The sequence below is a fragment of the Bos taurus genome, chromosome 5 (assembly GCF_002263795.3).
Source record: "Bos taurus isolate L1 Dominette 01449 registration number 42190680 breed Hereford chromosome 5, ARS-UCD2.0, whole genome shotgun sequence".
Classification (NCBI taxonomy): Eukaryota; Metazoa; Chordata; class Mammalia; order Artiodactyla; family Bovidae; genus Bos; species Bos taurus.
Window position 1 is genome coordinate 44,496,949 of NC_037332.1, and position 144,179 is coordinate 44,641,127.

A 144,179-nucleotide genomic window follows, 5' to 3' on the forward strand; every position below is an offset into this window, starting at 1 on the left:
AGTGGGTTGCCATTTCCTTCTCCAATGCATGAAAGTAAAAAGTCAAAGTGAGGTCGCTCAGTCGTGTCCGACTCTTAGCAACCCCATGGACTGAGCCTACCAGGCTCCTCCGTCCATGGGATTTTCCAGGCAAGAGTCAACTTAGGTCTCCAGAATAATTAGAAATAAGGCCATATGTTTGAGACAAAAGATTACTTATGCCAATATACTCAAGCCAATTTAGAAGGTACGATTCAACACTAACGTTAGTGAAAGAAAACAATTGTCAAGAAATTATGGATGAAGAAAAAGAGATCAAAACACAAACACAGGAGTAGACACAGAACCAAAAGGGAGAACCACCAAAACCCGAACCCACAGAATCCTAAAACACTTACACTGTGTTATTTACAAGATCAGAACGTGAAGACAAGTGGGAGAAGAAAACGAATGCTGCTGATGAGACCAAGCTTTCAGAACTTTGGAAATGAAGAACAGACACATGAACTACTCTCATTTCTAGAGAACCCCTGACAGTTACAGACAGATAACACTTCCTCTTTTCAAGACCACCCTGCTATTTTTCCTTAGTATCATATAATGTTTCTGATTCAACGTCCTCAATTCTTAGCAGGAACTGGAGTTGGCAATACCTACTTCTGCTTCTCAAACTGGAGTATCATTCTCTATGTATGTTATATGTGTGTTTTAGGGCTTCTTGGGTGGCGCTAGTGGTAAAGAACCTGCCTGCCAATGCAGGAGATGTGAGAGACAAGGGTTTGATTCCTGGATTGAGAAGATCCCCTGGAGGAGGGCATGGCAACCCACTCCAGTATTCTTGCCTGGAGAATCCCATGGACACAGGAGCCTGACGTTGTAACTGTATACAGTCCATGGGGTCACAAAGAGTCAGACACGACTGAAGTGACTTAGCATGCATGTAAGTTTTAAATAATCCTGACTCAATGTCTATTGTATATATATATTTCTTAATGTTTAAAGAAATGTACAGCATAATGCATTCCTTTTGTATCACACATATTCAATGGGGCATGCAGCCACAGTGAAGTCTCCAGAAGACTTCCATCTCAGTTACAGCCTTTGAAAACAGAGATTCCTGGAAATAACATTACTGATCATAAGCTAAATTTCTTTTGAAATTTACTAAAGATTAGGTCTGTGCTTGGTATCACTCCAAAATTGGTCGCTTTCCTATTATGTACCATATGCTAAAAATAAAAAGCATTTGGGGGGGGGGGGGATATACAGAATGTTCCAATGTTCATGGGAAATTTTTCTTTCTAGCCCCTAGTGGAGGTTGGAAGGAAGGTTTTTTCAGTAGCAGTAACCTCTCTTGTACTTCTGCTTTATTGACTACACCAAAGCCTTTGACTGTGTGGATCACAACAAACTGGAAAATTCTTTAAGAGATGGGAATATCAGACCGCCTTGCCTGCCTCCTAAGAAATCTGCATTCGGGTCAAGAAGCAACTGTTAGAAATGGACATGGAACAACAGAATGGTTCCAAAATGGGAAAGAAGTACGTCAAGGCTGTACATTGTCACCCTGCTTATTTAACTTATATGCAGAGTACATCATGCGAAATGCTGGGTTGGATGAAGCACAAGCTGGAATCAAGATTGCCAGGAGAAATATCAATAATCTCAGATATATAGATGACACCACCTTTATGGCAGAAAGTGAAGAAGAACTAAAGAGCCTCTTGATGAAAGTGAAAAAGGAGAGTGAAACTCAACATTCAAAAAGCTAAGATCATGGCATCCGGTCCCATTACTTCATGGAAAATAGATGGGGAAACAATGGAAACAGTGACAGACTTTATTTTGGGGGGCTCCAAAATCACTGCAGATGGTGACTGCAGTCACAAAATTAAAAGCGCTTGCTCTTTGGAAAAAAACTATGACCAACCTAGACAGCATATTAAAAAGCAGAGACATCACTTTACCAACAAAGGTCCATCTAGTAAAAGGTTATTGGTCTAGTAAATGGTTATTCCAGTACTCATGTATGGATGTGAGAGTTGGACTATAAAGAAAGCTGAAGGCTGAAGAATTGATGCTGTTGAGTTGTGGTGTTGGAGAAGACTCTTGAGAGTCCCTTGGACTGCAAGGATATCCAACCAGTCCATGCTAAAGGAAATCAGTCCTGAATATTCATTGCAAGGACTCATACTGAAGCTGAAACTCCAATACTTTGGCCACCTGATGCAAAGAATGGACTCATTTAAAAAGACCCTGTTGCTGGGAAAGACTGAAGGCAGGAGAAGGGGACAACAGAGGCTGAGACAGTTGGATGACATCACTGACTCGATGGACATGAGTTTGAGCAAGTTCTGGGAGTTGGTGATGGACAGGGAAGCCTGGTGTGCTGCAGTCCATGGGGTCACAAGAGTCGGACTTGATTGAGCGACTGAACTGAGCCTCTCTTGTTGCAGAGCATGGGCTCTAGGGCACGTGGGTTTCAGTAGTGGCAGTGCTCATACTCGATTAGTTTTTTATGTGAATTTCTCCTTCGTTCATTTTTAAGAAAACTAACAAACAACAACAAAAGAACTTCTCTTGTTGTCCAGTGGTTAAGAATCCACCTTGCCAAAAAAGAAGCAGACTCACAGAGAACAAATTAGTGGTTACCACTTGCCTGGAGAATCCCAGGGACGGGGGAGCCTGGTGGGCTGCCATCTATGGGGTCACACAGGGTCGGACACAACTGAAGCGACTTAGCAGCAGCAGCAGCAGCAGTGGAGATAGGGAATGGGGAAGGGCAACATTGGAGTAGGGAATTTTAAAAACGTTATTATGGGATTATATGAAATGTGTGTGAAACTTCTGAAAATTGTAAAGCACTGTAGAATTTTTTTAATAAAATAAAATACAAATTTTAATTTAAAAAAACAGAATCCACCTTGCAATGTGGGGGATGCAGGTTCGATCTCTGGTCAGGGAACTAAGATCCCACCTGCTGCAGATCAATGAAGCTTGCATGCCACAGCTAGGACCAAATGCAGCCAATTAAATAAGCAAACAAAATAAAAAACCCAAGACTTTTCTTGTGGTTCAATGGATAAGAATCTGCCTGCCAATGCAGGGGACATGGGTTCGATTCCTGGTGCGGGAAGATTTCAAATACTGCTGGGCAACTAAGCCTGGGGAAACAGTGGAAACAGTGTCAGACTTTATTTTTCTGGGCTCCAAAATCACTGCAGATGGTGACTGCAGCCATGAAAGTAAAAGACGCTTACTCCTTGGAAGGAAATTTATGACCAACCTAGATAGCATATTCAAAAGCAGAGACATTACTTTGCCAACAAACCATAGTCAAGGCTATGGTTTTTCCAGTAGTCATGTATGGATGTGAGAGTTGGACTGTGAAGAAAGCTGAGTGCTGAAGAATTGATGCTTTTGAACTGTGGTGTTGGAGAAGACTCTTGGGAGTCCCTTGGACTACAAGGAGATCCAATCAGTCCATTCTAAAGGAGATCAATCCTGGGTGTTCATTGGAAGGAATGATGCTAAAGCTGAAACTCCAGTACTTTGGCCACCTCATGCAAAGAGTTAACTCATTGGAAAAGACTCTGATGCTGGGAGGGATTGGGGGCAGGAGGAGAAGAGGACGACAGAGGATGAAATGGCTGGATGGGTTCACCGACTCGATGGACGTGAGTCTGAGCGAACTCTGGGAGTTGGTGATGGAGAGGAAGGCCTGGCGTGCTGCAATTCATGGGGTCGCAAAGAGTCAGACATGACTGAGCGACTGAACTGAACTGAACTGAAGCCCAAGTACCACAACTACCGAGCCTACATGCCTTGGAGACCAAGCGCCCTTACAGCCCACGTGCCATAGAGCCCTTGCTCCACAAGAGAAGTGACTTCAGTGAGAAGCCTGAGCACTGCAACTCCAGAGTAACCCCCAGCTTGCTGCAACTATTGAAAGCCCAAGTATAGCAACTAGGATCAAGCACAGCCAAAAGTAAAAAATAATTAAAAAAAAAATGTTTTAACAGTTTTATTGAGGTGTAAATAGCATACAATAAACCATATTTTTTAAAGCATACAATTTGATACATTTTTATGTATTCATACACTCATGAGGCCATCACCACAATCAAAAGAATGAACATATTCTTCACTTCCAAAAGATTCCTCTTGTTCCTTCACCAAGCTGTGCTTTGAAATACGTATAATATCATATATGAAACAAGTCGCCAGTCCAGGTTCGATGCACGATACTGGATGCTTGGGGCTGGTGCACTGGGACGACCCAGAGGGATGGTATGGGGAGGGAGGAGGGAGGAGGGTTCAGGATGGGGAACACAGGTACACCTGTGGCGGATTCATTTCGATATTTGGCAAAACCAATACAATATTGTAAAGTTTTAAAATAAAATAAAATTTTAAAAAAAAGAAGCCACTTAATAAATGTTCATTAATTGATCACTAAAAAAAAAAAAAGAAAAGATTTTCTCCCAATCTTTTCATTATTTAGCAGTGTTTTTTTTAAAGCATAAGTTTTATAAATTATGTTAAATTTCAAGTTATTTATTTGTTGTTCTTCTGATTGTGCTTTTGCTTTTGTATCTAAGAAATCTTTGCCTAACAGGTCACAAGATTTTCTCTTATTTTTCTTCTTGAAGTTCTATAGTTTTAGGTTTTGCGTTTAGATCTAAAATCTGTCTTGAGTTGTTTTCTGTATGTAGTGTGCAGTATTGATTCAAGTTCATTTTTTTTGCACACAGATGTCTAATTGTTCCAGCACCACTTGTTAAAAGGCTATCCTTTCTCCACTACCTTTAAATTGCCTTTGTGCCTTTAAAACATTTTTCTGTATTTACAGAAAAGTTGCAAAAATAGTTCAAACAGTTAAATCACTAAGTTTCCCCAGTGTCAATTTCTTAGTTTTGATAAATAGAGTTACATAAGATGTAGACATTAGTAGATTACTACTAACTAAATTCTAGGCTTTATTTAGATCCCATTTGTTCTCCCACTAATGTTCTTTTTCTGTTCCAGGATCCAATAGGGGCTATTACATTATATTCATTTTCTTGTCTTCTTATGTTTTCTTGGTTTACACATAAATCAAATAAAAACGCCCTTAGACCAAAGTCTTATTAAACACAGATTAAAAAAAGAACATTAAATATTATTCTAAAGTGCTAGTAGTTGTGGCTATTAAACTTTTAAAGCAAAAAGCACTTTCTTGGCAGTCCAGTGATTAAGACTCCATGTTCCCAATGCAGGGGGCCCGAGTTTGATCCCTTGTCAAGGAACAAGCCTGCATGCCACAACCGAAGATACTGCATGAAGAAACAGACTCATTGCAGCCAAATAAACTAAAAAAAAAAAAAAAGGGGGAGGCCAATTGTATTTTAAAAAAAGATTTTAAAGCAAAACTATTTTCTTTTAGAGTTCACAATGAACAGTGGCATTCTTAAATAACAAATATTTCATAGGAATTATCAAAATAGCTGCTGCTTTCAATCCAGGAGCATTTGAGAAAATACTAAAATGACAAAAGCTAATTTAACATTTATCCAAATCATGTTAATAAAAATTAATTTTAGAATCAGAAAACATGTATAAAATTAGGTGGTAAATAAGAGAAATCAGACAGCAAGTAAAAGTCCATTACTGGAGATTTTATTTAAGATGTGACAGCCCTGATCAATTGTTGATTGTTGTGTAATATGGTTAATATAGAAAACCTTATGAGTGATTTTTAACTTTATCAACTGAAAACTAGCTATGGCTTTATTTAACAGAGTGAAGCAAGTTCTGGGTGATTTGAACCTGTTGTTGAATGACATTTGTGGTCAGTTTTATGATAAGAAAGCTATAATAAAAGATGTGAAAAAAGTATTCTTTTAAAACATGAATAAGTACACAACATGTGCTCTGTCTAGTTTCTTTAAATTCATTGAAGAAAATTTTACTTCTTCACTACTGGGATTTGTTGAGTTGGATTCAACATTTTGCAACTATTATTTGTGTTCTTTTCAGGTCCATCTGGCAGATGAAGTATTTTAAACATGCATGCCAACTTAGATGATCTACCCATGATAAAACTGTTCAAACATTGCAACAGGAGTTCAAAAACATACTAAGGTCTCTGAACTATATTTTCAAAGACTTGAAGAGAAAACTGACAATAAAGAAAGTACATGTTTTTTTCTAAAAGGTGATAAAGCTCAAATAAATGATTACAATTCTTAGACAAGCATAAATTTATAGGAAAGTTTAAAGAGAATGTGATAAAGAACATGATTTTCCCTGAATCATGTCAGAATGAATTGCTGAACTAATGCCCATTATATTCAGCTCAGTTCAGTTCAGTCGCTCAGTCGACTGGTTTCTGTACTGATGTTGATTCTGATGCTTTATCTGGAGAGTCTTTCACGCCGTCTCCCATCTTCTGTAAGTAATCACCACTAAGTCCCCCTGTCACATGCTCTAGATTGGCTCTTCTGATCCTAAGTGCATTACTGCTTTGCTACTGAGTCTTCCTAAATTTCTTTCCTCACCTGTAAAATGAGGAACTCCAATGGAATTGATATGATGCTTACATTAAAAATACCACATGGGAAAGTGGCCTGTATGTACTAGTCCCTTCAACTGTTTTCTTCCAAGACAACATATGGTCTTCTTTCTTTGTGTGCTCATGGAATTTTGCACATTGTAGTCATTTTGAGTATTCGCTGGGTATGAATTATCTTATTTTCTGACTCTCAAAGGGCAGAAAGAATTTTCCTTGGCTTATATCCCCTTTCTGAATGCAATGTATAGTATTCCATGCTATACGTGGCATTCAGAAAGGGGCATTTTGTTTTCTACCCAAGGTTAAAAACAAAACTGATATCACATAGCTAAGTAAAATTAAGCCTACAATCTTACACCTACCCTGAGAAGTCTATTCATAATGATATTATAATACTATACTCTTCAAAGAGATGTTAAATATATTCCCTAATTGATCTATATATAAATAGAAAATATGTTGCTACAAAATTCCTTCCCTTCTGTTTTTATGTCCACTGAGCAAATTTAGAAAGATTTTCAGCATAAAGATAGAAAGGTTTTATTAACAGCTTTCATCAAAATAATCAGAGTATTATTCTCATCATCATCTGATCTTTTGGTTTGACTATACTGCTGTGACTTAACAGGGACAATGGAAAAGAAAAGAATCTTTCAGATCTTGGATGAGAGCCTGGCTTGGATTTGTCAGCTCTTGAGTTTGCCCTTAATTGGTTATATTACTTGGGGTTTGAATGCATACACTTAATTGTTTCCTCAATTACAAGATGAAATTACTAAATTATGACTTACTCTTTTATTTCTTACATAAAGTTGTCACTAGATGACAGCACGCTAATATTTAAAATTTTTTTAAATACAATATTTTAAAATGTTTGAGTTTAAAGCTAAGCTAACATTAAAAAAATCACAAAATATTTTAAAAGATACCAATTTTCATCACTAAAAATCAATATATTTTAAAGCACCTATTACTGACAAAGATGTGAAAAAATATGCATTTTCACATACAGCTGTGGTGAAGGTTAGAGAGTAACTTCATGTGTCAAAAATTCAATTGGTCAGATAAACAAACAAAAAAACTCCACAAAAAATAAAATTAAGAAAAAAAGAAAAAACAAACAAACAAAAATTCAATTGCTCATGCTTATTAAATCAAGCACCACAAGAAACTACTTTTCGGAAAATGCATTTAGATTTACTTATAAAGAGATTCATTATAGTATCCTTTATACAAATCAAAAATCTAGTGAAATAACCTGAATATCCAATGATAAGAACTGATTAAAATACCCTCCACATAACCTGCCATTCATGGGAGTTGCAAAGAGTCAGACACAACTGAGCCACTGAACAACAGCAATAACACATAACCTAGCTATACAGTTTGTCTATAAAACTGACTTATTCACACATTTATGTCCAGGAACTTCTATGACTAATTACTTTCCATGAGACTCAGTGCATGTGTTCCTAAACTGTATCAATAGTACTTTTTCCTGTGATTTCATAGCTTAATATTATGTAAACCAACAAAACATGAGTGCAAATGCAATTGGTTCAAAGAAAATTTTGTTAAATGTTTTAGAAAGACTGGCTAAAGATGAGTTGCTTTAAAAATCACAGCTGGAGCTTGCTTTGGCAGCAAATATACAAAAGTTGGAATGATACAGATAAGATGAGCATGGTCCCTGCACAAGGATGACACACAAATTCGTGAAGCATTCCATATTTTTAGACATGAAAGTCCATTTTATGACATAAAAAAAACCACAGTTGATAAAGAAGTACATTCATTACATAATGAGAAAGGGGTTAATTCTCCAAGAAGACATAACAATTCTTAATGCGTATGTGCCTAACAACAGTGTCAAACTACAAGAGGCAAAAACAGATAGAACTCAAGGAAAAAATAAATCAATAAAATCATAGTTCACAATGTCATACTATAAACCCAACAAGATGTTATTATAAGAAAAAGATAAAATAACAAGTTTAATCAAAATGTCTAGAAATTTTTATGCATGGCTCATGGAAATATAAAATGGTACAGCTGTTGTGGGCTTCCTTTATAGCCCCGTCAGTAAGGAATCTGCCTGCAGTGCAGAAGACCCGGGTTCGATTCCTGGGTTGGGAGGATCCCCTGGAGAAGGAAATGGCTACCTACTCCAGTATACTTGCCTGGAGAATCTCACAGATAGAGGAGCCTGGCAGGCTACAGTCCATGGGGTCGCAAGAGTCGGACACGATTCAACAACTAAACCACCACCACCACCACACAGCTGTTGTGGAGAAGCTTCCGGGTTCTTGAGCCACCAGGAAGATAGTTGCGGTAGTGAAGTGAAGTCGCTCAGTCGTGTTCGACTCTTTGTGACCCCATGGACTGTAGCCTACCAGGCTCCTCAGTCCACGGAATTTTCCAGGCAAGAGTACTGGAGTGGGTTGTCATTTCCTTCAGGGGATCTGCCCAACCAAGGGATCGAACCCTGGTCTCCTGCATTACCAGCAGACGCTTTACCGTCTGAGCCACCAGGGAAGCCCCAGTTGCGGTAAAAGGGAGTCTAAAATGATGTTGTACCTGGAGGGTTATTTGCAAGATGAAAGGTTACCAGGGCAGTTCGTACAGTAAAGGGGATGATCCAACAAAGAGGGAGAAACTCAGGATCAGGAAACCCTCAGCCTAAACTGGAGTAGTGAGAGGGCTGTGAAGACTGCATGTGGAGACACTGCCATTGGCGGGAGCAAGGCCCTTCATCGCAGTGATAAAGGGGAAGGAAGGGAGGGTGGGCCCACGGAAAGACCTGAGCTCTGTTATGGTGGCCAGGAGGGGAGGGTTTTATATGAGTTGCCTCTGTTCTGTCAGTGTAAGGTGAGGCTGAGTCGTCTACCACGAGCAGAGTGTGGAAGGCCAGTGGTTGGCATGTGTGCCAGGACTTTGAAATGAGAGAAGTAAACAGTGACAGTCATTTTGAGTAATTGGGACACCAACACAGGATTTCAGAGAAGTGACTAAGATGACCAGGCTGATTAGAGGGCCCATGTGAGATTTGTGTTTATGAATTTAGTGTGAGGGAAATTCCCTGGAGGTCCGGTGGTTAGGACTCCAAGCTTTTGCTGTGGAGGATGCAGGTTCAATCCCTGGTCAGGGCACTAAGATCCCACAAACCTAGTAGCACAGCTAAAAAAATTAAAAAATAGAGATCTGTCAGCATGCTTATGTATTTTTCTTCAGCAATATCTAGCTATTTTTGGTTTTTGTAAGAGCTTTCTTTTTAAGATGATATATACCCTATCTCTTTATGATTAAATCCATTGAGGAAAAAATGAGTTATTTAATGTGAATGTGAATTCTATGATTAAAGAGAATATACACACAGAAAAAAAATCTAGCTGTTTTGGTACAGATGAGGATGTAGGAAATACTAAGTGTCAGATAATCTTTTTCTCAAATATATATGTACGTATTTTTTCGGAGACACCAAATGACTTAACAAAGAAAGACAAAGTATAAATTGCAAAGCTTTTACTGAAAATGTACTTTTTATAGCATTCATGATTTCACACCTGTGATTAACTAGCAATGATTTCAATACCTACAAACTCTTCTGCCTCTGAATTTGTCATAATGCATGAAACTAAGCTTATAACAGTAAGAAAAAACAACAGCTCATCTAATCCATCTTTATATCCTTCATGACAGCAAGATGCACAATTGAGTTCTTTAAAAGGGCTAAAAGTGATTGACATGTAAATTCTGAGCTTATTTTTAAAGCTGCATAAATCCAACATTTTTAAGACAACATTTAAAACAAAGGTCACACTTTATGAAAACAAAATTCTTAAATCAGGCTTTCTTCATTTTTAGTCTTTTGGTATTATGCTCCATTTAACATTTTATATTGCCCAACAAAGAGTAGTTATATTTTACTGTTTTTGGAGATGACTGAACAGATGATGATGTTACATGCCTACTACACAGGTGGGATTTTGCCTAAGATCAATTTGTTTAAAGATATTATTTTGCTATATTTTTGTTGAATATTAGGGAGTACTTGTATGATTCAAGATCGCTGCTACTGCTGCTAAGTCACTTCAGTCGTGTCCGACTCTGTGCGACCCCATAGACGGCAGCCCACCAGGCTCCCCCATCCCTGGGGTTCTCCAGGCAAGAACACTGGAGTGGGTTGCCATTTCCTTCTCCAATGCAGGAAAGTGAAAAGTGAAAGTGAAGTCGCTCAGTCGTGTCCGACTCTTCAGGACCCCATGGATTGCAGCCCACCAGGCTCCTCCATCCATGGGATTTTCCAGGCAAGAGTACTGGAGTGGGGGTGATTCAAGATTAAGTGTGTGCTATTTCTTTAAGAACTGAATGTTCTGGATATATATTTGATAATTAAGATTTTAGACAAATATTCACCAGCATTAGGTCTGTTAAACTGAAATACACTGTGGGCCTAATATCAAATAATAAATACATGAAGTAAACATTAAGTATCTTAAAGACCACATGCTCCTGCTTCTGTAAAAAAAAAAAATAACATTATTTGTTTGAAAGTATGACCTTTCCCTCAACTATTACTTCCTTAATATGAAAAAGAGACAAAATGGGTTGAAGTAAAAACTCCAACATTACACTCCACAACCCTGAATGTAACTCGTGAGATCTTGGTTTTGACAATGACTTCTCCATGCCACCCTGTAGAGAAAGATGAAACAAATGGTAATAAGGTTGAAACAAAGCTTCATTATATTACATATACTTCAAATCCTTTGGGAAAACAACATAGTTTATCATTACATGAAATAAAAGCTACAGACAGATCCAAGTATTGCTATTTATTGCTATTTATTTTGGAGATACTATACCAAGGACTTCACATCTCCCCCAAAGCTTCACTAGGGCACAGAACATCTGAGTGCAAGTGTTGAGTCCTATGTAGTTCACAGCAAAAATGCAAAGCGCGTTCCATATTTACTTAATTCCAAAAATAATGTCAAGATATGACAAGGAATTGGTATAAGGTGGAGAATCTTAAAACCTCTAGAAATTCCCCAAAATAAATTGAGGAGTAAAAGAATAAGATTTTGAATCAGTTAAAGTAGATTGTTTCTATGCTATACACCGTTTAGTATGAATCTAAAGCTGCAATTTTCAGTTCTCAGTACCATACTTTGATCTTTGGAAATATTCTCTCACTTCTTTCATAACAATAGGATAAAACAGCTCTCTCCTTTAATACTTAACACATACCATGCTCTGTAATGGGAACTAACATAGTGTTGTACATACATTATATTTCAAACACAAACAAACAAAGCAAGAAAGTCATAGAGAAAGAGGTCAAATTTGTGGTTACCTCTTGAGGTAACCACAAGAGAATTTGGGTAGAATGAGGGAAGGGGAATTGGATGAAGGCAGTCAAAGGTACTACAAACTTCCAGTTATAAGATAAATAAATACTAGGGATATCATGTACAGCATGGGGCTTCCCTGGTGGCTCAGCAGTAAAGAATTTGCCTGCAGTGCAGGAGATACAAATTCAGTCCCTGGGTTAGGAGGATCTCCTGGAGGAGGGAAGGGCAACCTGCCTTGGTATTCTTGCCTGGAATAATCCCATGGACAGAGGAACCTGGCAGGCTACAGTTTATTGATCACAAAAGTCAGACGTGACTTAGTGACTAAAGAGCAAAAACAAATATATAGCCTGATAAATATAATTAACACTGCTATATTTTATATATGAAAATTGTTAAAAAGAGAGTAAATCCTAAGAATTTTCATCACACACAAAAAATTTTTTCTTCTATTTCTTTAATTTTGTATCCATGTGAGATAATGGATGTTCACTAAATTTATTGTGATACTGTTTCCTGATGTAATTCAAATCATTATGCTGTAAACCTTGAACTTATATAGTGCTTTATGTCAATTACATCTCAATAAAACTGAAAGGAAAAAAAAAACACACACACACATACCATGCTCTAATGCCTTGTGGATCACTGACAACCCTCTTTGCACATGCTACAGCTTGAGTGATGTCATCTTGCAGCAAAGCTGAAAAAGAGGTGGTGAGAAGTGAAAATAACATTCATAGAAATGTTAAGTTTAGCTCAGTCAGCTTTATTCTCTTAGGCTGAGGAAAGAACAACTAAAATAATTTTTAAGGGTCTGTTTATCTGTTGATGTTGGGGGGAACTCTTCATTCCATCCCATTTGGCATCTGTTTCTCATTTACCAAAGTCATTGGAAGCTCTGGAATTATTAATTAGCATGATAGAAGGTTTTCTTTTTACTAGGAAATATTAAAAAAAAAAAGACAAACAGAAACTGGTCTAGCAGGTTTTTGCTCAGCAATTTGACACTGGAAATTGATCCTAAAGAAATAATAAGAGATGTACTGAAAGATATGTATACAAAGTGTTTCATAGCAATTAATAAAGGGCATAAGTGGAACTAGCCTAAATGTTTAACAGTAAGAGTTAGGTTGATACATTATGGAGTACTTATATTGTGAAAGTCTATTCATCTTTAAAAAACAACAAGGATTGGTATTTGTTGACAAAAATAATTTTGTGTAATAAAGACAAAATTGTAAAGCAGTAAATATAGTACAATTTCACTGTTGTTATGTGGGTACAAATATGTATAATATAGCTTTACATTCATGTCCGGGATTGTTGTGTATTCCAAAAGAACATGTGGATACCAAAATTTCCCAATGGTCATACATGTCTGGGTAGTAAGAATTTTTATTCAATGACAACAGGTTATTCTATAATACAAAATTTTTTAAATAAATTAACTGGATACAAAAGTATATTCTTAGACTCATCTTCACTATTAGGATTTTTAATATTTAAAAATTTAGCAGTATCAATTCTGCTATATTTCTCCAATATTTCAGGCACTAAAGATTCTACACGCTTTGGGAGGTTCAAAAAAAGGTAGGGGATATATGTGTACCTATGGCTGATTCACACTGAGGTTTGACAGAAAAGAACAAAATTCTGTAAAGCAATTATCCTTCAATAAAAAAATAAATACAATTTAAAAAAATTTTTTTAAAGATTCCACATGCTTTCTCTATTTTAAAAGGAAGTCAATAGAATATCCGCAAATCAATCAATGTAATACACCACATTAACAAATTGAAAAATAAAAACCATATGATTATCTCAATAGATGCAGAGAAAGCCTTTGACAAAATTCAACATCCATTTATGATAAAAACTCTCCAGAAAGCAGGAATAGAAGGAACATACCTCAACATAATAAAAGCTATATATGACAAACCCACTGCAAACATTATCCTCAATGGTGAAAAATTGAAAGCATTTCCTCTAAAGTCAGGAACAAGACAAGGGTGCCCACTTTCACCATTACTATTCAACATAGTTTTGGAAGTTTTGGCCACAGCAATCAGAGCAGAAAAAGAAATAAAAGGAATCCAAATTGGAAAAGAAGAAGTAAAACTCTCACTATTTGCAGATGACATGATCCTCTACATAGAAAACCCTAAAGACTCCACCAGAAAATTACTAGAAATAATCAATGACTACAGTAAAGTTGCAGGATATAAAATCAACACACAGAAATCCCTTGCATTCCTATACACTAATAATGAGAAAACAGAAAGAGAAATTAAGGAAACAATTCCATTCACCATTGCAACAGAAAGAATAAAATACTTAGGAATATATCTACCTAAAGAAACTAAAGACCTATATATAGAAAACTATAAAACACTGGTGAAAGAAATCAAAGAGGACACTAATAGATGGAGAAATATACCATGTTCATGGATTGGAAGAATCAATATAGTGAAAATGAGTATACTACCCAAAGCAATTTATAGATTCAACGCAATCCCTATCAAGCTACCAACAGTATTCTTCACAGAGCTAGAACAAATAATTTCACAATTTGTATGGAAATACAAAAAACCTTGAATAGCCAAAGCGATCTTGAGAAAGAAGAATGGAACTGGAGGAATCAACCTACCTGACTTCAGGCTCTACTACAAAGCCACAGTTATCAAGACAGTATGGTACTGGCACAAAGACAGAAATATTGATCAATGGAATAAAATAGAAATCCCAGAGATAAATCCACGCACATATGGACACCTTATCTTCGACAAAGGAGGCAAAAATATACAATGGATTAAAGACAATCTCTTTAACAAGTGGTGCTGGGAAATCTGGTCAACCACTTGTAAAAGAATGAAACTGGACCACTTTCTAACACCATACACAAAAATAAACTCAAAATGGATTAAAGATCTAAACGTAAGACCAGAAACTATAAAACTCCTAGAGGAGAACATAGGCAAAACACTCTCCGACATACATCACAGCAGGATCCTCTATGACCCACCTCCCAGAATATTGGAAATAAAAGCAAAAATAAACAAATGGGACCTAATTAACCTTAAAAGCTTCTGCACATCAAAGGAAAGTATTAGCAAGGTGAAAAGACAGCCTTCAGAATGGGAGAAAATAATAGCAAATGAAGCAACCGACAAACAACTAATCTCAAAAATATACAAGCAACTCCTACAGCTCAACTCCAGAAAAATAAACGACCCAATCAAAAAATGGGCCAAAGAACTAAATAGACATTTCTCCAAAAAAGACATACAGATGGCTAACAAACACATGAAAAGATGCTCAACATCACTCATTATCAGAGAAATGCAAATCAAAACCACTATGAGGTACCATTTCACACCAGTCAGAATGGCTGCGATCCAAAAGTCTACAAATAATAAATGCTGGAGAGGGTGTGGAGAAAAGGGAACCCTCTTACACTGTTGGTGGGAATGCAAACTAGTACAGCCACTATGGAGAACAGTGTGGAGATTCCTTAAAAAACTGGAAATAGAACTGCCTTATGATCCAGCAACCCCACTGCTGGGCATACACACTGAGGAAACCAGAAGGGAAAGAGACACGTGTACCCCAATGTTCATCGCAGCACTGTTTATAATAGCCAAGACATGGAAGCAACCTAGATGCCCATCAGCAGATGAATGGATAAGAAAGCTGTGGTACATATACACAATGGAGTATTACTCAGCCATTAAAAAGAATACATTTGAATCAGTTCTAATGAGGTGGATGAAACTGGAGCCTATTATACAGAGTGAAGTAAGCCAGAAGGAAAAACATAAATACAGTATTCTAACGCATATATATGGAATTTAGAAAGATGGTAACAATAACCCTGTGTACGAGACAGCAAAAGAGACACTGATGTATAGAACAGTCTTATGGACTCTGTGGGAGAGGGAGAGGGTGGGAAGATTTGGGAGAATGACATTGTAACATGTAAAATATCATGTAAGAAACGAGTTGCCAGTCCAGGTTCGATGCACGATACTGGATGCTTGGGGCTAGTGCACTGGGACGACCCAGAGGGATGGTATGGGGAGGGAGGAGGGAGGAGGTTTCAGGATGGGGAACACATGTATACCTGTGGTGGATTCATTTTGATGTTTGGCAAAACTAATACAATTATGTAAAGTTTAAAAATAAAATAAAATTAAAAAAAAAAAACATAAATAAAAAAAATAAAAAAACAAAAACAAAAACAAAAAAAAAGAATACTTGTTTCACCTCAATTAAACAAATCTATAAATTAATTTGTTAGAATGACAGTTTTTATATAGGAGCTGTGTTTTTGGAGATTCATTCTAAAGAATTTATAAATGAAATGTCATAATGTTTCTAATTCACCTTAAAATCACTCAGCAAAAAGAAGTTTATATACATATATATATATATATAAAGAAGTAAATGTGCTAAAATGTTAACAACTGTTAAAGTAAGTGATGAGCATATTGATGCTTATTATAGTAATGTTTCTAATTGTCCATATATTTAAAATATTTTATAGTAAAAAGTAAAAACAATTTTTTAAAAACACCACGCATATTCCTCCACTTTGATTAACTAGTAATTCTTTTGTTTTCCAATAAAGGAGGGTAGATTTAAAAAAAAAAGACCACCCAACAAAATTATTGCTAATCCTCCCCAAACAAGGAATAGCACTGTTCTTCACAAAGCATCAATATGTCCAGTTATGATAAAGTGATAGGTCATTCCAGAAACTTCTTTATGTTAGCAAACAGCAAACTTTAATGATACCAGCTCTTTAATTTCTTACTTAAGAAATTAGGAGGAGGATAATAGAGTTCTAGATGTTAAAATGGAGTTTTTATAGGTCCCTGATGAACCCTTCAAGATTTTTTTATTTCTATTGACTCTTGACCTAAAGGATCATTCCAGTTTTCCCATAAGATGTTTACAGAAAAACCTGAATGAACTTTTTGGATAACCCAACAGGTATAACCAGGTGAGTCCTGTGCTGTCACTCCACATTATCTTGTCTTACCACCGCAGGGTAAATGACAGGCGTTAACTGCTCCTGGGGTTTTGCCATCATTGCACCACCAGTGGCTATTGATTTGAAATATCCCATAATCAGTGCTTTGGTCTCCAGCATTGTAGTTTGTAGCTTGTGTGTTGTAATTGCTTTCCCATCTGGCCAAACACATCCCTGAAAAAAACATATTTTAAGTAATAAAGAGCAAATCATATGACTTACAGTTCATAGCATAATCAGTTCTACTTAACTAGTTCTATTTTACTAATGACTTACTTTATAAGTATAAAGATGTATTTTACTTGTAAAGTGTTTTAACACTTTGGTGTTAAAGGTCCCTTCAGAGAATTCTTTTATTAGCAAATGATTTGGTAATACAAATGAAAAAGATGACATATTTTTAAAAATATCTTCCATTGCTATTACACTTTCCTTATTACTAACACCCAGGTAGGATTGAGCCTAGAACAGAAAAATCAACAGAGTTGTTGAGTGGATTTGGTCATTAGCAGCAGATGCATATGCTAATGGAAAAATGCTTTTTAGTAGAAAAAATAAGGATTTTCTGGGAGAAAGAAAATTTATGATACCGAAGATGAATTTGGGTATCATATTATAATGCAGCCAAGAATCATAGAATAGGAAAGGCTGGGTCATCCATCCATCCATCTAGCCATTGGCTAACTCATTCAAAAATAGTTATGGAGGAGAAACGCCTGAATTTAATATAAAAACCACAGTGATGACATTGACAAATACGGACTAAAATACAAAGGAAATTTTCCTTAGGGCACATCTTAAACTCTGTGGAAGAAAATGAAAAATAATTAATGAACTAGAGTCAGAATAATCAAATGTCATTTCATGCTGCATTTCAGGGATCCTTATATAGATATTGACTGAGGGGAAATAGTTCTACTGTCCCTGTTTTAAGAGTTCAATGTAATTTTTAAAAAACCTTGCTGTTAAAAGTGCAACAGCATGTTAGGGGGTTTAAAAATGAAAAAAATACTACCATATTCAGAACCCAAGATCCAAATTAGAAATGGCTAGAATCAAACAACAAGGGCTTAACAGACATGTCCCAGGTGCTAAAATGTATCTTATAGTCAGTCTACATGTGCCAGCTGTCAGATTTAGTAGCGCTAGAGGAGTACATGGGGACCTGGCATGCTTAGAATGATATAGAATTTGACCCACCATGACTCAATCCTTCACCTGGTACATCTGATTCTAAAAGAACAAGTTGATGTTTTTAACCATTGTAAGTGTACAAGCTTTTGAACTGTGGTGTTGCAGAAGACTCTTGAGAGTCCCTTGGACTGCAAGGAGATCCAACCAGTCCATTCTAAAGAAGATCAGTCCTGGGTGTTCTTTGGAAGGACTGATATTGAAGCTGAAACTCAGATGAGCTGACTCATTTGAAAAGACCCTGATGCTGGGAAAGATTGAGGGCAGGAGGAGAAGGGGACAACAGAGGATGAGATAGTTGTATGGCATCACCGACTCAATGGACATGGGTTTGGGTGGACTCCAAGAGTTGGTGATGGACAGGGAGGCCTGGTGTGCTGCAGTTCATGGGGTCACAAAGAGTCGGACACGACTGAGCGACTGAACTGAACTGAACTGAACTGAAGTGTATAAACCCTCCAAGAAAGAAAAAAACATTCACTCAAAGACCCTTTCTTTTTGTTCATCCTCTATTAGTATCTGTTCCACACCTGGCTAACTATTTGAAAGGATGAAAAAGAGTTAACTTACAGTTTGCCAGGCTGATTCCCCTAAAGTTATCCATTCCAAATCTTTTCAGACTTCTGGCAAGCTCACATCTCTCAAAGACCTTGCCTTGGACAGCGACCGAAAAGAGGAGAAGCCCCAGAATGAGGAGAGCCTTCATGTTGACTGAGAAGCCAGACCTCCAGGCTGACCCAGGGGAGCTGGCCCTGCTTTTAACATCTTTTCACTTCCTTCTTATGTGACTGGTTTGGGAGCTCCACCCTCTGAGACATGTGGAAAATAGGAAATGTTTATTGATTCACTAACTTCAAAATTTTCTTTCTTATGTTTGAAGAAGGACATTCTGATGTCCTAAGAATTAATCCGCAACAAAATAGTGAAATGACATTGCTTAAAGACATTGCTCAGGACTAATTGGGATTAGCACTATTGATAAAAGAGGAACTTTTTCCTATTTTGAATAGGAATTCCTATTCCTATTATGAATTTGAGCAAGTATGAATAAAAAAATCTGAATGAACATTTGACTCAACTAAAAATGAGTTTTAATCTTTCATTAAATGTTTTTCATTAAGTTGCTTTATGTGCCTTCTGTATGTTGCCTTATCTTTTTCCCTTAAGATTATTTTATATACACTTTCCACAAAAGAACACTGCCTGTTGTTCTGATAGGTATATAATACAACACTACTGTGTTCAGCCAGATTCCATTACTAACTTTTTGGTTATTATTGTAAATTCTTAATTTATAAATCAATGTTTCGCTATTAGAAGTAAGCCTCATGCAAATAACATTCCTAACTCCTTTCTGACAAAGCCTTACTTCATGTTTTCATGTTAGAACATAAAGAGTCATTGTAAAGCAAGGGAATTTTATAGCAAAATCTTCAGAGGAATAACAGAATATGCCACCCCAAGAATCTTCCCCTTTGACACAAGAATAATGTTGAGCTGAAGGCAATGGAGAAGAAGAAGATTCAAAAAAAAGCTCTCTTTTCTCCCCCTATTTTCCTGAAAGCAGAACATAAATTTGTGCAGAAATTAATCATCAACATCCCTAGACACATATTAGACCCAAGTAAGGACCAGAGAACTCTGGAAAACAACCTATACTGACTAGCTAGTATTTTCCATTAGTTTCTGATGTATTTATTGTACCACTATTTGCTGCCCTTGGAAGCCCAGTACTCTTTTCCTTTGTCTTGTAGTTCCCCTAAAAATATATTGTTCTTTGTTGAAGATGATCTGTAAGTCCAAGTTCTAGACACCTCTTTGAGTTACTCATCACTTTCATTTCTCATAAGTATATATGAGATGTACATGTTAATATATTCATTTCCTTTTCTCTTGTTAAGCTGCCTTTTTATTACAGAGTCCCAGCCAAAAACCTAAAACAGTAGAAGGAAACAAATATTTCCCCCTGTACAGTTTCTGGTGAGGCAGATGGGACAGGGAAAGGCTAGAACACGCCATTCTCCCTGGAGACTGCAGTTGAAATATGCGGTAACAGACAGCAGACCAGCAGAAGGTACGGATTCTTACCATGTCAGTCTCCCAGCGCTTTCTCTGTAGTGCACAGACAAGAGAGGGGGATGAAACTTTCTCGTTTTCCCTTCCTTTCCAAATTCACAGAGGCAGAAGAAAAACATTTGTGAAAATAGATCTTGAATTGTGATTCTTGTGAATTTGTTTTTGCTAATCAGCACCTATGGTTACTGATTCTTAGCCTCCCAGAAAGAGGTATGTTTTCCTTTGTCATCTGTCATAAGGATGAAAAACCATAAGATGAGAATCTCCATTTGTTTTGTTTCCTATCCTGAGAACTTGGCTTTGTCACCAGTGAGAATACTCCCTTTGGTGGGGTGGGGGCAGGGGATGCAGGTTGTCTGTCAGGCTTGCATCAGCAATTAGAAAGCCAGCCAGCTAGGAGCCTAAGACATGAAGTGACAGGCAATATTCTCTTTGCCCAACCATGCTGGCTGTCAGGGAAGTTCGTCTTAATGAAGTGTCTCAGGTCATAAAAGGCCCTTACGGCCTCTACCTTTGCTGCCTGGTTTGTGAAGAAAAAATTCTCCTCTCAGTATCACCTTTCTGGTAACATAGGTTAGGAGGTCAGTATTTAAGGTGTCTCATTTTATGGGAGATAGAGCTTTTTTTGTCACCTGAGACAAGGAAGGTCTTTGTTTTCTTAGGCTTTCTCTGGAGTGGCTCTGCATCTTGAGAGGCCTACATTTCTTAAGGGAAAGCTCTTGCGTCCTAACAGTATAAGCTCTAATATTGGTTTTAAGCTCTTGTAAGCCCTAATATTGGTTTTAAGCCATGAAAAAAGACTCACTTGCTCAGACTCACAATTGGAATAGATATATTGAAGACTTGAACTTTTACACCTAAAAGGATTTTTAAGACAGCTCTCATCTTAAACAAGTGTCCTATAGGTACCAATGGGAGATCAAATTGAGAAAAAAAAAAGAAAGAAAGAGGGAAAAGATAGAAATAGATACAGAAGGCACACGGTTTTCCTGGTGGCTCAGTGGTAAAAAATCTGCCTACCAATGAGGTGGACCCTGGGTCAGGAAGGTCCCCTAGAGAAGGAAATGGCTACTCACTCCAGTATTTATGCCTGGAAAATCCATGGACACCTCGTGGGTTACAGTCCACAGGATTGCAAAGAATCAGACACGACTGAGCGACTGTGTAAAAGAAAAACAAAACACTTACTTAACTTTCTCAACAAGGTAAGGAGGGGAAGATCAGAGAACTATCAAGAGCTACAGTTGGCACTCAAGCAGGTATAAAACTTACAGAAATATTGCTAGCCAGGAAATAGCTTTGACAAAGGTCCAAAGGCACACGAAGGTTTGGTTTACTGTCCTTTACTTTGTAAAGCCAACCCCACCAGGTCCAGACATCCCATATACCAAATATACCCTTGAGTTCCGTTTCATATAAAACCTACAGTCCTTTCTCTGACCCTTGGAAATATTGATCTTACTGTATCTTTGAAATGTAAGCATCCAAAGAGATCATTGTTGGCTAAAGCAATTCAGTTCAGTTCAGTTCAGTCGCTCAGTTGTGTCCAACTCTTTGCAACCCCATGAACCACAGCACGCCAGGCCTCCCTGTCCATCACCAGCTCCCGAAGTCCACCCAAGCCCATGTCCATTGAGTTGGTGATGCCATCCAGCCATCTCAGCCTCTGTCGTCCCCTTCTCCTCCTGCCCTCAATCTTTCTCAGCATCAGGTCTTTTCCAATGAGTCAGCTCTTCGCATGAGGTGGCCAAAGTATTGGAGTTTTAGCCTCAACATCAGTCCTTCCAATGAACACCCAGGACTGATCTCCTTTAGGATGGACTGGTCGGATCTCCTTGCAGTCCAAGGGACTCTCAAGAGCCTTCTACAACACCACAGTTCAAAAGCACCAATTCTTCACTGTTCAGCTTTTTTTATAGTCCAACTCTCACATCCATACATGATCACTGGAAAAACCATAGCCTTGACTAGATGGACCTTTGTTGGCAAAGTAATGCCTCTGCTTTTGAATATGCTGTCTAGGTTGGTCATAACTTTCCTTCCAAGGAGTAAGCATCTTTTAATTTCATTGCTGCAATCACCATCTGCAGTGATTTTGGAGCCCAGAAAAATAAAGTCTGACACTGTTTCCACTGTTTCCCCATCTATCTGCCATGAAGTGATGGGACCAGATACCATGATCTTTGTTTTCTGAATGTTGAGCTTTAAGCCAACTTTTTCATGCTCCTCTTTCACTTTCATCAGGAGGCTCTTTAGTTCTTCACTTTCTGCCATAAAGGTGGTGTCATCTGCATATCTGAGGTTATTGATATTTCTCCCGGCAGTCTTGATTCCAGCTTGTGCTTCTTCCAGCTCAGGGTTTCTCATGATGTACTCTGCATATAAGTTAAATAAGCAGGGTGACAATATACAGCCTTGACATACTCCTTTTTGTATTTGAAACCAGTCTTTTGTTCCATGTCTAGTTCTAACTGTTGCTTCTTGACCTGCACACAGGTTCCTCAAGAGGCAGGTCATGTGGTCTGGTATTCCCATCTCTTTCAGAATTTTCCATAGTTTACTGTGATCCACACAGTCAAAGGGCTTTGGCATAGTCAATAAAGCAGAAATAGATGTTTTTCTGGAACTCTTTTGCTTTTTTGATGATCCATCGGATGTAGGTAATTTGATCTCTGGTTCCTCTGCCTTTTCCAAAACCAGCTTGAACATCTGGAAGGTTCACGTATTGCTGAAGCAATTACAGGACCAGAAAAAAAAAAAATGAGAGACAGTTTTTTTAAAAAAAAACAAACCATTTGATATTTTCATAAGCTCCCTTGCCCCAATTTCTGTCCATAGCTTCCACAAGATTATTCATTAAAGACAAGTAAAATTCTTAGTAGTCTTTTCCACAAATACTGGCAAAAGGCTTTAGCCACCTGGGTGGGTAAATTTAGCTTGTTCTATCTGCCAGAAATGCCATTTAGGTCTTCTATAAGCTAGAAAGTTTTGTACTACTGTACTGGATATGTGGCTAAAAGTTTTAAATGAAAGCTATGAGATCACTGTTTGCATCTGTCTCTATCTATATATCCATGTATATCTATGTATGTATGTTATATATGTGTGATATTTTTATTCCTCTGGATAGTATTTGTAAAAACTTTTGAAAGACCTCTATTTAACTGGCTTAAAGACAATACAAGCACTTATGTAAACTGCTACTGCTGCTGCTGCTAAGTCGCTTCAGTCGTGTCTGACTCTGTGCAACCCCATAGATGGCAGCCCACCAGGCTCCCTCATCCCTGGGAGTCTCCAGGCAAGAACACTGGAGTGGGTTGACATTGCCTTCTCCAATACATGAAAGTGAAAAGTGAAAGTGAAGTCGCTCAGTCGTGTCTGACCCTCAGCGACCCCATGGACTGCAGCCTTCCAGGCTCCTCCGTCCATGGGATTTTCCAGGCAAGAGTACTGGAGTGGGGTGCCATTGCCTTCTCCATATGTAAACTAAGACTAGTCAAATAAGTTTATGTTGTCTGTACTTTATGCTTGAAATTATAAAATTATAAATTCAACCTAAGAACTGAATTTACAGTAGAAATTATTTCCTTAATGTATGTCACTATGGTAGACAAAAAAAGTCATCTTTAAATTATTAGGTTCTTTACTTCTGTGATTTTTGCTACTTGCCTAGTTTGTCAACAAGAAAAATAAAATGATGGTTAATTTTTAATATCATTAAATTTTCATGGCAACTCAAGCATAATTGTTAAGAATACATGAATTAAATAGATTTAAGTGGTATAAGTAGAAATGTTTATAAATGAATTATGCAGGTATCACTAATAAAATGTGTCTGGTTAAAAATAGTTTCCAAAATCTTTTTGTAACATCAACTTCAAATGATATTCTTTGATATCTAGTTCATTTCCAAATAAAATAGTGAAATATTAATTGCCAAACACATGTTTAAGTTTATCGGATTTTCATCTCTTATTACAGAGAAACTAAAGGTATTTGGGTCTGTTAATAACATGTTGTTTTTACCACTTTAAAAAAAATTGTACTATAAAAAGGCATATGTCTTTAAAAATCACAAAGTGATATATTCCTGGGAATTCCCTGGTGGTCCTGTGGATAGGACTTGGCGCTTTCACTGTTGTGGTCTGGATTCAATTCCTGGTTGGGGAACTAAGATCCTGTGGTGTCCACACAGCACAGCCAATAAATAAAGATATAAAAAGAGCAAATAAGATAAAAGATAAGGGTTCTAGTAAATAGGATTTTAATACAGGAAAAGGGAGAAGGGAAATTATTGAGATGAAGGGAACAGTGTCCCTAAGGACTCCCTGGGGGAAAGCCAAGTTAAAGAAGTCCTGGAAGATTTCCCTAGTGGTGCAGGGGATAACAATCCTCCTGCCAGCAGAAGGCGTGCAGGTTCGATTTCCAACTGGAAAGATTCCACATGCCGGAGCAACTGGAGCAACTCAGCCCAGGCGCCACAACTACTGAGCCTGCCAGCGGCAACTACCAAAGCCCAGGTACCTAGAGCCTGTGCTCTGCAACAAGAGAATCCAACACAGTGAGAAGCCCAGGCACCACAATAAAGAGTAGCTCCCCACTTACTGCAACTAGAGAAAGTCCACGTGCAGCAACAAAGACCCAGCACACCAAAAAATAAAAATTAGTTAATTATGAATCAGAGAGGAAAAAAGAAAAATGAATTAAAAGAAATGAGGACAATCTCAGAGACCTCCAGGACAATATTAAACGCTACAACATTCGAAGCATAGGAGTCCCAGAAGAAGAAGACAAAAAGAAAGACCATGAGAAAATACTTGAGGAGATAATAGTTGAAAACTTCCCTAAAATGGGGAAGGAAATAATCACCCAAGTCCAAGAAACCCAGAGAGTCCCAAACAGGATAAACCCAAGGCGAAACACCACAAGACACATATTAATCAAATTAACAAAGATCAAACACAAAGAACAAATATTAAAAGCAGCAAGGGAAAAACAACAAATAACACACAAGGGGATTCCCATAAGGATAACAGCTGATCTTTCAATAGAAACTCTTCAGGCCAGGAGGGAATGGCAAGACATACTTAAAGTGATGAAGAAAATAACCTACAGCCCAGATGACTGTACCCAGCAAGGATCTCATTCAAATATGAAGGAGAAATCAAAAGCTTTACAGACAAACAAAAGCTGAGAGAATTCAGCACCACCAAACCAGTTCTCCAACAAATGCTAAAGGATATTCTCTAGACAGTAGACACAAAAACAGTGTACAAACTCAAACCCAAAACAATAAAGTAAGTGGCAACGGGATCATACTTATCAATAATTACCTTAAATGCAAATGGGTTGAATGCCCCAACCAAAAGACAAAGACTGGCTGAATGGATAAAAAAACAAGACCCCTATATATGTTGTCTACAAGAGACCCACCTCAAAACAGGGGACACATACAGACTGAAAGTGAAGGGCTGGAAAAAGATATTCCATACAAATAGAGACCAAAAGAAAGCAGGAGTAGCAATACTCATATCAGATAAAATAGACTTTAAAACAAAGGCTGTAAAAAGAGACAAAGAAGGACACTACATAATGATCAAAGGATCAATCCAAGAAGAAGATATAACAATTATAAATATATATGCACCCAACATAGGAGCACTGCAATATGTAAGACAAATGCTAACAAGTACAAAAGGGGAAATACTATAACACAATAATAGTGGGAGACTTTAATACCCCCACTCACACCTATGGATAGATCAACTAAACAGAAAATTAACAAGGAAACACAAACTTTAAACGATACAATAGACCAGTTAGACCTAATTGATATCTATAGGACATTTCACCCTAAAACAATGAATTTCACCTTTTTCTCAAGCGCACATGGAACCTTCTCCAGGATAGAACACATCCTGGGCCATAAATCTAGCCTTGGTAAATTCAAGAAAATTGAAATCATTCCAAGCATCTTTTCTGACCACAATGCAGTAAGATTAGATCTCAATTACAGGAGAAAAAATTTTTTAAATTCCAACATATGGAGGCTGAACAACACGCTGCTGAATAACCAACAAATCACAGAGGAAATCAAAAAGAAATCAAAATATGCATAGAAATGAATGAAAATGAAAACACAAAAACCCAAAACTTATGGGACACTGTAAAAGCAGTCCTAAGGGGAAAGTTCATAGCAATACAGGCATACCTCAAGAAACAAGAAAAAAGTCAAATAAATAACCTAACTCTACACTTAAAGCAACTAGAAAAGGAAGAAATGGAGAACCCTAGGGTTAGTAGAAGAAAAGAAATCTTAAAAATTAGGGCAGAAATAAATGCAAAAGAAACAAAGGAGACCATAGCAAAAATCAACAAAGCCAAAAGCTGGTTCTTTGAAAGGATAAATAAAATTGACAAACCATTAGCCAGACTCATGAAGAAACTAAGGGAGAAAAATCAAATCAATAAAATTAGAAATGAAAATGGAGAGATCACAACAGACAACACAGAAATACAAAGGATCATAAGAGACTATCAGCAATTATATGCCAATAAAATGGACAACATGGAAGAAATGGACAAATTCTTAGAAAAGTACAACTTTCCAAAACTCGACCAGGAAGAAATAGAAAATCTTAACAGACCCATCACAAGCATGGAAATTGAAACTGTAATCAGAAATCTTCCAGCAAACAAAAGCCCAGGTCCAGACGGCTTCACAGCTGAATTCTACCAAAAATTTAGAGAAGAGCTAACACCTATCCTACTCAAACTCTTCCAGAAAATTGCAGAGGAAGGTAAACTTTCAAACTCATTCTATGAGGCCACAATCACCCTAATACCAAAACCTGACGAAGATCCCACAAAAAAAAGAAAACTACAGGCCAATATCACTGATGAACATAGATGCAAAAATCCTTAACAAAATTCTAGCAATCAGAATCCAACAACACATTAAAAAGATCATACACCATGACTAAGTGGGCTTTATCCCAGGGATGCAAGGATTCTTCAATATCCACAAATCAATCAATGTAATACACCACATTAACAAATTGAAAAATAAAAGCCATATGATTATCTCAATAGATGCAGAGAAAGCTTTTGACAAAATTCAACATCCATTTATAAAAAACTCTCCAGAAAGCAGGAATAGAAGGAACATACCTCAACATAATAAAAGCTATATATGACAAACTCACAGCAAACATTATCCTCAATGGTGAAAAACTGAAAGCATTTCCCCTAAAGTCAGGAACAAGACAAGGGTGCCCACTCTCACCACTACCATTCAACATAGTTTTGGAAGTTTTGGCCACAGCAATCAGAGCAGGAAAAGAAATAAAAGGAATCCAAATTGGAAAAGAAGAAGTAAAACTCTCACTGCTTGCAGATGACATGATCCTCTACATAGAAAACCCTAAAGACTCCACCAGAAAATTACAAGAGCTAATCAATGAATATAGTAAAGTTGCAGGATATAAAATCAACACACAGAAATCCCTTGCATTTTTATACACTAATAATGATAAAATAGAAATAGAAATTAAGGAAACAATTCCATTCACCATGGCAACGAAAAGAATAAAATACTTAGGAATATATCTACCTAAAGAAACTAAAGACCTATATATAAAAAACTATAAAATACTGATGAAAGAAATCAAAGAGGACACTAATAGATGGAGAAATATACCATGTTCATAGATTGGAAGAATCAATATAATGAAAATGAGTATACTACCCAAAGCAATCTATAGATTCAATGCAATCCCTGTCAAGCTACCAATGGTATTTTTCACAGAGCTAGAACAAATAATTTCACAATTTGTATGGAAATACAAAAAAACCTCAAATAGCCAAAGCAATCCTGAGAAAGAAGAATGGAACTGGAGGAATCAACCTGCCTGACTTCAGGCTCTACTACAAAGCCACAGTCATCAAGACAGTATGGTACTGGCACAAAGACAGAAATATAGATCAATGGAACAAAATAGAAAGCCCAGAGATAAACCTATGCACCTATGGACACCTTATCTTTGACAAAGGAGGCAAGAATATACAATGGAGAAAAGACAATCTCTTTAACAAGTGGTGCTGGGAAATCTGGTCAACCACTTGTAAAAGAATGAAACTAGAACACTTTCTAACACCATACACAAAAATAAACTCAAAATGGATTAAAGATCTAAACATAAGACCAGAAACTATAAAACTCTTAGAGGAGAATATAGGCAAAACACTCTCCGACATACATCACAGCAGGATCCTCTATGACCCACCTCCCAGAATATTGGAAATAAAAGCAAAAATAAACAAATGGGATCTAATTAAAATTAAAAGCTTCTGCACAACAAAGGAAACTATAAGCAAGGTGAAAAGACAGCCTTCAGAATGGGAGAAAATAATAGCAAATGAAGCAACTGAAAAACAACTAATCTCAAAAATATACAAGCAACTCCTGCAGCTCAACTCCAGAAAAATAAACGACCCAATCAAAAAATGGGCCAAAGAACTAAATAGACATTTCTCCAAAGAAGACATACAGATGGCTAACAAACACATGAAAAGATGCTCAACATCACTCATTATCAGAGAAATGCAAATCAAAACCACAATGAGGTACCATTTCACGCCATTCAGAATGGCTGCGATCCAAAAGTCTACAAGCAATACATGCTGGAGAGGATGTGGAGAAAAGGGAACCCTCTTACACTGTTGGTGGGAATGCAAACTAGTACAGCCACTACGGAGAACAGTGTGGAGATTCCTTAAAAAACTGGAAATAGAACTGCCATACGACCCAGCAATCCCACTGCTGGGCATACACACCAAGGAGACCAGAATTGAAAGAGATACGTGTACCCCAATGTTCATTGCAGCACTGTTTATAATAGCCAGGACATGGAAGCAACCTAGATGTCCATCAGCAGATGAATGGATAAGAAAGCTGTGGTACGTATACACAATGGAGTATTACTCAGTCATTAGAAAGAATACATTTGAATCAGTTCTAATGAGGTGGATGAAACTGGAGCCATTATACAGAGTGAAGTAAGCCAGAAAGAAAAATGCCAATACAGTATACTAACGCATGTATATGGAATTTAGAAAGATGGTAACAACAACCCTGTATGCGAGACAGCAAAAGAGACACAGATGTATAGAACAGTCTTTTGGACTCTGTGGGACAGGGTGGGGGGGATGATTTTGGAGAATGGCATTAAAACATGTATAATATCATATAAGAAATGAATCGCCAGTCCAGGTTTGATGCAGGATACAGGAAGCTTGGGGCTGGTGCATGAGGATGACCCAGAGGGATGGTATGGGGAGCTAAGAGGGAGGGGGGGGTTCAGGATGGGGAACACATGTACACCTGTGGTGGATGCATGTTGATGTATGGCAAAACCAATACAATATTGTAAAGTAAAAAATAATAATAATACATAATAAAAAATAAAATAAAAATCCTACTACAAATGTGTGTTATAGGCAAGCTTAAAAAAAAAAAAAAGTCCTGGAATGTTTGAAACTATTGAAAGGAGTTTGACAACTCTGAGATCTGAGGTGATGAACTAATACACAAATAAGTAAATGGAAAACTATGCAAACAAAAAGTAAGACAATTGTCAATTCCAAGAAAACTAAAACACAAGAAAAGAAGAAATATAACCAAATTATATGATCATATTGTACTCATCTGTGAGAGTTTGTACATGCTTGTAAAGGGGAACAAGACATGGGGAGTCCAGAGAGCTAAATCTTCATCTTCCTTGGTGGAAATAAATAGAAAATATCCATGACTGAAAATAAAAAATGAATAGAATAATCATACTCTTGACATATATGGCCATAATACTAAAATAGAACTAAAGAAGCTAAAAATAGCTAAGAAGTTGAAAGAGATTGCTTCTAGTGTTGGGAATTGGATAAGAAAATTTAGGGCTATCTTTCACCATTTAATTTATAACACCTCATTTGACTTTAAAAAATGTGCATATGTATTTTATGATTTAAAAAAAATTTTAAATGTCTTATGTAAGAAAAAGAACTAAAAGATACACACCAAAATGTTTACACTGACACTCTTCAGAATTTTATTCAATTTGCATATTTTGGCATTTTCCAAGTTTTCTTCTTTCAGCATATATTACTTTTATAATTAGCAAAATAATAAATAATTACACATACAGAGAGGAGTGTGCAGAATCACTAAAAAAAAAATGAATTTTTTTTTTGAAGTCCTCAACATTCCTCTGTGTATATGAACTCAGCCATATTGGTAGAAATATTCTGCCAATTAACTTTAAATTTATCCTTCTTTCATGCAGCTCATCTGTACCCAGATCAGTGGTCTCTTAAGCTTCAATGGAAAGGAGTTAAATATTAATTTTCAATGAACTTCATGAGATGCATTAAAATGGCATATAAGCTATAGAAAAAGAAACATGAGAGAATATGTCAGAACAATGCTGTTTTATTTAGGATCATTGTTATTGTTTCATTAACTTTCTTAAAAGACTGAAAAATACTCTTACAAGAATAGAATTTATATTTCTTGGAATAAAAGATAAGTTGCCAAGCTCCTGGAACACTGTCCCATTCAGGCCTTCATTTGGGAGATTATATTATTGAAGGAGGATAAAGCAGAAAGAAACATTTCCTGAGGCCTGAGGTACTTGAGGAGGCAAATTTGGCCACATCTGAGATGATAGTGGTGACAGGCTTGAGAAGTGGCAGGGCCCTGCATCCCACTCCATGGGGATCCCAGAGCAGTGGCAAGAGGTCTCTTGGATGGCATGCAGCTGGTGGGAAAGTGAACATGAATTGCCCTCCCTTGGGAATCAATAAAGCTTTTTTAAAAATATTTATTTATTTGGTTGTGCTGGGTTTTAGTTGTAGCAATGTGAACTCTTAGTTGTGGCACGTAGGATCTAGTTCACTGACCAGGGATTGAACCCAGGCCCCCTGCATTGGGAGCACAGAGTCTTAGCCACTGGACTACCAGACAAGCCCCTCAATGAAGCTTTGAGAAGGAGCTTCTGCCTTCGAGTGAACCATGTCAGCCTGGGTCATAACCAGCATATGAACATCTCAGTGATGGACTGAAACTCTAAGGTCTTCCTCAAGTTTTCTGGACTTTGTCCTTTCTTGAGATGCTTTCAAGCTCCTGGGCAGGGGATAAGCTAAAGAAGTTTTACAACACCACCACTGACTCACCTTTTGGGGAAATGGGGCTTAGAGACAAATTTTGTTAGATTTAGAAAAATAAAGCAAAGTGATGGTTCTTACACCCATTTATAGTATAGCAAATTTAGACCCTCTGCACTATTTGACCTAGACTTACCTTCTCTGAATGTGACTGGAGAGTGGGAAGTGAGGTGGTTCTTGAGAGCCCTAGAGATGAAACTACTTTCCTGAAAATGGCTCTTCGATTTAATGATTTCCGTCACCACTGACTCTGGAGGTAAGCCAAGGTGATTCAGTTTTCAGTGACTCAGATCTCTCTGTCTTGATAATCTTGTTTCACTATAATCTATCCCATCACTTTTTTGCTGTTGTTGTTCCTGCAATCTGGCTTTTCTCTATTTTGTTGTCATTCAGTCACTCAGTTTTGTCTGACTCTTTGCAACCCCATGGACTGACTGCAGCATGCCAGGCTTTCCTGTCCTTCATTATCTCCTGGAGCTTGCTCAAACTCATGTCCATTGAGTTCATGATGCCATTCAACCATCTCATCCTCTGTCGGCCACTTCTCCTCCTACCCTCAATCTTTCCCAGCATCAGGGTCTTTTTCAATGAATCGGCTCTTCACATCAGGTGGCCAAAGTATTGGAGCTTCAGCTTCAGCATCAGTCCTTCCAATGAATATTCAGCACTGATTTCCTTTAGGACTGACTGGTTTGATCTCCTTGCAGTCCAAGGGATTCTCAAGAGTCTTCTTCAATACCACTTGATGTTCGAAAGCATCAATTCTTAGGCACTGAGCCTTCTTTATGGTCCAGCTCTCACATCCATACATAACTACTGGAAAAACCACGGCTTTGACTACACAAAACTTTGTTGGCAAAATTATGTCTCTGCTTTTTCTAAATTAAAATCTATTGGTGTCAATATATGAAGGACATGAAAAACTATATGAAAATAGCATAACCTCAGAAAGTATTAATAACTGACACTGGTAAAAAAAAAAAAAAAAGACTGTATTAATGAAAAGAAGCATTGGAATGAGTTTTATCAAAGACCGTAAATAGTCACTTGCTATGAAGCAGTGCCATTCCATGGTCAGGGCAGCTGCACTGCTCTGATTACCCAGATGATAATGTCCTTGTGTAGTTTGGCTCAGGGGTGCAGAGGACCTAGTCTCATCTCTGCTGTGGCAGCATGGCTGCTAGGAGAATTTGGAAGGGTTGGTGAGTTGGGAGGGCTAGGAGTGAGGTGGACACAGCTGGGCTTTCCCGGGGAGCCCAGATGCTGAAAGCTTAAGATGGAATAATTTCTTTTTCAACTAATGGAGATATGTAACAGCCCTGTGAAACAGGATCAGCATCCAGCTGCACCCAGCAAGTCCAGCATCCTAGACACAGGTCAGAGTGGCTCTCTGTGGGGACATTCCCTGACTCAGAGCAGTGCTTCATCCCAATCCAAAGCTGGCATTTTGTTTGCTAGGTTCTTGGGTCATTGAAAAATGGTAAATGATTTGGGTTTGCCTAATCCAGACCAGTGTATCTTTTTCGAGGATTAGTGATCACTTTCTGTTATTTTAGCTCTCAATATCTCTGTAATTTAAGTTCCCACTCTTTGCAAAATAGATCAAACAAGCAAGATGCTTCTGCATCTCATGACACCACCCAAACTCCAGAAATCATCTAACTTTTGTACTTAATTTACTATGTAGTCTTGGTGTTTTTGTGTTTTGAGTCAGATACTCAGTTCATGGGCTTTCCAGGTGGCTCAGTAATAAAGAAGCTGCCTGCCAAGCAGGAGACGTGGGTTTGATCCCTGGGTCAGGAAGATCTCCTGGAGAAGGAAATGGCAACCTACTCCAGTATTCTGGCTTGGGAAATCCCATGGACAGAGAAGCCTGGCAGGCTACAGTCCTTAGGGTCGCAATGGAGTCGGACACAACATAGCAACTAAAAAACAATCTGTTCATACTGAGAAAAAATACTACTACTTAATATACACAAGAGAAATTATTTCTACTGTGGTGTCAATGCTAATGCTAAGTCACTTCAGTCAATACTGTGCTATAAAAGTTATTGTGGTCTAGCACAGAGCCACAACTTACTGACCCATGAATTGATCTTTAAGCCTAAAACAGTACCAGCCTAGTAAATCTGCCAGGTACTTTACTGCTAATCACAAAGGAGATTTTACCATTCCTCACCCTTGCCATGCATTCAGTGTCTTCTGTCTTTGTTCCTGCTGTATCCGCAATGTGCTATGCAGACAATGGAAGAAATAATAGGTTGTCTGGTATCAAAGAGAACGCTAGAGGGTGAGCAGAACTAGACCTACAAGCTTAATCCCCGAAACAGTAAAGTTCAGCAATTAATCTCAAAGACAATGGAAACTATTCATGAGTATTAAACTGGAGAGTAACTGGATCAAAATCTTAAAAGCAAATTAACACTCTCAATTGCATTCAGGGACTGCTGCTAGAAAACTATATGAGTAATTCAGATGGCAGATGAAGTGGGGAATGGATAATAGAACTGGAAAAATTCAAGAGATATTTAGAAGGTTTGAATAACCAAGATTGGAGACTATTTTGAGACACAGGGATAAAAGGAAAGGTATATAATACTAGTTTTTTTTTTTTGCTTTTTTTTTTTTTTAATCAAATGCTTGCAATGTGTTAGCCTCTTAATAAACATTATTTATAATTCTTTCAGGGGTCTTAAAGATAGTTATTATGTCCATTTTACAAATGAAAAACTATGTCTCCCAGAGAAGAAAAGTCCTGCCCGGAGACATATATATAGTGAGTGGGGGAGCTGGGAGTTAGATTCAGGTCAGTTCCATGGTCTTTTCAGTTTACCTCATTACCTTGAAGTTCAAGTGAAAGGGAAGAAATTCTCTCACAACACAATGCTCACCCCTTAATACACTATAACTTCTTTGTTTACCTCTTGCTGATTTTAGTTCCCAGTATAATTGTACAAACCCATTTTATGTGTTTTAAGTGTGATTTTCATCTAAGAGGTTAATCTAACTCTAGGCAATGCCATTAAACAATCGGAGACTATTTAAAAACCAGTATTCTTTTTTTGTTAATCAGAGATCTTACTTATTTATTTTTGGCTGCGTGGGTCTTAATTGCCACAGGTGGGCTTTCTCTAGTTGCAAAGAGTGGGGGCTACTCTTCAGTTGCAGTGCTTGGGCCTCTCATTCCTGTGGCTTCTCTTGTTGCACAGCACTGCTCTAGGCACTCTGGCTTCAACAGCTGCAGCTCCCAGGCTCTAGAACACGATCTCAGTAGTGTGGCACCAGGGTTATTTGTTTGGTGGCACATGGGATCTTCCTGGACCAGGGATCAAACCCATGTCCCCTGCATTGGCAGGTAGATTTTTAACCACCACCAGAGAAGCCCCTAAAAATCAATTTTCTTAATGTGAGTACAACTGATAATTGTGGAAAGTTTTTTATTTCTTTGTGCATACTTTCTTTGTACTATTATTTCTGTTACATTTAAACTTTCAGATTCGATGAAATTATAACTTTGGAGTTCAATTCCCTTTTTAACATTATGAACAAATATTTCCCTTCCCACATTGGTCAGGTTACAAAATCCTTTCTCAATTTACACAAAAGTTGGGCATTCATCATTGAGAAATTGTAATTAAATAAGTAACTGATTTTTCAAACATGTGGTAAAACATAATCTTGTTGACAAAGAGATGGGAATGTTCCTATTTTAGTTTCCTCTTTCTAGAAGAGTATTCTGCTTTCATTTCTCTATTAAGTATGACTTAGGAGTTTAAGGTTTGGTTTGATCTTTTTATTTGTGCCAAATCAGCTGCATATCATTAAAGTTCTTTCACTGAACTAGAAAACAGTAATTTCAGTCTGTAAATTAGCTCTGGTAACATCACGAAATGCTGAGGAGAAGAAATAGTTGGAAATATGGGAATAAGGTAATGTACTTGGATTGTATTTTTTTTTCCCTTTCTTGACAAACAAATATTTTATTGCTCCTCTTAAGAAGCAAATAATATGCTCAACAATTTATCTGTAAACACTGAATTGAAGATGATTCTGTTCTCTCTTTGGCATTACTCTAAATTAAGACGCAGCCACAAATTCTTTCGCGCCAACACCTCACCTCAAGTCAATATCATACCTCTGTAAGGTGGCTGGCTGCTGGCATGTGAGTGGTCTATTTCCAAATCTGTTAAATAGGAAGTGAACTCACAAACAAAGCATCATTTTCCACACGGTCTCACATGAGCTGAACCAGAGATTATGAGGGCTAGTATCAGTACTTTACACATTTATTTTGGAAAATAATTTCCTTGACTGCTGATTCAAAAGGATTTTCAATTAAAGAGTAACTTATTAATATTAAATTAGAAATACTGTAAGAATATGGAATGATAAACTCTGCATACAGAAACTATATGTTATCATAGTAATTTTTATGCAAATCTCAAACTATTCTAAAATTAAAAGTTTCAGTTCAGTTCAGTTGCTCAGTTGTGTCCTACTCTTTGCAACCCCATGAATTGCAGCACGCCAGGCCTCCCTGTCCATCACCAACTCCCGGAGATCACTCAAACTCACATCCATCGAGTCGGTGATGCCATCCAGCCATCTCATCCTCTGTCATCCCCTTCTCCTCCTGCCCCCAATACCTCCCAGCATCAGAGTCTTTTCCAATGAATCAACTCTTCACATGAGGTAGCTAAAGTACTGGAGTTTCAGCTTCAGCATCATTCCTTCCAAAGAACACCCAGGACTGATCTCCTTTAGAATGGACTGGTTGGATCTCCTTGCAGTCCAAGGGACTCTCAAGAGTCTTCTCAAACACCACAGTTCAAAGGCATCAATTCTTCGGCGCTCAGCTTTCTTCAGAGTCCAACTCTCACATCCATACATGACTACTGGAAAAACCAGAGATTTTTTTTTTTTTAAAGTATAAGAGAGAACATAGTATGTCCTGGAAATTCCCTTTGAAGTGGGGAGTGGAAGTGAAGAATTTGGCTGAGTAGGCAAAAGACCTTTTATGCTATTCAAAGGAGATTCAATACGTAAATTGTATAGGCTGGATGAAGATTCCCAGAAGATCTGTGGATGGGCTTCAGGGGTGTTGCAAAACCTCCTGAGTTGTATAAGATTATATTATCTGTATGTGTATATGTATGTTTTTCTCTGAAGAAAGTTAAAAACTTTAATTATTATTCAATTATTCTTAAAGGGAAAAGCACCTAAAATGTGTTAATAATCACTGCTGAAGGTAATGTTGAAACTGAAATATTCCAAGCAAGAGATATGAAACAGTTCTATTTTTGTGTGCAAAAAAGATCCCTTCTTGGTAGTCCAGACTACAGTGATAATGTGTATGTGTTTGGAGAAGGAAGGCAGGAGTTAAAGCCAAGATGGTAATAAAGACCATGATCTTCAGACTCTTGTGAATTGTGGTCTACTTTGCAGGGGGAAGAAATGACCCCATTAGATACCCTACCCTACTGTTGCCACTTTCCTGAGAAAAAAATTACTGAGTCTTTGGGATGAAATGTCATTTTGTAAACCAAAGTTTGATGGGATTATATATACATCTACTTTATTGTTGTAGATAAATGTACTGTACAAAAAAGGTCTCAATGACCCATATAACCACAATGGTGTGATCACTCACCCAGAGCCAGACATGCTGGAGTGTGAAGTCAAGTGGGTCTTAGGAAGCATTACTACAAATAAAGCTAGTGGCGGTGATGGAATTCCATCTGAGCTATCTAAAAATCCTAAAAGATGATGCTTTAAAGTTCTGCACTCAATATGGCAGCAGATTTGGAAAACACAGCAGTGGCCACAGGACTGGAAAAGGTCAATTTTCATCCCAATTTCAAAGAAGGGCAGTGCCAAAGAATGTTCAAACTACAGTACAATTGTACTCATTTCACATGCTAGCAAGGTAATGCTCAAAATCATTTAAGCTAGGCTTCAACAAGATGTGAGTTGAGCAATTTCAGATGTACAAACTAGATTTAGAAAAAGCAGAGGAACCAGAGATCAAATTACTAACATCCGTACGATCATAGAAAAAGCAAGGAAATTCCAGAACATCTACTTCTGTTTCATTGAGAACGCTAAAGCCTTTGACTGTGTGGATCACAACAAACTGTGGAAAATTCTTAAAGAGATGGGTATACTAGACCACCTTACCTATCTCCTGAGAAACCTGTATACAGGTCAAGAAGCAACAGTTAGAACTGGACATGGAACAATGGACTGGTTCAAAATTGGGAAAGGACTATGTTAAGGCTGTATATTGTCATCCTGCTTATTTAACTTATATGCGGAATACATCATGTGAAATGCTGGGCTGGATGAAGCTCAAGGTGGAATCAAGATCGCCAGAAGAAATATCAATAACCTCAGATATGCAGATGACACCACCCTAATGGCAGAAAGCGAAGAGGAACTAAAGAGCCTCTTGATGAAGTTGAAAAAGGAGAGTGAAAAAGTTGCTTAAAAGTCAACATTTAAAAAACTAAGATCATGGCATCCAGTCCCATCATTTTATGGCAAATAGATGGGGGAGAAATGGAAACACTGACAGATTTTATTTTCTTGGGCTCCAAAATCACTGCAGATGGTGACTGCAGCCATGAAATTAAAAGATGCTTGTTCCTTGGAAGAAAAGTTATGGCAAACCTAGACAGTGTTTTAAAAAGCAGAGACATTACTTTGCCAACAAAGTCTGTCTAATCAAAGCTAAGGTTTTTCCAGTAGTCATGTATGGATGTGAGAGTTGGACCATAAAGAATGTTGAGCAATGAAGAATAGATTCATTTGAAGTGTTATGCTGGAGAAGACTCTTGAGAGTCTTTTGGTCTGCAAGGAGATGAAACCAGTCCATCCTAAAGGAAATCAGCCTGAATATTCACTGGAAGGACTAATGCTGAAGCTGATGCTCCAATATTTTGGCCATGTGATGCAATGAGCTGACTTATTGAAAAAGACCCTGATGTTGGGAAACACTGAGGGCAGGCGGAGAGGGGATGACAGAGGATGAGATGGTTGGATGACATGAGTTTGAGCAAACTCCGGGAGATAGTGAAGGACAGAGAAGTCTGGCATGCTGTAGTCCAGGGGATCACAAAGGGTCAGACATGACTGAGAGACTGAACAACAACATGGGTCACTGTGCACCAGCATCCTGGCAACAGAGAAGAAAAACTCTTCCCCCCGAACAGGGATTCCCACATGCTGTAGCAGCAACTGTCTCCAGGCTGGTGAAAGGTACAGCCCACTGACCTCTTCTGGAGAAGGACTGAGGCTTAGCAATAGTGACAGCAGCTGCGATAAACAGGTCATTTTCTTGAGCTGTCTGCGATGTCCAGTTTCAGGATGAAGTTAGAGTAACTAGAGATACTGTGGACTGAGTAAGTATCCTTGGATTCTTTGAACTTCAAAGGAAGAATTGTTTAATAAAGAACATAAAACACAATTTCCTGTTAATGTGGCCACATTGGATCTTAATTAGGAAAACATCTCTGAATGGTGAAGCCCAACACTAAGGCAGGCCACCTTTCAGGATATAGAAGTAGCTATAATTCCATTGAGTTATGTATCTGTAACTCAGGTACTGGATAAATATCCTTTCTTTTCAACCTCATCTTACCATGAAGAGGTTATCTATGGCTGAATTAGTACCATCAGAGCCCACATTTCCTATAAGTGATATAAACTTGGCTCCAGGTGCTTTATACATATTTGCCTAAGCAACCTATCTGGAAAAAAAAAAAAAGAAGGAAAGATTACAAAGCTGCACTAATCTCTATGATCCTGGCCAAGATCATTCTCATGAAGTTATACTTTATAAAGTATGTGCTCATGCTCATAATTTATACTCTATGAAGCTCAATCTTTTCCTCTATAAAATGAGAGTATTAAGGTTCATCCTGTAGCTTTTTTGAAATCACACCATGAAGATTACAGCAAAATTTAAACAACCAAGAAATGACAGCTCCTTTTCTACCCTCTTAGTTCTTTCTCCTCTCTAAACAAGAAAAACAAATTATTATTTTAATACATCACATGCCATAGCATTTACATAGAACACTCTTGACGGTCTCAACAAACCACAAACCCAGAGATAAGAACAAGATGAGAAGATTTTATCATAGTTGATGAATCTTATACTACAATAAGAGTGAGAGAAAACTAAGAAAATTTGTTACCTTCATGGCATCTATTTATTAGTTGATTTTAGAAATGTTTGAGGAAAAATAAACAATAAGAAGTACCACCTGGAAAGACCGCTATTAAAAGCTTAGCACAGTAATCAAGATAGCATAATATTGAAGGAAAAAATAAGACACATAGGTCAATGGAACAGAATAGAAAACCCAGAAACAGACTCATGCAACTATGCCCAGTTAATTTTTGACAAAAGAGCAAAAGCGACTAAATGGAGGATGGACAGCCTTTTCAATAAATGGAGCTGGAGAAATTGAAATTCATCAGCAAAAAAAAAAAAAAAAAAGAACCTTGACCCAAAAAATATTACACTTTATGCAAAATTGTACTGAAAACAAATCTTTAAACTATAAAACTTATAGAAAATAACAGGAGAAAATCTTTCAGACCTAGAATTAGGTAAAGAATTCTTAGGCTTGACACCAAAAGCATAATTCACAAGAGGAAAAAACAGACAAATTGGCCTTCATCAAAATAAACTTTTGCTCTGCAAAAAGACCCTATTCAAAGGATAAAAAGACAAATTAGAGACCAGGGGAAGATTTTGCAAATCACTTATTAAAATTCTTTTGTCTAGAACACATAAAGATGCTTCAAATCTCAACATTTAAAAAACAATAATTAATTAGAAAACTGGGCCTGGACACAGAAAAGACATTCACAGACGTTCCTCCAAAAAGGATAGGCACACAGGTGGCAAATAAACAACTGAAAAGCCTTCTAACATTATTATCCATTGCTACTGCTGCTGCTGCTAAGCCGTTTCAGTCGTGTCCGACTCTGTGCGACCCCATAGACGGCAGCCCACCAGGCTCCCCCGTCCCTGGGATTCTCCAGGCAAGAACACTGGAGTGGGTTGCCATTTCCTTCTCCAATGCATGAAAGTGAAAAGTGGAAGTGAAGTCGCTCAGTCATGTCCGACTCTTAGCGACCTCATGGACTGCAGCCTACCAGGCTCCTCTGTCCATAGGATTTTCCAGGCAAGAGTACTGGAGTGGGGTGCCATTGCCTTTTCTGTATTATCCATTTGATGGATGCTAATTAAAGCTACAGTATCCTGTCAAAATTAACAATGGACTTATTATACAACCTAGCAATCCACTTTTGGATATTTATACTAGAGAAATGTCTTCTTTCCACATAAGAACTTGTATATGAATATTCATAGCAACTTTATTCTTAAATAGCCAATAACTGTAAACTATCCAAATTTCCTTGAGGTTTCTTAAGATGTTGTATGTATCAATAGTTTGCATCTTTTTTAAAATCGCTGAGTAGTATTCCATGGTGTGGACACACCAGTTTGTTTAACCATTCACCCACTCAACGAAATCTTACTAGTTTATGGTTTTTGGCTATTAGGAATAAAGTTGCTATGAATATTCATATACTTCTAAATATTACTTGGGTCAAAGAAGAAATCTCAAGAGAAATGAAAGAATTGTTTAAACTAAATTAAAATAAAAATACAGCATATGAAAATGTATGGGATACACTGAAAATAGTGCTTACAGAGAAATTTATAGCATTAAATACATATATTAGTAGAGAAGAAGACGTAAAATTAAAAAAAAAAACACACACACACGAAAAAAAATACCCTAATATTCTACCTTAGGAAACTAGAAAAAGAACAATTCAAGCCAAATGCACAAGAAAAGAAATAATACAAATTAGAGCAGAAATCAATGAAATTGAAAATAAGAAAACAATAGAGAAAATCAATAAAACCAAAATCTGGCTCTTTGAAAAGATCAATAAAATTGATAAACTTCTACTAGACTAAGAGTACAAGAGAAGACACAAATTACTAAATTCTGATACATGTGCTGATCAGTCCAAGATGAACTTTGAAAAATTATGTTAAGTGAAAGAAGCCAGTCACCAAGGACCACCTATAATATGATTCCACCCATATAAAATGCCCAGCCCGGGGGAGTACATAGAGACAGAAAGTAGATCAGTGATTGCCAAGTGCTGGGGTTAGGGGTCAGTAGGTGAAAGCTGAAGGATACATTTCTTTTTGAGGTGATAAAAATGTTCTGAAATCAACTTTGGTGACAGGTATATGTATCTGTGAATATACTAAAAACCCAAGTGTACACTTTAAATGAGTGAGGTGATGGTATGTGAATCATATCTCAATAAAAGCACCTAAGAGAAACAACAGAGTGCAAAAAATATCAGATCAAATCAGATCAGTCGCTCAGTCATGTCCGACTCTTTGCGACCCATGAATTGCAGCACGTCAGGCCTCCCTGTCCATCACCAACACCCGGAGTTCACTCAGACTCACGTCCATCGAGTCAGTGATGCCATCCAGCCATCTCATCCTCTGTCATCCCCTTCTCCTCCTGCCCCCAATCCCTCCCAGCATCAGAGTCTTTTCCAGTGAGTCAACAGGCTAAATTTTGTAAGAAAAGAATGGAGGGGGTGACAAAATGTTTCAGAACAAAAAAGCTTATCTATGCATAATATTTCAGGGAGGGCCCAGGAAACAGAATATATTTATTGCCTCCAAGGAAGAGAACTGGTGACTGAAGGACGTGTTTGGAGGAAACTTTACATTGCATTATCTTTTTACATTTTCATGTGCCATATTATTAGGCAGACTTACCATGAAACTACTGAAGCTTAAACTCTGGGCCCCTCACTTGCACAGGCTCTTCATAAGGCCCCAAGAGGGCCCTAAAACATACTTACCTGTTTGTAAAATTTATGTTCCTGTTTGTAAAATTTCCAAAAATGAAATGTGTTAACTTCCAACAACTCACCTTGCTATTTCTTTCCACTCCAAATTCCCCTTCTTTTATTTCTCCTTTTGTGATGTGTGAGGAAAGAAGAAAGAATCTGGCTGCAAACATTTTTGGGAGCCCATGCTCTGCAACAAGAGAAGCCACCTCAGTGAGAAGCCCAAGCACTGCAACTGGAGAGTAGCCCATGCTCGCTACAACCAGAGAAAGCCCAAGTGTAGCAAGACCCGGTTGAGCCAATAAACAAATAAATGAAATTTTTAAAAAAAGAAATGTTTTACCAGTTTTATTGAGGTATAAATAACATACAAAAACTGCATTTTAAAGTATACAATTTGATATGTTTTTATATATGCATACACCCATGAGGCCATCACCACAGTCAAAAAAAATGATCATATTCTTCACCCTCAAAAGATTCCTCTTATTCCTTCATCAAATATGTGCTTTGCAAAGATTTTATTCCAGTATTTTCATTATCTTAGCAGCATCTTTTTAAAAGCAAAACTTTCATAAATTACATTGACGTTCAATTTATTTATTTGTCCTTTTCTTGATTGTGCTTTTGCTGTTGTATCTAACAAACAAGTCGCAAGATTTTTGCTTATTTTTCTTGGAGGAATTCTATTGTTTTAGATTTTTCATTTAGGTCTACAATCCATCTTGAGTTATTTTCCGTATGTAGTGTGCAGTGGGTATTCAAGTTCGTTGTTTTGCATTCTGACATCTAGTTATTCTAGCACCACTTGTTAAAAGGCCCATCCCTTCTCCACTACATTGCCTTTGTGCCTTTAAAACATTTTTCTGTATTTACAGAAAAGTTGCAAAGGTAGTACTGACAATTCTGTCACTGAGTTTTCCCAATGTCAATTTCTTAGTTTTGGCAAATGAACTAGAATCACGTAAGATGTACACATTAGTAGATTACTATTAACTAAGTTCTAGGCTTTATTTGATCCTACTAGTTTTCCCACTAACGTTCTTTTTCTGTTCCAGGATCCAACAGGGGATACCACATTATATTTGTTTTCATGTCTTTTTAGGTTTTTTGGTTTACACATAAATAAAATAAAAATGCACTTAGACCAAAGTCTTCAACAGGAACAATAAAGAACATTAAATATTATTCGGAAGTGCTAATAGTTGTGGCTATTAAGATTTTAAAGCAAAAGGGACTTCCCTGGTGGTGCAGTGGTTAAGACTCCATGCTCCAATGCAGGGGGCCCAGGTTTGACCCCTAGTCAAGGAACTAGACCCTGCATGTTGCAGCTAACAGCCTACATGCCACAACTAAAGATCCTGGATGCAGCAATTAAGACACATCACAGCCAAATAAATTTTACAAGGAAGTTCAACTGTATTAAAAAAAAAAAAAGATTTTATAGCAAAAGAATTTTCTTACAGAGTTCATAATGAACAGCAGCATTATTAAATAGCAAATATTTCATGGGAATCATCAAAATAGCTGCTGTTTTAATCCAGGAGCATTCGGAAAAATACTAAAATTTAAAAAGCTAATTAATATTTATCCAAAACACTTTATTAAAAATTAAAATGGAAAAATATGTATAAAATTAATTGGTAAATAAACAAATCAGACAGCAAGTAATAGTCCATTACTGGAGATTTTATTTCAGATGTAACAGCCCTGATCAATCATTGATTGTTGTGTAATATGGTTAATATAGAAAACCTTATGAGTGATTTTTAACTTTATTATCAACTGAAAACTAGCTATGGCTTTATTCAACAAAGTGGAGCAACTTCTGGATGACTTCAACCTGCTGTTGAGTGGTATTTATAGTCAGCTGTATGATAAGAAAGCTATAATGAAAGATGTGAATAAGGCATTCTTTTAAAACATGAACAAGTACAGAACATGTGCTCTGTCTAGTTTCTTTAAATTCACTGGAGAAAATGTCACATCTTTGATATTAGGATTTGTTGAGTTGGATTCAACATTTTGCAACTATTATTTGTGTTCTTTTCACGTATAATTCTCCACTTTTACAAAAGAATTCTGTTACTAGAATTGCCTACATGATTTCCCAAAAAGATTCTAATTCCATATGCTAACTCACAAATAGTCCTAAATAAATAAATATGTATAAGGAGTATACATGCACGCAAGCTCAGTCCCTCAGTTGCGTCTGACTCTGAGACCCCCTGGACTGTAGCCCACCAGCCTCCTCTGTCCATGGATTTTTCAGCCAAGAATACTGGAGTACGTTGCCATTTCCTAGTCCAGGGGATCTTCCCAACCCATGTACCTGGAGGCAAATGAACTTCTCCAGTGTAACTGTGACTGCAATATGTGAGTTTAGAGTTATGGTGAGAGTTTGTGTCCTTGCTAAGTGCTTGCATTGTTAGAAACAGAGGCTCTTTTTAAGTAGATAAGACACCGAATTCTGGTAAAAGTTCATTATGCCCTCCAAGTCCCCTAGGAGGACACTGGCTTACTATGTGAGAACAAAATGAAGGTCCATCATCAGGACTGTGGAGGCCTTAATGAGTTCACTATTCCAGAACTTTATATACACACTCACTACTCCCTGACCAGCTCATTGGGAGGTGGCTATCTTGTAAAAATGTGGAGCTTCAACTTTATACAAGGCAACACGTGGAAGATGGCCTTTCAAATGTGGCTTGGCCATTCCTGAATACAACATGACAGTCAGATTGTGAAAGGCCCCAGACATCCACTGATTAGCAACGTTCCCTTCCAGTTATTTTCCCATAAAATGTTTTCTCCAATCATCCCCTCCTGAATTCAGTTCAATCATCCTTTTATCCTCACCACTTCAATAATATCATTCCACTCAAAGTCACCATGAATTCCAGATGTCACATCCAAAGGTCAACTCAGTCTTCATTTTATCAAAACCGTCAATAGCGTGTGACACACCTCACTCTGTTTTGTGAAACTAGGCTTCCAAGACACCCTCCCTTTCTTTCCCTCTCTCCCTCCTTCTTTCCTCTGCTTTCCTTCCCTCTCTATCCCACACTCCCTCCTTGTCTCCCCACACTTCCACCTCTCTCTTCTTTCTCTCCTCTCTTCCTTTCTTCCTTGGTTCTCTTGCCTCAGGAGCTGCTGCCTATCTTTTTTGTTGCATCATTCTATCTTCCCTATTTCTAGGTATGCTGCTGCTGCTGCTAAGTCGCTTCAGTCGTGTCCGACTCTGTGCGACCCCACAGACAGCAGCCCACCAGGCTTCACCGTCCCTGGGAATCTCCAGGCAAGAACACTAGAGTGGGTTGCCATTTCCTCCTCCAATGCATGAAAGTAAAAAGTGAAAGTGAAGTCGTGTAGTCCTTTGCGACCCCATGGACTGCAGCCTACCAGGCTCCTCTGTCCATGGGATTCTCCAGGCAAGAGTACTGGAATGGGGTGCCATCGCCTTCTCCATTTCTAGGTATAGGAGCCCCCTTTTTCAGACTGTTGACCTGTCTTCTTTATCCATCACTGTTCTCCTGGTGATCTCACCTGCTCCCACTGCTTTAAATATTAAATATATTTAGACACTGATATTTCACACAGTGGTACCTCTAGTCATAAAATTGTCCTGAATTCCAAATATGTACATTGAAATGAGTACCTAGCTCCACTTGGTAGCCTAATCGTTGTCTCAAACTCAACATGCCCACCATGAAACTTTTTATTTCTGCTCCCACCAAAAAAAAAAAAAAAAAATCCCACCCAACCCTCCAGTCTTTATCTCAGTAGAGAACAATTCTATTTTTCTATTTCTTAAGACTATAGGAATATCTTTGATTTCTTTCTCTCTCGTTCAGCTTTTGTCCATCAACAAGTAGTCAGCTCTATCTTTAAAATATACTGCCTTACTGCTTCTCCGTAACTATTGCCTCAATCAAACCACTTCAATTCCTCACTACACTAATGCAAAATCATTCCAGTTGGTCTGCCTGCTCCCACAACTGTTCCCTAACCATTTCTTCTCCAGATAGTGACCAGTGATAAAAGTGGGATTACGACACTCCTCTACTCATACCCTCCCATGCTTCCTGTCACTCTGTGAGTAAAAACTAAAATCTTTACCATTCCCTATAAAGCCCTTGGAGAAGGCAATGGCACCCCACTCCAGTACTCTTGCCTGGAAAATCCCATGGATGGAGGAGCCTGGTAGGCTGCAGTCCATGGGGTCGCTAAGAGTCGGACACGACTGAGTGACCTCACTTTCACTTTTCACTTTCATGCATTGGAGAAGGAAATGGCAACCCACTCCAGTGTTCTTGCCTGGAGAATCCCAGGGACGGGGGAGCCTCATGGGCTGCCATCTATGGGTTCGCACAGAGTTGGACACGACTGAAGCAACTTAGCAGCAGCATAAAGCCCTACCCAGCCATGCCCCCAAACATCTTCCTAAATCCATTTCCAACCATTCTCCTTCCTTCATTCTCCTATCCTTTGCTGCCTCACTTACCTTTCAGGGCATTTGCTCTTGCTATTCCCTCCACTAGAATGGTCTCCTCCTTGATATACACACGGCTGACACCCTTACTGTCTTTGCATCTCTGTTCAAACTGCACCTTATAAAGTCCCTCCCTGATGAACCTGTATAAAAATACCCTGCTTTACTTCACTTAATAACTTTAACACCAGTTGGTAAATTTGACATTAAATACAAGCTCCAAGAAGCATGTTATCTGTCACAGCCAGGGCTGCATATCTAGCTCCTGGATCTGTGGTCAGCACACTTGTTAAATGAATGAATCTCTCCTACCTGGAGAGAGATGCTATCTATACAAATTCTGATTTGAACACCATATTTGACCTCACATAAACCCCTCTTCCCAAGATATCCTAAATACTGCAGCAACACCTCTTTTGGGACTAACCCTGAAAAGTGCACATAAAAGACACTCAAAAAGTTAAGTTCCTGAGCTATGTTTTCTTCAGCCAATTTAGCTCCATAATATTCAAAAAGAACTCACAGACAGGAGCCCTCCAAACTGAGGAAAATAAATCCACTGCTTCAGAGAAAAATTACCTTTTCTTCACTAATCTTAAGATGAAGGCTGTTTTTTGTGTGTTTGTCTTTTTTTAATGTGGCCCTAGAAGAGTGCCTGGCATCTAGTAAGCACTCAGTAATTGGTAATTAAGGCCTTTCATCTGGAAGACATTATTCACTGCCATCCATATACCAGCTTCCCTAACCAATCTTGACCTGCCACCTAGTGGCAGATGCTTCTAACACTACGCTGCTGCTGCTGCTAAGTCGCTTCAGTCGTGTTCAACTCTCTGCGACCCCATAGATGGCAGCCCACCAGGCTCCCCTGTCCCTGGGATTCTCCAGGCAAGAACACTGGAGTGGCTTGCCATTTTCTTCTCCAATGCAGGAAAGTGAAAAGTGAAAGTGAAGTCTCTGCGACCCCATAGACAGCAGCCTACCAGGCTCCTCCGCCCATGGGATTTTCCAGGCAAGAACACTGGAGTGGGGTGCCATTGCCTTCTCCAACACTACGCTAGAGCCCCCTTTGTCTCAAGATGACTCTAGCTCTGGTTATCTCCATCTTAGTTAATTTCTTCAAGAAGTAGACTGCCTCCAATGTGGGAGTCATTAGCATGAATAGTTATTTTTCAGTTTTTGAAAAAAGGAGGCACCACATCACATAAGGAGGACAGAAATGGCTTGGCACAGGTATATTACTAAGTACAAAATTTCACCCAGAGTGGCTCTAATGCTGCTGCTGCTAAGTTGCTTCAGTCATGTCTGACTCTGTGCAACCCCATAGATGGCAGCCCACCAGGCTCCCCCATCCCTGGGATTCTCCAGGCAAGAGTGGCTCTAGGAGGCAGAAAACTCCAGAATAGTCTGCTCAGTGAGGGAGGGTGACTTCTCAGTCTACATCCATGTACATTGATTGTATTGCCCACTGCATTCCCTCCAAGTCAACGGATACACAGAATATACTTTTGTGTAGCCTCCCATCTAACTGAAATTTCAGAACGTCTTACTTGTTACTGACCATTGTTGGTAACTGCCTATTCCAGTACCCTGGGACACTGGTCACCAGGCAGTTGGCTTCCTTTAACCCGTACTGTATTTTAAGGCTATTCTGAGAGAAAGTATTGTCATTAGCTCACTTCTGATAAATATAAACCTTACGGTGCTGGAAAAGACTCTTGAGAGTCCCTTGGACCGCAAGATCAAACCAATCAATCCTAAAGAAAAATCAACCGTGAATATTCACTGGAAGGACTGATGTTGAAGCTCCAAACTTTGGCCACCTGATGTGAAGACCCAACCCATTGGAGAAGATTCTGATGCTTGGGGAAATTGAGGGCCATAGGAGAAATGTGCAGCAGAGGATGAGGTGGTTGGATGGCATTACCGACTCAACAGACATGAGTTTGAGCAAACTGCAGGAGACAGTGAAGGACAGGGAAGCTTGGCGTGCTGCAGTTCATGGGGTCACAGGGTCAGACACTGACTTAGCAACTGAACAAAAACAATGCTTTACATTATTTGAAAATTTGAAATAAAACATAAAAGCAGTATTAGTTTAAAATACACTTTTCTAGACTATACATGCTTCTTTCTTGTTAAGAATCTGATTAGACCAGGAGACTGGTTATAACATTATCTGTCTACCATCACTATGCCCTCAACAGATTGTGCTAACTCATACTTCAAGTAAGTGAAAGTGAAGTCGCTCAGTTGTGTCCGACTCTTTGCGACCCCGTGGACTGCAGCCCACCAGGCTCCTCTGTCCATGGGATTCTCCAGGCAAGAATACCAGAGTGGGTTGCCATTTCCTTCTCTAGGGGATCTTCCTGACCCAGGAATCGAACCCAGGTCTCCCGCGTTGCAGGCAGACGCAGGCAGATGCTTTAACTTCTGAGCCACCAAATTTATTTACAGTTACTTCAAGTAAACTGGTACTCAAATGAATCTTCAAACACAAATAGGAAATCAGTTGTTTTAAAGTAGCATTTGCAACGTTTTTGGAGATCTACCTTAAGTATTAAATACTTGTTAGTGGCATTATCTAGGTATTCTAGGTATGATAGCATAATCTAGAATTCATCTGGACTTACACAACAGGCAATTTCTATAACTGCAATCTTATTTTGTATTAAATATATCTAACATATATTTACAGTTCAAACCATACAATTAACAAATGCAATATGCCACCTCATGAGCCTCCTGTGGCATGCTCCCTTAACTGTATTCCTCTGCCTCCCTGCCTCCAGTACTATACTAAATGTTGTTCATGACTTCCTTGAACTTTTCTAGGGTTTTCCTTGTATTGGAATCTCTAATACAGTTTCAAAATTTTGCCTGTTTTGGAACATTATATAAATAGAAATATACTGTGTGAATGTTCTGTGACTTGCTTTTTCTAGTCAACATAATTTTAAGATTCATTTATGTTGCTGTGTGCAGCTAGAGTTATCTTTTCAGTTCGAGTAGTTATTTTCATTGTACAGATGTCCTACTATTAATCTATTGTCGGTGGTCATCTGTGCTGTTTCTAGTTTTTTGCTATTAAAAAATGATGTTGCTATATACATTCTTGTAAAAGCCTCCACACACAAAGAATCAAGTTTCCGTGGTGCATATATATGCACATTTACTTTACAAAGTAATGCTAAACTGTTTTCCAAAGTCATTGTAACAATTTACATCCTTTCCAGCAGTACTCTTCATTGCACCATATCCTAGCCAACACAGAACTTATCAAACTTTTTTTTTCCCCCTGGCCTATATACTAAGTGTGAAATGGCACCTGTGATTTCAATATGCATCTCTCAGATTCCTAATGAAGTTGAACATTTCATGTACTTATGGAATATCTTTGTATGAAATATTAACTCATGTCTGTTGCCCATTTTTCCACTGGATTTTTGTTATTCTCTTATAGAGCTGTAGTTTATTATATATTGATACTATCCTTTATTCGTTTTATGTGTCAAGTATTTTTCCCCACTTTGTTGTTCAGTCACTCAGTTGCATCCGACTCTTTGCAATCCCTGTCCTTCACCCATCTCCTGGATCTTGCTCAAACTCACATCCATTGAGTCAGTGATGCCATCCAACCATCTCACACTCTGTTATTCCTTCTCCTTCTGCCTTCAATCTTTCCCAGTATCAGGGTCTAACAAGTCAGCTCTTTGGCAAATCCCCACTTTGGGGCTTGTCTTTTCTCTATTAATGTGTCTTTAATGAACAGAAGTTCTTATTTATGTTTATCAATCTTTCCCTTTATGATTTGCACTTATATCTTAAGAAATCCTTGTCTAATCCATGGTCATGAAATTATTTCCTATGTATTTTTTCTTAATAGTCTAGCTTTGTCTGTCCCATTAAATCCACATTTAATCCACCTAGAATTGATGTTTATGTGTAGCATTAGGTAAAGAGTTCATTTTTCTTTTTCATTATAATCTTTACAATTTCCATCTTAGCATAAACTCTAGTTTTCATTTATATGTGGTTTCTGGCCCCTCTGTATTGTTCCAGGGCCTATTAATTTATTGCTGTATAAAGTTTGCACTATCTTATTACAGGTCTTGGTATGTGACAGCAACTCTTCCCTTCCTCTTTTTTAAATTTTTATTAACTAAAAAAAAAAAAGTATTTGGCAGCACCAGGTCTCAGTTGTGGCAAGATGGATCTTCTATCTTCATTGTGGCATGTGGGATCTAGTTCTCTGACCATGGAACTTAGCCGGGCCCCTTGCACTGGGGACAGGAGTCTTAGCTACTGGACCACCAGGGAAGTCCATATTATTTGCTTTTAATTCCACATAAAGGTTAGAAGCAGACTGTAATATACAGTAAGACTTGACAAACCTCTTGAAATTTTAGTTGGATCTGTAAGTCAATTTGGAGGGAACTGTTATACTTACATTAAACCTTCTGATTCACGAACATGGGTTTGTCCATTGATTTGAGTCCATATCAAATCAAAAGGACTCCAAATATTCAAAACTTCCTTCAAAAGGACTTGCACATCTTTTATTAAATTTAGTACTACTTAATCTGTTTCTACACTAATGTTCACAGAGCTTCATAATCTTTTGACTCTAATAAACTGTAGTCTTCCACACCATCTCCTATCTTCTGTAAGTAATGACAACTAAGTCCCACTGTCACAGTCTCTATATCGGCTCTTTTGACCCAAAAGTGGATTACTGCTTTGCTATTGAATCTTCCTAAATTTCTCTCTTCACCTATAAAATGAGGAACTCCAATGGAACTGATTTCTTAAAAATACCACATGGGACAGTGGCCAGTAGATGTCTGTCACTTCAACTGCTTTCTTCCAGACAGCACATGGTTTTGTGTTCTCATGCTATTTTGTACTCTGTAGTCATTTTGAATATTCATCGGGTATAAATTATTTTATTTCCTCTCAAAGGACAAAATGAATATCCCTTGGCTTATATATCCTTTCTGAATGCCACATATAGCACAGAGTGGACACTCAAATGCTAAAAAAAAAAAAAAGGCAATTCACCTAGGATTAAAAATAAAACAGGTATTATGTAGTTAAGTCAAATTAAGCCCACACTCTTACACCTACCCTGAGAATTCTATTCAGAATGGCATTAGAATACTATATACTCTTGAAAGAAAAGTAAATATATTCTCCAAATAAATAATCTACATGTAAATACAAAATATGTAGGTACAAAATTCCTTCCCTTCAAGTAACACTTTACAATATAAAGTTTTATACCTTTACAATATAAAGATATAAAATTTTCTTAATGGCTTTCATCAGAATCATCAAGAGTATTATTCTCATCATCACCTGATCTTTTGGTTTTACTGTACTGCTGTGACTTAACAGGGACAACGGCTTAGAAAAGAATCTTTCAGATCTTGGATGAGAGCTTGGCTTGGATTTTTCAGCTCTTGAGTTTGCTCTTAATTGGTATATTATTTGCGGTCTGAATGCGTACACTTAACTGTTCCCTCAATTATAAGACGAAATTACTAAATTATGACTTACCGTTTTATTTCTTAAATAAAATTATCACTAGATGGCAGCAAACATTGTTAAGATATTTTTAAAACTAAATATTTTAAAATATTATACTGTTAAAAAAACACATTTTTTAAAAAAGATACCAATTTTCATATCTAAAATCAGTAATTTTAAAAGCATTCATTATTCAAAAGGAAATGGAGAAATATCCATTTTCACATACAGCTGTGGTCAGAGGGCACTTTTATGTGTCAAAAACATCAACTGTTCATATTTACTAAATCAAGCACAAGAAACTACTTTCTGGAGAATATGTGCATTTATAATTACTCATAAGAATATTCATTATAGTATCCTTTATACAAGTCAAAAATCTAGTGGAATAATCTGAGTGTACCCAATGGTAAGAACTGATTAAAATGCCCTCCACCTAACCTAGCTATACAGTCTCTATAAAACTCATTTACACATTCGTATAGAAAAAATTCGTACTAATTACACAAGACTCAGTGTGTGTGTTCTGAAACTACACTGATAGTATTTCCTGTGATTTCATGACTTAATATTATGTAAAGCAACAAAATTAAGAAGAGGTGGCAAGAATACACAGAACTATACAAAAAAGATCTTCATGACCCAGATAATCACGATAGTGTGATCACTCACCTAGAACCAGACATCCTGGAATGTGAAGTCAAGTGGGCCTTAGAAAGCATCACTATGAACAAAGCTAGTGGAAGTGATGGAATTCCAGTTGAGCTATTCCAAATCCTAAAAGATGATGCTGTGAAAGTGCTGCACCCAATGTGCCAGCAAATTTGGAAAACTCAGCCGTGGCCACAGGACTGGAAAAGGTCCGTTTTCATTCCAATCCCAAAGAAAGGCAATGCCAAAGAATGCTCAAACTACTGCACAATTGCACTCATCTCACACGCTAGTAAAGTAATGCTTAAAATTCTCCAAGCCAGGCTTCAGCAATATGTGAACCGTCAACTTTCAGTTCAAGCTGGTTTTAGAAAAGGCAGAGGAACCAGAGATCAAATTGCCAACATCCGCTGGATCATGGAAAAAGCAAGAGTTCCAGAAAAACATGTATTTCTGCTTTACTGACTATGCCAAAGCCTTTGACTGTGTGAATCACAATAAACTGTGGAAATTCTGAAAGAGATGGGAATACCAGACCACCTGACCTGCCTCTTGAGAAACCTATATGCAGGTCAGGAAGCAACAGTTAGAACTGGACATGGAACAGACTGGTTCCAAATAGGAAAAGGAGTACGTCAAGGCTGTATATTGTCACCCTGCTTATTTAACTTATATGCAGAGTACATCATGAGAAACGCTGGGCTGGAAGAAGCACAAGCTGGAATCAAGATTGCCAGAAGAAATATCAATAACCTCAGATATGCAGATGACACCACCCTTGTGGCAGAAAGTGAAGAGGAACTCAAAAGCCTCTTGATGAAAGTGAAAGTGGAGAGTGAAAAAGTTGGCTTAAAGCCCAACATTCAGAAAACGAAGATCATGGCATATGGTCCCATCACTTCACGGGAAATAGATGGGGAAACAGTGGAAACAGTGTCAGACTTTATTTTTCTGGGCTCCAAAATCACTGCAGATGGTGAGTGCAGCCATGAAATTAAAACACACTTACTCCTTGGAAGGAAAGTTATGACCAACCTAGACAACATATTGAAAAGCAGAGACATTACTTTGCCAACAAAGGTCCATCTAGTCAAGACTATGGTTTTTCTGTGAAGAAAGCTGAGCACCAAAGAATTGATGCTTTTGAACTGTGGTGTTGGAGGAGATTCTTGAGAGTCCCTTGGACTGCAAGGAGATCCAACCAGTCCATTCTAAAGGAGATCAGTCCTGGGTGTTCTTTGGAAGGAATGATGCTAAAAGCTGAAACTCCAGTACTTTGGCCACCTCATGCGAAGAGTTGACTCACTGGGAAAGACTATGATGCTGGGAGGGATTGGGGGCAGGAATAGAAGGGGATGACAGAGGATGAGATGGCTGGATGGCATCACTGACTCGATGGACGTGTTTGAGTGAACTCAGGGAGTTGGTAACGGACAGGGAGGCCCTGGCGTGCTGCGATTCATGGGGTCGCAAAGAGTTGGACACGACTGAGCCACTGAACTGAACTGAACTGAACTGGAAGCAACAAAATATGAGTGCAAACACAAGTGGTTCAAAGAAAACTTCATTAAATGCTTTGGAAAGACTGGCTAAACATGAGTCATTTTAAAAATCACAGCTGATAAAGAGAGACATTACATAATGAGAAAAGGGTCAATTCTCCAAGACACATAACAACGCTTTATGTGTACATCTCTCACAACACTGTCAAACTACATTAGGCAAAAATGGTAAAACTCAAGGAAAAATAAAAATCACAGTTCACAGTGTCATACTTCACACCCAAAGGATGGCTATTATAAAAAAAAAAAAAAAAAACGGAAAATAAAAAGTTTACTCAAGATATGGAGAAACTGAAATTCTCATGCATGGCTCATGGAAAATATGAAACAGTACAGCTGTTGTGGAAAAGCTTCAGGGTTCCCCAAAAAGTTAAATATAAAATTACCTTGTCTGTGTGCTCAGTTGCGTCTGAATCTTTGTGACCCCATGGACTGTATAGCCCACCAGGCTCCTCTGTCTGTGGAATTTTCCAGACAAGAATACTGGAGTGGGTTGCCATTTCTTACTCCAGGGGATTTCCCAACCCAGGGATAGAACCCATGTCTCTTGTGTCTCCAGTATAGGCAAGTAGTATCTTTACCACTGCACCACATGGGAAATTACAGAATTACCATGTGCGTGCATGTTAAGTCACTTCAGTCATGTCTGACTTTGCAACCCCAGGCTCCTCTGTCCATGAAATCCTCAAGGAAACACTGGACTGAGTTGCCATGCCCTCCTCCAGGGGATCTTCCTGACCCAGGGCTTGAACCCACTTCTCTTACAGCTTCTGCACTGGCAGGTGGGTGGCTTCTTTACCACTAGCACCACCTGGGAATTACTATAAAATTCAGCAATTCCACTCCCATATATGTATCTGAAAGAACTGCAAGAAGAGATTTAAACAGATACTTAATACACTGATCTTCAAAGCAGCATTAGTCACCACAGCCAAAAGGTGGAAACAACCCCAATGGCCAAATTGATAAACGAAATATGGTATATACATACAACACAATATTGTCTTCAAAGGAATGAAATTTTTATTCACGCTACAACATGCATCCTGAAAACTGTATGCTAAGTGAAATAAGCCAGCCACATAAGACAACATATTCTATAATTCTACTTATATAACGTATCTGGAATACACATATTCATAGAAAGCACAGAAGTTGCCAGGGAGGGTCTAGAAGTGGGAGAGGAATGGTCAGTTATTGTTTAGTGGGTACAGGATTTCTTTAGGATGAAGTTCTGGACATGTACAGCTTCCCTTGTGGCTCAGCTGGTAAAGAATCCACCTGCAATGTGGGAGACCTGGGTTTGATCCCTGGATTAGGAAGATCGCCTGGAGAAGGGAAAGGCAATCCACTCCAGTATTCTGGCCTCGAGAATCCCATGGACTGTATAGTCCATCAGGTCACAAAAAGTAGGACACAACTGAGCGACTTTCACTTTCTGGACATGTATAGAGGTAATGGCTGCATTGCACTGTGAATGTACGTAAGGCCACTAAAATGGTTTAAATGGCCAATTTTCATTATTTTGTGGTGGTTGTTGTTCAGTCCCTAAGTAATATCCAACTCTGTGCAACCTCATGGACTGCAGTAAGCCAGGCTCCTCTGTCCTCCACTGTCTCCCAGTTTGCTCAAATTCATGTCTGTTTAATTGTTGATGCTACCTAACCATCTCATCCTCTGTGTCCCCTTCTCTTGCCCTCTATCTTTCCCAGTATGTCTTTTCCAATGAGATGGCTCTACGCATCAGGTGGCCAAAATACTGGAGCTTCAGCATCAGTCCTTCCAATGAATATACAGGGTTGATTTCCTTTAGAAGGGCTTCTCTGGCGGCTTAGAAGGTAGAGTCTGCTTGCAGTGTGGGAGACCCAGGTTCGATCCCTGGGTCAGGAAAATCCCCCTGAAGAAGGAAATGGCAACCCACTCCAGTATCCTTGCCTGAAAAATTCCATGGACGAAGGAGCCTGGCAGGGTACAGTCCATGGGGTCACAAAAAGTTGGACACAACTGAATGACGTCACTTCCCTTTCTTTTTCTTTCCTTTAGGATTGACTGGTTTGATCTCCTTCCAGTCCAAGGAACTCTTCTCCAACACAATTTGAAACATCAACTCTTCCACTCACTAGCCTTTATAGTCCAACTCTCACATCTGGACAGGACTACTGGAAAAACCATAACTTTGATTATATGGACCTTTGTTGGCAAAGTGTTAACTTTTTTAATACATCTCGGCCTGTGTAACTTTCCAAGGAGCAAGGGTCTTTTAATTTCATGGCTGAAGTGACCGTCTGCAGTGATTCTGGAGCCCAGGAAAACAAAATCTTTCACTGCTTCAATTTTTTCCCCTTCTGTTTTCCTTGAAGTAATGGTACTGGATGCCATTATCTTAAGTTTTTTAAATGTTGAGCTTTATACCAGCTTTTTCACTCTCCTCTGACACCCGCAAGAGGCTCCTGAGTTCCTTTCTGCCATTAAAGTATCATCTGTGTATCTGAGGCAATTGGAATGGTTTTAGTCACTGCTTCCTGTGTATCTGTCCATAGACTCATCTACTAGAACTAATCCCTTCAATCTATTTGTCACCTCACTGTATTACTGTAAGGGATTTGAATTTAGGTCATACTTGAATGGCTTATGTGTTTTCCCCTACTTTCTTCAACTTAAGCCTGAATTTTGCTAAGGATCTCATGATCTGAGAGTTCATGATCTGAGCCAGTCAGCTCCAGGTCTCATTTTTCCTGATAGTACAGAGCTTTTCCATCTTTGGCTGCAAAGAATATAATCAATCTGATTTCAGTACTACTATTTGGTGATGTCCACGTGTAGAGTTGTTTTTTGCATTGTTCGAAGAGTGTGTTTGCCATGACCAGTGTTTTGTGTTGTATACTTTAAAATTTGAAAGATGCTGAATTCGCTCTTATCACTGTACTGTCATAAGCTTAACAGGATAATGTGGTAGACCTAAACTTTCAGGATATTCATTCATTATTTATTGAACGTCTACATGCAATTTATTTATGTAGGCACTTGAGACTTCATATGCCTTACAGTCTTACATACAACAAACGTAACATATTGTGCTAATATTATGTATTCTTAGCTAAAAAACACTTTAGAAAAAGCAGAATGAAGGAAGACAGTGGGTTCTATTCAATACAAAGGTGAAAATAGACCTCATTAAGATGACACTGTCATGCAGATATCCAAAGCATTCCAAGCAAGGAAAATGGCCTAAATGCTGAGGGAACATTTGCTGTTGTTCAGTCACCAAGTCATGTCTGAGTCTTTGCAACCCCATGGACTGCAGCATGCCAGACTTCCCTTTCCCTAACTATCTCCCAGAGTTTGCCCAAGTTCATGTCCATTGAATCAATGATGCCATCCAACAATCTCACCCTTCGTCACCTTGTTCTTTAAGAATTTTAGAGGAACACACCTGGACTGAAAAGGGAGGCCAGGGTACTTCCCTGGTGGTTCAGTGGTTAGGACTCCAAGCTCTCACTACTGAAAGTCCAGGTTCAGTGGTTGAGTGGCCAGGGAACTAAGACCCCACAAGGCATGTGATGTAGCTGAAAATAATAAATAAAAAGGAGGGCCAGAATGGCTGGAATGCAGTGAGCAGGGAGAGAGGTACTGGGAGGTCTAGCCAGAGAGGAACTAGGAGCCAAATCACAGAGGAACATTTTAAGGACTGAAGCTTTACTCTAATAGGAATGGGGAGTCATAGCAGGACTTTGAACAGAGATATGACAGAAACTCTGACAGCTGTGCCAAGAACAGACTATAGGGAGGCAGGAGCAGAAAGCATGGAGACCTATTAGGAATCACTCCAGTGATACAGGCAAAAAATTAAAGTAGTGGGAGCGGTAATTAAGTTGTCAGATTCTAGATATAGTAGACAAAAAGATTTCTTGCTGTACTGGCCGTAGGGTGTGAGAAGAGTCAATAATTTCAAAGTATTGGCCCTAAGCATTTGAAATGATGCTGATGCTAGTTGCTGGGGCTGAGCAGGTGGTGGGGAATGCACAAGGGTAAAAGAATTCAGCCTTGGCATGTTATCTTTGAGATGCCTAGCAGACATTCCAGTAGAGATGTCTAGCTGCCAGTTAAGCCTCTAGTTGGAGAAAAAGGTCTGATTAAAGTCTAGTAAGGTTAAAATCCTCTAAAATTAAACAAATGTTCTCTGAAACTTAGATTTAAAAATAAAACAGCCTAAAAATCTTTTAGGTTTCTAAATCCTAATTTTAGTCAGATATCATCTGCTTTAAAGACCATCAAAATGGCAAAAAAAAAAAAAACCACCACTATCCAGGAGGGTGGCTTAAATATAAAATACCAGCAATTTGTTATATTGCAAATATATGGATTTATTATTCACACCATACACAACAGTTAACAAATCATAAGTCAAACAAAAAAGACAAACTGCAAAGTCTTATAAAAACTGTGTTTTATTTTCAATACAAGATAAATACCATGCTCGTTACTAGTGCAGTTTAAAGGCCAACAATGGCCATATAGCAAACTGCTGAACAGTCACCTAAATGCTAAAGAAAGAAAAGACAGAAAGTAAACATTAAACACAAAATTGCAATTACAATCATTTTAATAAAATGGAATGAGCTTTTTAATAGAAGCTAATATGGAAGTCTATTTCTCATGGACATCAAAAAGATGTGTTTATTTGATCAAATATCACCTTACCTTTTGCACAGAAATTTTATTGTGAAGTCACCATAGAGTCAATAGCTAAAATTTTAAGACTTTCTTTGGCCTTCTGGTATTAGATAAAATTATTTACAAACCGTGGTTCAGTAATTCACGTATAGTGGTAATATGATACAATTTTTTGTTAAGGGCTTTCCATTAAAAATTGTAAAACAACTTTGTAAGGCTGTACAAGGCTGTAAACTACTTTGCTAATATATCATGGAATGAAGAGGAAGGAGGAATAATAGACCTTTTTTTTAAGGCTAAAGTCATCAATGTTATAGATGCATTCCTTAGAACACATTATGATTTACCCCAAAGGATCTTTTCCCATTAAATACCACCTGAGTACTACAATTTTCAAAGTAAAAAAATAAACATGAATTCACCATTTTAAAATAATTTAACTTACAAATGCTGGGAAGGATTACGCAGTAACAATGAGACGAAAAGAACACATCTTCCAAATGAAATGTTTCCACTAAAGGCAGGGTCTGTCCAATTATGAAACTGATGTAAAACATTTACATCTATGGCAGGAGTTTTAGGATACTCCCACATGAAAAACTCTCTTAAGTATTTACTGTCTGCAGATACCGTTTCAAGATTTGTGTGACTTCAATTAAACTCTACTTAATATTTTTAAAAACTCCCATTACAAGAGGCTAATTAACATAGCAGGAAGTCTTTAAAACATTAAAATCTATATAAACCTAACCAAGTGTTTATATGTCCCATAAAAAACCATAATAGCTGCACATTCAGAGTGAATACCAACAACCTGAAACTTTAAAGAAATTGGTTAAGACAAACCTAAATCAATCCAAACACAATACAACTGCCTATTGAGTATTTATAAAACTTCATATTACTTCTTTCTGATTCCAAGAAAGAAGAGTATAAGAACTTCCTCCCAGAAGCCTAGACATTTTAAAACACATTTTCTATTTCAGCTTACAATTATTTTAATCCTGAATCTTTTGAAATCTCTAAATCAAAAATCTCACATTACAAACACAAGGAATGCTATATTTAAGGCCACATCTTAATAAATTTATAATTTTTGGTTTAGTGTTTATTAAAAAATTAGTCTAAGGCTTCTAAGAGTCAAGTTGCTAAAAAAATAAAACACATACACCAGTGTTTAAACTGAAGGTTAATGTAGAAAACAACAACACAAATACTGCAGAACAGAAAAATAGAATGTTTGCTACAAAAATCCCACTTAATATATTTCAGCACAAAAAATGTCTAATGTGTACAATGGATAAGCGTGCACTTAAAAGTACATACAACTACAGGAAACATTACAGATGGCCATGGGATGCAAACGAACTTAATGGATAAAATTTAAAAGGCAGTTATATGTAAAACAGCTAGGATCTCAATACTGTGTTCTCAGTAAAGAATTAGAACATAAACTTCCTCTTAAAAAAACAAGCTAATGCTTAAAACACAAAAGTGAGGCCATCTTACAAGATACAGAAAACACAATGATCATTCAGGTATGAAAACCAAAATGTCGAGAGCACTGCAACAGAAAGTCTTGCAGTAGTATCTCATTGTATAAAACAGTATGTATTTAGGTTATTGGCACATTTTAACACATAAAGGAAAAAAAGTCTTTACCATTCCAATTATTTTCCTCTTTCACTATAAAATGTTATACAACATTGATTAAAACCGCCATGTTTATTTTAAGAACGGACCATAAACTAGTAGAAAACAAAGTAATAATCTCCATAGGAGAATTAACTGAAAATAATACCTTAAGCTACAATCCATAAGTTTTTTGTGAACTCCAAATTGTAGTTAACTGCTTAAGAATATTCTAGGTAAATGGGCTAAATTATGATCATTAGCCACTGCAACTTACTCCAAATCTTGCTTATGAAAATCGACAAAACACTCACAAATTTATACTGGAATATCCTTTCCAAAACCTATGTCCTTTAACCAAAAGCACATTCAATTCAAAGGGCTGCTTCAGAAGTAATACCATCTAGGTGCTGTATCACTCATTCATAACTTTACCAGCTAAAAGGAATGTGACTGCATAGCACTAATAAATGCTATGGCTTAAAATTAAACTCAAGTTTTGATTTCATAGCCATTACAGTTATTATTAAAAAGAAATAAAAAAGATCTCTGGGACTCTTTTTTGGTGTCCATGTAAAGATGAATCTCTTTGGATTATTTTTAACATTAAAAAAGTTTTCAGTAACATCAGCCCATTAAAAAAGGGGGGGGTATGAAGAATAAAACAAAGCTTGCATTTTCACCTTTACTGTTATACATTCATGTATCAGATAAAGACTTCGCAAAAACTGGTCAAATCTAAAGTTATTCCCTTTTGATGACACTTAAAAATAATAGACTAACAGCAAACAAGTATAGTACACTCACATTGTCTGCAACAAAAGTACGTAATGAGATCAGCCAAGCGGGGAGAAGAATGATATAGAATGAGCAATTTAAAGGGTTCCACTGATAAAAAAAAATGAAAACATATATGAAGGATTTAATTAGTATAAAACTTCCAGTTTTCATTTCAAATTCAAGCACAGTTAAGATTTTTATGATTCCATTTTTAAACTTTTCAGAGAAAATTGTATCCTCATGGACATTTACTTACCTTTTAAACTATTAACTAATTCCCTTGTAATATTTATGTCCATACTTCTTCGCATTACGGCATTGTAATATTAAAAAAGCTAAGAAATAATAAAAACTAACACCACCTATACACAAAGCAAGAAAACTGATTTTGATACAACTTTCAAATGTTAAAAAGCCAACTGCATTTTCAACAAGACAGAACACTTAAAAAATCATTTCTGAGAGCAAATAGTTCTGATGAACACCAGTGATTCCATGCATTTACCCTAATCACAAAATGTTTTAAAATAAAACTGGCAATATTTGGAGCAGCTAATTCTATAAGAGCTAGTACGATGGTGGACAACATGAAAGTGAAGAACTGCAGTTCTCTGGAGGGCTTCTAAGGTTGCACGTTATGTTATACCAGGGTGCTTCAACTAGCACTGTCCTAAAATTTAGCTATACTTTAAAAATGTGTATTATCAGAAGATCTCTCAAAGATAATTAGATTTTAAAAACATTAAAAACAAGCTTAAAGGTTTTAACTCAAATTTCTGAAGCAGTGATTCAGAATGACCTTCCTAAACTGACACGCTGCCTATGCTGATTAAGAACACATGCTAGCCAGGTGCTTTTAATGTGGGCTCATATGCAAGGCAGGTTTGGAAAAAACCTTTGATTAACTAGATAATTTTAGCGTGAATTAAACAGACTGCATGAATACACAGAACTCCTTAAACTGTGGAGACAGGTACACCTATAATCTCCCATTACACATACAGGAGAATACAACCCAATGTTAATAAGCCTCACACCCTTCAGAAGTCTATTTTCTGTAACTGGAAAATAAAACTAAGGCTTTCTTTACTCACATTTGTCTGCTGCACGGCTGCCTATATTTACATCGCCCATGGCTTCAAAAATAAACCATAAGCACTATCAATATAAAATAGCAAATAACCGCTGCATCAAATCAGAATTGTCAAAATATTTCTTCAATGCTAGCAGTTTACAATTAAGCGTTTCAGTACATGTGTCTTGTAATTAAGCTGCATTACTATAGCAAATCACGTGTAGGTTTCTACTAAAATGTTAAAATCACAAAATCTTTGTTGACCCCTAACACAATGACTGGATTGCTATGTCGTGAAATTTCAGTTTTTTACAAGTTTACATACCATTCAGCAAAGTCACAAGCTTAACTAGGTAAAAACAGCTAGAAAAGCAGAATATAGAAATATTAAATATCCAGGTAATCACCTATTCTAATATCAAAATCAAGGGCAAGAGACACTTAATTAGTATGTTTAATTCACTGAACGCAAGATTAGGTTGATGCATATCCAAAAACGCTATTGCAATGTTTTTTTTTAACGACAGTATAAATGTCATAGTAACATTATCTTTAGATATTGCTGAACACAAGACTTTCCCTGAGGTGTAAACATCAAATAACTTGAACAGCTTTACACATCAGCCCCATTAAACAGTTTATTACAACACTACATCTATTGTAATCAAAGTGGTGCTGTTTACAGACATTATCATATGAACATTTTTTTAACAAGAACAAACTACTATAAAACAAGCATTTACTTGACGTTTTTTTTTTCCAATTGCTTGCACATTATAATGGCCAAATGTATATAACCAGTAATAAAGTTGCAAAAGCTTTAACTTTTTAAATCACACAGGTTTCCTTCAAATAAAACAGTTAAGCAACATAAAAAATAAAAGTAGAGCTACTGGTTACCATTTATGCAGATTTGCTTTATTCAGATCTATTCCTGTTCATTTTATCCATGAATCCTTACAGGTTCAGTTCAATCACAAGAAGCAAACTGCTGGATAAGCGTCATTTTTCCAGAAGACTGTTTTGTCTTGGAAGGTGTTCCTCTTCCTTCAGCTGTAATGTGTCAAAATTTATGATGTAGATTTTGCTATTCCCCATAATACACAGAAAAACGCTGGCTTAACTATACATACACAGTCGTGCATCTACGTCACTGTTACGTATTCTAACACAAAATAAGATAACTGAAACAGTAGCTGCCTTTGTGATGGAGAATGCTCCCAATTTATGTGATGATTAAAAGAGACATTCTGATTTCCTTCTTCTTAAGTATTACTGCCTTATAAATTTAATGACTGAAACAAATGAAATTGTAGCAGCTACTGTTTCTGTGAAAATGGAAACATCTGTAAGTCATTTTCTAAAGTATTCATACTACAAAAATGGAAAATGCCTGTATGATTTTAATGTAAATATTTCATTCATCCACATAAATTCTATATAACTCATAAACAAATGAGAACTGAATATAAATGCAATAAATTATTGTACAAATTAGTTGTATTTGACAGTATACAGGAACTTCTGCAAATATAAATCAAACGGACCTCCATGTTACAAAACTTGTAAATATAAGCTCAGTATGCACATGTAAATAAATATGACATTCACGTACAAATCTTTAGACATATACAAATTTATAACAGTACTGTCACTCTATTTCACCTATATCAAAATATCTAATGTATATAAACTAAACCAAAACAAGCTAAATGGGAATCTACAAATTTCATTGAAAATTCACAAAAAGGAAAAAAAAAACCCAATAAATGAGATAAACTAAAATTTTTGGAATACATAAAAATGCAAACTTCAGGTAGAGGTTCACAAAGGAAACATATTCAATTAATGTGATATTAGTGACCACTGAAACACCAGTTATTTGAAATATAAATTCCAAGAGAGCATGTCAATAATAAGATGATGTAAGAGGCAAAAGGGCACAATGTTTAGTGACAGTCTTCCATAAAATTAAGAAAAATACTTTTTGCTCTACAATTAAGAATAATTAGTATTCTGTCACAACTAACTATAAATTTTCTTTCATGTCCTTTCCTTCTCAACTAGGGTGTAAGCATCTTAAGAGCATCAATACACATACTCACATTGCCTAGCAGTAAAAACCTAAATTTTACAACTGCAAAGAGAAAAGCAGACACTATAATCCTGAAACTTTTGAACTATTTTTATTTGCCCTTATTTTTCATATAGATACTTAAGCCTTTTTTAATGCTAACTTTTATTGTACTTTATCTTATGTTGATAAAGCTTTTGGTGGAATTATTTCATGGAAAAAATCTGGAAGATGGCTGGCTTTCACATATCTTTACTACTTTTCAGTACACTTAAACAAACTGGTATTGAAGCATTAAAGAGAGACAAGGCATATATTCTAACCAAAAAAAAATTAATAGGAAATTCACAATTCTTACTGTAAGAGAACGCTATCGCCCTAATTATTCTGTCATACTGAAAGGGTTAATTAAGAAGGAAAAATTAAGTCACAATGAGCAAAACAAAAATACCCAACCCTTCCAAAAACCATATGGCATATTCTGCAATTTTATATCATTCTGAATGGAGAAGTTCTACTACTTTATATGTAAAGAATCCTGTTTGTGAAATTACAACATGTATCTTTAGGATGAATACATTTATTGTTTGCTTTAAAGATAAGACTTTTACTACTAATAAATCTCTAATTTTCACCATACAGACATAAAATCTGGGGGATAATCTGACAGTTTTTATTTCTATTTCTAAACACTTTACATGTATCCATTTGGAAATACAAATTTTACAATCTCAAAAAAAGGCAAAATTGAAGGCAATACAACCCATTTCCAATAACCCAATTCCATATTATAGTCTCAAATTTCTAGGCAGAAATCTACATAAACAAAGATATAAAAAAGAAGCTTAAAAGTAACAAATACATTCAGTGGTCATATTTTCAGAATACCATGCAGTCAAATCTATAATGTCAAAGCTACACAATGTCTTGCTTTAGCTATCAGTTATAGAAGGAAGATCTATGTAAACAGATGTAAAAAAAACTGAGACAGATGGAATCTATGGCTCTTTAATGAGTATATAAAGTGATCACTAAGTTAAAATTTCAATACAGAGAAGCACCTGGATTTTGAGATAAACCCAAGAATGATGGTGTGGGTAGCCTATCCCTTCTCCAGGGGACCTTCCCAACCCAGGAATCAAACAGGGGTCTCCTGAGTTACAGGCAGATTCTTTACCAGCTGAGTTACCAGGGAATCCCAAGATAATTTAAGATCAAGTCAGTATTAACAACTCAAATAATGAATGCTTCTGTTAGAAATTTATCCAAGAAAATGTACTGGTATCAGGTACTTCATCTTTCTATGAAGTAACTGATCCATATTAGATATGGATCTTTTACAGGTTTTCACATTAATATACTGAATTTGAAGGATTCTAATTTATTAACTCAGTATAACAAAATTCACTTTTTATCTGAAAATTTCAGAGAGGAATGGAGATGAGGTGGGCAGAAGACAGAGAAGTATCTAAAACAACTCTTTAAAATCAACATCCCTTCTTGCATTGACTAGAACATAGTACACAAAATCTTGCTTATGGTAGATATTTACAAAAAAACCTCCTTACTACCAAAACATTTTGTACTTTCATCTTTCCACTTCTAGAGACAGTACTTACCTCATTTTAACTAAAGAATTTTATTACACTATGAAATATAACATGACTGCTGCTCCAGGCAGTCCACTAAATGGCAGAAATAAACTTCACAAAGAAATACTCATCTTTGCTCCAAAATCTGACAAAATGGCCATTTCAAAATAAGCTGTGATTTAGAGTTAAAACATGCTACCACCAAGGCATTATATTAGTAAATCTGGATAGCATACATGACACCCTTACTCCTTTTTTGGTTATTAGGCTTCTTTTAAACAATGGTAACTGTTCATTCTAATTAAGTATTTATTCAAAACAATCTCACAAACTAAACCAATGGTAGCAAATTTTACACTGAAATGAAGGTGAGAGATCAAGGTGACTCACATTGGTACTGATTTTTTTTTTTTTTTTTAAGAAACAGGGAACATTAATTATTTGTAAATAAAACCATATTCTTAAACCACAGTGAGCAAAACACACTACACATACATTCTAGGGATCACTTACTACCTTATTTTCACTGCAATTAACATATCTGTGTAGTCACACAGGTTTTGCTACTTCTACTAAAAGCAAGGAAAATTAAAAGTGAGAGGTAGCATATCCAGATGAAGCAGTTAAAATATATGGGGAAACCATAAACACAGGGATGGGTAATATTAGTGATCTCAGATGACCTAAGAATTGCAGAAATAATTTTTAAATCTCATCACCACCGGTATCATTCATCAGATAATTAGAAGTACTTAATTTTCAACTAAGACTCAAAGTAACACTAACTTTTAAGGAGATAAAACATCTTAACATTTAAAAAGAACATTCGATTCTTTCGGCTTTTTTGGTTTGTTTTTCCCAAATTAATGCAAAGCTAAAAAACTGAGTAAGGAATGTAAAACACCCTAAATCTTATACAATGACAACAAAATCTAAGATCATAATATTTATGATAGGAGAAGAGAAATCATATAGCAAAGGAAAGAATAATTATTTAACCTATACCCCATACATGATGTTTAAAAATCTAATCAAAGGAATGGATAATGATTTGAGAATGTGTCAAGTCATGTGTCGGGGAGAGGAAAAGCATGAATAAAAAGTATTTTTTAAAAATCCTTTCATTACTCTTCAGCATACAAACAAAAGCAGAACCATTAACAGAAATTTGCTGAACAGGGTTGTTCCCAACAAGTAATAACAGAAACATGAAAGAAAATAACTTTGAAAATAAAATTATTTCTGTAAAAAGCATACAATATTAAAAACACTGAACTACTTTTGTTTTGCTCAGAGTGGTCTGAGAATTGAGGCAGAAATTACAGAATATGAAGCACAATGTATTTACATGCTGAAATTCACAATATTGATATTCTCATTAAAATATTATATATTTGAACTTAGATATTAAATGCTTTTAGAAAAACTAATACATTTTTAAAATGAGAGAATGCAATTAACATTACCAACAGTTCAAACACAAAAAAATTAAGATGGGACAGACATTAACAGCTTGCCAACATCATTAAGTTTCCAGTTAAATTAAGAACTTGCCCTTTTAGCCATTGATCACTTTAATAATAGGTCACATTATTGTTTTATTTGTATACAGACTTAACAGTGACATTCACTTCAGCTTCCAAATTACTCTTATTCCATTTAGTCCATTTAAGGTTTACATGAAAGTTCAAAAGGACTCATATTTTAAAACTTCTAAAAAAGGTCAATAGACCTTATTTTGATGGTGATTAAATATGAAAATATTTTTATTTGCTTAAGAAAGTTTTTCACTTGGATATATTTAATCCCAATTCCCCCCACCCCATTTATTCCATGTCTACATCAGCAATAAATACTTTTTGGTATATAGCAAAGGTACAATATTCCAGGTTAACAAAATTTTTTGCACTGGAAATGCGTATGTAAAATTTTGCTTGGATGAAGGCACATAACAATATTACAACTCAATTCTGATTATAATGTACAAACAAAACATGGGAATTTTGGTATGGTACACATCAGCGATTAAGAAAAAATGCCAACAATATTTAGTTTGCAAGTTAAGAATTCATAGTTAATGTCTGAATGTAATGAAACTCAAACCATGATATAGTTAGGTGTACCCATTACTGGAATGTAATGTTAGTTAATTTAAGGTATTTAAAATTAGCAATGGGCTTTTCAGAAAGAGTTTACCTATCTATCTATGCTAGTTTAACTAAAACCAGTAAGAAAACCTGTTAATTAACTTTGGATATAAACTGGTTCAGAATGCCCCTAATGGGCATGTTCAGTCCTGGAGAAGACTGAAAAGGTATGCAAGTTCCATTCTCATGACTTCAGTAACTAGCAGCTTATTGGTAACTGACAAAGTCTAAGTAAAAATATAACTTGAAGGACCTGTATCTTACTTTAAATGAAATGACTGATGAACATTAAGCATTTACTAAGGTGGCCATAACTCACCTAAAGCAACTGATGAGCACTGGGAGTTTTTTTTAAGATGGGATTAGGCCCATTCAACTTGGGGAGAGGTGGGGGACTACATCTAAAAAATCTAATGTTTAGTTTTACATGACACAACATTCAATTCTTACATCCAAGAACAGTATCAATTCCAAAAAGCTTAGTTTTAAAAGTAAAAAAAATTTTGCCTTATATTAAAATAATGTTTTGAAAATCGTATTAAGTTCTATAATACAGTACATGGAGAACTATTTTAAAATTACAGTTTGATATATATTCAAGATGCATATTCAAAATGCAAGGAAAAGCATTCAAACTTGCCTTTCCCTTCAAAAAGCTCTTAAAACTGTAAATAATGATAACTTATTTGTAAACCACAAAAATAAGACTTACATTGCTTGTTTTCTAAGTAGTATTACTTAAAAAATGATCTCATTTGCTAAAATATATCTACTTTACTTAAAGAAACTGCTATTCTGTCACAGAATTACACACAAGTCTTTGGTTTTGCCCATAACAATCTAAACACTAACAATTACTGAATTTTCAAAAGTATTTACCAATTTTAGTTATGGAAAATAATCATGTAAAGAGTAGTAACCTATAAGGGATTTGTTTTAGTCTAATTTAATTTGGATATGCCACCAACCTATGAAGAAAAAAAATCTGTTTACAGAATAACTTTTGTGTCACATGCACAAGCCTTATAGTGCCCTCTTCCCACTCTTCACATGAATAAATGCTGTTCACAAATATAAAAATAAAATTACACGTGAAAATGAAGTATAAACAGACAAACTCTTCCCGCTTTATGAAAAATGTACACAATAGTTTTAAAATACAGAAAAAAAAAGACACAATGATTATGGTTTATGAATGAAACATCAAAGAAGATTACTTCAAGGTTATTCTAACCTGAGATGTATGATTTGATACAGCTTAAAATTCTCTATAAGGAATACTTGAATTCATTTTAACTGAGTAACTTTCTTATCTTCTTTGCAAATCAAAGAATACTGTTTCTTTTCTTTTAAAAACAAAGCCCAGATGGCAGGAAAAGTGTCTTTTCTTTAAAAAAAAAAAAAAAACGTTTTTCTCAATGCTAACAAACCACCTTCCAACTAGCAACAAGTGTCAGATTGTCTATAAAATTTTTAGGGATAAATAAAGTTAGTTCAAGGAGAGAAACTTTAAATTTATTTTTTGAAGTCCAAGCATATTATAATAAGAATTAACTCCTATTTTATACTTTAAATCACATGCAAACTATGTATGTGATTAAGAGAATTCCAATTTTTAGATTTTAGAAGTAGACAATGAGTCCTCTTGATTATTTTCTTGCTTTCTTAGGATCATTAACAGTCTGAAACCTAAAAGCTGTAACTCAAACAAGCAATATTTAAGGATAAGAGGTCAAAATGTTTACCTGTCATTACTCACCTGTCATTTACCTCAGATGATTCCAGAAGATTAAACTCAGAACAAGTAGTTGGACGATATAAAATGTGGGTATATACTGTATAAACAATAGCCTTGGAGTTATAATTACTATTAATAATAGGTATGCTAAAAACAACAGGAACAAGGAATACCCACCTTCTAACGATGACGATACTCGCGCTCTCGGTCACGCTCTCGATCCCGGTCTCGGTCCCGGTCCCGGTGTCTCTCTCGTTCTCGGCTTCTCTCTCTGTAATAATCATCATGACGATCTCTACTGCGGGATTTATGACGCCGACTCTTTTCTCGTGATCTACTATGATCCCTTTCTCTTGATCGTTCACGTCTTCTAAAAGAAATTACTGGATTAATGCTCTCCATAATTAGCTTTAAAATTTAGTATTTTGATGTTTAAAAATACCCAAGGCAAAAAAGTAACTTACAAATATAGTTTAGACTAAAATATCCTGAACAGACAATAATGATTTATCAACTCAGCAACAACCAAGAACTGGAAATCCCATTTTAAAAAATATTCACCTAAAAATTGGGAACCAGACACATCATGGCAATACATCATATCATCTATTATAACCAGGAGCCTAAAAGAGACATGCAATATTTACTGAATGAAAAGCAGAAAGGTAAAGTAGAGAAAATCTCATAGAACTTGTATTTTAACCAAAAGAATATATAGAAAAGTAGTTTTTTAGAAATAAAATTCATGAAATCACTCAATACACAATGAGACTTAACTACTTAAAATTATCACCCATTACTGTAAACATGTATGTAAATATTAATCTTACATTTATAACTAGCCAAACCATGGTTCATCGTTAAGTGCTACCCTGCTAAGAAACTTTCCAAAGAAATATATACATATGTATGCTTGGAGGATGGTAGTGCTGAGAAGCATGGTGGGACGCAAAGAAGAAACTTAGTAAACACGACCACTAGAAAAGATTGATAAATTATTCACACTGTTATTTAATAAAGAGAAACGCTGCATGAACTTCCTTTAGAAACAAACAAAAAACAGGTACGTTAACCAAAGTATGTATCTTAGAAATCCTACTAATCTAAGTTCTAAAATTCACAATTAGGAAATAACTGCCTATTAGTTTAATCCCTATTTTGTATTTCTGCACCAGGCAGCTCAACTTAGCAAACATTATTAGGTGTTAAGCTTGTGACCAAGGTAGAAGTTATTCTGGACTTAAAAAGTTAAAAGACTATGTAAGATACAGCCTTTAGCTATGAAAATTTGTTCAGATTCAAAGATCCTTAAACCGGGTCACAAAATTAATAATTATAAAGTTGGGGACCATGACAAAGACAAGCTCCTTTTCCTAGCTTAACGAAGATGACTCTACCACCTGGTAAGTATACTAAAGACCTGAAAGTATCATGTCAAGATTAAGCTTTACCTTTCTAAACTATGTAAAATTTCAACGTTAGCAGTAATGCCAAAAAAAGAATTGCCTAATTAAAAAAAAAAAAAACCCTAAGAAATGATCATAAACTCTCTTGTTCAAGAAATACTTATTTAGCACCCATTCTCTACATCATTACCAACACAGTAATCAACAAGACAGGTAAATAAGACCCCTCCCATTTTTCAATGTGTTCTACTGAAAAGAAATAAGAACAATAAGTAACAATACTTAACAACAATAAGAAAGAACAGATTGCAAGAAGAATTATTAAATAAGTAATCAGAATAACCTGGGAGAAGACCCCCTCCTAGAGGGGGTCTTCAATCCTAGAAAGATTGAATTGAGAAAAGAACAAGGAACAGCTATGTGAAGAATCAAGGAAAAGGGCTCCCAGTAGAAGAAATACCAAGTGTTAATACAGAAACAAGAGTTTCAAGAGGAAGAAAAGGGAAACCAATATTGCTAGAGAATAGTGAGCAAGAGAGGTACATAATGAGGCAAACTGTATCATACTGTTTACAATGTTTACATTTGCATTATTACATTTATTCTAAGAATGTGACAACAACTGAAAGCCTTTGAGGTGTTTTAAGCAAGCAAACACCTGACATTTATTAAACAACAACAAAATCACATTAGCTGCTAAATAAACAGTAATAAGTAAAATCAAAGTCCTATAGAGTCCCAAACACAATATTTTTCTCTATTTGCAAAGCAGCAATTTTATATAGACATGAGACAGGAAAGTTTTACCTTGATCCAGAACCATAAGACTTGGATTCAATTCCATGCAGGCAATCTTGCAAAGAGCTAATAAGAACTTTGCAACGATCATCAGCAGATACTTTGGATTGTTTAATTAAAGAAATTGCAGTTACCAATGTCTCAATAGCACTCCCATAATCACCTGTGAGTGGAAAGAGAGAGGTTTAAGTCAAACAAATTTTGTTTTCAAAAATATCACCTAACCATTTGAGGCAACCATTTTAAAAAAGCAAAGCACTTCAAAATGATTATAGACGATGTCTTAATTTTTTCAGTTTCATCATTTTGGGAAAGGCTTTAATGTACATGAAGTTTGTTATTGTTATAGCTGTATGAAACATGTGATCATTTAGTAAATATAGGAATAAATGAGCTGCCTTGAGGCCCCTAAGCCATTAAATGTCAGGGCTAATACTTAAATTTATACCTAAAATGTTTATATTAGGGGTATTTCACTACACTGTGACATACAGTTTCCTTCAATGCCTTTTAAATATAAGATAGATAATGATTGGGAAATATAAAAATAACTACTACATGTAGATGACCCATCTTCAAAGCTGTACTTAAAAGCTTTGGGTCATGCCTAGACTTCCCTGGTGGTACAGTGGAAAAGAGTCTGCCTGCCAATGCAGGGGACACAGGTTCGATCACTGGTCCAGGAGGATCCTACATGCCTCGGAGCAACTAAACCCACGCGCCACAACTACTGACCCGGGGTGCTGCAACTACTGAAGCCTGTGTGCCTAGAGTTTGTGCTCCGCAGCAAGAGAAGCCACCACAGTGATAAGCCAGTGCACCGCAACTAGAGTGGCCCCTGCGTGCTGCAACCAGGGAAAGCCTGCCCACAGCCAAAACAAAAATCATTTTTTAAAAGTTTTAAGTCATTCCTAATAACATAAATAAGAAATATGAATACAGAGAGAAATATACAAACCAGCACTGGCATCAGACACAGCTCTTGAAATAGCACTGCTTGAGATTGCCCTATTTCTATTCATGATTTCTTCAAACTCAGCTTCACTCAATGGCGTTCTTGCAGTATCCATTTCCCTATAAAATCAAAATAAACCTTAAATCATACTCAAAATTCTAAATTAGTCATAACTGTGTAATGCAATTCAAATAACTGCTTTTGACAAGTGCCTCAGAGCTAACAGTTATTTTCTCATATTGAAATATACTATTTTTCGTACAGAGCAGGTGTATGAAAAATTCCCTTGTACAATTATTATCTTTCAGCTGAAATAAAAGTAGCAACTTAAAAATATCTTTCTGGAGGTCAGAAATGCTATATCTACATAACTGCAATAAAATATTTTTAGTCATACAAAACCATGTAAAAAATTGTTTTGATGTCTGTCTATATATGTATGTATATCTAAGCAACCCTACACAAGCCAGGGCCAAAATCTGGTTTCATTTATATTTGGATCCTTTAGGCACAGAGCCCAACTCACAACAGAAGAATAATAAATGTCTAACTAATAAAATTTCAGGAGGAACAATATCTTAGACCTATCTTGTATGCCCCACTGAATCCCCAGGATATCTGGCAAATAAAAGACCCTCAGTACCTACAAATATTTACTGAAAAAAAAGTAACAAAATCCCAAGATTTTCTAAAGCTGCTGGACAACTTAAAAAATTGTGACTACATGTGTAGTACAGAAAAGGTAAACATTTTGCCATCTTAGTTATTAGTTACTAGGTAGAATGCTGAATCAAGGCAAGCAGAAGCAGTTCATTCAGATGAGATGAGGAAGAGCTAATACAACCTTCTGCATGTTTATAAGGTATTACTGTTATTCTCAAAACTTTATAAGCAGTCTAACCAAATTACAAGTTTTCCAACATCCATGTATGATTTAAGATAAATTCTGTGACTCATACCCATCCTATTTCTTTAAAAAAAAAAAAAAAATCAGTTTTCTCCCACTTCCAATTAAAAATTACTCAATAATAACCAAGTATATATACACAAATATTTTTAGAAAAACTGGTACTACAGAAATTCTATTATGTTAGAAAAAAGACATGCAATTCAAACTAAACTTACCAAACCAAGCCACCTAACCCACTCCCACACAATGAACACTTAACAGATAGGTGCTCACTGGATTTAAGTTGAATAGAAGAAAAATTGTGCTACCTTCCTAGATATAACATTTCTCAAAAGAAAACAAAGTATTTCAGGCACAATGTCTATGGATAGATAACTGTCAGAAGACTTTATCTACAACATCAAATTTATTTCCCTGGCCCTGTACCCTTGTATGAAATTAGGCAGATGCTCAAATCCATCCCTGCAGTACATTGTCAGACAAACTGAAATACAGAATAATTCAAAGATAACAGTAAAAGAATATAAAATCAAGAAACTGAAGGGGACAAATTCAAGTAGTTTTTAAAGATTAACACAGCTCTCCAGATTATGATTTGAGCATGGATAGCTTTAAAAGTCGGAGAAGGCGATGGCACCCCACTCCAGTACTCTTGCCTGGAAAATCCCATGGACGGAGGAGCCTGGTAGGCTGCAGTCCATGGGGTCGCAAAGAGTCAGATATGACTGAGCGACTTCACTTTCACTTTTCACTTTCATGCACTGAAGAAGGAAATGGCAACCCACTCCAGTGTTCTCGCCTGGAGAATCCCAGGGGCGGGGGGAGCCTGGTGGGCTGCTGTCTGTGGGGTCGCATAGAGTCGAACACTACTGAAGCGACTTAGCAGCAGCAGCAGCTTTAAAAGTACTTTAGTTTCCATGCAGCTTTTCTCTAAGGATGGCCATTAACTATTTTAATTCCCATAAAGCCTGTGTTTTACAAGTCTTTGTCTACCCAAAGATGTTTATAAATTATTTAATGTCCCCACTTTAATTAAAAGTTAGTAATTTTGCTATACAGGACTCCTGATAAGCATGAGATACTATCTAATAAACTGACCTAATTTCTAAAACAATGAAGAAACTTTAACTTTCTATGTAGTGTCATCAATGGTAGATGAATGATACTGATGTTAAAATTTTAAAAGTAGCTTGAGGATCCCATTAGCTTGCTTCAGGATCTTTATCAACCTCTTTTAACTTAAAAATGACAGAAATAATGTGACTTGCCCTAAAATCACAAGCCTGTGGAAGTGGTAGAGCTGAATTATTCCCAACCCTGTTCAGTATGTTTTTCACCGTATCATACTGCTTCTTGTAAGAGAAAACATACACAACATTATGTATCGGGAAAGCTCCTAATTTTTTAAAACTTCACAGACAAGAGTGAAAAATAGCTTTTGCAGATCAAATATACTAAGTCTACTTTTACAGACGCATACTAACTTACCTCCCAGGAGGCCCATAGTCACCCCTATCATATGGCGGAGGCCGGCCATATGGATCTGTTGGTGGTGGGCCTCGGCTATCTGATGTAGGCATGCCGCTGTTAGTTGGTGGAGGAAAGAAAGCTGGGTTCACATGTGGAGCTGGCGGTGGGGCCCCTGGAGGTGGTCCAGGAAGATGCGGAGGAGGAGCGAGTGTAAGGGGTGGCCCAAGAGGGCCAGGTGGGCGAGGTGGAAAGGGGCCTGGAGGTGGAGGTGGTCCCTGTTGTGGAGGTGGTGGACCAGGAGGGGGGCCGTAGCCTGGAACTGGAGGTGGAGGACCAGGAGGAAGCGGACCCAATGGAGGCTGCCCAAAAGGCTGTCCAGGAAAAAGAACTGGTGGTGGAGGGCGATCTCCCCGATTAGGAGGCCCAGCTAAAGGAGGAGGCAGAACCTGACCAGGAGGTGGAGGACCTGGCGGACCGGGTGGGCCTGGAGGACCTAAGGGTGGGCGTGGTGGAGTCTGTCCAGCTACAGAATAAAGGGGGGAGAGAGAGAGAGAGAGAGAAAAAAAAACACACTTCAATAAGGTGTTTTAATCTTCATGCCACAATTATACTTTTAAAGCATAACTCATAGACCAAGACTCTTTCTCTTTAAATGAAACCCATACGGTAAACGCTATACTAACAAGTTACAAGGATGAAGTATATCCTTACACATTTAACTAGCTCAATTTAATGCTTAAGAAAAACTACTGAAACAAAAACTTTAACAGATTACAATGCTTAGAGATAGTTTCCATCTTTCAGCATACACACACTTCTTACAGTGAAATCACCCACCTTATAGTCTACTCTGATGACAAGCTAGAAAGTGAAACAAGGAAAAATGGTCTTGAAAGGATTTTTTAAGAGGTAAGAAAATAAGACGGATGTAAATATTCTATATATAAGTCAAGCAAGTTTGGAGAAAAATAAAGACCTTTTAGGCCAAAAATGGGTAATTCCTCTATGCTGTGCCCCATATGCCATGGAATCCTAGTTTCCAGGAACAAAGGCCGAGTTCCTTTAACAAGATGCTTGATCAAATTTCCTGGATTCCAAAAATAGCATAACAAGGAGAGTAAGTCACATTAATAATGCATTACTTGAAAAAGAGAGAAAAGGAAAAGAGGTATTAGGTAGACACATTTTATCCATGGCAATTTAAGAAAAATTTTACCTGGAAAAGGTGGAGGTGGCCCTCCTGGTCCTGCTGGCCCAGGAAATCTGTCCCCACCAGGAACAGCCCCTGGAAAACGGCCCCGTCCTCTACCACCTTGTGGAAATGCTGCACGTGAACTGCCTCCCGGAGGACCAGCTTTACCTTCCCCAGACATTTGTCCTGATTGTGTAGCTGCAAATATCCAAATACTCATAAATAGCATTTATTAAAATAGTTATCTGATATGTAACCACTGTTAGATATTAGAAACAACTCTAAATCAAAGTTTATGTATACTGCTTACTAACTTCCAGATGCCTTGGGCCCGTCCAAACTACATGAGAAGTACCCATTTAGGAAAACCTTCACATCTATTTAAATTCTTTTGAAGTCTCAAAGATCTAGGCTTAAATGTATTTCTGATAAACAAATAATGAGTTACTTTCAAAATACCAGTATTCTGCAGCAGCCAAGACCAAAATTCTCTAACAGAAATCTAAATTTCAGTAAGTATAAATCATTCAAACTTTTAAACATTCATCAGTTAAGTTTTAAGTGCTAGAACATTAAGAAAAACAACCACTCAAATTTCTATTAATTACATTATCATTCATTTCTCTCTTTAAGTGATAACATTTTTAAGTATATAATGGCAAATCTTTTCTATAGTCACTTTACCAAGTGGTGATAGGTCTTGGTGCCAAGCAGAAAATCAACGAATACTTTCTGGTTATCAGTAGTTTCTCCCCAACCATAACAGACATCCACATAACTTTCCTTCAACCTAAGGATTAGAATGTAGTTTCTTCCTTTCTTTAGGATGGGAATGACAGGATAAGAATGGCAGGGCTATAAAACTTGCACACTGTTGTATAATGTTGGGTCTGTAACATTTAGAGAAAAATGGGCATAGGTTTCCAGTACACGGAACCAGTCATAATCAGTAATTTAAATCAAACTCAAAGCATGGATTTTCTAAAATGGATTCTCCAATGAACTAAATATAAATATTAAGATGACTTCTCCAATACAACATATAACAAATGCTAACAAGACTGGTTAAAATGCACATCTTTTAATAAAAGCCTCTGAGGGGGGTGCTTACTTTTCCTGGACTGCATTTCAAATTGACTCAGGAACTGTTTATTGCATGGAGTTACAACAGGATTCTGACCATGAAGCTCTCTCTTAGGCAACAGATCCATTAACTTTTTTGAGGATGCTTCAGATCCAACACCAACAAGGGCAAACCTAGAAGGTGTTTAAAGGGATGTGGGTAGAAAGTGAGGAGGGATTAACTGTTATTGCAGTTATTAAAAATGAAATGATGTGAATTTAATTTTACCTACCAAAAAAACCAAAATATTTCTTAGAATACAATGGTCACACTTCCAGCTCTAACTTTTTTTTATAATAACACATCATATTATTCAAAGTGTACAGAATTCAATGCTTTGTTTGTTTAGTATACTCAGAGTTTTACAATCACAGCCACATCAATTTTAAGAACATTTTCATCACTCAAAAAAAAAACCCCATAACTGTCAGCTGTCACTCCATTTCCTCCCATCCTCCAACCCTAAAGAACAAATCTGTACATCTGCCTATTCTGGACATTTCATTAAATGTGAATAACACGGTGTGTGGTCCTTCATGGGGACTAGCTTCTTTCACTTAGCATGATGTTTTCAAGGTTTAATGCATGTTAAAACATGTGTCAGTGATTAGTTCTTTCTCATGACTGAATAATATTTCATTATATAGATATACCACATTTCCTCAAAATCCACCAACTGACAGGCATTTGGGTTGTTTCCAGAACCCAAATTTAATTATTACGAATAACATCACCATAAAAAGATGCTCAATATCATTAGCTAACAGGAAAATGTAAATCAAAATCGTAATGATACCACTTCACCCACTAATCAAAAAGATAATTAACAAGTGCTAGTGAGGATGTGGGAAAAACTAGAACCCTCATACACTGCTTGATGAAAAAATACATAATAGTACAGACACTCTGACAAATACCCCAGTAGCTTCTTAAACGGTTGAATATAACAGAGTTAAAATATGATCCAATAAATCTCCTGGGAATTCTCTGGCGGTCTAGTGGTTTGGAGCTGGAGCTTTCAGTGCCATGGCCCAGGTTCAATCCCTGGTCAGGGAACTGAAATCCTACAAGCCTTATGGCAGCAAAAGAAACAAAACTCCTGAGTGTATACATGTACCTAACAGAACTGACTGAAAATATTACGTTCATACAAACTGGTACATGAATACAGAGGAGGAGTATTCTTAAGAACAAAATTAGAAATTTTTATAAATGTTGATAAATTTAACTTCTTTCACTAAAGATTTTTCTGTCTATATAAAAGGGTGGCTTTGGAACAGTTGCAAATCATACGGGAACTACAGTGTAATCTATTTAGATAAAAGAAACAATTTCCTTAAAAAAAATGCTCATTCTAAAACTCATATATGAATATTCATAGGGGCCTTATTCATAATAGCAAAAATGGAAACCACCTAAATGTCCACCAAATGATGGATGAAATTTTCAGAATTTCTAAATTTTTGACATTTTAAATGTGGTATATTCACATAGTATAATATTTAGTGGAATATTAATATTTTTAAAAAATAAGTACTGACACATGTTACAACATGATGAGACCTGAAAATCTGCTAAGAGCAAGGAGCTAGGCACATGGGACCACATTCTCTATGATACCTCTTCAGAACAGGCAAATCCACAAAGACAGTTGCTAACAGACACAGGATTTCTTTTGGGGGTGATCAGAACATTCTGGAAATAGACAATAATAATGGTTGTACAACTTTATAAATAAAGTCCACTGATTTTAATTCTTTAAAAGGGTGAATTTTATATTATGTGAATTGTATCTCACTAGGAAAAATAAATTTAGAACAGAAAAAAATGAATGAGTGTCAATTCATAAAGTTATATAATATTCTAAATTATTCTCAGAAGGTCTCTTAGGAGTCTTTACTGCCTAGTATTCAAAATGGTCCTTTAATTAGATCCTGGTCAACAAAGTCTGCTGTTTGATTCAAGATTACCTTGGGTCACAACATTTAGAGACAATTTAACTAATTCACTAATTTAATTGAGCACCACTTCCTATATGCCATGCCTCACTTTAGGGTTAGGGAATACAATAGTGAACAAAGCTCTTTTGGAACTTACAATCTAAATCTAGTAGGAGACAAGACCATAAACAAGTAACATACAATGTAAGAAAAGCGGAGGAAAAAGGAACAGTGATAGGAGTCGAAGCTCTTGCACAGTGTGGCCAGATAAGGGGAACTCAGGCAGAATCCTGATTGAAGTGAAAAGATCCCAAATGTGGATATTTTGGGGAAAAGTCAGTCAAACAGAAGAAAGAGTGTAAAGGTCTCAAGTAGCAATATGTCTGAGGAACAGCAAAGACTAATTAATGTAGCTGAGCAGCACAGCAAAGTAAACAGCAGTAGGAGATAAGGTCAGAGATGGTAACAGAGTGGGGAAAACAGGTCTTCGTGCCTTATAGACCACAGTGAAGATTCTGGGTTTTACTCTGAATAAAATGGACAATCAATAGAACATTCTGAGGAGACAAATACTGATGTCACTTTTTTTTCAACTTCTGCTATGTCTCTATGTAGACTGTAGAGAATTAGAGTGAAGGCAGGTACATCAGGTAGGAAGCTACTGTTCAAGTAAGAGATAACAGTGGCTTGGACCAGGCAGTAGAGTGGAGTTCATGAAAAGCAGTCAAGACTCTGCACATGTTTGAAAATATTCCTAGTTATTGCACACTGGCACACTGGATATTAAATAAGTACATTAAGCATTTTTTTTTTACTTTATCATTCTGTAGTTAGCAAATTATCTTCTAAAAAATCCAAAATCTATACCAGAGATTTAAATAAAACATTATTTCTAATAGACAAAAACTGAAAACTCAAATAACCAAAAATAAGAATGGTAAAATTAGTTACAGTAGCAAAGTATGATGGAAAGAACTAATACATTAGAGAAGATGTATATTTATTAATTTTTTTACGGTGTATCAAACACACTATAAAACATAAATTGCAATCCTATTATTTTTGCAATAAAAATAAAGCACTAGGAAAATACCTGAAAGTATATTCACTAAAATGACAAGAGTAATCACCTACAGATGATGACATTCTATTTTTTTACTGTCTTACTTTTGGACATCTGGATTTTATAAGTATCCTACCTCATCTGTGTAGTTTAATAGTTAAAAAAATAATGCAAAACATCCACGCTACAGTATTCTTCAGTGGCCCATCTTCCAATACCCCTTAACCACAGGGATAGTGATGCTTCTTCAAACTGTCATTGTTCAACCACAATGGAGAAAACGCAGGAAAATTGGAAAAGAGACCTAATCTCCCAGCTCCACTAGTTTTAGGGAGGTAGATCACAGGATACATTAAATGAGTATGAATCTTTGCCCAAGAACCTCCTGTCAGTGTAGAAAAGAAACATCCTACACATGTGTAGATAAGTATTAACTTCAAGGAAAGTCACCCCTAAAATTGTAATTGTTAGCTACAAACTCCCATTGGGTGAAAAAAAAAAAAAGAATTAAAACAAAATTCTTACCCCTTTGACTGGCCATTTGCCCGATTTTCAAAAAACTTTATCTCCAAAATATCATTTACTCCCAAAGAATGAACTGCTTCAGTTAAGTCTTCATCTGTTGTCCACTGCAAGATATTTCCCCCTCATTAACCATCATATCTAAGATTTTTATTGTTTCAATTTAGTTTGTAAGGGTAAACTCAGGACAGACAAAATTAATCCTTAGTGCAAACTATGTACAATTACCGCCAGTCAGTCTCCAATTTTTAAATAGCACAAAAGCACCTGAAGACATACTTTCGTCCCTTGATAAGAGTTTTGGAAATAGAAGGTACATACCCTCAGAGAGAATATAGAATTAAAAAAAGAAAACCCTTAATGAGTTTTTGGTCTCTTCCAGCTTTCAACTGCTGTGACTTTAAATTTTCAATAAACCAATCTCACCTGCCGCTTTTTTTCTTAAAAGAAATTATTTGGGGAAATAAACTCCACCTTATGTTTCTAAGTATACAAAACAAAATCCTAATGTGTATTCAGTGCCTACCATACCCTTTTACCAAATATTTAATTCTCAAAACACAGAAGTCCCATTTTACATATAATTCCTATTTTACACTCTATGCAATAGAGAGGTTAAAGAAGTTGTCCAAGGTTATAAAACATATGTAGGAGCCAAGACTCAGTCTTCCTCAGCAACCACACTCTTTTTATCTACAATACAACTGTCTCCAACATTATAAAAATTGCTCAGATGATGGGAGATTGGCCAGCTTTTTAAATATGCAAACATTTAAAATAAAATACTATTAAGGAAATGTACAGTAACAACTGATTTCTAGGCAATTTTTAAATTTTCAAGTATGTGTAATAAACGTTTTTAAATAGAAATGCAAAAACTCTACCGGACTATTTTAGTAAATATTTAAGATTCAATGCTAATAAAACACAGATAATACTACTACTAAACATTCAGCTAATGAAACTCCAATCAATAAACCTGTAGGTTTACTACTACTGTAGTATCATAAACCAAATTAAAATACAATGTATAATAGCAGTATTTCTGTAAATCAGATTTCAAATTTAAGGGCAAAAATGAAATTCAGTATGTGTGTAATTATGGTTTGAATAATGAAAACTCTTAAAAACAAGAATTATATTGTGTATCTTTCTCTCCTACATTACTGAATCCTGGTTTGAGCCTTTATGTGAGCATTTTCCTTTGTAAACTGAGATAGCTGAAGTGTAGGAGTAGTAAAAGATAAAATAATTGAACTACATTTAACTGGAATCTCTACCAAAACAAGTTGAATGTCTACAAAATTCAGAACTAGAAGATTCTGGTACTTACTATATTTAAAAGGTACATGCATGTCCCCCCCTTGGTGCATAACGAAGCATCTAGAACCAATTTAATAACTTGAAATTCTTATTTTATATACTGGAGAAAAAATTAACTACTGGAATAGTTTGAAATCAATCACCAAGGATTTAATTCAAATCAAGTCACTTACCCATGTTAGATTCCCAATATACAATGCAATTCTCTTTCCCGTATATGTATAGACAACATTTGGTGCTGCTCCTTTACCCACGTCATCACCAACAGTTGGTGGGAGAGTATCCATGTAATCCCGATCTTCCGGGGCATCTCCATTATTTGCAGATGGAGAGATGACATCATCATACAAATCTATCTGATCATGCCCACCATATTCAGCTTCCTGAGATACAGAAATAATGTTCTAGATTATACAATAGTCAGACGACTTCTAAAACAGATGTGAATGCAAATTTATTCAACAATTTTCTTTTAAAAATTTGGTAGAAGACATAGGTCAAAGATCTCAGTACAAATCTTTCACTTTACGGCACTTCTTGAACAGTGCCTATAAAGTGAATTTCTATACAATGAATCCTATTTCCCCACTGATACTTATTATAAGAACTAATGTTCCTCTAGGAACAGAATAACATGTAGACAAAATAAAATAATGAACTTTTCATGGAAGCGAAATACTCAAAGTAACAACACTGACTACAAATTTTCAATACAAAAATATCACAAACAGAAATCAGAGCCATTATGAATCTTTAATAATATTTTTAACTGCAGAAAAATACAACTATTATTTTCTATAGTATTCAGGATCATGCTTCCCAATTCTGTGGAAGCTGTTAGTTTTAGAAAAAGCATAGTAAGCTAAGCCACAGGAAAGGGATAAAGAAATATGGCTATGTAATGATTCTATATGTCACAATAAATGAACAAGGGAAAGAGAAAATACAGGTTAAACTATCCAAATTAGTATCTATATTAAGTTTTATTATTCTCAGTCAACAAAGAGTTAATGCTTACCTGACTTCTTAGATATATAGTCAATTAGCAAAACATCTACATGGTCAAGAGAAAAGGGACATGAACACGGAAGAATCTAGTAAAGTTTTGCCATCAAGTGTCACCAGCAGAATTAAAACAAGGCTAGGAGATGCCACTTACATGCCTAAGTAATATGCAAGTAAAAGGAAAATGAATAATAAGCAAATATGTGAACAGGAGAAAAATAGAAAAATAGGGTTCAACCTGTAAATAAGCACAATAAAAATGAAATGCAGGTAGTGGCAGAACACTGAGCATCATTTAAATTGCCTTTGGTAACAGTTACTGGGCCACTGGCTTGACTAGCCAGTAACAGAGGAAAAGCTCTATTTTTATCTTCCTTTCCACCACAAAGTATCTAAATGGATGTGAACTACTTCATTCTGAAAAGTGAAAGTGAAGTCACTCAGTCATGTCTGACTCTTTGCGAGGCCATGGACTGTAGCCTACCAGGCTCCTCTGTCAAGGTAATAAAAGAAAGGCAATTACGCTTAGAAAACGAATATAATTCTTATCTTCTCCATTATTACAATTCAGTAAGAATGAATACAAATGGTAGATAAGGAGAAACTAATAGTTTTAGGAACTAACCATTTTATGGATAAAGAATGACATTGAAAAAAGGCATGAATAATATGACTATGAACAGATCAACAAAATACTGTTATAATAAGAGTCCCAAGGGAACATGGTTCTTGTTTTGCTATTCAGAAGGAAGCCAGAAAAAGATTTTTTTTTAAAGAAACAGGAAAAGAAAAAAAAAATCTAGAAGGGGAAATATACCACTTATCAGTTCATAACACATAGCATATCAGGTAATCTTCTGCATAATGAAGTTATCCAATTCGCTGATAATGCAACAGAATCTCTACATAACAATATTGTTATGAGGCTGAATGTATGTAACTTATTTATTAAGGGACAAAATCTTAAGGTACGTCAGAGAAGAAAGCCCTCTTTAGCAATGGGCAGAAACTAAGACCACAAATCACTGAATAATGCCATAATTTTCTTTCCACAGCAGTACCAAAATAACCTTTGAGAACTGAGTTTTTTGAAACCAAGGAACATGATAGTAAAAATTGTGATAGTGACAGTAAAAATTAGAAAAAAGAAAAAAAAATTAGAAAAAAACAGTGATAGTAAAAATTAGAAAAAAGAAGGTTGAGTTTTGTTAAGAAGTTTCAGTGTAGCTAAAGCTTCAGGTGGCACGGCTGCAGCAGTTGATTCCACACACTTAAGATACCAAAGTTTCCCACAAGGGGTAGCAGGCACTTTGAAATCGTTCGCAATCCAGTTTTGCACATCAAGTAAATTATTGTTACTATTATTCAAAAGGAGTTGTGTTTCCATCCTCCTCTGCAGAGACTATAATCACAATATATGGTTTGAGGGAGAGTAAAACAGAATGCAAGGGTTATTAATAGTAGCACTAAAAGTATTTCAATCTATACTTTGATGAAATATTATTTGACTTTTCACTAGTTATAAATCTAGGAAAATGTTCACATAAGTCGACAATAATTTACAGGCATAATAACTGCAGCTACACTAACCTGGTGAGTCACAACTTACTATTTTTGTCCATCCCTGAATTCCTGTGTTGATACTAATCAATTTTCCATACTGATATGATTCTACCAATATTTAATATCAGTCACTTGGTCTGGTAGTTGGACTGCTTCCAACTGATTGAAATATGATGCTAACTGAGACCACAGTCCTGGGGTTTGATTTCCAAGTAGACTAGTTAGCTTCGCTCAGTTCCAAGGCCACAGCCTATACTTTTAGCCCCATGGTATGCATTTGGACTTGGTGAAAAAATATTAATGAATTTGAATACATTACCACCATTACTAAGAGGCAACTTAAAACACACACTCTTCTGTAATATCAGTAACCTTCCTTTTCAACTTCACCATATCACACCTATCCTCCAGATTAAAAAAATAATTATATACAGAACACATCCTACTTTCTGTTCCCACTCTAAAAGGGGGAAAACATGCACATTCTAAAATTATGTAAAATGAGTATCACAAGTCAGGGCTTCCCTGGTGGCTCAGTGGTAAAGAAACTGCCTGCAATGCAGGAGACCCAGGTTCGATCCCTGGTTCGGGAGGATCCCCAGAAGGAAACGGCAACCCACTCCAGTATTCTTGCCTGGAGAATACCATGGACAGAGGAGCCTGGCAGGCTACAATCTACAGGGTCCCAAAAGAGTTGGGCATGACTTAGGGACTAAACACCACCACCACCACCACAGATCACATACAAAGAAGGTGAGCTCTGAGAGTCTATTTGGACAAACTTTGTCAAAGAGTAACAGTCAACAGTGTCAAGTTCTATATGCAGTCTTTTCAATTATTACCATTGGGAAATTTTAAAGGTACTCAAAAACAAAAAATAATCAATATTACCCCTCTAATTATTTTAGATTACAAATATTGCCCAATTTGTTCATAGCAACTAATAACCAATAGAACTATACACTATATTTAACTTCCAGTAGGCAACAGCTCTTAGGGTTTGTTAAAAAAATCCACTAAGTTATTTCATTTTCTACATTTAATTACAATAATTATTTTAAAGGCAAGGTAGCCTTTCAAGATTCTGCATCTCAAGATCATTCATGTTCCTCACGACAAATGAGTAGCTGTAGCCAGGTCAGAGACAACACTCAAATTAAGACAGATAGTAAAATAACCAAATTTCAATCAGCTCCTCTTAAAAGCAATGTTTCTCAACCTTTTTTTCATTATCACCATGCCCTTGCTCTGAAGAGGGACATACTTTTGTTAATCACCTCCCACGTAATTTTAATGTCAGATATTCTGTACATTACTGGGAAGACTGTGATAGTTGTCCTGTAACCTTCACTCTTCCTGACAGGCACAACACTACTTTTGGTGTTCCTAAAACTGTATTAATGCCACTCCTGCATTATGTTACCACCACTAATGTCACAGCAAAGGCCACTTGTTCAAAGTTCCTCTATTGGAAAAAAAAAAATTCCATTTAGAGAAATACAAGCAAAATACAAGTTTGCACTTATAAAATGTTTTCTATACCATGGAAAAGAATACACTAACCCACAAAATCCACAAAACAGATAATCTAATACATACCTATCTTTTTAGAAAATATTTCAGTTTCTGATTTTGTTTACATTTCAAGTAGATATTAAAATCAGTTTCCAATCCCTGTTAAAAGCTCAACTAATGGTAAGGAAGCCAATTTGGTACTACAAATATGGCACATAAATCACAAAGTGAACAACAGAATGAACTACTTATAAATAATAAAATAATTAAGAGTTACAGCTCCCCTAAACATTTCTACCCAAGTTTCTGAATCAGTCTTTACCTACTTCAGTTTCCATCTTACATGCCTTATCTTAAAGGGTTCTCTATTCAATATAAATTTGGTGGAAATAAGATTTCACAGATATTTGCCTAATAAAACTTATTTTCCAAAATTAGCTAAACATTGGCTATAGTAGACACACAATAACTCAATGTAAAGTATAATGAGTCATGATATAAAGACAAGTACATTTATAAGGATGTCTACGTCTGTAACTTCCGAACGAATTTTTTCCCGCTATCTACATACATTTTCATTTTAAAGTCTGAATGTCAGATCACTGAATGAGCACTGCTCTCAGTGACCTACCACCAGGTACATCAAAAACTACATTCTACGTGAAGGGCTTTGCTCCCCAAACAAGCAAAATACACACTACTTCAGTGCACCCAGGATAAGCTTTCCTGAAGTTCAGAATTTGACTTCCCTCTCCTCTCCTCTGCCAACAAAAGTTTACACATACAGACAGACATAGAAGAGTGGTTTCTGTAACACATGACCTGTCAGTGTGTCATATCTTTTATGTAATCCCACTACAGTGCACTTAGTCTAGACACTATATATACTTTGTATCCTTCCTTGAAAGTGAAAGTGAACATCCCTCAGTCTGTCCACTCTTTGAGACCCTGTGGACTGTAGACCACCAGGCTCCTCCTTCCATGGGATTCTCCAGGCACGAATACTGGAGTGGGTTGTCATTTCCTTCTCCAGGAGACCTTCCTGACCCAGGGATCGAACTCTGGTCTCCCGCATTGCAGGCAGACGCTTTAACTTCCGAGCCACCAGGGAAGCCCTACCTTGCTGGCATATAAAATACTGAACTGAGTTAAAATAAATTTAGTTTAGTTTAGGTCAAAATAAAAGTCTGTAATTATTAAATATGAGACTAGTAACTACTACCTTGAAGTACAAATTCCAGTTCAAACTGCACTGATACACACTATCAATTCAGTGAGAGACTGAAACCAACAGCTTTCTTTTCAACTCCAAATCCAAGTAATATAGAGGTTTGGAAGGAGTTCAAATTCTTTCACTTGAGCAACTGTTCTCAATTTGGTTCCATCCAAAGATCTTCAATTTAAGAACTAAAGAGCAGCTATAAAGGATAACTGAGGCCCTTGTGCATTCTTCCCTTCTCCAATTTTATTCTTCATTCTAAATTCATCTGGTGAAGAAAGGAGCTGTTCTATAGCTTCAATAACTTTTTTCTCACACCATCTCCAAATTACAGTTTCTAAGACAATTGAATGTCTCACTTTTTGAAATAGGTTTACACTGCTCTTTACCAAAGTATATACATGAAATAAACATCATACAAGTATAATTATTTAAAACAGAAAAAATAAAAAACACATATATTACAAAGAATTTCGAAGTATACAATGCAATTAAAACTACAGCTCACAATGAAGAGATTTTTTAAATGTTTACAACAGTTTAGAAGCCGAAATAAAACCCGTTATACTTAGCAAAACATTCTACTCAACTATAACAAAATAAAGTCAGTTTAGCAACCAATAGAAGTAATGTCACCAGCTAATAAGAATGCAAATTAAATCAACCAACAATTTTGTAGTTGCTTCTAATTTTGATAAAATTTCAGGTAAATATTTCAATACTAGTAACATTTTTAAAAATTAAGAATGTACCTTAAAAAACCATCAACTATCTATTTATGGCCATATTGTGAACAGGAATTATCACAGCAAGCAGTAGATTACAAAGGCCAGTGATACCCAAAATAATAACAAAAACAAACCCTCTATTTAATGCCATTAATTGATTCAAAAGTATAAAGATCCTAGAGGTAAAAACCATTCAAATACATGTGCAATATAATGCTATAGGTAAAATCCACAAAATGTTATTTTTGAAAGAACCCTATTAAGCAGTTCATCAGGGCTACCAAATTTTAATCTCTTCTTAACTCCTGTTCGGTCAGCACTAGCTGGTGCACAGGGATAAGCAAGTATCACTCCATCCAGCTATACAGATGACAAAAATGCCCATCCCACATTAAGTATGCAAAAGCCTAAAAAGTTATTTCATTAAAAGGTTGTGAACAATGCTCAACTTCTAAAATTGTAGTCCAGCTCTTCCTTTACTGTGACTAGAAAGACAAAAGGAAATATATTTTCTTGAAGAGAGCTAATGAAGACTGCCTTGAACATTTGTTTTTTTACTTGCAGGTACGGACCTCCTGTCGATGGAATGTTACACTCATTTGATAAATAAAAGGAAAAGAAATTTCCCAGAGGTCTTTGTTTACTGATCTTAAAAAAAGCATTAGAATCCGACTGTGTTTAGCACTCAAGGTAACTTTCTAAATTGTCACTGACACAACTCAGGCATAGCAAAAAAAAATTTAAGCGCAACACAATAAAGATTTTAAAACTTAACATTTGATAACAATGAGTTACGTTTAAATATACTCTCTTTTTTAACGGAGTAGAAAACATTTAAAGCTAATTGAACTTTTCTTCTAATATTTAAACAACAGGGCACCATCATCCCTCAAAAAAAAAAAAAAAAACCGGATTTCTAGTTTTCCCTATTTAAAAAAATCCTTAAACTCCTTGCACAAATAAAATCCTTAACGGAGGGGTAAAAACCCCACAAAAACACATTAACCAGAATTTTACTAAGCTTCTCACATGGACCTGGAAAATGTAAGAAAGCTATTAGGAACACTGCAGTTAAACACAATTTGCTTTTTTTAAATGTGTTACTATATAAAAGACAGTAGATGTGACCAGAATGCTTACAGCTTAAACGTCACTGCTCTAGTAACAACCTTTTGCAAGGATGCACAACATCAGACATCATAGCTCCGCGGCTAGTCCTTCTAGGCAACTGTGGCCTATGAGATACCGGAAAAACCTTGCATTCTCACTTTCTCCAGCCTTTCCAAACCCCTCGGAGAACAGTAAACATTTTGCTTTCGGAAATCGGGAAACAGCTATAAAACTAACAAACACCATGTGAATTTTGGGTGAGATTCTTTAATCACTATTCTGATCTCTTCTCTTGGTGAGCTACCATCTTTTTTGTTCCATCCAACCCTCGCGCTTCCAAGTCTTCCTTTGGGCCCGGGCCACCTATCTTCACTGATATTTTCATCACAAAGACCGAGAACGACTGGGCCCCGGAGGCACTGCAAGCCCTCGACCACCGAGGTAGGGCCAGTGCACCGACTTTCAAAACACGATCCATGGGTCCGAAAGTCAAAGGACTTGTTGCAAACGTGCCCGCACCGAAGCCGTCTTCCCAAAGAGTGAGAGAAGGAGAGGGACGGCGCCACGCCGAAACCTGTAGCAAACGTGGGCAGGGGAGCTCAGGAAGCTGGGCGCGCGGGATACAAAGGGCCGTGAACACGGCCTTCCATGAGGCGACCGAGTGACGACAGAGACACAAAATGGACCGACCGAAGGAATCGGAGCCCGAGCGGCAGGGCCGGGGGCAAGGAGAAGGCCGGCGCGCGCCCCGCTGGGCTTCCTCCTCCACCTAGCCGCGGGGGTGGGGGCGCAGGGGCGGCCCGTTCTCCCCGCCGCGCACACGCCGCCCCGCCGCCCGGGCCTAGCGAGGCGGGAAGCGCCCGCCGGCCTCCAACAATGGGGAGCGAGGCGGCGGCGAGGGAGGAGCCGGCGGCGGCTGCAGAGTGGCCGGCGTCCGCGCTCGGGGCCCCGCGGAGGGTGGCGGCGCCCGCCGCCCACGAAACGACGCTGTAGAACGAGGGGCGAGGCGGGCGCTGCGCCGGGATCGGGCGGCGCGGCCCACAGGCGCCAAGGGCGCACGGTCTGCAGCCGCGCCGGCTCGTGGCCCGCAGCGGGCCCGAGGTCCGCGTCCCGGCCGCAGCACCGCCCACTTCGGCGGCGTGAGCCCGGGCCCACACGTACCTGGTTGAACTCTTCGCCCACATCCGCGTAAATGTCTATATGGTCCACACCGTCCGCCATCTTCCCTCGGCCTCGGCCGCCGCCGCCGCCTCTTGCAGGTCCGCCCGCCGCGGCAGCAGCAGCGGATCTAGCGGCGGGGGCGGGGCGCGCTGCGTCACTTCCGAGGCCCGAGGGCCGAGGCGGGGGCAGCCGGGGGCGCGGGTCTCCGCCACCGCTTGCTTGGCTGGCGGAGAACAGAAAACTGCGTTTCCGAAGGCGCTGGCGGTTTCTTTTGTGTGTCTGGATTAGGCTTGGGGGGCGGGGCGGGGGTGGTCCCAGTTGTCTCCAGACAGTTTCCACGTTGTCTTTGGCACACTTAAGCATTTTGTGATATTTTCATTTCTCAGTTTTTCTTACGTTTCTCACAGCCAGGGCTTTTAGGGAGATGGAAGTTTTATGTCTAGATGAAACACCAAAAGTGTAGCCCGGCTTTCCGTGAGCGCCTCCAGAGGATGTCTTACCTCTGCATCCTCAAAAGACCAGCAGAATTTCGTCTGCCTCGTAAATGCTAGTTACCGGTTGATGGTTTTCTTGAGTTATTTGCATGCTACTTATGTCATTTGCATACCGTTTATCTTTCCATTTGTATCTTCTGCATCGTCTTCTTTCATCTCCTCCCCCCGCCCCCTTTTCATCGCCCGTCATTTTTAACCTCCTTGAGCTGCAGTTGGTTGTTCGTGGGATAGTTTAAATGTCTCAAACTTGAATGCGGTCACCGTTGGGCCCGCCCCATAAAGTGGAGGTATCTTCAGACGAGGGGACTCCTCTCTTATACTCATAGAATGTCGGAGAAGGAAGGGAACTAGAAAAGATGACTTTAGGTCCAAACATCTCATTTTACAGATGATAAAGGGAACTGAGGCCTAAAGAATCTTAAGCGGCTTAACAGGAGTCACGTGGTTAATAAAAAAGCGTTTGCCAGCCAATGTAGTAGTCTGTCCTGAAAGAGAGTTTCAGTTGCCTGGGGTCAACTGCAGTCCAAAAATGTCAAATGGAAAATTCCAGAAATAGTTTCTAAGTTTTAAGTAGCTATAGTTCTGGGTTGCATCCAAGAAATCTTTAGCCATCCTACACCAACCATCCCTGGAAATGAATCATCTTTTTGTCTAGCACCTTTTATACACTACCTGTTAGTCCAGAAAAAAGACATGGTATATTTAGCTTTGGGTACTACTGCAGCGTGTGAAAATCCCATGGACCGAAGAGCCTGGTAGGCTGCAGTCCATGGGGTCGCTAAGAGTCGGACACGACTGAGCGACTTCACTTTCACTTTTCACTTTCATGCATTGGAGAAGGAAATGGCAACCCACTCCAGTGTTCTTGCCTGGAGAATCCCAGGGACCGGGGAGCCTGGTGGGCTGCCGTCTCAGGGGTCACACAGAGTCGGACACGACTGAAGCGACTTAGCAGCAGCAGCAGCAGTTTCAGGCATCCACTAGGGGTCTTGGAGCATATCCCTTCTGGGGTTCTTTACCACTAGCCACTTGAGAAGCCCCAAGTGGAGACTGCTGCTGCTGCTGCTAAGTCGCGTCAGTCGTGTCCGACTCTGTGTGACCCCATAGACGGCAGCCCACCAGGCGCCCCCGTCCCTGGGATTCTCCAGGCAAGAACACTGGAGTGGGCTGCCATTTCCTTCTCCAATGCATGAAAGTGAAGTTGCTCAGTGGTGTCCGACTCTTCGCGACCCCATGGACTGCAGCCCACTAGGCTCCTCTGTCCATGGGATTTTCCAGGCAAGAGTACTGCAGTAGGGTGCCATCGCCTTAGTCTCTCCAGTTTGAAACCTCCTCCTATTCTTTTTCATCCTTTTAAAAACCCACCAAGTTAGAGTGTGTTTATAAGATACATCCTGCCCAGAAATTACTGATACAATGGTAAGCAAAAGTAATAACTGTACTTGATATGGTGGAAAACCTTGGTTCATTGAAGTTTTATAGACAGGTATGGTGATCTGGATACAAATTTCTAGTCAGTTACTTTACCAGCTAGATGACCTCAGTCAAGATACCTACGGGCTCTCAGGTTCAATCTCAGAATCTTTAAAATTGGGGTGGTAATGTTTACCACCTCAAGGTTGAAGGTTGATAGTGGTTTAATGTACAAAAAAATGCCTATCCACTTTTGCTTCTTGGAAACACTTGGTTTCCCCTTTTTCCAAAGGGCTTTATAGGAAAAAAGAACCACTCCTCATAAAAGGCAAGAGCACTTTTTAGACTGGTAATGCGGTAGGTACAATAATGCCTGTCATAGAGGTCCACATCCCAGTTCCTAAAATCTGGGACTATGTTACCTTATATTCCAAAACAGACTTTGCAGATATGATTAAGTTACGGACCTTGAAACAAGAACCTTGAATTCTGGATTTCCTGGGGTTGGCCCAAAGGAATTACAAGAGTCCTAACAAGTGAAAGAGCAAGTCAAGAATCTGAGGAGACCATGAGGATAAAAGTAGTTTCTGTTCTTTCAGGACACTTAAAAATCATTTCAAGATTCTGACTTCTATTGCTACCTGTGAAACAGCTCTTAGTGTGACTGTTATTTTGAAGGTCATTGGAGTTTTTTCCCCCTTTGGCTGCTTTAAAGATTTTCTTTCTGTTAGACTTTGGTTTTCCGCCCTTTTACTATGTATGTCTGGAGGTGTATTTCTTTTTATTTATGACGCCTTGAATTCATTGGGCCTTTTGAATATATTGATTGATGCCTTTCGTGAGTTTTGAAAAATTCTCAGATATTACCTATTTTAATATTGTTTCTGCCCCACTCTTTCTTCTCTCATATAACTCCATTTAAATGTTTGTTAGATCTTTTCTATCCACTATTTCTCTTACCTTCTCTCTTTTATACATCTGTATCTCCCTATGCTTCATTTTGAATAGCTTTTTCCTTTTCTTCTGGGTTACTAATTCTTTCTCCTATAGTGTTAAATTCATCTACTGAACTGTAATTTATTTTTTTTATTTTTTTTTAATTTTAGGTTCTAGAACTTCTATTTGATTCTTTTTAAAACTTAGGTTCATTTTAATGGCATCAGATTTTTTTTTTTTTTTTTTTTTTTTGCTCAAACTGTCAATCTTAGGTTTTGTCTCTTTGTATATAGTAGGCATCACTGGTATACGGTTTTGGTCTCTGATAACTCCATAATCTGGAGTCTTGTTGTATCTGTTATTGCTTCATTGTTCTAGTTATTCTTCATTGTGCTGATTCTCACTCATGTTGTCTTGTTACCTGACTGTAAGCTGGGCATCGTAATTGAAACATTTGAAGAAATAATGTGAGATGTATATGATTTTCTTCCATGATTGGAAGATGATTTTCATTTTCTTTGAGGCATGTTGCAGTACCAACAAACAGGATCACCCTAACCCAGGTGACTGGGGACCTTGGGGAGACTGCTTTAGTTTGGCTGGCCTTTACTTCCCAGGGTACTGCCCTTGTGAAGCCCAGCCCAAAATGTGGTATACCAAAATCATCACTTTAAATACATATATATATATTTATTTATTTGGCTGCATCAGGTTGGTGCACATAATTGCAGCACAAAGGCTTAGTTCCTTCATAGCATGTAGAATCTCAGCTCCTTAACCAGGGATTAAACCCTCGTCCTCTGCACTGCAAGGCAGATCCCCAACCACTGGACACCAGGGAAGTCCCGAAAATCACCCGCTATTGACGGGTCCAGAATTACACTTTTGACAGATCCAAGACTCCATATTTTGTTCTTCTAGTTGTCAAAAGTGGGGTTCAACCTCTCGGTCATCTCTTTTGAATCTAAAAATGTCCCCCAGGGGAGAATGAATACACACACACACACATATATATATATATATATATATATATATACACATGGCTGAGTTGCTCCTGCTGTGCACCTGAAACTGTCATAACATTGTTAATTGGTTATACTCCAACATAAATTAAAAAGTTTTAAAAAATTAAAAATTTTTTAAAAAGAAGAAATAAAGAAAAAAAGAAAGAAACAAAAATTAAATTAAAATGCCCCCTAGGACAAAAGCACTATGAATGTATAGACACTATTCCCTTCTGCTTCTTGGTCAGGTAATTCCTAACTCACTTCTTGGTTAGCTTTTTGATTATTTTATTTTTAAAAATAATTTTTATACAGTTTTGTTTTCTTAATTTTAATTTTTTTGGCCATGCTGAGTGGCTTGCAGAATCTTAGTTCCCCGACCAGAGATTGAACCCTTATCCTTGGCAGTGAAAGTGTGGCATCCTAACCACTGAACTGCCAGGGAATTTTTATATGCAGCTTTTAAAGGTTACTTCCCATTTACAATTATTACAAAGTATTGGCTATATTCCGTGTGCTTTAAAATATATCCTTGAGCCTATCTTACACCCAGTAATTTGCGTCTCACATTCCCCCAACTTTTCGATGATTTAAAAATGTTGTTCCAGGGTACTTCCTTATTTGGCCACAAAATGGCATTGTAGTGAATTACAAAGGAAAATACATAATAATAATGACAGCAGTGACAAACTCTGTGGCTTATTGAGTATCTTCTACATAACAGTCTCTTTGTTAGGCATGTTACAGTTGTTATTGTACATAGATGAAAGATAGGAGACTTGGGTTCTTGTACTGGCTTTACAACTGATTAGCCAAGTAACCTTAGACAAGTCCTTTCCCTCAAATTCTCCATGAAGGTCCCTCTCAGTTCTAAATTTCTGTTGTTTAAAGATACAGAGAATTCTCTGAAAGTTCAAGGTACCTTCTGACAATCGTGTATTAAATATCGTAGAGGAGTTTCCTACTGGCCCACCTGCATTCGTTTCCTATTGCTGCTGTAACAAGTTACCATACATTGAGTGACTTGAAGCAACGCAAGTATCTTATCTTACAGTTTTGAAGATCAGAAGTCTAAAATATATCTCACTGGGCTAAAATCAAGGTGTTGGGAGACCTGCATTCCAGAAGGCTCTAGAGCAGCGTTCCCCAATCTTTTTGGCGTCAGGGACTGGTTTTGTTGAAGACAGTGTGTGTGGTGGGGGTGGGACAGGGATGGCTCAGGATGATTCAAGCACATTGCTTTCATTGTGCCCGTTATTACTATTACATTGTGAGAATGATGTAATACGAGCGCGGGGGCACGGCTGTAAGTACAGATGAAGCTTCCCTCACTCTCCCACTGCTCACCTGCTGCGTGCAGCACAGTTTCTGACAGGTAACAGACTGGTACCTGTCTGTTGCCCAGGAGTTGATGTTGCCCAGGAGTTGAGGACCCTGCTCTAGAGGAAAATTCATTTTCTTGCTTTATCCGTCTCCTCGAGGCTGCCCACATGCTCTCTTTATGACCCCCTTTCCACAATCTCATCACTCTAATAATATAAATAATATAAAATTAAAATATATAAGATTAGCAAAGGGATTAGAAGAGAGATCATATTCTAAGATTCCCTATACATCTGCTTTTTCTCTGTATGGAAGAACCTTCTCTCCTTTTCCACGCACATGGTCTTGCAACATTGGCAACCTCAGCTGCAGAATTCAAATAACCACTATTCAAGAAAATGGCCATCTGTCTTAGTTTCAATTATAAAACCTAAGGAGAAAGCAACTGTTTAGCACAGCTGTAATAGAAGTCTACTCCTAGTCCAGCCAAGTTTGTCTAAGGCAGTGGGGTCCCAGAGTAACAACTTGGCTTACAATTTCTACTGTGTGAGTTAGGGAAGTGTGGAGACTTGTGAGTGAAAGATGGTTGTTTTGAACCAAGCGGACACTCCACTTGTTATCTAACACATTCCTCTTATTGAATGACATCACATAGACAAAAACCTGATGGTTGGAGACAGCAAATCCAGTCCATAAATACTTAACACAGGCTATCATTCATACTTACCCCAAATAAGTCAAGGCCATGACCTCTACAGAAACATGATTTTGGTTCTAACATACTACAGGTCATAGTTTAGCCCTATGGTCCCCAAACTTTTAAAAATACCTACCCCTATTAGTATATTTTAAAACATGCAGCCATAAAATATGAAAATATAAATATTATTTTATTGAGACATGTTATATTGACATCAGACTTAAATTGAAGAACGTGGGGAAAACCACTGGACCAGGTATGACCTGGTATGATTTGATTCAGGTATGACCTAAGTCAAATCCCTAACGATTATACAGTGGAACTGAGAAATAGATTTAAGGGACTAGATCTGATAGACAGAGTGCCTGATGAACTATGGACGGAGGTTCCTGACATTATACAAGAGACAGGTATCAAGACCATCCCCATGGAAAAGAAATGCAAAAAAGCAAAATGGCTGTCTGAGGAGGCCTTACAAATAGCTGTGAAAAGAAGAGAAGAGAAAAGCAAAGGAGAAAAGGAAAGATATACCCATTTGAATGCAGAGTTCCAAGGAATAGCAGGGAGAGATAAGAAAGACTTCCTCTGCGATCAATACAAAGAAATAGAGGAAAACAATAGTTTGGGAAAGACTAGAGATCTCTTCAAGAAAATTAGAGATACCAAGGGAACATTTCATGCAAAGATGGGCTCAATAAAGGACAGAAACGGTATGGACTTAACAGAAGCAGAAGATATTAAGAAGAGGTAGCAAGAATATACAGAAGAACTGTACAAAAGAGATCTTCATGACCCAGATAATCATGATAGTGTGATCACTCACCTAAGCCAGACATCCTGGAATGTGAAGTCAAGTGGGCCTTAGGAAGCATCATTACAAACAAAGCTAGTGGAGGTGATGGAATTCCAGTTGAGCTATTTCAAATCCTGAAAGATGATGCTGTGAAAGTGCTACACTCAATATGCCAGCAAATTTGGAAAACTCAGCAGTGGCCGCAGGACTAGAAAAGGTCAGTTTTCATTCCAATCCCAAAGAAAGGCAATGACAAAGAATGCTCAAATTGCCCCACAATTGCACTCATCTCACATGCTAGCAAAGCAATGCTCAAAATTCTCCAAGCCAGGCTTCAGCAATACTTGAATCGTGAACTTCCAGATGTTCAAGCTGGTTTTAGAAAAGGCAGAGGAACCAGAGATCAAATTGCCAACATCTGCTGGATCATCACAAAAGCAAGAGAGTTCCAGAAAAACATCTATTTCTGCTTTATTGACTATGCCAAAGCCTTTGACTGTGTGGATCACAATAAACTGTGGAAAATTCTGAAAGAGATGAGAATACCAGACCACTTGACTTGCCTCTTGAGAAACCTGTATGGAGGTCAGGAAGCAACAGTTAGAACTGGACATGGAACAACAGACTCTTTCCAAATAGGAAAAGGAGTTCGTCAAGGCTGTATATTGTCACCCTGCTTATTTAACTTATATGCAGAGTACATCATGAGAAACGCTGGGCTTGAAGAAGCACCAGCTGAAATCAAGACTGCCTGGAGAAATACCAATAACCTCACATATGCAGATGACACCACTCTTATGGCAGAAAGTGAAGAAGAACTAAAGAGCCTCTTGATGAAAGTGAAAGAGGAGAGTGAAAAAGTTGGCTTAAACCTCAACATTCAGAAAACTAACATCATGGCATCTGACCCCATCACTTCATGGCAAATAGATGGGGAAACAATGGAAACGGTGAGAGACGTCATTTTGGGGGGCTCCAGAATCACTGCAGATGGTGACTGCAGCCATGAAATTAAAAGACACTTGCTCCTTGGAGGAAAAGATATGACCAACCTAGACAGCATATGAAAAAGCAGAGACATTACTTTACCAACAAAGGTCCGTCTAGTCAAAGCTATCGTTTTTCCAATAGTCATGTACAGATGTGACAGTTGGACTATAAAGAAAGCTGAGTACTGAAGAATTGATGCTTTGGAACTGTGGTGTTGGAGAAGACTCTTGAGAATCCCTTGGACTGCAAGGAGATCCAACCAGTCCATCCTAAAGGAAATCAGTCCTGAATATTCATTGGAAGCTTCATGCTGAAGCTGAAACTCCAATAGCCTGGCCCCTTGATGCGAAGAACCAACTCATTGGAAAAGACCCTGATGCTGGGATTGAAGATGGGAGGAGAAGGGAATGGCAGAGGATGAGATGGTTGGATGGCATCACCGATGTGATGGACATGAGTTTGAGTAGGCTCCAGGAGTTGGTGATGTACAGGGAAGCCTGGCATGCTGCAGTCCATGGGATCGCAGAGTCAGACACGACTGAGCAACTGAACTGAACTGAACTGAATGTTTAAAAATAAAAGGTTCTCTCCATGACTTTAAAGTGTATTGTTTGTTACAATTAGTCTTATTTTGTGCTTTGTAAAATGTATTTGTCTTTGTGCTTTTATTTTTATTTTTTAATTATAACTTTTATTAAATATTAAAACTTATTTTAAAAACTAAGACTAATTTGTAGGTAGCCCTAGGAAACCACTTTTTAAAAAATATATATATAAATTTATTTATTTTAATTGGAGGCTAATTACTTTACAATATTGTATTGGTTTTGCCATACATCAATATGAATCTGCCACGGGTGTACACATGTTCCCCGTCCTGAACCCCCTTTCCACCTCCCTCCCCATACCCTCCCTCTGGGTCATCCCAGTGCACCAGCCCTGAGCATGCATTGAACGTGGACTGGCGATTCATTTCACATATGATATTATACATGTTTCAATGCCATTCTCCCTGTCTTTGTGTTCTTAATGATTTGTTTCTGGAAATTACTGGAGGTGAAACAGAAATATACAATCCACATGAAGGATTGTACTTCAGCAAAATACAATAATATTAATGTGAATGGAAGTATTTTTCAACATCAAAAATCACTTTTTATGGAGTAATGGGGCTCAAAATTAGTAATCATACTGTTTATTTTTTTCCTACAACTTCTATGGCAACTAAACAAATGTATAATGTTAATGTTAATCACTCAGTCTTGTCCAACTCTTTGCGACCCCATGAACTGTAACCCACCAGGCTCCTCTGTCCATGGAAATCTCCAAGCAAGAATACTGGAGTGGGTTGCCATTCCCTTCTCCAGGGGATGTTCCCAATCCAGGGACTGAACCCAAGTCTGCTGCATTGCAGGCAGATTCTTTACTGTCTGAGCCAACAGGGAAGCCCCAAGACTCTGTGTTTTCATTGCTGATGGCCAAGGTTCAATCCCTGCTCTGGGAACTAAGATTCTGCAAGACACAAGACAAAAAAAAGAGAGAATTGAATAACAGAACAAATAAATTCTACATATAAATTCTACATAATGTAGAATTTATTCGTTCCATTATTCAACACATTTTTTTTTCTCTTTTTGTTTTGCATCTTGAGAGATCTTAGTTCCCAGACCAGGATTGAATCTGGGCCCTCAGCAGCGAAAGCACAAAGTCCTAACCACTGGATCACCAGGGTATTTCCTCAACATATATTTTTAATCCAACTACTGTGTGTGGACCACTGTAGTAGGTAGTAACAAGTGTTACAAATGTAAATAAAATTTCATCATATTGTAATAAGAAGTGGTATGGTAGCCTGCAATGTAACAGATATTGGTTTGACACCCAGCTCTGTCATTTGAGACCCAACTGTGACATTTTGAGCAAAAGTTACTTAACCTCAATAAGACCTGTTGAAAAAAATAAGGATAATATTAGTACTATCTACCTCAAATGGAGTTCTAGGTTGAAGACCTAAGAAACAGGAAAGAGCCAACAATTATTGAGCATCTAGTAATACGTGCCCCTGAGATGAATGCTTTATAAGCATCAACTCAAATTAGAAAGTATGTGTACAGTGTGGTGTAGGGGAGCTGGTAATCCTTAGAAACACAGATATTCCTTTGGAATTCTCTGGGAATATGTGCCAGCCAGAACCCAGCAGGAAAGGGATGCCGCACTCACTGGGGAAAATAGAGAATTTAATTGAGCAATCATTTATGAGAACATGGGCAGGGATAAGAGAAACTAATTAAGGATGATGAAGCACTGTAGGGCAAGCCTGAAGGGACAAAGAGAGCCATCAGTTGCTAAAGCTCAGGGAGAAATCTGTAACTTTTAAGAGAAGACTGCTTGCCTAGGCTGTAGCCTTCAGTAGAGGCACACGGCAGAGAAAGCCTAGGCAGTAAATACCTGTTATTTCTCCTCTCTTGACCTTGGATCTCCTGGTAGAGCCTCTCATTGAATGAAGCCAACTGGGAGGGTGGAAGATGTACCATAAAGGGGTAGAGAGCAGAAAGTGGATCTGGAGAGACCAAGAAGAATGTGTAACAAAGAACGTAAAGAAATGAGGAAGTGTTATCTCCTATGTTCTCCACTTTGTAAAACTTGATAACGGTTTTTAAAAAGGGACCAAATGCATCCCTTCTAATTACGATCTGGAGCAAGTCACCTTCCTCCATTGTAAAATTAGCACATTGTATTAGATTATCTTTGTTGGTGTGAAGGCCTGGGGCAAAATACAGAATACAATAGCTTGTGCTAAGGTTCTGTTCTGCATTATGATAGATCTATTGAAAAACTTCAGACAAAGGTAGATACAGATTATATGTTATATTGCTATATACGTTAAATATGTTACTCAGAAAATTAAAGGTAACCTCCAAAATCAGAGTTCAGGAGGTCAGAAGACTGAAATGAGTCTCACTGGGCTAAAATCTAAGTGTTGGCAGGACTGTATTCCTTTTGGAGGTTTCAGGGGAGAATCTGTTTCCATGCCTTTTTGATAAAAGATCAGTCTTCAGCTTAAAAATATCTAGCAGAAACCTTTGACTGTGTAATTATGTGCACAATAGCCCCCAAGCCTGTAGCACAGATATTCCTTTTGAAAACTAAGCAGCCCCAAGTATAGCACATTCTACAAAGACTATTTTAGATGTAACCAGAGACAAGAATGGACAGAAAGAATCTCCCATAGGGTAAAATTTGGGTCATGGAGAGTAAAGGGCAAGGATTCAGAAGAGAGATCTCCACATCCCCCAGGCAGCAATAATAGCAACTGCTATATGGGATAACCTAGGGACTCACTCCAATACCAGGGCAGGGAATCTCTGCAATTACTCATCTGTAGCATTTGATGGTTGGAATGAACCAGAGGCTGCTGTGTCTTTCCCTCTTTCCCATTCTTCTCTTTACTCATTCTCTCTCTCTCTCTCTCTCTCTCTCTCTCTCTATATATATATATATAATAGGCAATCCTATTCCTGTTTTACAATTTATAACAGGATGATTGGAGGCAGGTGACTTTCTTTTAGTTTAGAGGCTACCAGACTATAAGGAATTATAAGTGGATGTCATAAATAGGAATGAGAATTAACCAAAGATTGTGAACTTTGAGCTGGATGCAAAAACTAGATGGGACTTTGGTGGTTTCTGCCCCTAGAAAGGAAATCAATGCATAAGAAGAAAGGTGCATGTGGATATTTGGGTGACTTGAGGGACAGAATGGGCCAAAGACTATTAACTGCCCCTCAGTATGCCCCTCAGAGAAGTCTTTCTTAATATTAGAATTCTTTAGTTTGGCACATGACTACCCAGGAAGACGGTATATTTCCCTGCCTGCTTACAGCTAATTTATTAAGACCTAGGTAATGGGATCTTCGCATGAGGTGGCCAAAGTATTGGAGTTTCAGCTTCAGCATCAGTCCTTGCAATGAACACCCAGGACTGGTCTCCTTTAGGATGGACTGGTTGAATCTCCTTGCAGTCCAAGGAACTCTCAAGAGTCTTCTCCAACACCTCATGCGAAGAGTTGACTCATTGGAAAAGACCCTGATGCTGGGATGGATCGAGGGCAGGAGGAGAAGGGGACGACAGAGGATGAGATGGCTAGACAGCATCATCGACTCGATGGACATGAGTCTGAGTGAACTCCAAGAGTTGGCGATGGACAGGGAGGCCTGGCGTACTGCGATTCATGGGGTCGCAAAGAGTCAGACACGACTGAGCGACTGAACTGAACTGAACTTAACTGAATGGGATCTAGAGGGAGTGATGTTTGTGACTTCTAGGTTGCACTCTTAAAAGGAGTGGCATATTCCCTTCCTCTTTTCTTTCTTGTTGGTTGAAATGTTATATGATATTACATCTGGGACCATGAAGTCTAAGAGAACACCATAGGGATAGGGAAACAATAAGATAGAAGGAACTTGGACCCCTGACACTGTGGAGTGATTTATCAGATTTTTACATAAAAGAGAAATACTTTTTCTCCTGTGAAGCCACTGTTATTTGAAGTCTTATTTGTATGGCTGGAACCATATTTTAACTTTCATATTCATGTCGAGTTTGAGGTGCCTTTAAAATTTCTTATGAAAAGTGTTATACATATGCAAAGTAGAAAGAATAGTAGGTAATGTCATGGATACTTAACTTTCACTTCAACAATAACCACTTCATCTATCTGATTTAAGCTAAACTCACACATCCCCCTCTTTCCACTGGAATATTTTGAACCAAATTCCAAATATTGTATCATTTCTTCTATAAATATTTTAGCATGTATCCCTAAAGCACATAGATTTTTTAAAAAGAAGAGTTTCAAATGCTTTTGAGTAAAAAAATGTAGATATCTAGTAGACAGTTGGGCATATTTCTTTAACATTCAAGAGAAAGGTCTGGCCTGAAGGTGCTACTTTGAGAGGCATCGTCACAGAAGTTACTTAAGGCCTTGGCAGTAGATGAGATAACTTGTGGAAGGTGACCTCCTGAGTAGAAAGGAGAAAAATTTTTATCAGTTTAGAGAAGCAAAGATTTCTTTACTTGGTGTCAGGTAGCATGAAAATTGTAGAAGATAGGGTAAATGCACATGAGTAAGATACTTGCATAGACTTTGTTTCACTGCCTCAAATCCATTCTACATCTTGATTTCCTTTGGGGTAGAAAGCTCCAATCTTATTTCCTAGGTACCAGTTATTTGTTCAGTGATGGTCGTATATCTTAGTCACAGCTGATGAGATCCAAGGAATATATGCTTCTAAGAAATCCTCTCAGTTCCTGACGAACTGCTTGCATCTGCTGGATGATGTGATATGATGGAATGTGCTGGAACTGCTGCAGCCATCTTGTCATCATTAGAGCATTCTAGAACTACTGAGGACCTTGTTGCAGAGGCTGAGGATGAAGTCAACACTACGTGGAGAGACAGAGAGAGGAAAACCCAGTCCTTAATGATGTAATTTGTACTGCTGGTTCAGGCTTCTTAGAACCAACCCTCACTCTGGATCTTTGAGTTAAGATGTACCAAAGGCTTTGACTTTGTTGTTTCAATGGTTTTAAATTGGATTTCCTGTCACTTGTAATGCAAAGTGCTCTAATTGATAGAGTAAGCCATGAGGTTAAGGTTTTTCAAGACCTGGAGGAATGCCAGTTTTATAATGGGCAGGTAATATGTTTGCATTAGAAAAATAACTAGACAGTGATGTCCTCCACTCAGTGCATTTCCTTGATGTTCAGTGTTAATAAACACAGGTTGCTTTCTGGCAAGTAGGAGGATTTCCTGCAGGCTCTCTCTCGTGGCTTATATCTTCTTCAGGTACTGTCGTTGATGCGGGTAATGGTGGTACTTAAAGGTATGGATAAATAGCAAACATGGAACCAGCTGCTGTGAAAGAAAGTGTTTCTTTCACTGTGTAGTGAAATGCAGTGAGTTGTGTATAAAATCCACTTTGGCTATGGGATAGACCTAATTCTTCTCTGTAGAAGCACAGCATGGCGTATTGCTCTAAGATGTAACTAATACACCCAACCAAGTGGACAAGAAGATGAAAAATTATATCTTTTTGAGCCATATCCTTCAAAATAGCAGCCAACACAGCAGTTCTTAGAGGTGGATATTTCTTTGACAAAATGTTAGCGGGAGGGCGGATGGATGGTGTTAATGGAGGGCTAGAACAAGAGATGAAATGTACCATATTGATGCGAGATGACCTCAGCCTTCAAGGTTGTATTGAATTCATGGGGCCATCATCATCTGGATGTAGCTTCGTTCTGTAGCACTGACACTTTAAGCAAAGAGTGCTCAGTGATGTGAACAATTACTAAAGTCACCTCCTCGATGATTTTCCTATATGCAGAAGGGGAATTTCTATTCCTTTTCATGCACCATTGAGGAAAAAATGGCAGCCATGAGGACTATTTGCCAGGAAGAGTACTCACATTTTATGACAGTGATTTGTCAGAGAAATTAGCTGAGAGCATGCATCTCTTATTAGGTAAATGGAAGACAGCATATGAATATTTTTTTTAAAAAGCAATTCGCATCTATTTAAATTTAGCTCAGGGTACTGCAGTTAGTTAAAACTCCATAGATAAGGGCCTGTACAGGACAGGCTTATTTTCTTTCTTTTTTTAGAATTATTTTTTTGGTGGGGGGATGCGCTGGGTCTTCGTTGCTGTGTGGGAGCTTTCTCTAGTTGCAGTGAGTGGGGGCTCCTCTTCGTTGTGGTGCACAGGCTTCTAGTTGTCGTGACTTCCCTGTTGAGCTCAGTAGTTGCAGCTCTTGGGTTCCAGAGCTCGGGCTCAGTAGTGTCTTCAGTTGTATGTGGAATCTTACTGGACCAGGGATTGAACCCTTGTCCCCTGCGTTGGTAGGCAGATTCTTATCCACTGTACCACCAGGGAAGTCCCAAGCTTATTTTCATTTTTAAGTACCTAGAACCCAGCATTTGGAGAAGCCAAAAGAGATTTATTATTTAACTACAAAATATTTATGAATATTCTCATTAGCAAACCAAACATCATGGTCTTTGGACTCTAAATATAGGGTAATATGATTAGTAACCACATTTGCCAACCTTAGAATAGGGAGGGACAGCCCTCTTTAGATCAGATCTGTTGCTCAGTCGTGTCCAACTCTTTGCGACCCCATGAATTGCAGCATGCCAGGCCTCCCTGTCCATCACCAACTCCCGGAGTTCACTCAGACTCACGTCCATCCAGTCAGCGATGCCATCCAGCCATCTCATCCTCTGTCGACCCTTCTCCTCCTGCCCCCAATCCCTCCCAGCATCAGAGTCTTTTCCAATGAGTCAACTCTTTGCACGAGGTGGTCGAAGTACTGGAGTTTCAGCTTTAGCATCATTCCTTCCAAAGAAATCCCAGGGCTGATCTCCTTCAGAATGGACTGGTTGGATCTCCTTGCAGTCCAAGGGACTCTCAAGAGTCTTCTCCAACACCACAGTTCAAAAGCATCAATTCTTCGGCGCTCAGCCTTCTTCACAGTCCAACTCTCACATCCATACATGACCACAGGAAAAACTATAGCCTCGACTAGACGAAACTTTGTTGGCAAAGTAATGTCTTTGCTTTTGAATATGCTATCCAAGTTGGTCATAACTTTCCTTCCAAGGAGTAAGCGTCTTTTAATTTCATGGCTGCAGTCACCATCTGTACTGATTTTGGAGCCCAGAAAAATACAGTCTGACACTGTTTCCACTGTTTCAACTGATGGGACCGGATGCCATGATCTTCATTTTCTGAATGTTGAGCTTTAAGCCAACTTTTTCACTCTCCACTTTCACTTTCATCAAGAGGCTTTTGAGTTCCTCTTCACTTTCTGCCATAAGGGTGGTGTCATCTGTATATCTGAGGTTATTGAGATTTCTCCTGGCAATCTTGATTCCAGCTGGTGTTTCTTCCAGTCCAGCGTTTCTCATGATGTACTCTGCATATAAGTTAAATAAACAGAGTGACAATATACAGCCTTGACGATCTCCTTTTCCTATTTGGAACCAGTCTATTGTTCCATATCCAGTTCTAACTGTTGCTTCCTGACCTGCATACAGATTTCTCAACAGGCAGATCAGGAGGTCTGGTATTCCCATCTCTTTCAGAATTTTCCACAGTTTATTGTGATCCACACAGTCAAAGACTTTGGCATAGTCAAGAAAGCAGAAAGAGATGTTTTTCTGGAACTCTCTTGCTTTTTCCATGATCCAGCGGATGTTGGCAATTTGATCTCTGGTTCCTCTGCCTTTTCTAAAACCAGCTTGAACATCAGGAAGTTGACGGTTCACATATTGCTGAAGCCTGGCTTGGAGAATTTTGAGCATGACTTTACTAGCGTGTGAGATGAGTGCAATTGTGCGGTAGTTTGAGCATTCTTTGGCATTGCCTTTCTTTGGGATTAGAGTGAAAACTGACCTTTTCCAGTCCTGTGGCCACTGCTGAGTTTTCCAAATTTGCTGGCATATTGAGTGCAGCACTTTCACAGCATCATCTTTCATGATTTGGAATAGCTCAACTGGAATTCCATCACCTCTACTAGCTTTGTTTGTAGTGATGCTTTCTAAGGCCCACTTGACTTCACATTCCAGGATGTCTGGCTCTAGGTCAGTGATCACACCATCGTGATTATCTGGGTCATGAAGATCTTTTTTGTACAGTTCTTCTGTGTATTCTTGCCATCTCTTCTTAATATCTTCTGCTTCTGTTAGGTCCATACCATTTCTGTCCTTTATCGAGCCCATCTTTGCATGAAATGTTCCTTTGGTATCTCTGATTTTCTTGAAGAGATCCCTAGTCTTTCCCATTCTGTTGTTTTCCTCTATTTCTTTGCATTGATCACTGAGGAAGGCTTTCTTATCTCTTCTTGCTATTCTTTGGAACTCTGCATTCAGATGTTGATATCTTTCCTTTTCTCCTTTGCTTTTTGCTTCTCTTCTTTTCACAGCTATTTGTTAAGGCCTCCCCAGACAGCCATTTTGCTTTTTTGCATTTCTTTTCCATGGGGATGGTCTTGATCCCTGTCTCCTGCACAATGTCACGAACCTCATTCCATAGTTCATCAGGCACTCTATCTATCAGATCTAGGCCCTTAAATCTATTTCTCACTTCCACTGTATAATCATATGGGATTTGATTTAGGTCATACCTGAATGGTCTAGTGGTTTTCCCTACTTTCTTCAATTTCAGTCTGAATTTGGCAATAAGGAGTTCATGATCTGAGCCACAGTCAGCTCCTGGTCTTGTTTTTGCTGACTGTATAGAGCTTCTCCATCTTTGGCTGTAAAGAATGTAATCAATCTGATTTCGGTGTTGACCATCTGGTGATGCCCATGTATAGAGTCTTCTCTTGTGTTGTTGGAAGAGGGTGTTTGTTACGACCAGTGCATTTTCTTGGTAAAACTCTATTAGTCTTTGCCCTGCTTCATTCTGTATTCCAAGGCCAAATTTGCCTGTTACTCCAGGTGTTTCTTGACTTCCTACTTTTGCATTCCAGTCCCCTAGAATGAAAAGGACATCTTTTTTGGGTGTTAATTCTAAAAGGTCTTGTAGGTCTTCATAGAACCATTCAACTTCAGCTTCTTCAGCATTACTCATTGGATTACTGTGATATTGAATGGTTTGCCTTGGAAACGAAGAGAGATCATTCTGTCGTTTTTGAGATTGCATCCAAGTACTGCATTTCAGACTTTTTTGTTGACCATGATGGCCACTCCATTTCTTCTGAGGGATTCCTGCCCGCAGTAGTAGATATAATGGTCATCTGAGTTAAATTCACCCATTCCAGTCCATTTCAGTTCACTGATTGCTAGAATGTTGACATTCACTCTTGCCGTCTCTTGTTTGACCACTTCCAATTTGCCTTGATTCGTGGACTTGACATTCCAGGTTCCTATGCAATATTGCTCTTTACAGCATCGGACCTTGCTTCTATCACCAGTCACATCCACAGCTGGGTATTCTTTTTGCTTTGGCTCCATCCCTTCATTCTTTCTGGAGTTATTTCTCCACTGATCTCAAGTAGCCTGTTGGGCACCTACTCACCTGGGGAGCTTCTCTTTCAGTATCCTATCATTTTGCCTTTTCATACTGTTCATGGGGTTCTCAAGGCAAGAATACTGAAGTGGTTTGCCATTCCCTTCTCCAGTGGACCACATTCTGTCAGATCTCTCCACCATGACCCGCCCATCGTGGGTTGCCCCACGGGCATGGCTTAGTTTCATTGAGCTGGACAGCAAAATACCTCAAGTGATAGAGGGAATGCCTGGAGACAAGAGTACAGAGCCCCCTGCTGGCAAAGACTAGCAAAGAAAAACAGAGACCAAAAAAATGTAGAAACACTCATGGAAATGCTGTCAGAAATAATAAAATAAGACGCAGAGAACAGGCTTGTGGTTGCCAAGTGGGAGGTGGGAGGAGGAGGGATGGAATGGGAGTTTGGGATTAAGAGATGCAAACTATTTATATAGGGAATGAATGAATAACAAGGTCCTACTCTATAACACAGGGAACTATATTCAATATCCTGAATAAACCTTAATGCAAGAAAGAGGATAAATTAATAAATAGGCTTCCACAGACAAGCCTTTGGAGAAGGAAATAGCAACCCACTCCAGTGTTCTTGCCTGGAGAATCCCAGGGACGGGAGAGCCTGGTGGGCTGCCGTCTATGGGGTTGCACAGAGTCGGACACGACTGAAGCTACTTAGCAGCAGCAGCACGGACAAGTCAAAAAAAAAAAGAAAAAGAATGAAATGGATAAGAACGTGAAGGTTTAAGGTTGACAAGGGAGATTAGGTTTGTTGTTACCCTTAGTACAAGAAGCTGAGAGATCGAAGGTGTAATCTGAGAGACAGATATAAAAGTTGCCGCAATCAGTGCAAATGAAGATAGCAGAGGACCAGCGCAGGTGTTAGTCGCGTTGGTTGGTTGTGTCCAACTCTTTGCGCCCCCACGGACTGCAGCCCACCAGGATCCTCTGTACATGGGATTCTCTAGGCAAGAGCACTAGAGTGGGTAGCCTTTCCTTCCTCCAGGGGATCTTCCCAACCCAGGAATTGAACCTGGGTCTCCCATACTGCAGGCAGATTCTTGACCATTTGAGCCACCAGGGAAGACCAGAGGACCAGAGGAGGAGTCAAACAAATCAGTAAAGAATAATTGGCAGCAGTGGAACAAACCAGTTACAAGTGTTGCCTTGCGATGGGTAAAGGACTTGGGCAGTGTACATGTGGCAATCCAGGTCTAAGGGCAAGTTTAGCAAAGACTTCTCCAGAACTGGAAAGAGTTTTTTGAGATGGTAGCCTCTGGACGTTCCTGGCCAAGAACCAAAAGGGCGTATTCACCCAAGATCTACCTTCACTCCCACTCCCACCCTTGTTGCTGCTGCTAAGTCACTTCAGTCGTGTCTGACTCTGTGTGACCCCATAGACAGCAGCCCACCAGGCTCCCCCGTCCCTGGGATTCTCCAGGCAAGAACACTGGAGTAGGTTGCCATTTCCTTCTCCAATGCATGAAAGTGAAAAGTGAAAATGAAGTCGCTCAGTCGTGTCTGACTCTTCTCAACCCCATGGACTGCAGCCTACCAGGCTCCTCCATCCATGGGATTTTCCAGGCAAGAGTACTGGAGTGGGGTGCCATGAGCTTCTCCCACCCTTACCCTGGGCCCATTTGTGGGAAGGATCGGGGAGGCCACTATTGGAATTTGCTGCCCGATGCTGTTGGCACCCAAACCTCCAGGCCATCCTCAGACATGCTATTTCTCTGTGTGCGTGTGATAATTGCTTTAGCCCATACTCTCCCTATGTACGATGCCTGACTCATTTCTTGTTGTGTTTAGTCACTAAGTCATGTCCAACTCTTTGTGACCCCATAGACTGTAGCCCATCAGGCTCCTCTGTTCGTGAGATTTCCCGGGCAAGGATACTAGAGTGGGTTGCCATTTCCTACTCCAAGCTGGCTCATAGTAGATGTTTAATCCATATTTGTGAGGTAAATGAATAAATCATTAAACGAGACCTGTGGGAGGCCTGGTAAGGTCTCAGAAGAATAATTTACATGTATATTCATTTTCTTCTCACTTTATTTCTATTCTCTCCTCTTCCGTAAGTGTTTGGAAAAGCTTACAAGAATACATATGATCCATTAGAAAATATAAATAATAAATAGGATCATTAGAAACATCTATTAGGCAAAAACAAGTCAATGGAGTGGAGTAAATTATATAAGCAATAGGGTTCCACAGAATTACCTAAGCTGAGCCACAGGTGAGAATTTGAATTTTCTGCTGAAAAAATAAAGGTCAATCATAATTTTTCTTGACTACAAAAGTAAAACATTCTACTTTTTTTTTTTTTAATTTTATTGGAACTTAGCTCTAAAACTTTTTTTCTGATATGGTGTTTTATACCTGGGACATTAAGTAATATAGTAAACAGTGTCCTTAATGATGTTCTTACAACAAATTCAACAAAGTGTTTCTAAAGCTGTGTTTTAATGTGTGCCTGCTAAGTTGTTTCAGTCATGTCTGACTCTTTGCAACCCTATGGACTGTAGCCCACCAAGCTTCTCAGTCCATGGGGTTTTCCAGGCAAGAATTCAGGGGTGGGTTGCCATGCCCTCCTCCAGGGGATCTTTCCAACCCAGGGATCAAATGCAAGTCTTCTGTGTTTCCTGCATTGGCACGTGGGTTCTTTACCACTAGCACCACCTGGGAAGCCCATTACTGCATAGTAAACTACCCCAAAACGTAGTGGCTTAAAATAACATTGGTGGACTTCGCTGGCGAGATACAGTAGAAAAGAATCTGCCTGCCAATGCAGGGGTCACAGGTTTGACCCCTGCGCTGGGAAGATTCCACATGTTTCAGAGCAACTAAGCTCGTGTGCCCTAACTACTGAGCCTGTGTGCTGCAACCACTGAAGCCCACGAACCTAGAGCTTGTGCTCTGCAGCAAGAGAAGCCGTTGCAATGAGAAGCCTGCAGATCACATCCGGAGAGTGGCCCCTGCTCCCTGCAACTAGAGAAAGCCCATGCACAGCAACAAAGACCCAGCACATCCAAAAATTAATTAATTAATTAAAAATAAAACTGGTTATTATTAGTATCTCTCATAGTTATAGGTGTTGGATGGGCTTAACTAGGCAGTTACGCAGTTGCAGACAGTGACTGGGGCTAGAATCAAGTGACGGTCTGCTCAATTACATGTCTGGTATCAGGTTGAGGAGACTCATCCAGCTTGGGGCTGGAACAGCTGGGCCCCTGTGCAACTGTGAAACTGTATCTCTATGTAGCTTCTGCATATGGTCTCTCCAGCAGCATGGCTTTAGGCTAGCTGGGCTTCTTCCATGGCGGCTCAGAATGAAAGAAAGAGGGAGAGGGAGAAGGGCAGGAAGAGAGAGAGAAAGTCAGGTAGAAGTCATATTGCCTTTTTTGACCTAGCCTTGGCAACCACATACTGTCACTTCTATCACAGTCCATCCATTGAGGCAATGTACAAAGTTCTGCCCAGGTTCAAGAGGAAGGGATAAAGACTCCAGGAGGTATTGATGGGGAAGTGGTAGAGTTTAGAGGAGCATTTGGGAACAAAAATGTTATTGCAGCCACATCTATAAATTTCAATCTCCCACACCCTCCTCATTTCAAAGGTTCACCAAAGGAGTAACTATAACCAAGACAGGATCATTCTTAAGAACCTATTTTGGTCTTTCAATAAATGAGCAAATTCAAGTCCCCGAAGTTTTGTTTTGTTTTTTCATCATCATGTATGGATGAGGTAACTTAGCAAGGAAAATTTTCAAAGAGGCTTTACTAATCTAATCACTCATCACAGAAATAGGAAAAAGGGCATAATGCTACCATGAAAATTCCAACTTTGAGCAATTTTGAAGCCATTCCTAATTCATATCTCCAGCAGGGAGGAATGTACCCAGGTCATCTACGGGTTTTCTGTCAAAGAACATTTTAAGAAAGCATGGGAGGGAGGAGAACATAGTCCTGCTTTAGGTCCTTCAACATAGTTATCTGGTTTGCCAGGAGACAGATCTGTCAGAAAACAGATACTGACTCTTGCTATGGTGATATAATGCAGCTTTTATGTAAGAACCAACAACTGGGAAGTCAATGCTGTGCTCAGGAAGCTTAACCTAGAATCATTCTAGTTCAGGGTTAAAGGCAGAGGAAAGATAGGTTAAAAAGCAAACAGGAAAAACCAACTCTAATTCATTTGGGTGTCCCTGGTGGTTCAAATGGTAAAGAATTTGCATTTACTGTATTTAAGTTTTTAGTTGTGCACATTTAGTTCCAAGAAGGTGAAGCAATAGTCTATTGCTTCCCTAGTGGCTCGGATGGTACAGAATCCTCCTGCAATGCAAGAGACCCAGGTTCAATCCCTGGGTCGGGAAGATCCCCCTGGAGAAGAGAATGGCTACCCACTCCAGTATTCTTGCCTGGAGAATCCCATGGACAGAGGAGCCTGGCTGGCTACAGTCCATAGTGTCTCAAAGAGCCAGACACAACTGAAGCAACTTAGCACACACAGTCTATAATATTATTATTGATAATTTTTTTCTATTAGGTAATAGTGGCATATCTATGCTTAAAACTTGAATAAAATATTGATCCAGAAATCCTCAGTCTGAAATAAGGAAGAAATAGACATCAGGTTTAAATGGAACGTTTAACAAACAGATGGGTCTATGTTTTAGAGGACGTCACTTAGGACAAACTTTGAATAATTTTGATAGCAGAAGGTCTTCACCTGGTGCTTTATTTAAATTAAGCCTTCTAACCAAATAAAATACACAAGGAGCTCTTCAGTTCCCACTTGGCAACTGAAAGTTGTGCTTATTTGTGCCAACCATAAATAATTATGTCTCTAGATCTATCTTCATTATTGGTTCTGGCAGTAAAAACTCAGGCCTCCCATAACATTTGCTAAATTGAATTTTAGGCAACAGATTTAAACTTAAGATCTTATCTGGTCCCTCGTGTTCCTTTTATACCCTGTTGTACCACTCCAAGTAATGATCAGAGGAATATTAACTAGAATTCTGAACTCCCAGGACTCCAAATCCCACCAGCCTCCCAGGTGGATGTCCTGAGAAAGTGTTTCTCACACAGTTCTCTTTCAAAGACCCAGTGGGAAATGCACTCAGGTAGTGCAGAGAGGGGTTTCCCATGTGGCGCTAGTGGTAAGGAACTTGTCCACCAGTGCAAGAGACATAAGAGACTTGGGTTTGATCTCTGCGCCAGGAAGATCCCTTGGAGGAGGGTATGGCAACCCACTCCAGTATTCTTGCCTGGAGAATCCCTTAGACAGAGAAACCTGGCAGGCTACAGTCCATAGGGTCGGATAGAATCAGACAGGACTGAAGCAACTTAGTACAGCAAGCACACAGCACAATGTAGAGAAAGCATGACCCCCTGAAGTGGCTCTGGTAGATACTGTTCATTTTACCCAACAGTTCTTGGGACTAGAACCCCCTGCTGCTGCTGCTGCTAAGTCGCTTCAGTCATGTCCAACTCTGTGTGACCCCAGAGATGGCAGCCCACCAGGCTCCCCTGTCCCTGGGGTTCTCCAGGCAAGAACACTGGAGTGGGTTGCCATTTCCTTCTCCAATGCGTGAAAGTGAAAAGTGAAAGTGAAGTCGCTCAGCCATGTCCAACTTGTAGCAACCCCATGGACTGTAGCGACCCCATGGACTGCAGCATACCAGGCTCCTCTGTCCATGGGATTTTCCAGGCAAGAGTACTGGAGTGGGGTGCCATTGCCTTCTCCGAGAATCCCCTAGTGTTTTGGTTTTTTTTTTAACTTTTATAGAGAGATAGTATCCATATACTGAAAGCACCAATTCCAAGTGCATAGCTCAATGAATTGTTGTATCTGCTTATACTTGTGTCATTACCACACAGATCAAGATCTGGAAAGTTTCCAGCACCTCAAAATATTCTCTCTTGCTTCTTCCAAGGCTGCACCCAATCCCATGGAGAGGAAGGGTGGGTAGTCACTATTCTAAATCTATCATCACCGATTAGTTTTGCCAATTCTTGACCTTTGTATAAGTGGACTCATATGTATGCTTTTAAACTTGGTTTCTTTCACTCAACTTCATAGATATGAAATTCATCATGAAAAAGGAACAATAGTTTGTCCCTTTTTATTGCTAAATAAAATAATTTTACTTTATGAATATACCTCAATTTGTTTATCTATTCTTCTGTTGATGGGCAATGAATTGCTTCCACTTTGGCTAATACAAATAAAGCTGTGATGAACCTTCCTACTCCTGTCCTTAGTGGATGTATATACTCACTTCTCTTGGGTTAATTCCTAGAACTGGAATTTCTGTCATGTGTCTGGATGCATTTAGTTTTAGCTGCTGCTGCTGCTGCTAAGTCGCTTCAGTCGTGTCCAACTCTGTGTGACTCCACAGACAGCAGCCCACCAGGCTCCCACATCCCTGGAATTCTCCAGGCAAAAACACTGGAGTGGGTTGCCATTTCCTTCTCCAATGCACAAAAGTGAAAAGTGAAAGTGAAGTCGCTCAGCCATGTCCAACTCTTAGCGACCCCATGGACTACAGCCCACCAGGCTCCTCTGTTCATGGGATTTTCCAGGCAAGAGTACTGGAGTGGGGTGCCATTGCCTTCTCCAGTAAGCATCGCAGTTCCTCCAAATCCTTGCCATGATTTAACACTATTGATCCTTTTAATTTTAACCATTCTGATTGGTGTCTAGTGGTATTTCATTGTGATTTTAATTTGCATTTCCCAAATGAGTAATGATGCAGAGTATCTTTTCATGTTTATTGGATATTTGGGTATCTTATTTTGTGAAATGCTGATTCAAATTTTATGTCCACTTTTAGTTATTTACTTTTTTCCCTATTGATTTGTAGAAGTTATTTACATATTCTGAACATGAATATTTTGACAGAAATATGTATTATGAATATCTTTTCCTAGTGTAATCTGTGGCTAATCCCACATGATCTGTGGCATCCCAGCTTCCTGACCAGGGCCCTAGTAGTGAAAGCGCTGAGTCCCAACCACTGGACTGCCAGGGAATTCCTGAAAGAATTTTAATGAAGTCCAAATTACCAATGTTTTCTTTTGTAGTAGTGCTTTTTTGATTAAAAAAATCTTTGTTTACCACAATGCAGTGGTATTAGTCAAGTTTCAACCAGAGAAGTAGAACCAGTAAATTTATATATTAAGAGATTTATTGCAAGAATTTGTGTAATGTGAAATGGGGATCTACCAGGCAAGTTTAAAATCCACTGGGCAAGCTATCAGGAAGTGTAGGATGGAACTCTTGGCATGAATTAGAACAGATGTCCACAAGCAGAATTTCTTCTTCATCTGCAAAGCTTCAGCTCTGCTCTTAAGGCCTTCCACTGACTGAATCAGGTCCACCGAGATCATCTAGCTTATCTCCCTTACTTAAAAGCAACTGACTATGAACTGTAATCATATCTACAAAAAGACTTTACTATAACGTCTAGGTTAATACCTGATTGAATGACCGGGGGCCATAGTCTAGTCAAGATGATACTTAAAAAGATCATTATATGCAAAACAGCATGCAGATTTCATGAAAACTACAAAGATAACTATCATATGATTCAATAATTCCAGTTCTGGGTATATATATGAAAAAAACAAAAAGAATAATTTGAAAAGATACATGCACCCCAATATTTTTCAGCATTATTTACAACTGCAAAAATATGGAAGCATATTTCCATTAATAGAAGAATGGATAAAGAAGATGTGGTATAGATACACAATGGAATACAACTCAGCCATAAAAAGGAATGAAATTTTGCCATTTGTAACAACATGGATGGACTTGGAGAGTATTATGCTAAGCAAAATAAGTCAGACAGAGAAAGGCAAATACTGTACGATATCACTTATGTATGGAATCTAAAATATAAAAGAAACCAGTAATTATAACAAAAAAGAAACAGACTCAGATATAGAGAACCAACTACTGGATAATAGTGGGGAGAGGGAAGAAGGGAGGGGTAAGATAGCGGTAGGGGATTAAGAGGTACAAATTACTATGTATAAAATAAATAAGCTACAAGAATATATTATAAGCATGGGCTTCCCTGGTGGCTCAGATGGTAAAAAATCCTCCTGCAATGGAGGAGACTTGGTTTGATCTCTGGGTTGGGAAGATCCCCTGCAGAAGGGAATGGCTACTCACTCCAGTATTCTTGCCTGGAGAATTCCATGGACAGAGGAGACTGGTGGGCTACAGTCCATGGGGGTTGCAAAGAATCAGACATGACTGAGTGACTAACACACACACAAGGAATATTTAGCCAATATTTTATAATAGCTATAAATGGAGTAAAGCTTTAATCATTGTGAATCACTATGTTGTACACCTGAAAATTGCATAATATTGCACAACTATACCTCAGTTTTAAAGAGGATAATCATCAGTTCAATTCAACTCATTCGTTCAGTCTTGTCTGACTCTTTGAGACCCCATGGACTGCAACATGCCAGGCCTCCCTGTCCATCACCAGTTCCTGGAGTTTACTCAAATTCATGTCCATTGAGTCAGTGATGCCATCCAACCATCTCATCCTCTGTCGTCCCCTTCTCTTTCCACCTTCAATCTTTCCCAGAATCATGGTCTCTTCAAATGAGTCAGCTCTTTGCATCAGGTGGCCAAAGTATGGGAGTTTCAGCTTCAGCATCAGTCCTTCCAATGAATATTCAGGACTGATTTCCTTTAGGATGGACTGGTTGGATCTCCTTGCAGTCCAAGGGACTCTCAAGAGTTTTCTCCAACACCACAGTTCAAAAGCATCAATTCTTCGGTGCTCGGCTTTCTTTATAGTCCAACTCTCACATTCATACATGACTACTGGAAAAACCATAGCCTTGACTTTAGCATATTGCCATGTTTTCTTCTAAAATTTTTATTAATTTACCTTTTTCATTTATTTGGATGATGCATCTTGGAATAATTTTTATGCCAAGTGTGCATGGTCAAGGCTGAATGGGATGTGGTTATGGGGAAGCAATATGCTTAAGGAAAGATAAGCTGTGGCCCCTGCCTCAGAGGACAAGTCACAGATTAATCCAAGCCAATAGTGGTAAATCTATAACCTTTTCAATCATGCAGCAAATATCTGTTGAGTGCTTACCATGTGCCAAACATTCTCAATTCTAAGAATGCTGCTGCTGCTGCTAAGTTGCTTCAGTCGTGACCGACTCTGTGCGACCCCATAGATGGCAGCCCACCAGGCTCCCTCGTCCCTAGGATTCTCCAGGCAAGAACACTGCAGTGGGTTGCCATTTCCTTCTCCAATGCATGAAAGTGAAAAGTGAAAGTGAAGTCGCTCAGTCGTGTCCGACTTGAGTGACCCCATGGATTGCAGCCTACCACGCTCCTCCGTCCATGGGATTTTCCAGGCAAGAGTACTGGAGTAGGGTGCCATTGCCTTCTCTGATTCTAAGAATACAACAATGAATAAGCCTGATGAACTATGGAATGAAGTTCGTGACATTGTACAGGAGACAGGGATCAAGACCATTCCCATAGAAAAGAAATGCAACAAAGCAAAATGGCTGTCTGGGGAGGCCTTACAAATAGCTGTGAAAAGAAGAGAAGTGAAAAGCAAAGGAGAAAAGGAAAGATATCAACATCTGAATGCAGAGTTCCAAAGAATAGCAAGAAGAGATAAGAAAGCCTTCTTCAGCGATCAATGCAAAGAAATAGAGGAAAACAACAGAATGGGAAAGACTAGGGATCTCTTCAAGAAAATCAGAGATACCAAAGGAACATTTCATGCAAAGATGGGCTCGATAAAGGACAGAAATGGTATGGACCTAACAGAAGCAGAAGATATTAAGAAGAGATGGTGAGAATACACAGAAGAACTGTACAAAAAAGATCTTCATGACCCAGATAATCACGATGGTGTGATCACTGACCTAGAGCCAGACATCCTGGAATGTGAAGTCAAGTGGGCCTTAGAAAGCATCACTACAAACAAAGCTAGTAGAGGTGATGGAATTCCAGTTGAGCTATTCCAAATCCTGAAAGATGATGCCGTGAAAGTTCTGCACTCAGTATGCCAGCAAATTTGGAAAACTCAGCCGTGGCCACAGGACTGGAAAAGGTCCGTTTTTCACTCCAATCCCAAAGAAAGGCAATGCTAAAGAATGCTCAAACTACCGCACAATTGCACTCATCTCACACGCTAGTAAAGTCATGCTCAAAATTCTCCAAGCCAGGCTTCAGCAATATGTGAACCATCAACTTCCTGATGTTCAAGCTGGTTTTAGAAAAGGCAGAGGAACCAGAGATCAAATTGCCAACATCTGCTGGATCATGGGAAAAGCAAGAGAGTTCCAGAAAAACATGTATTTCTGCTTTGTTGACTATGCCAAAGCCTTTGACTGTGTGGATCACAATAAACTGTGGAAAATTCTGAAAGAGATGGGAATACCAGACCACCTGATCTGCCTCTTGAGAAATTTGTATGCAGGTCAGGAAGCAACAGTTAGAACTGGATATGGAACAATAGACTGGTTCCAAATAGGAAAAGGAGATCGTCAAGGCTGTATATTGTCACTCTGTTTATTTAACTTACATGCAGAGTACATCATGAGAAACGCTGGACTGGAAGAAACACCAGCTGGAATCAAGATTGCCAGGAGAAATCTCAATAACCTCAGATATACACATGACACCACCCTTATGGCAGAAAGTGAAGAGGAACTCAAAAGCCTCTTGATGAAAGTGAAAGTGGAGAGTGAAAAAGTTGGCTTAAAGCCCAACATTCAGAAAACGAAGGTCATGGCATCCGGTCCCACCACTTCATGGGAAATAGATGGGGAAACAGTGGAAACAGTGTCAGACTGTATTTTTCTGGGCTCCAAAATCAGTACAGATGGTGACTGCAGCCATGAAATTAAAAGACGCTTACTCCTTGGAAGGAAAGTTATGACCAACCTAGATAGCATATTCAAAAGCAGACATTACTTTGCCAACAAAGGTTCGTCCAGTCGAGGCTATGGTTTTTCCTGTGGTCACGTATGGATGTGAGAGTTGGACTGTGAAGAAGGCTGAGCGCCGAAGAATTGATGCTTTTGAACTGTGGTGTTGGAGAAGACTCTTGAGAGTCCCTTGGACTGCAAGGAGATCCAACCAGTCCATTCTGAAGGAGATCAGCCCTGGGATTTCTTTGGAAGGAATGATGCTAAAGCTGAAACCCCAGTACTTTGGCCACCTCGTGCAAAGAGTTGACTCATTGGAAAAGACTCTGATGCTGGGAGGGATTGGGGGCAGGAGGAGAAGGGGACGACAGAGGATGAGATGGCTGGATGGCATCACTGACTTGATGGACGTGAGTCTGAGTGAACTCCGGGAGTTGGTGATGGACAGGCAGGCCTGGTGTGCTGCGATTCATGGGGTCGAAAAGAGTCGGACACCACTGAGCGACTGATCTGATCTGATAGTGGAATTTCCCTTTGCAAGTAATTGGTTAAAGATTAGGTATGTGACCCTACTCTGCGCAATGAAACATGAAGGGAAGGATGCTGTGAACATCTGAAGAAGGGTTAACTCTTGATAAAAGGGACAGTTACCAAAAAAATAAAAATGTCCCTGCCTTTCATATGGGAGCATTTGGTGTTACAGCAGTCATGGTCTGACCCTTAGGGTAATACCCAGAGAATGACAGAGAAGCCAACCCAGAGAGGTGACATCTTTGACCTCTTTTATTAACCAATTCTTGAATAGCCTATCTCCAGGTTTCTTAGGTGACATAATTAGATATTCTTATTGTTTAAGCCAGACTTGGTCTTTCTATTACTTGTAGCCACAGATACATACCTGTTGTAGCATGGCACCATTGCTCTCTAACACATATGCCATAACTTGCCTCTGTTCCTTTCATCATCCAGTTTCAGTCTTAATTCTTTAATCTTAGACCTTCTCCAGCTACCATTCTAATTTGCTTTGGCCTGTCATAACTAAAGTGATCTCTTCTGCTGTGGTCGCTCTACCCTAGTTTCCATATCAAAAATATACCCACCCTGGGAAATCCCTGGTGGTCCAGTGGTTAAAAATCCTGCCAATGCAGGGAACACAGGTTTGATCACTTGTCCAAGAAGATCACCCGTGCTGCAGGGCAACTAAGCCCGTGAGCCACAACTATTCTAGATCCTGCATACTCTACGGGCCTGCACACTCTAGAGCCCATGCTCCACAAGAGAAGCCACCACAATGAGAAGCCCTCGCAGCCATCCCCCCCAAAAAAGTCAATTTTCCTGCCACATCCATCTTCTTTTTCTAGTTTGGCTTCCATCTCCTCAAACCCCACATACACTAAACTCCAGATGAAGAGGTAGGCACTAAATTATGGTTACATAGTGTTTGGGCCACAGTTGGTGCATTTTTTTTGAAGCAAAGCCACATGAAATATAATTCTAAGGTAGAAACTAAGAAACTGAGAGCCATGCCCAGAAGCTAGACTTCAAAGACCAAAGTGGACATAGAGCAGAGTTGAGAGAACATGTTGTCCTGGATAGACAGAGACAGCAAATAGCTGTCCAGTGATTTCCAGTTACTGTGTGGTCTGACCACACTTACTGCAATTGAGTGCGTTGGAAGTCCCCTGTATTCTCATACTAAAACTCTTTCCTTAAGCCACCCTGAAAGGCTTTCTGTTCCTTGCAAACAAATTGCCTAGACTATGTGGCTCTTGCAGTCCCCAAGGGACCTTATTCTTTCAAGCGTACACTTCCCTCTGTTAGAGAATGTTATCAACTGTTTGGGAGTAAGTCAGGTATCTGTTCAGTACACTTGCAAGTTGAACCAGCAATAACCTCTGCAGATTCAAGCCTAGGATTCCAAAATAGGGAACAAATCCTTCCTCAATCCTGTCACAGAGTGGGTTCCTAAATTCCTGGAGTTTGCTTTCTTGAGAAGCTGAAGGCAAGCATTTTAACTCCTCTTCTGTCTTAATTTGGGTCATTCTTCCCAAAGGCAGAGCCTGGGACTGTAAGTTGTCTTGAGTTCAAGTGTTTCATTTGGGAGGTGACCTGAGGAAGCAGGAAAGAGAGCTTAAGCAGAGAGTGACAGAAATGGAAAAAGTTCATAAGTAGTACATTATTGGGTTGGGTACTAGTGCAGAGGGTCTGGGGTTCAGCTCCACTGGAAACTATGAAAACCCAAGAATGTACCTTAGAATGTACCTAAGATGTACCTTAGAATCCACCTGCTTTGTCCACCATTGGTTTAGGTTTGTCCCCAGGGTATTAATTCCTCTATACTTTTGGACCGCCCTGCACTAGTTGAGGAAACTCTTGTGGTTTCAGAAAAATCCCAGAGGCAGAACTGAGAGTTACAGGGGCACTCCAGGTGGCACACAAGCAGTGAGCATGGGAACCGTTCAACTTCAGCTGAATTCAGAGGTGGGGATGTGCCACAGAAGATGTTCTACATCTTGTCTTTGGGTTTTGTCCAAGTATCCTTAGATTTGACTATGGGTCCCCAAAAACAGGGATTCTAGAAGAATATATGGTAATCCTTTGGGTTAGAATGCCTATCTGCTAAGCAGAGCTCCATGTGGTTCTCTACTTTTGCAGTATTCAGCTGGTCCGTATTTCCCAGTCTCCCTTGCAGTTGGGTGTGGCCAACTGACTGATTTCCAATCAATGGAATGTGAGCAGGAGTAATGACCCCTAAAAATCCTCGCATGCGTAGTTCTCCATGTCCTTTCCCATCCTACCCGCTCAGTGTTGATTCTCAGGTGACGTTAAAAACCATGTGCTGAAGATGGTGGAGCCTCTGCCATCCTGGGTTCTTGAATGACTATGTGTAACACAGCCTATCTTCCTCCCTTTCCTCCTATTTTTGCAGTCCCACCTCACTCACCTGGAACTGCCTTGCTCTGAAAGAGAGAAGTAAACTTCTATGGTGTCTGGGTCATTGTCCATTTGGGGCTTAATTTTTTTTATAGCAGCTGTTCTACCCTAACTAAGTTACCTGCCACAACACTCTGTCACTACCCAGGCACAGAAATATTTCTTCTGCTGTCTCTGAACTAAACTATTTATAAAAGATTTGGAAGTTTAGAAAGATAACGATAAAACTATTACATAACAAGAGAGTCTAAAATCAAAGTAAAAGTCTTCTGTCTCCCTTCTCACCCCATTTCCAGCCCCACACCCACTGGATAATCACTTTAAACTATTTGTGCCTGATTGTTACCTCTATACAATCTCCTCTGTTTCTATTTCTATCATCGTTAAAAAATATTTAGTGACGTTCTGTTGTGAAAGACGAGTGGTTACCAAAGATTTCTTTTAACCTAGAAAAGTGAGAAGTAGTAAGCAGAAGAAATACGGTGTAGAAAAATCTCCATGTTTGCTTTAATTATATGAAGGAGAAGCTACTTGGTGATGTGTGGAATTTAGCTTCTGCTTCTTATTTGCAAGGTGAGGAGGTTTTTGTGAAATGAAAAAAATGCATGTGCAGGTATTTTGCTATGGGTTCATCCCTAGAAATAATTGTCAGATCAGATCAGTCGCTCAGTGGTGTCCGACTCTTTGTGACCCCATGAATCGCAGCACGCCAGGCCTGCCTGTCCATCACCAACTCCCGGAGTTCACTCAGACTCACGTCCATCCAGTCAGTGATGCCATCCAGCCATCTCATCCTCTGTCGTCCCCTTCTCCTCCTGCCCCCAATCCCTCCCAGCATCAGAGTCTTTTCCAATGAGTCAACTCTTCGCACGAGGTGGCCAAAGTACTGGAGTTTCAGCTTTAGCATCATTCCTTCCAAAGAAATCCCAGGGCTGATCTCCTTCAGAATGGACTGGTTGGATCTCCTTGCAGTCCAAGGGACTCTCAAGAGTCTTTTCCAACACCACAGTTCAAAAGCATCAATTCTTCGGTGCTCAGCCTTCTTTACAGTCCAACTCTCACATCCATACATGACCACAGGAAAAACCATAGCCTCGACTGGACGAACCTTTGTTGGCAAAGTAATGTCTCTGCTTTTGAATATGCTATCCAAGTTGGTCATAACTTTCCTTCCAAGGAGTAAGCGTCTTTTAATTTCATGGCTGCAGTCACCATCTGTAGTGATTTTGGAGCCCAGAAAAATACAGTCTGACACTGTTTCCACTGTTTCCCCATCTATTTCCCATGAAGTGGTGGGACCGGATGCCATGATCTTCGTTTTCTGAATGTTGGGCTTTAAGCCAACTTTTTCACTCTCCACTTTCACTTTCATCAAGAGGCTTTTGAGTTCCTCTTCACTTTCTGCCATAAGGGTGGTATCATCTGCATATCTAAGGTTATTGATATTTCTCCCGGCAATCTTGATTCCAGCTTGTGTTTCTTCCAGTCCAGCGTTTCTCATGATGTACTCTGCATATAAGTTAAATAAACAGGGTGACAATATACAGCCTTGACGTACTCCTTTTTCTATTTGGAACTAGTCTGTTGTTTCATGTCCAGTTCTAACTGTTGCTTCCTGACCTGCATACAAATTTCTCAAGAGGCAGGTCAGGTGGTCTGGTATTCCCATCTCTTTCAGAATTTTCCACAGTTTATTGTGATCCACACAGTCAAAGGCTTTGGCATAGTCAATAAAGCAGAAATAGATGTCTTTCTGGAACTCTCTTGCTTTTTCCATGATCCAGCAGATGTTGGCAATTTGATCTCTGGTTCCTCTGCCTTTTCTAAAACCAGCTTGAACATCAGGAAGTTGACGGTTCACATATTGCTGAAGCCTGGCTTGGAGAATTTCGAGCATTACTTTACTAGCGTGTGAGATGAGTGCAATTGTGGGGCAATTTGAGCATTCTTTGGCATTGCCTTTCTTCGGGATTGGAATGGTGGGCGCCAATTAATCCTACTGTCAAATCTTACAATCAGACTGCTCTGGAAGTTGACCTGTATGAAGTGAAGTGCCTTGCACATCTCCTGCTAGAAACAAATCTTAGGTTACTGAATTCTACTCCAACCAGCAGTCCTCACTCCAGCCAACAGAGGGCAGTAAGAGACACAGTGCATTTATTGGCTTTTAGCACACCCAAAGTCTTGCTTAGAAACCAGGACAAAGTCAGATTTGATTGTCAGCCTATCAAAGTATTGGCCAGAAGCCCAGAAGTATATAAAATCATCCTTCTCGAATCATAAGTCGATCAAAATGACTTGAAAAATCTCCCAGCATATTTCTTAAAACATAATAAAATAATGCAAATTCAATGTTAATTTAGAAATACTCAAACTACATAGTAAATACTTTGCTTAACCTATCAGGTATCAGCCATGAAAACATTATGGTTTTGTGTATGCTAAGCTCCCCTACGAGGAAAACAGTTCATATGTTTGTTATCTGAATTATGTCCAAACCAATTCTTGTGCTGATTCATATTACTAAACAAGTGATAGTGACACTCGTCTTCTTCAGTCTGATTAAGGCTCCTGCTGTGGAACAGACAACTGACTGCTCAGCAATGGGAATTCTCTGGTGGCATTCAAGAGAGTCATGACTGTCCTGAAGATGTGATATATTAAATGGAAATAGATGTAAATAAAATTTTGTTATCTCAAAAAAAAAAAAAAGAGTCATCAGCTGATATTAGCATCTCAATCATAATCCTTAAATCACATAAATAAATCACGGAGGGAATCTGCTTTAAACCACAAGGGCTGACACGGGTTAAAAGATAGAGGTCAGGCTTTCAGACCTGGAAAGTAAGTCACTTTTCCCACTGCTACTTGATCATAGAATTTAGATACATTTTGATTAATTCCAAGTTTAGGTGGGAGGGTATTGTAGGGGAGTGGATGTAAGAGGGGAAGGAAGGTAGGGAATATGCCTGTTCTTGAACACCATTTCTTGAATGTCTTCGTCAGAAGTAAGCTTGCTAGGATAGAACTTGGGAGTCTCATTTTGAAGAGGTATTAGTTTAGGACAATAAAAATCTGACCCACAAATGAATTTAATTTTTAAAATAGATACTAGATCATTAATATATATTGTAAGTGTTTCTATGCCATAGTAAAAGAAATAGTGTCCATCAGAAATTTTCTCAGTTAAATGCGCAATTCATTCTCAGTTTTTCTGCATATATTGCTAGACTTTGGATTGAGATTCCTTGCTGATTCTATGGTTTTGCATATTTAAGTAGAAAAGGATAGCACTATCCATCAAATACTCAGACTTATTTGGCATAACTGCTAGAAAAGAAGGTTGCTTTTTTAGATAAAACTCATCAGGAGCCAGTATCATGAGATGGTTACCAGACAGGGTTTGTTTCAGACAGACGTGGTTTCCTTTGTCAGCTCTACTACTGTCTAGCTGTGTGACCATGGGCAAGTTACTTAGCCTCTCTGTGTTTTAGTTTCCTATCTGAAAAATAGGGATAATGATAAAACATACAACTCATAGGGTTGTTGTACGTGGAATATGGTAACCTCTCAGTAAATACTAAGATTTTAGTGTCAGAAATAATTTTAGAGTAAATGCCTAGTAAATAAATGTTAGCTGCAATCGTCATTATCTTGGGCCATAACTTCAGTAAATATCAGTTATTTAATTGTTTAACTCTTTTTTAAAAATGTGTGTGTATGACTCAGACAGTAAAGAATCTTCCCGCAATGAAGGAGAGCTGGGTTCAATCCCTGGGTCAGGAAGATCCCCTGGAGAAGGAGATGGCAACCCACTCCAGTATTCTTGCCTGGAGAATTCCATGGACAGAGGAGCCGGGCGGGCTGTAGTCCATGGAATCACGAAGAGTTGGACATGACTGATCGACTAACACGAAAATTAAGCATGTTGCAACTAACCTGGACCACTGGTTCTCAATGCTGTTTACCAAGTAAAATTGCCTGAGAAATTTTAAAACAGAGCAAAATATACACACAAAATACAGCCCCCCACACACAATGCTCAGGATCCCCCGATGACCAATTAAATCAGGATCTATGGGACTGATAGCCTGATATGATTTTTTTAACTCTTCCCAGGTGGTTCAAAGTACAATCAGAATTGAGAGGTGTTTCCAGGGTCAGAGTCCCATCATCCACTTCTCTTGTGATGGCACTCTTTCTTGCTACTTGATTTCTGGGGTTCTACTTGATAATTATTGACCACAGATAACTGCTCTCCAGTCAAATCTGGATTATCTACAACTGAGGAACCCTCACTTACTCTTTATTTCTGTCAGCCATAGATGTTGTTAGCTCACCCTTCAAAGATTCTGACTTAAGTCTGGCACTCTCTCTTGCACAGAGCCTTTATTTTGCATGCACCATATTATACACCTTTATTCAGTCAATATAGAGCTATAAGGCTTGGCATTCTTGTGATCAGACAAAGGGGTTATTATTCCATTTTGCTAAAAGTAAGCTTTTAGTTTACTTTTAAAATGGACTCCACTTATTTTTAAACCATTAAGTAAATGAAAATTAATTTGCTTTGGAGATGCTTTAGAATATCATAAACTAGATTACAAATAATTGTTTGTGGAAATATCTTATCCCTTTAGAATAATAAGGAAGCCTAGCAGAAGATTGCTGCTAGCTCTTTCTAAAAGATTTTCTATGTGGTTAATCAAATGTTCCAAGCTTTTGCAGGTAAGAAGTTCTGAATTCTTGTTCAGAATCCCTCCACTTCTTTCATTCATGCACACATTCATTCATTTATTTTAGGCCTTGGATGGCTTTAAGTTATTCCTATTGGAGGAAAAGGATGGAACAAAAAAAAGCTATTGGAATACTTTTAAGTCTCACAAATCTAATTTTTTATTAGGAAGAGATAGAAACTGCGGTTGCAGTTGACTTTAAACACGATTCTACCTCTGTTTTATTGAAAGCTATATTTCAACTCCAATGAAAGCATGAATATTACAAGTACTTACTAATCAAGTAAAGTCAACATAAAGAGAGAATACCCTATGGTGAGTCCATTAACAGAAATGTAAGAGTCTGTCACATGGTCAAAATTTTACTGAAAACCATGGTAGACACAGATTAGTTTGTGATACTATCCTTGAACTAGGGGATTTACCATCTGTTGGTGAGGAGATTAGCACATAGGAAATTCTGGTATGGTTTGTGAGGTGCAGATTACCTGTGCTGCTGCTAAGTCACTTCAGTCATGTCCGACTCTGTGCGACCCCACAGACGGCAGCCCACCAGGCTCCCCCGTCCCTGGGATTCTCCAGGCAAGAACACTGGAGTGGGTTGCCATTTCCTTCTCCAATGCATGAAAGTGAAAAGTGAAAGTGAAGTCGCTCAGTTGTGTCCGACCCTCAGCGACCCCATGGACTGCAGCATTCCAGGCTCCTCTGTCCATGGGGTTTTCCAGGCAAGAGTACCGGAGTGGGGTGCCATTGCCTTCTCTGGCAGATTACCTGTAGGTGCCTTATAAATACACAGGGAGGTCAGTGAGTAAGGCTTCCTCTAAAGAAGGAAGTAGGACTTGCAGTGGGTTTAAAAAACCAACCAACCAACCAAATGCAAACATGGGAGGAATTTGGATAGACAGAGGTAAAAAAGAAGGACTTTTCAGGCCAGGGAGGAAACTCAGGCTAGAATAAGTAAGAATCATTTGCATGAGAGTGACTAGACCAGGCAGATACATTTGGATAAGTGAATGCATGCATGCATGCACGTGCATGCTCTGTCATGTCCAACTCTTTTGGCCCTATGGACTGTAGCCCACCATGCTCCTCTGTCCACGGGATTTCCCAGGCAAGAATACTGGAGTGGGTTGCCATTTCCTCTTCCAGGGAATCTTCCCAACCCAGGAATCAAACGTGCATCTCTTGCATTGCAGGCAGATTCTTTACCTCTTGAGTCATTGGGACTTCTCTTGATAGATGTGTGTGTGTGTGTGTGTGTGTGTGTGTTAGTCACTCAGTCATGTCCGACTCTGCAACCCCACAGATTGTAGCCTGCCAGGCTTCTCTGTCCATGGAATTCTCCAGGCAAGAATACTGGAGTGAATTGCCATTCCCTTCTCCAAAGGAACTTCCCAACCCAGGGATCAAATCCAGGTCTTCTGCCTCACAGGCAGATTCTTTACCATTTGAGCTACAGGGAAGTCTCCTTGGATAGATGTGACTATGCCCCCCCAAAAAAAGGCAAACAATGGCACCCCACTCCAGTACTCTTGCCTGGAAAATCCCATGGACGGAAAAGCCTGGTGGGCTGCAGTCCATGGGGTCGCGAAGAGTCGGGCACGACTGAGCGACTTCACTCTCACTTTTCACTTTCATGCATTGGAGAAGGAAATGGCAACCCACTCCAGTATTCTTGCCTGGAGAATCCCAGGGACGGGGGAGCCTGGTAGGCTGCTGTCTATGGGGTCACACAGAGTTGGACACGACTGAAGCGACTTAGCAGCAGCAGCAGCAGCAGCAACAATTATGTTTAAGGAAGGAATCTTCTGACCACAGTGGGAGGATAGATGGAAAGGGAGTCTCAGAAACAAGCTACATTTTACCAACTGCCTGCTATGTGCCAAGCTCTGTGATAAGATTTTATATATATTATCTCAAAGTATTGCAACAATCTACAAAGTAGATTTTACTGTCTTTCCATTTTGCAGACAAGAATGTTCAAGCTCAAAAAGATTAACAGTTTAAGGCCTTCCAGCTGATAGGAGGCTCAGTAAAAATTGCAACCCAATTCAACCTGACTCCATAGTAACTTCTTATTCCACCAGCCCACACTGTCCCTCCCAAAACCAGGAGGATGCTGCCAGTGCCTTTTCCCCAGATCCACACTCAACTGATCATTTGCCGGATTTTGTCACTGCAGCATCTGGTCACAGAGCAATAGATTACCTTGCCTGGCAGGGGTTTGATTTAGTTGCTGTGAATGTCTAAATAACTGTCCGCCACTTTGTGGTCTGTCTTAAGGACAGATTGTGATCCAGTGTGTGGCAGGGATGTGACCAAGGACAGAGAAGGAAAATCAGACTGGTAGCTCAGATTGATAGCTGCTTTCCTCATTGACTCCTAGAGGAAAACTGCAGAGGCAGTTGTATGAATCACAAACCAAAAGATAGTCCTGTATTCACGCCTAATGTGGAAAAACCATGGGTCACACATCAGTCATTTCAGTAATACCTGCACGTTTCTGGCTTTTGAGCACAAATTAAGAGCCAAATTTTAATTTAGATGTTGAAGTTTTTGAGCTGCTCTGCCATCATACAAAAGATCAGAAGGAGAGCCAGAAGTAGAAGTTATTGTTTTTAATTCCCATGTATCTTGTGTTAGTTTCCTAAAGAAATTAGAAGAGAGATGGTCAAGTATGTGTTTGAGGGGGGAAGAAGGGATCCTATTTTTGTGTAAGAATTTCTTTTCAATTGTAAAGACCAATTATTATAAAACTCAGTTCTGGAAGACCCAAGTCTTTTAAGAATAGAGTCAGTACCCCACAGCCCACATCACTGATGCAGTTCAACTCAGAGATAAATAGGCCCAGTACATCCTACTGCACAGCTAGCCAGCTTCTTTATGTGAAACTTCCCAAGGTGTGTATTGCAGTTGTGAATTAATCATTATTTTAACTGAACCAGACTCCTATTTTCCTCTTGAAGCTTCTCATTATTGTTTACCTGAACTGGTTGATGTGAGGACGCCATCAACACAAACTATCATTCAGCAGGGCACTGTTAACCTGCATAGTTGCTTTCATTATGCACTCTACCACATGGAATGGTACAGGTGGAAAAGTCATAGCAACCACTTATTCTAAAATTCTGTTTTCATTCCTCGGTAATTTTCATAAGTTCAGGGTTTTGGTCAGAATCTCCTTTTCTTTTTACATTCTGAAACCTAAAATGAAAGCCACAATGGTTTGTCTTTGCAGAAAAGAATATCGAATATTTTGTTTGAGTGCTTTTCAAAAGCAGTATCTCTTCTCTGCCTTTGTGTACATTAGCAAAGATTTTTATAACAGTTTCACCATGATAATAATAATTCAGCAAAACTTGTCATTAATATATCAAGATGAGGATGTACAATTACCCTATTTTCCACAAGTTTCTAGTGCTGGAACTAAGGGTTTGCAATGAAACCTAGAGGAGAGCTGCTCCTGTATCTTGGGAATGAGTGGGATTCAGTAACAGTCTAACCAGGAGGACGTCTGGCATTTGGCACAGAACCCTTACTGGGGTGGGTCAGATTCTGAGGACCTGCTTGGTGATGGTTTGAGGTTCTAACTGAAAAGTTTGGGTGGTCAGTAGGTTCTATTCTGGGCTTGGGGTTGGAAAAGAAAACTATGATAGAGAAATTGGACCAGTTTGATGTTTGGCAGGTACTCGCTTTTTCAAATAGATAAAATTTTAAAAGAGAAATCCAACAAGAAGTCATCATCAAACTGATTTATCAATGAACCATCAACTTCATTGATGGTTCAGGGAACAGGGCTTATTCTTGGAAGGGCTGTCTCAAGGCCAGGCTCCAGGCTCAGGAAGGGAGAGAGTCAGCAGGGTATTCTAGAACTTCTGCTTCATGCACTCATAGAACTCAGTACTCACCCCGGCTGTGAATACTAGAAGCTTCACAAAGGCATAGACCCAGCCTGTCTTGTTCAACCCTGTCACCACAGCCTTCATCCTTTGCACTGTCACACTGCAGGCTGGGCCATTAGCAGCTCCAGCCACATCATGGCAAGAGCCTCCAGACTAGTCTCCCCTCTTCTACTCTTTCATCTGGCCAACATATTATTCACACAGTATCCAGTGGCGTTTTTAAAATGCAAATCTCATTTTGTTGTCACCCTGCTTATAACCCTTTAGTGATTTTCCATCGCTCTCAGGAAAGAGCCCAATTCCCAAACATGGTCCCCAAGTCATGCCAGCTACTTTGGCTTCTTTCAGTTCCTAATGCCACACTCTTTGCCACCTCTTCCCCAGCCTTCCCTTCATCCAGCTAATTCCTTCTTATCCTTCAATTCTCTGCTTATGGGGCATTTCTGTGGGAAATCCTTCCCTGAAACCCTAGTATCCTTGATATTGACTCCAAGAGCATCCTGTGCTTCTTTTTCACAGGGTTTTCTCCAGCTTGTTATTCTTTCACTAGCATCATTATTTGATCAATGTTTATTTCTCTAATCTGACATGTAAATTCTATATGTTCAGGAAACGTACACATTTTGCTCAATTCCTGCAACATAACAGGAGCCTTTAATATGGGCTTCCCTGGTAGCTCAGCTGGTAAAGAATCCACCTGCAATGCAAAGAGACCCCGGTTCGATTCTTGATTGGGAAGATACCCTGGAGAAGGGATAGGCCACCCACTCCAGTATTCATGGGCTTCCCTGGTGGCTCAGATGGTAAAGAATCCGCCTGCAATGTGGGAGACTTGGGTTTGATCTCTGGGTTGGGAAGATCCCTGCAGGAGAGCATGGCAACCCATTCCAGTATTCTTGCCTGGAGAATCCCAATGGACAGAGGAGCCTGGTGGGCTACAGTCCATGAGGTCACAGAGAGTGGGACGTGACTGAGTGACTAAGCACACAGCACAATACGTGTTGAGTTAGCTCAAGAATACTCCCAGTACTAGGTTCACTCATGAGAACTGGAGCCTTGAGGCTTGTGAACTGGGCAACTAGGGAAAGATGGGATTAGACCAGTTTGACCCAAAGCCCCTGAGAGGTGGTCTGGGAGAGCATAAACCTCTTGCCACAGCTCTGGTGAGGGGTCTCATTGAATTCTTCCAGTAACCCTGAAATGAAGAAATTATATCAATTCCTTGCCCAGGATCACATAACTGGTTAATGGAAGACCCATGATTCAAACTAGCATTACATCCAGGTGTCCCCTTTCACACCCAGGACTACTTTTCTCATGTGTAAGAATAATCAGGTGACAGATACATAATTACTGAGGTTTTTGCCAGGCGTGTCTTCTGTCCTGCTTCTGCCTGGCTCGCTCTTACAGCAGCGGCATCTGTGTTATTCATTCTTTGGTGGTATCCAGCTTGGGAGCGGATAGATGTCACATACAGATGCCTGGCGAACATCTGCACTCCAAGCTTTGCTGGGGCATTGTCTTCCGCCGGTCCCTGTGGGCTCTTGTCACGGCCAGTAGGCTGATGGGGCTGCTCGGGAAGCCAGCCGCAAGCTCAGGCACACTGCGGAGAGGCTGGTGGCAGACACAGGGGCAGAGCAGGCAGCAAGCAAGCAAATCTGGAGGTTCCTGTCACCGGCAAGGCTTTGGGCAAGCAGCACAGAAGGCTCAGAAAGAAGTGCCAGAGGTGGGGTGTGCAACTACAGATCAGGTGACATCCAGTATGCCTGGTGCAAAGCATCAGTCACATGTCCACCCAGACTGCATACTCCAGCAGAAGAAAGACACTCCGTTTAGTCCCTTGCTTCAGCATGAAAGCTTTTTGTGAGCAAGGACATCTGTGGTATTGGAAGAATGCTTTCCTGTGTGTACTGTATCTTACTAACAGTCTTTAAAGAAATCAGGTAACTTAGTGCCTGCCCACTCTTTGTTCTATTGTTGTGTTCTTTTGATTAAAAGAATTGCCTCTGTATCCCATTTGGTTTGCTTCACTGATTTACATCCTTGATTTTTACATCAAGAAACCAGAATTGTAATTAATGAGAAAGCCTTTCATTTTGCAAGTAATTTCTCCTGAGCTAGTTAGAAATGATAAGATCCTGTCTTCGCTTCAATTCCACATTAAAAATACTCCATGCAGTGAAGTTCTCAGAAAATGATGATCCTTTTTGACTCTCAAAAATGTACATAGAATTCTCATTTCTAGCTATGTATGCAAAAATGAATTTTTACACTTTTTTCCCTTCTCAAACAATTCTAAAAGCTTTGTTTCAAGTGTCTTTGCTAATTGGTTTTTTAATTTATAAGCTTCTGTGCCAAATGATGCAAATGTCTTAAATGAAAAAAGTAAGTGGTTATAGAAAGATAAAGACAAAACTGTCCCCTCATTTACAGTCTGTGAAATGTTCTTCATGTGTCCTTGACATTCTTTAGTGAGTTCTGTCTTTGTATCTAGATAGGCAATATCTGCAGTGATACGTGAATGTATTTAGAATCAACCTTTGAATTGTTGAACCACTGACTATTTCGAACGCTCAATCAATCACATATCTGAGTCGCTTTAGAAATGAGAGTTACATAACACACTCCTCCATACTATATTTTTGGAAGCTACTACAGTTTTAAGATGGTCTTTAAGTAAGGCATCATATTTATCATTTATCTCAATCTATCTTTCCCCTTACTTGTGCACATTCAGGAAGCATGGATCTTACAAACACAACATCAATTCACTGATTTGGGCATTTTATTCATGAAACAAAAAGTTTGTACTGTCTTGTAGTCTTTCCAAATTTTTGACCCGACAGTTACTGTTTAAATAAGTGGCATAGAATCTCAGAGTTTCAAGAGCCCTTTTGAAACTTGTCTGGACAGCATAGGTATCCTTATTGTCCCCTCCGCTCAGGAATTTGACCTTGGGAATCAGCCTCTCAGTCTTGGGGATGGGAGCTCTTCACACCTCTCTCTGAAATTGCTTCCTGTGTCTAGTAAACCCCAAACTTCAGCAAACCTGGATGTGTATCCCATTCACTTGTGATTCATCCAGCTTCAGCCTTACTCTGGTTCCCTCTGGCTCTCTTTCTCCTCTCAGGCCAGCCTGGCCCACTTGGGAAGGAAAATGGGACACTTTTCTCCTGAGTGTGGAACACACCCATCATCTAATCTGTAAATATTTTGACCCTGATTTGTTTATTCAGCAGATGGTTATTGATTACCTACACTGTGGAGCTGGTTTAGAACTCATTTTATATCAGAGTCCCTTTCATCACCTGACTTATCAGTAGGGGAAGCAGACATGAATGGAAAAGTGATGTAAATACATATGTCCACAGTTATTTAGAGACTGACAGAAAGAATGGTATAGGATGCTTTGAAAGTGTATTAGTGTGACTTGACCTGATCCAATAATGGGGGTGGAGAGGAGAAAAAAACAATGAAATGATTTTTAGACACAGTCCTGTTATGCAACTTAAACTAGCTCTTCTCAATTCTGGCTGCATGAAAAAGCTCCTGGGGAGCTTAAAACAAAACACCCAAGCTTGGGCTTCACCCTCAGAGGAACATCCTGATGTAATTGGTCTGGGCATCAGTATTTTGTTTTCCAAAGATCTGCGTGAGTCTAAAATACAGCAGGGTTAAGAGCTTACTGTTTTAAACCTGTATGTTTACAGTTTCAGGGTCCTATATTTTTAGCTGGTGTTCAAATGCAAATCATCTATACTGTAAAATATCTAAGTGAAAATTTCAACAAGGTTGAAAACAATCCTTGTCATTCCTTATTCATTTGGAGTAACTGCCAGTGACTACATTGCAAGTTATACTTTTTTTTATCTTTAAAATAGTTTTTCTTTTAAAGTAACATGAACATAATACTAAACATTTGAATAAGAAGGAAACAGAGAAGAAAAAGGGAGGCACACCCATAAACTCACTATCCTACAGCAAGAACAGTGAAAATTTTGGCTTATTTTCATCTTCCCTCCTCCATGCATCTATTGCATTATATATACAAAAATTAAATTAAATTATTTAAGACCTACAGTTTCAATATAAATTATATATATATATATATATATATATATATATATATATATATATATATATTACACCAGGGCTTCCCAGTGGCCCTATTGGTAAAGAAACTGCCTGCCAATGCAGGAGGTATAAGAGACACAGTTTCAATCTCTGGGTCAGGGAGATCCCCTGGAGAAGGAAATGGCAACCCACTTCAGTATTTTTGCCTAGAGAATCCCATGGACAGAGGAGCCTGGCGGGCTACAGTCCATGGGGTTGCAAAGAGTCAGACACAACCGAAGAGACTTAGCATCCCAGGGATGCTAGGACCTGCTAGGACCCAGGGATCAAATTTGGGTCTCCCGCATTGTAGGCAGACGCTTTACCCTCTGAGCCACCAGGGACGCCCCATCCATGGATATTACAGAAAATATATTTTTTGAACTGAGAAAAATTCTTGAATTTTGTGACCACTCTTCTACCACCCCCAATCCCTATTCAGTTCCAGGCAGTTCAACACTGATTTCTATCCTCAACTCTCAGTCAAACATTGATCTCTGTCTTAAAAGAATAAAACTTGGCTTGGCCAAGGTCACTTTCTTTTTTAAAAAAATATTTATTTCTTTATTATTTATTTTGGCTGATCCGGTTCTTAGTTGCAGCATGTGGAACCCTAGTACCTACTAGGGATTGAGGCTAGGCCCACTGCATTGGGAGCACAGAGTGTTAGTCACTGGACCACCAGGGAAGCCCCCAAGGTCACCTTTTAATTGCCAAATGCACAGATTCTTCAGGCCCTGCTACTCTCTGCATCATTTGGCCCAGTGGAACACTATTCCCTACTTGAAACCTTTGTTCCTTGACTTCTAGAACACCATTTCTCCCCAAATTTTCCTTCTTATTTCTCTGAAAACGCTTCCTAGTTCCTTATGCAGTTCCTCTTTCTGGTGCTAGATGTTGGAGTTCCCCAGGGTTCCACCTCTGGCCCTTTCTGTTCTCACTATACCTATTCTTCCTATAGGGTTTCACCCAAGCCCAAAGCCTGAATTAGTATCTCTGTGTTGATAACTTCCTCAGTTCAGTTCAGTTGCTCAGTCGTGTCAACTCTTTGCAGCCCCATGGACTGCAGCATACCAGGCTTCCCTGTCCATCACCAACTCCCAGAGCTTACTCAAACATACGTCCATCACTTTGGTGATGCCATCCAACCATCTCATTCTCTGTCGTCCCCTTCTCCTCCCACCTTCAATCTTTCCCAGCATTAAGGTCTTTTCCAATGAGTTAGTTCTTCATATCAGGTGGCCAAAGTATTGGAGCTTCAGCTTCAGCATCAGTCCTTCCAATGAATGTTCAGGACTGATTTTCTTTAGGATTGACTGATTTGATCTCCTTGCAGTCCAGAGGACTCTCAAGAGTCTTTTCCAACACCACAGTTCAAAAGCATCAGTTCTTCAGTGCTCAGCTTTCTTTATGGTCCAACTCTCATATCCATACATGACTACTGGAAAAACCATAGCTTTGACTAGATGGACCTTTGTTGGCAAAGTAATGTCTCTGCTTTTTAATATGCTATCTAGGTTGGTCATAGCTTTTCTTCCAAGGAGCAAGCATCTTTTAATTTCATGGGCCACCCAAGACAGACGGGTCATGGTGGAGAGGTCTGACACAATGTGGTCTACTGGAGAAGGGAATGGCAAACCACTTCAGTATTCTTGCCTTGAGAACCCCATAAACAGTATGAAAAGGTGTAAAAAAGATAACTCCCTAGGGCAAGTTTGATATACTGAAACCTCCAATAGACAACTGTATGGCAAGAAATGGGGCTTCCCTGGTGGCTCAGACAAAGAATCTGCCTGCAGTGCAGGAGACCTTGGTTCTTTCCCTGGGTCGAGAAGATCCTCTGGACAAGGGAATGGCTACCCACTCCAGTATTCTTGCCTGGAAAACTCCATGGACACAGGAGCCTGGTGGGCTACAGTCCATGGGGTCACAAAGAGCTGGTCATGACTGAGAGACTAACACTACACTATTACTAAGGCAAAAAATAAAATGCAGAAGTCTGTTGCTAGGGTGCAACAGGAGATTCCTTATATAGACACAAGCGGGACATTTGAATGCTTACCTGTTTTCCCCTTTCTTCATCATCCCCAACCCCAAGCCCTGACTAAAATACAGTAAAAGACAGCAGACTGAGCCCCATGATTCCACTTCTCCTGATCTACAGATTCCTCCTATCTAGAGACTGTTGAGACCAGGACTTGGACCTAGGGGCCCATGTCCCATTCATATGCCCAGGTTACCTCAATTGGTATATATCTTTTGCAGGGTTTGTCTAGAAGTATTTAAAACAGAATAGAAAGTAGCCTTTGCCGAGTCTCCAGTTACCACTCTCACCAATCCTTGAATGAGTCCCTGTGGTCTGTCTAGCTCACTCCCAAATCTAGTTGCAGTTCTCGCCCTCTCATCTGACCTGCTCCCACAATATTGCAGTAAACAGCCAATTCTGACTCCATGTTAGATCTGTTTCTTTTACTTTAAATATTGCTTTGACTGTTTATCCATAATGGCCTGCCTGGGGGAACCCTGCCCTTCTGCCTGAATATTAAACCAAAGAGCCTTTGTTCAGGACCCTGTCCACCTGTGCATGGCTACAGAAAGGAAAAAATTAACACATCCCCTCCCCAAGACTTGCCAATCTAAGAGATATTTGCAAGACTAATGGACTTTTTACTTATTTCCTCAGCTCCCACATATCTATTATATAAAATAACCTGGCATCCATACCCCACAATATGGTTCTTTGAAACATTAGCCTGCCATCTTCTTGGTCTGTGGTAATATTTCTTGCCTCAACACCTTGTCTGTAGACTTATCGGCCTGTTGTGTGGCAAGCAGAGCTAGCTTGGACTTGGTAACAGCAACAGCCTACTGACCTCCACCTAGCTGGACCATGTCCCCTAAGGGAGTTCTCCATCTTCTTGAGGTTAGATCCCTAACTCAATGGTTGACCCCTCCAAGCCACTCACCTGTTTCAGTCATGAGTAAATTCCATCTCGTCAATACCTTTCATGTCTGCATTCCTTTCCTCTAAAGTCCATTATCACTGGCTTGATCTAGGCTTCCAGGATCTGTTAAGGCTTTGAGTTAAGATTTAAGTGTGGAGTCAGTGGCTCTCTTTGATCTGAAAAGTACAGATACCACCAGAAAAATGAGATAAATTTATTTCATTATTATATTGGAAAATTAACCTAGGTACAGAGGTAATTCGGAGAAGGCAATGGCACCCCACTCCAGTACTCTTGCCTGGAAAATCCCATGGATGGAGGAGGCTGGTGGGCTGCAGTCCATGGGGTCGCTAAGAGTCGGGCACGACTGAGCGACTTCACTTTCACTTTTCACTTTCATTAATTGGAGAAGGAAATGGAAAGCCACTCCAGTGTTCTTGCCTGGAGAATCCCAGGGACAGGGGAGCCTGGTGGGCTGCCATCTATGGGGTCGCACAGAGTTGGACATGACTGAAGCAACTTAGCATAGAGGTAGTTATGTTTCTGAAAATAGAAAGGGTTATACAAAGAAAGTCACCATTTATTTTGATTATCTGAGCTTCTATAGATTTATTATTTTTAAGCACTGATTATCTTATTTTTTCCAAATAATCAAGAAATTGGAGAAATGTTCATTGGTTCTTTTTCTTTTTAACAACTAAGGTATTACTTCCCACAAATTAGACTATCTCGATCAACTTTTTTCTTTGGCTGAGTCTCCTAATGGAGTTCATACCAAGGAAGCAACGTCCAGTTATCTTACACTGGAATACAAACATGACTGAAATGTATTTGGGTGGCCGAAAAAGTAAAGAGTGTTTCAGTAACATGCAAAGCCAGTAACCAGTACTTAAAACAGCATTAGGTGGATTGAAAAGCAATTTTAAATACCTTATTTTTCCTATATTCTATTATATTTCTAAACATAAATTATCATTAGCAAATAATCATAATGAATAGTAACACTGTCACTTAATTTCCTGCCAGCTGAGGCCTGGCAAAATGGAAACATGCTGATTTTAGAATTCAACAATTAAACTCAGAGAAGATGAAAGCAGAGGTTACCATGGCAACCTGATCCCAGGACCCTGTGTGCAGCCATATTGTTTCAGTGTTTGAGTCACAGAGGCTGGTTATTATGATTTAAAATCCAGGCAGTGTTTGGGCGAGCTTCCCTTGTGCGAGTTTAGAAAGGACAGGTACTTTGGAGTCTGCTGAAAAGGATTATAAAACCTTCAGTGAAGTGACAATGAGTTAATGAAAATAATTATTCGTAGTTAATAACAATGATTAGTTTTAAGGTATGTCATAAAAATAATGGAATTATGGTTCTATAAAAATAATTGCATTAAAATTTAATAGTTACATATAATTGTTTAACTAGTTTTCATTCATTCAATAATACTGATTAAACCAGTATTTGCTGTATGTACCAGACTTTGCTGTGGGTGCTGGGATTCAGTGAACAAAATAGGGTAGACAAAGAATATAAAGTAAATAAATAACTTATGGTATCTGATATGATCAAATATAATAAGAACTATAAAGACAAAATAAGGGAGGGCAAGGGAATTTGGGATCTTGACGACAGAGGGGGTGGGATATGACCATTTTAAATTGCGTTGTCAGAGAAGATCTCATAGAGGAGATGACATTTAAACAGGCTCAAGAAAGTTGAGGAGTGAGCCATACAGACCTCTAGGGAAGAACATTTTAAGCAAAGGAAATGCTAGTGCAAAGGCCCTGAGGTGGAGGTATGCTTGTCATGTTCAAGCAAGAGAACTGCAGTAAAGAGAATAGTAACAGAAGAGACCAGATTAGTAACAGAAGGCAGGATCTTATAGGGTATTATAGTTTCCTGAAAGTAATTTGCCCTTTGTTCTGGGAGAAATAGACAGCTACTAAAAAGATTTTGAGCAGATGGGTAACATGACCAGTTTGGAGGCAATACCCTCGTTGTTACTAAGAGGGGAGAGATTATGGCCACCAGGGGGTTAGTAAAGGAGAGGCAAGAAGTGGTCAGATTGTGCATATATTTTGAAAATATGCAGATACAATGGGATTTCCTGATAGATTGGATGTGAGGTATGAATGAAAGAGAGGGGTTAAAGATGGGATTAAAGAGGCCTCAAGCTTTGGGGCCTAAGCAACTGGAATAATGTAATTGGAATAATGTAATTGGAATTATTTGGGAAGGGGAAAACTGGATGGAGGAGATTTGGTGGTAGAAGTAGGATGGAATGAGAGAGCAGAATAAAGTTTGAGAAATCTATTAGAAATACATAAGTAAAGAGAAGACAGTTGGGGATACAAGTCCAGAGCTTGGGGGAGGTGTAGGCTGGAGGTACAAAGTCGGGAGTCTTTGAGCAGAAAGATGAGACTAGGTGAGACAACCAGGGGACCAAGAAGAAAAGATGTGGCCATCAGAAGAGTAGGAGAAGCCACAGAGATAAAAGCTAAACCAAATAAATACGGGGTCCTAGAAACCAAATGGCAATCCACTCCAGTGTTCTTGCCTGGAGAATCCCAGGGACGGGGGAGGCTGGTGGGCTGCCGTCTATGGGGTTGCAGTCGGACACGACTGAAGTGACTTAGCAGTAGCAGCAGTAGCAGAAACCAAATGAGGAAAGCATTTCCAGGAGGAGGGAATGATAAAAGGCGTTAAAGGCTGCTGATTGGGCAACTGCCATTAGTTTAAGTCATGTGGAGGTCCTTGGTGCCCTTGATTCATCAGAGTGATGAGAGGGAAGGCTGATTGGAGCAGACGCTACAGAGTATCAGGTGAGGAATTAGAGACAGACTATAGACAGAATTTTTCTAATTCTTTTTTCTTTCTTTTTTTTGGTCATGCAGAGTGGCATCCAGGATCTTATTTCCCTGACCAGAGATCAAATCTGAGTCCCCTGAAGTGGACACATGGCATTCTAACCATTGGACCATCAGAGAATTCCCTAGATAGATCTTTTGAGGCCTGCTCTTTTGGGGTATCAGCTAGAGGGGAAAGTGGAGTATAAAAAGTTTTTCTTTTGAGAGTAGATTTAGTAGCATGTTTTTATGCTATGTGTAGATGAAATTATTACTCTTTTATATTGAAATTTATCTTTGAGATACTCTATCATATCCTTAGGACCTTCAGTTAGTCAAACCTTCATCTTTCACCTGGGATATTGACACTTTCCTGGCTACATTAGTGTCTTTATTCAGTTGGATAATAATGGTGAATCTTCCGATCTGAAATTTCTCACTCACATGGATTCTGAATGCCTCTTGCTCTTTTGACACGCCCAATGAGCTACACCAACACTAGTTCATCCTTAACATTCTTAATCTCTGTTCCTAGTCTAAGGATCCACAGTGATGCTGGAAAAAGAGAGAGGGTGATCTTTCACTCACCCATCACCTCCTGCCTCATCCAGGCCTTGGTACTGTGCTGTATTTCCTGTATCTCTTGTTCCTTACCTATTGAATTGATCCCTGTGACTGAATCTAGACTAAATGAGAGCATTTGCAGGTCATGTGCCGCCTGGAAGTTCTACTCGGCTGGCCAAAGGACAGGATGGCTGTAAAGCCCTGCAGCATCTCTGCAGCCAAGCACAGGTAGAGCTCACAGGCAAGCAAGAGGAAATATGCCTTTTGCACAAGAACAGCGGCACTGGCTTTGGCAGGAAGACCCAGGGGAGCAATGCGAATCTCTTTAGAAGTATAATGGGACCATGCCCTTGGGGGTGGGAAGGTGGGGGTGGTGGTGAACGCTTAGAAATCACAAGCAGACACTGAGAATCCTCTTCTGTGTATACAAAACCCCTGTTGCTGGAGATGGCCGAGAGGCGACAGCGGAGAGTGAGGCCCAGAGGGGTGAGTATATGGCACCCAGCTGAGCTGAACAGAGAACAGGACACACACTGGACAGGGACTGAGAAGTGTTCCTTTTGCTGCCCAGAGGTCTCAGGTGTACAGAATTGAGTTAATCATGCTACTTGGTTTCCTCAATATCTCTCTCCCCAGCCCCATGGAACCATCTTACCATTACCTCCTGAGAGGGGTTATTTGCAACTGTGACAAAACACACGCATTTTAAAGTTAGCTCGTGTTTATAAAACTGCCAGACTATGGCTTTTATTCCATTGTGAGGGGTCAGTCTTTAACTTTGTTTACCTACATAAAAGGCAAGCTCAAATGACCAGAAATTGCATTCATTCTGGAATAGCAGAGGAATTGCACTTCAGGGAACACTTGCTGTAGCAAGCTGCCGGTAAATCTGTTGAGAGTTTGGGGTGGGCTGTATTTAAGGGCAAGGAATGGGCTTCCCTTGTGGCTCAGCTGGTAAAGAATCTGCCTGCAATACGGGAGACCTGGGTTTGATCCCTGGGTTGGGAAAAGGAAAAGGCTACTCACTCCAGTATTCAGGCCTGGAGAATTCCATGGACTGTCCGAACAAAGAGTTGGACACAACTGAGCGACTTTCACTTTTCACTTTCAATGCAAAGAGGGGAGGTCTAGCCAGAGTCCAGGCGGTAAGTTGACTGGCTTGAGAATGGACAGGGAGAGATTCTTGGATGGTTTTCATTTGTCAGGAGATAAGTCTTGGTCGTCTGTAAATCAGGTATTTACAGGGAAATCAATCTCTCAGTTCTCTTAAGTTCGGTTCTCCTCAAGGCTTATGTGTGTGTGATTTTCTCCATTTTGTAACCTCTGGTTTCATTTTTAGATTGAAGTGCTTTCACATCCTTTTTGATATTTTCATCATGAGTTAACCCCACCCAGGTATAATTAAAAGTATATCAGAAGTGGATAGAATCAACTGTGGACTAAAAAATACAGTCACAACCTGAAAAGTGAAAGCGTTAGTCATTCAGTCCTGTCTGACCCTCTGTAACCCCATGGACTGTATGGACTGTAGCCTGCCAGGCTCCTCTGTCCACAGAATTCTCCAGGAAAGAATACTGGAGTGGGTTGCCATTTCCTCTCCAACCTGAAAGTAGAGTTATTTCATTTGATGGGAATGTTTAGGACTCCCAAGTCTGGTAGACAGCATCTCAGTATTTCTGAGAATACTGCTCCCAGGAGGCAGGAGGAGGAGTCAGGCTATATACAAGTTTACAACAAAGGGAGCAGGCAGGCTGAACATCAAAGATCAGATTTCAAATTAAGGAATTTAGCATTCTTAGAGAAGATGCAAGCCTCTGGGCTCCCTGAATGCATTCCTTTCATATGCACCTCAGCTACCTGGAGCCAAATCCTATTTCCTGGTTCACCTTGGGGAGTGGCAGATGGCTGCTTCTTACATTCCCCACCCCAGCTCCTCAGCAGTCACCAAGGCGGGGTGACGACATCTGCTGGATCACAGCTTTGGGAGCCGTAGTTCACCGTAAAGAAGGTTGAGCACCAAAGAATCGATGGCCTCACACTTGGAGGCCAGAAATCGCTGATGGCTGTGACATTTCTTGTTTATTGATACGGCAGGAGATAGTTTTATTTCACACAACAACTATGGTCAAGGTTTTGTACCCAGAGTTAGCATTTATTTTCTCATTCAGGAAATACTGAATGTCCACTACATTTTAGCATTGTTTTTATTTTTCTTTCAATTTAC

General features: G+C 38.8%; 2 protein-coding genes and 1 non-coding gene across 9 annotated transcripts; 1 reads left to right on the forward strand and 2 right to left on the reverse strand.

Moving 5' to 3' along the window:
- Positions 1-8,164: 8,164 nt before the first annotated feature.
- Positions 8,165-8,267, forward strand: LOC112446907 (U6 spliceosomal RNA). Its single transcript, XR_003034983.1, has one exon. It is a non-coding gene; the product is annotated as a U6 spliceosomal RNA (small nuclear RNA).
- Positions 8,268-10,039: 1,772 nt separating this feature from the next.
- LYZ (lysozyme) lies at positions 10,040-18,846 on the reverse strand. The gene is given in 4 exon segments (NM_001078159.1): positions 10,040-11,227; positions 12,511-12,589; positions 16,931-17,095; positions 18,683-18,846. Coding segments are annotated over 4 exon segments (447 nt in total). The 5' UTR covers positions 18,819-18,846; the 3' UTR covers positions 10,040-11,160.
- A 2,669-nt stretch (positions 18,847-21,515) lies between these two features.
- On the reverse strand, positions 21,516-91,355 carry CPSF6 (cleavage and polyadenylation specific factor 6). Of its 7 annotated transcripts, XR_009494430.1 has the most exons (12): positions 91,260-91,333; positions 83,132-83,341; positions 81,639-81,742; positions 78,099-78,244; positions 77,012-77,185; positions 76,772-76,882; positions 75,814-76,318; positions 73,419-73,534; positions 72,470-72,623; positions 70,434-70,626; positions 42,397-42,503; positions 21,516-22,916 (listed from the first exon to the last, which is right to left on the reverse strand). XR_009494430.1 is itself a non-coding variant. In XM_005206466.5 (11 exons), the coding sequence occupies exons 1-10, from the start codon at positions 91,317-91,319 to the stop codon at positions 70,437-70,439; spliced, it is 1,767 nt and encodes a 588-aa protein (XP_005206523.1). In that variant the 5' UTR covers positions 91,320-91,333; the 3' UTR covers positions 58,975-63,758; positions 70,434-70,436.
- Positions 91,356-144,179: the final 52,824 nt, after the last annotated feature.

What these genes read in the sequence shown, in the direction of transcription:
- CPSF6 (XM_005206464.5), bottom strand. Translation starts at nt 91,319, where the DNA reads ATGGCGGACGGTGTGGACCATATAGACATTTACGCGGATGTGGGCGAA. An exon ending in ATATTGGGAATCTAACATGG is followed by an intron (nt 81,743 to 83,131) that starts GTAAGTGACTTG and finishes AATATCTTGCAG; the next exon opens with TGGACAACAGATGAAGACTT. An exon ending in TGAAATGCAGTCCAGGAAAA is followed by an intron (nt 77,186 to 78,098) that starts GTAAGCACCCCC and finishes GGATATTTGCAG; the next exon opens with CTACACAATCAGGACAAATG.